The following is a 112,439-nucleotide window of genomic DNA, read 5'->3' on the forward strand; positions in this document are numbered from 1 at the left end:
AGGGAATGAGCTGTAGGCGATCCATGAAATTAGGGGTTAAGAAGATATAGGGGATCAGATCATTTGGGGTGAGTTATAGGTTCCAATCATTGGTACATATGAGGGAATGTCTATATATTCAGCTCTATAAGTACAAATAACTAAGGCAATTGGTGGTCTTGCTGGGTAAGAAATTGTTTGGTAATCCTTGGCACTGGAGAGACTGTTCCACGAGTATAGGGGATAGTAAGACAGTTCTACACCATCAAATGCTTTAAGTTCCCAGTGATGGACATACAGACCCCAAGCACTGAGCTGCAGATTGTACTAAACAAGAACAGATTGTGCTTTATTTCACTGGCAAGTTTCATCCTAAACACCTAGGGCTAGATTTACTAAACTGCAGGTTTGAAAAAGTGGGGATGTTGCCTATAGCAATCAATCAGATTCTAGCTGTCATTTATTTAGTACCTTCTACAAAATGACAGCTAGAATCTGATTGGCTGCTATAGGCAACATCCCCACTTTTTCAAACCCGCAGCTTGGTAAATCTAGCCCCTAGTGTGTCTAAGGGACCTCGTACAGAACAGAGAGACCCCCACTTTACACAACATAAGTAGGATCCACACATATCTTTCATATAGACAGTGATCATTTAAAACAGTGATAAATCTCTTGAATGCCGATATGATCCTTTAAATAACCTGTTTGCAATATATAGAATTTATGGGTCTGATCCTCTTCTATAATAACCAGCCTTCTTCCTCCAAATGACCAGATAACTTATATTATTCTTATTTAACCCCTCATTCCTGGGCCTGATTCACATTTGGGCACAAGCCTGCACACAAATTGCATTTAAAAAATGAGCACAGAACTTGAGCGTAGTTCCAAGCGTATTCATATCCAAGCGTATCTTAAGATACATTTCAAGTTTACTCTAGGGGCTAGATTTACTAAGCTGCGGGTTTGAAAAAATGAGGATGTTGCCTATAGCAACCAATCAGATTCTAGCTGTCATTTTGTAGAAAGTACTAAATAAATGAAAGCTAGAATCTGATTGGTTGCTATAGGCAACATCCCCACTTTTTCAAACCCGCAGCTTAGTAAATCTAGCCCTAGGTGTTAGTACGCTCTGTCTAACAGACACAGTGCAGGATACTCACATGCATATGTGCAATATCAAGTCCAATCAGAACGCTTTCAAAAATAATTTAATAACTCATAATACTATGATCATTAATAAAAATGTATTTTCATTTTTTTAACATTAAATACATAAATCATGATGTTCTTAATGTGTACTGTACATACAATGCGCTTTTATAGTCTCTCTTACTGCATACAAATGTTCTTTGCTATCTCTTGCCATGCATACATGTTGATTAAAATGCAAAGACGATGCAGTGACAGCCATCACTATTAGTCGGCACTTACACCTGCCCTGTAGATGGTGCGAATGATACGGCTAAAAAAATGTACTTTAGAGAAACCCAGGACTTGAATCGGTCCCATATGCGTCAGAACACCCGGGGCATACCCTTACTGTACTTTGCCTACGTTTGTCCACCCCTTCCCTTCTCTGTTCTAGCTGTCAATTAGCAGTCGTGTCATTTGCGCTTGGACATAAATTGCATGCAATTGCGTTTACTGACTTAAGGTCCATTTCTGAACATGCACAGACCTAATTCACACAAGGTAAGGAATGCAAAGGTACTAATGTCTGAACATGAACGAGGCCCACTGTGACTGGTTTACCTGTCTTGTTGAATTGGTTCATCAACATGACTGTTATTGTAGTTTTATGTGAAGGGTGATCCAGTCAGTTCACATATAAAATTGTGTAATCATCATCATCATCATCATGATCATATTTCTGTACAACGAGCAGCGGTGAGTGTTTGCTGTCACACTATACATTCTTAGATCCGGTACACATAATCACTCAGTGGTAAGTTATATCTGTAGGAGATAAAAAATATTTGTTTCCTCTGGATCTGGGGTTACATATTAAATAGGTGCAGATTGTTCTTAAGAAACTGCTTGCATAGATTTCTTGAGATCAAATCTCTGAACCAAAGCCCAATTAAAAGGCCACAGACTTTTGCATTCCTTAACACCACTGCTTTGATCCATCATTTGGCAAATTCTGGTTTTAAATTTATGATTCCACATGTCTACTTTTCCTTTTTGCAGTGTGTAAACAATGAAATATACGGTTGTGTTCAGTATTCTTTATTTAAATGTATTGTTGTGGTTGTAGACTAGGTAGCACTTGTTTTACAACCTGCTTAAATCCCCAACAGAATTGAAAATGCCACATCCAAGATACATTGGCAGTAAGTGATTGTGACACCAGTGTTAAATCCCACCTACCATACCTGCCGTAAGCCCACTGTAAGAAACTTACCTGCTCCATGCTCTGACTCCCGATCAATGCCGCCCCCACTGTCAACATCCTGGCGTGTGGCGCTGCATGCTGTGGTCATGTGACCATAGGCGTTGAATTTGAATTCCCCTTTCCTATATTAGAATGGCTGGACACTTAGCCTGTGTCAGAGCAAAGGTTTTCTGCCCCTGCGTCTGGCTCCTGTTGTATCCTGCCTCTATGCATTTGACTGTCTCCCTACGTATGACTTCTGGTTTGCCTGACTCTGTTCCTGGACCCCTTTGTACTGTGCTACACCTTCTATCACGTCAGTGGGTTAACCTATGGGCCATGACCTGCGAACTCCCGGCAGCAAAATACATCCCACCTTGCAGCGGTTCTTGGTAAAGACCTGGGGGTTCATTAGACTTCGTGCCTTGGGAAGGCCTGTGCTAACCCTGACTGATAGATATTCTCCCATGATCATAATACCCATTTTTCCACTTATATCTTACAGTAGACAAACCAAGCAACCGATACCCCTTCACACAGGTAAAACCTGCACAGAGCCTAAAATCATTTTAAACTATGAGACTTTTCTGTGCCATTCCCATTTTGGTAATTTCCACAAATGCACACCTTTTAAACCAAGACCGATAATGTATCTATGCATACAGGCATACAGCACACATGTGTGGTACATAAGGTTTGCTTGAGATTTTCAACAGAAATCCATTTTATTTTTTAGATTTTTTTCCCAAGTTCAGTTTTTGACCTAGTTTCAGCAATGTAGTTTTATTTATATTTGAGGATAGCAGTTTTCAATATCTCATATGAGAATACCCCTATTAAACTGGTGCAGAGAAAATAGCAATTAATTACATATTTTCATTTTACAAACTGCAGTAGAAAATAATGTAATCTAGAGACAAGTGTGAGCACACACCCTTTCCTTATGTAACAGTTTTTATTTTATTTTTTTTGAAGTTTGTTATGGTAGTACTGTTTTGCTAGGGGTGTTTGCTGTTCACACCAGTTGGTGGAGCAACTCAAGGTATATGTGTATTTGGGAGAGACCAGGCTATAAAATGTATACCGATTGTAATGATTTAATCAAATTTGTTGCATATTGAACATTTTAATATAAAAAAACACATTTTATGTGCACTGTCCAAGTATTTACATGCAGATGGTTGCATGTATAATATGCAGTGTATTTGTGGCCAAACCCTATTATAAAAATACTGTCTTACAATAGAACGCATGTAGGATGTTGTGGATTCCCGGGGGCTATAAACCACAGGGCCAGTTGGACAACCTTGCTTTGTAATATCATAACTTTAGATAAAATCTGATAACCACTTCAAGTGAGTATATATTTGTATAGTGAGATAAATGAGAAATTCATTCACTGGAATCATAGGAATCATGCTGTAATCAGGCCCGAGTGCTGAGCGACTTGATCTATGTCCTATCTGTCCACCCACATATGCAGCTAATGTGGTCAGATATGGATATGTGGAAATCACTGCTGAATGTTATGTGGACAATTAGTGTGGTTAGCTAATAGCAGCACAAACTGTCTAGTCTCAGTGAAGGTCCAACCATGTTCTTCACCAGTCCCAGTTGATTAATCTCAGTAAGATGTTATGAGGGATTGTTTGGGGTCCACACAAGCAGCAAATTCTGATCACTTTGGTATAAGAAAAAAACAAATTATCCAATCAAATCACTGTGTGTATGGGCAGCTTTCTTCTTTGCATCTATGTCAATATTTTCTTAAAATGTATACTGCATATCTGCTGTATGTACTCTGCAACCACTGCTATGTTTGTAATATGCTTTTCTAAAAAATTCAATATAAACCTTTTGAGTTAAAAAAAAAAAAATGTATACTGCATAAAACAGGGGCTACACTGCCTTACTACACCATTATCAACAGGGTTGGAACAGCTTGGTATCTTTACTATGGGAACCAAATCACCTTGTCCTATCACTGATGAATATGACAATATTAGAATGTTTAATGCCTCTTATGTGTTTAAATGACAGGCATAATATGTTTATGCTTCATTGTGTCTGAATTTAAAAAAAACCAAAACATTTCTAAACTTAAACAGAAAAACATTTTTACCTAAACGTTTGCCAATAATTTAGAGCCTAAGGGCCTCATACATGTTTGGACGTATGTAAACATAGTTACGTAGCTTATCTTACGTAAAATAGCTCAGTTCATGCCCAGAAACAGATCCAAAAATCGCGTCATTTTGGACCAAATGCCACAATTCCTGGAGAATCGCGGCATTTTGGAACAAATTCTGCCCGCTTCACTAGGAAGTGGGCAGATTCGGGAGACTGCCATACACACCCGGGAGTCCGGGAGACCCACCCGGAATCCGTGAGTCTCCCGGACATTCCGGGAGAGTTGGCAAGTATGCTGAATCATTTGCACCCACTACAGGTCAAGCGTAAATGCAGACTGTTAGTGATGACTGACACAGCACAGTATTTGATTTAAAAGTTACACATATGCATGCCAGTAGCTATCACAGACCAACTGTATGCAACTAAAATATACTATTAAAACACTTTGTATGTATAGTATGCATTGAAATAATATTTATCTATGTAATTAATGTAAAAAAAGATTTATTTATTTTTAATAAATCTTTATATACATGCTTAGTTATTATTTAATTTTATGATAAAATAAAAGTTGTATGAGTTCTGATGTGACCTTTTATTGTACTTAGGCATGTGCATATACAGCAGTCTGTTCTGCGTGTCTACGTAGGGCAAGTACTGTTTAGGCAGAGCGCACCTTCACCCAGATTCAAATCGAAATGTATCCTGAGATTTGGATTTGATTACAGCTGGAACTATGCTACAAATACATGCTCTTTTTAAAAATACATGTGCAAGTTGCGTTCGGACATGAATCAGGCCCTAAGTATCCAAATTATGTGACCTTTTATTAATTATATTAAATATTCCATTCTTGCACAATTATATATAATTATATAGTAATATTCTAAACTTTCTTTTTATGCACAATTACATATCTAATGCAGCGGTGGTCAGGAGAGATGTAATTCTAATAAATTGCATTATGATTAAATTATCATTTGAGAGGACTATTTCAAATCATCTCCATTTTTTTGCTCCTGATTCAAATAGAACCTCACTTAATCAACTTAATCACTTAAGGGGGAGTGGAGGGGAGGGAGAGCAATGAAATAAAAAGAAGTAGGGACAGCTAAGCATAGCTGTTTTTGCTCACAGGAAAGAAAATGTTTAGATGGGTTTCTCTTTTTTTAAATGTTTTTAAACATTTACTGTACATGGAATAAACCAGCAATAAATAAATATATATATATATATATATATATATATATATATATATATAGAGAGAGAGAGAGAGAGAGACACAGATATAGATATTTATATATATATATATATATATATATATATATATATATATATATATATATATATATATATATATATATATTGTGGCAAGAGCCCGCTACTGCAGAAGCACACGCGTACAACTTCTTCCTTTTTATGGTTCTTTATTGTCAGGATGGTAATAATGTTTTGACACCGTATACTTGCACAGCAATTATGGAGACCCTCAACGCTTACTATACATAGTCTAACTCTCTGTCCAGATCAGCCAGCTAGCCCAGCGTTGATCTCCCTGAACAATGAAACAAGCAGGGTTTTATACCTGACACTCCTCCCACAGACCTAGCTTGATGGACAAGTGACACACCCACCTTCTCTTTAAAAGGAAACGCCCATCCCTGGCTCTGTTTAGACTATCAGACCCACCCTGTCTGTTTGCTGAGAGGAAGCAGCTTTTAAATCATGTAAGTAAACCAATTTTAAACTACACATATGTTTTTACCTGGTTTAATCTCCACCTAGGTACATAACTGTGCCAATGTATTACTCTACTTCCCTGCTTTCTCTGCATATTGCCAGCTAAATGCCTCCTTTTGTTACAATATACAGATTTATATATATATGTATAAATAAAAGTACACTTTACATTAATTCATACTAACAATTACAACGTTTATTCAGCTATATATAGATATATATATATATAGATGTATATATATATATATATATATAAGTTAATTCTACCCGGGAATTTCTCTCCGTGGGAGCCTCTGTCTCCTGGCAATATCCTAGGTTCATATAAGTGGGATATTGCCGGGGCGGCAGTATGAAAGCGGTATCAGAGGTGTCAGGATGGTACAGACAGCAACTCTTGTAGATCCAGCAATTCAATCAAAGGAAAGTATTTTTTTGCCACATACCCTTCCCCTTGTCGAAGTCAAATAATTGGATGTAGTCGTTTCAAATTAATATCCATCAATCTGCTTGTCTTTGTTTGAAAATATGCGAACAGCATGCTACGGCGTGTAAGGGCGTATTTAACCACAACACGTAAGAACACTTGCACACACATTTACACTTACACACTCACTTGTAAATAGTTCACCTTAAAATAGTTCAAACACATTTTAACACATTATATAGTCGTTTATAATCAAATGTAATAGAGTTTATAGCTAAATATCCTAATGTTTAATGCACTTTATTGAGATCTAAGGTTCAGGATACAGGAAACATATCATGTTTAGTATCATTCTAATTCCATATTTATCCTCAGAGATCCGTTCCTATCGGCTAAGATATCGCATCTTGCATATGCGAGTTATGGATAATAGGGAATTAATGATCAGAATGGTATTGCGTGTGTAATGTAAACAGACCAGTTTGAACCAGCTTTTCGGAGGGAAGATACAATGCTGCTGTTGGAGAGCTGAACCCCACCCTTGAAGGGCATAGTTTAAACTGACCAATGACTTCCATTATACCAGACTGTCCTGAACCCTGAACCAATGGAAACATGCCAAATCATCTCTATTGTTTTCAATTGTTTTCAACTGTATATAAACAGAAGCTCTGGGACCAACAGACAGTCTTCTTGAGCACAGACTTCAGGATTGAATGACTGTATGCTGGATCCAGAGTACCTGCATATGTAATCGGCTGTACTTATTTTATAGAATTGTTACTCTGTTACTTTTTGCTATTAAATCGCATTGGGAGTTAGAACCACACTATTCGAAGTGGACAATTTTCATTGAATAGCGACTAGACGAACATAACACCCTTAGCTGTCAACTCAGGCATAGCGGATACTGCGGGTAGCATAAAACTGCCCTTTATGTCACAATATATATATATACATACATTACATATATATGCCATATATGTGCTTACCTAGATGTTATTAGTAACAATGAGTCTGATTCTGTTTTGAAGTTGACAGTTTCAAGCATTTAGCCAATACTTCCTTAGCATTGCAATATAAGCAATGTATATATTTTCATAGATGAATGGCATGCCATACAATTAAGATAACAGTAATATTAAGGGTGAATCCCAAGCAAATAAAACATAAATCCTATACCCCCAACTAGAATAACCATGTGTGGAAAATACCAGGATCATTTGCAGTTCAGGAGCTGCTTAACATACATATATAGACTGTATTGATCATTGGCGATGAGGCTAATTATATCACTTGCATGTCTTGTCCAATTAGTTGTACTGACAAAAATTTATTGCAGAATGTATTTTTTTAGGTATTTTGTTCCTGGAAAAACAACCATGACCAACACCAGCAAGGATGAGTAGCTTCTGAACCATGTGCATGGCACCCAAGTGGCTTTGCTCATAAGAGGAAAAACAATGCATTGATACATCATACTTGCCTACTTTTTCTAGTAGACAAGGTCGGGTGATAACTGAGGTTGTGGTGGTGGCAGGGGAGGTGTTTGTGTTCTTGGCCACGCCCCCAAGGAGCAAAGCCGTAATGGCAGGACGGTGGTGCCTGGAGCTCAGGGGAACTACCTGAAAATTGGGAGTTTCACGGATTTACATGGAATTCTTCTTTAGAAAATATGAATCTCTGCTTCATTTCTCTGCAATAAATTATTTATATATTTTAGTTATAAAATGCTCTATATTAAACTTAAATAGTGTTATGCTACTGTACTACAATAACTTTTACTAGTAAGATTTTAGGGGTTGAAATTTAGTTTAAAATTTGATTTAACAAACCAGTACGATTATCTAATCTTATCTCTAGCTGTACAGTTATTTCGAATGTTAAAAAATTAATCACACACATTTCTGGAACAGTCAGAAGGATGTGTGTAATATCTGTTAATGGAAAATATGACAAGATTAATCTGATTAGTCTAAAGATCTCATTACAATGGAAAAGTTAGGTACATTACTATTACTATTATTATTATTATTATTATTATATTCTAGCTGCATAAAAATAATTGACAGTAAAAAAACAAACAATGTTAAAAGTTATTACATTTAAACAGATAAATAGATGATGTTCTAAAGACCAGAAGAAAAACACTAAACTTTTAATTTTAATTTCAATTTAGCTTGTGGAACTTACTATAAATAACAACTTTACTTGATCCAACATGTATATTGCTAATAGTCTAAATCAGTGATGGGCAAACTACGGCCCGCGGGCCAGATCTGGCCCACTTAGAGGTTCTATACGGCCCGCCAATATTTATTTTTTTTTTATTAAAATATGCATAAAATTATTGGGGCCGACCCTGTGTGTCAGAACCTTCATTTTTATGCCTTCCCAGCTATTTCCTCCATTACACTTCATCCTCCTTCCTAAAAGGACACTTCGTATGTCAATCACTCAAACACCTGCCCGCTCCCTAATGGCTGAAAGTCATGTGAGAAGAGATGGGCTGGGCCATATACTAAGGCGGATTTCGATTGGCTGCTGTGTTGTCAGTTAGTGGCTCACCAGAAAGATGGATCTGCAACAACCTGCTGAAATGAGTGCTGTGTCTGTACGATCGCTGCACTTATAGAGGTAACACTGCTATATAACACCCTCCCGTCCCATTCAAAAAATTTGTATTATATATTTCGATATTTGAGTTTTTTAATAAATTATATTGGCACACCTAAAGTTTTTCTTTTTTTTTTTGGCCCGCTCCTGAAATAGTTTGCACATCACTCGTCTAAATATTAAAGCAGCAGCATGAATAATTGAGGTGTGTTTTTCAACATAAATCACTGTCAGGCTATGAGAAGAAGTTTGATAATTAACATTTTTTAGTTTGTTTCTTTAGGCTGCTATTAATGATGTATAATTCCGCACAGTTTCCGCATTGTCATGTGACTACAATGGGAACCACAGTCACATGATGTAGAGAGCATAGAGGCTTTGAAACACCCCTTTGTGCTCTGTATGGTCTGTGTACTGTTAAATCCTCTCCCTCCTTCTCCCACCTCTGTCTGCACATGATCTGCTGAGAGTCTAAAACAGTATGTGTGACTAGCAGCCATACTGGACTTCCCTGCAGAAAAAATTTATAAGAGGATAACTTATAAAATTACTAACAGATGCATACTTAAAAGGTACTCAACTTCATATAAAGTTCTATGTGGGATTGCTGCATACATTTGATATTATTTACATAATTTAAGAAACATTTACCCAATTACAGTTTTACTCTATTGCCCTATCCTAGGTTTGGCAATCAATATCTGCAACATCTTTATAGCCCTCATTTACACAATAATCTTGCTGTATAATTTTTGTGCTCTGTATAATAAGCATGTGAGGTCCAGAAAAAAAGGAAGCCCTGTTTAAAAAATGCTTCTTGTGTTATTTTACAAAAGAAATAATACATGATAAAAAATAAAAAAACATATGTCATATCCTTAACATGAGATAGCTGTAGAGTGTGCTAAGGTAAACAAGGCCACACAGACTACAATTCCCTTCCCAACACCACAGGTACGCACCTGATCTTGAGGGACAGCTATGGACACAACATCCCTACTGCTGCTCACACGTCCTGAACCACCTGGCTCTGCTCGTACTCTGCTGCTCCACAGGCCTCAGCCCGCAGCCCACCCCCTGGCTGTTACGCCCACATTCTAGGGGCACGGGACTTTAGGTGTCCTTTCGGACGATTAGAGGGGCTTTGTAAGCCGATCTTAAATATAACTAAACTGCTCACTATCACGGGACCAAGTGTCCCACTACATTGATGGCCGAATGCCCGCCTTCAACTATCAGGACCTAATGTCCTTATTGCCAAAGCGGGCCTATTGCCCTTCTAACCACACAGGCCTATTGCCCTACTAACAGCTATATGGGCCTAGTGCCCTGCTAACAGGGACTTACTGTCCCTCCTTAACACTAACAAGTGCCTAGCCCTTTGGTAACTGTGGAGCCTTGACCCCTTTAAAATATGGGGCCTTGTCCCCTTTAAAATTTGGGGCCTTGTGAATTTTATAACTATGGGGCCTTGTGACCTTCATAACTATGGGGCCTTGTGGCCTTTATAACTATGGGACCTTGTGGCCTTTATAATGATGGCGCCTTGTAGCCTTTATAATGATGGGGCCTTGTGGCCTTTATAACTATGGGGCCTTGTGGCCTGGAGTGATCAGTCCTACTATGGGGCCACCCTGAGGCTCAGGCCTAGTGCCTGTATGCAGCTTGGGCCTAGTGCCAGGTGTGAGCAGAATTCATTTTTATTGACAGAAAAAGTGTAGAGGGGGTGCCCACAATGGCCCTACCGTCTTCCAAGGTCTTCAGGGGGCTTCTCCAAGAGTCCCCTAAGCTGCCGCCATCCTCAAGCCTCTGCCACCGCCTTCTTTGCTTGATCCTGGCGAGTCTTCAGGGGACACAGTTGCTCTCAGCCCTAACAAGGGCTCTCTGTCTCCTCTATCTGTCCGCCGTCTTCTGGCTTCTCTGCTGTCTTCTCATTCCAGTTGTGCCCATCGTCTTCTTTCTTCTTGCTTGCGCCCACAGTTCCACAACATCCTTCTTCTTCTCTCTCCACTGGCGACTGACTAAAATGGCGCCGGCGCCTTAAATAGCCGCCGATGCACCAATGTCCAAAGACGTCACAACGTCCTTGCATGGCTCCCAAATTCAAAAGACCGAGCGGGGAGCCCTTTTTGGCTCCCCGTCCCGGCCATTCCAGATGGCGCCTCTGTGGGGCCACGACGGACTGCAAGGGACCCCCCGAATGCATCCCTTCCAGGTAAGTACCCCACACACTCATCTACATTAAAAAATTTAAAAATTCTGAGGGGGAAAATGAGCATATAAAAGGCATACCAATCTGGCATAAATTGGTGCAAGTGGGTGTCACATCTGAGCTACATGTGTAAACTGCCCGCCAGCCATTCAAACGTGTCGTTACTCATGTGGTTATCACAGGCGGTTATCACAGGCATGCTGCAACAAATGAACCTGCAAACAGACATGTAAGGAATGTCAAAGAAATCATGGTTTATAAAACAAGTTAGCTGCATTTGTCATGCATTTTTACTAGCATTAAATATGCAAATACAACGTCAGTGGGTCTTACTCACATGGCTCAAAGACCGTCTTTGCTTTAGACAAACACCCTTCAGGATCTGAACCTCAGAACAGGTCTACAGGCTGCTGTATCAGTAGCCCCATACCTGTTTCCAATCTACAATAAAGACCGTCTTAATGAGGCTTATTTAATATTATGGTGCAAAAAGCAATATGAGGCTATAAACTCACAGCAACCAATTATCAGCTATTTGGTCATAATAATAAAAGATAATATATTACTGGTTGCTATGGGTTACAGCACTTGTGCTCTACTTGCACTATTTTGATAAATAGGCCACAATGTGTGTTTGTCGCCTGGTCATAGATACATTAGAACAATAGATGTGCCGGCTGCATTTAAAAGCTAATTCCACCTTTTCCAAAATTTTAATGCAGCCTTTCCCTTAAACAAACACTGATAAAAACCTTTCTCCTAACGTCTATACTACAAGTTCTCTGTCAGCACTGAAAGGCTGCATAAATACATTGTACATTTTTTATGCATACTTTAGATTTTGTTTGGAAAAGAACCTGTTCTTGGGTAACACAGAAGTAGTGCATGCTCCGTTTTTGAGATGACCATCAAACAAAGAAAGGCTGCAATGTTTTAGACATAGAAACATAACATATAATTTAAATTCATTACTAATTTACTTTAGTCTTTAATGATGTTACTGCAACTAGCAATTTTTCCTTCTGCAAGCAGTCATTTCAATTCTTCAGCTGTTTCCTTACACAAATAGAATGTACAATGCTCATTTTTGAATATTTTACAATACATATTAACACTATATCTCTATAGTAAATAACATATTAAATAAATGAAAGTACATTATTACTTTTTTTATACTGTTAAAATACCCACCCCAATTTTCCTGGTTGAGCTGTGTGTCATAATGGGGAAAGAAAATCTAAAATTCCTCTACAGACTGAGCACTAATAGCTACATGGAACTTATATTGGGGTACATAGGACTCAATGTGTTAATTTAACATGAGCGCATTTCTGGGACAGAATGACACCAGTGTGGGATCATGATGTCTTGGACCATCTCACTACCGAGGCATTCGGATTGGGTAACAAATCCCGACGGAAGACATACCGACACTTACCCCGCCGACATGAAAATGCTGACAGTGTAAATGCCGACATTTCCTTTTGACCTACACTGAGAAAATGGCAACAGTGTGTTTGCCGATAGTGAAACTGCCGACATTAAATGAGCAATGCCAATGCCTATGGGTCTGGCAGCTATACAGCAGCAGACATTCCCAGTTCAATTCTCCCCTTCTATACAACTGGTGTCATAGATTTGGGCGTTATTTTCTTAGTGATTTTTGATTCAGTTCTACCGCGTATTGGTCTGTATAGCAGGTTCACCTTCTTTTCTTTTGTGTACTTTTTTTGTATTATAATTTTGCCTTTCTGTTTTGTCAGACATTGGGGGTTCTTCCAGAGCTGGGAACCTGGCTACCGTTCCAAGCACCTCCCCCCAAGGGCCCAGCACCGTGAAGGCACTGTTAAACAAATGAAGCTCCAGCAATCGTATGGTATGAAGGGGGAGGAGCTACAGATGAGTTCAAATATTTAAAGAGTCCATACTCCTTGCTATACCTCTATACCCCAATGTCCCACAATTGGACACAGGAGAAATACAATTAGGTTCAAATAAATTGTGTAACAATCCTACAATATCTAATCTCACTAGTTAATTTGGGGTATTAGGAATTATTGCTGAGCATTGTCCTGCTAAAATAGTATGCATCTAAAAGCAATTGTAATGCTTGGATTTGGACTATATTTGTGCAGAGAATAAAATATGTTACACAATGAGCCTGACTCATTAAGGAAAGAAAAGCAAAAGAATGAGTAACTTTTCACCTGGACAAAACCATTTTGCATTGGAGGGGGAGATAAATTTAAAATGCGGGGACAGATTTAAAGTTGGGCTAGGGCATGTCCTACAACAGATTCAAATAGCAGTGTAAAAATAAAGCTATCAAGTATTTGTGTCCTACATGAAAAAACAGCCAGTTTTTTTCTTATGTACAAAATAATAAACTAATTTGCACCCCTTGCATTGTAACATGATTTAGTCCAGGAGAAAACTTACTCATTTGCCTTACTTTCCTTAATGAATGAGGCCCAATGTGTTCAAGTTCAGACATGGAGCACAAACTATGCCATTGATCTTTGCTCAATAATTCGTATCAACATGTTTCCTGTAAGGTAAAGCAAATTATATCTATAATGATACGTTCTGTCACGGCTCTGAGGTTTTTGCAGATCCCCTGCCTCACTATCGAGGATGGTGGAGGCAGAATACAATTCACAGGATAAGTTCACGGCTTACAGGCATCAATAATAACACAGGAGAAAGTAGTAGTGCTGCAACGTAATGTATTGAATGTTGGTAGAACAGGAATAGATATATATATATATATATATATATATATATATATATATATATATATATATATATATATTGGCAGAGATGAATACACAGCAATTTGTAGTAATGCAGACACAATTCACATATGCTACTTCATAGTCGGTAACCCTTGGCAACAGCATGAGATGATATACAGTTCAACACAGTGATGATAAATAAGAACACTAGGATCCAATAGAGAACCACACAGCAGATGAATGTGAATCACTGGTACAGCATACAGTCCAAACAGAGTAGTATATAGAACTTATCTGATCCGAGAGTAGAGATGACTCAACATAGCAGGTGGTACTGGAATCGCTGATTCTATTAAGTAAAGCAGTAAGCGTTAAACATCACCCAAGGACTTGGATGAACACTGACACGTGCAGTAGAATGTTGCCTAGAAGTAGCAGAGACGTGAGCAGTATCTGAATCATGCGTAGAACTATAGGTAGCAGGATTCGTTGTAACTGCAATGGTAAGTTTGCTGTAGTATGGAGCAACTGAACAGAGACACGCAGCTTGAGCCCAAGTACTAGCCACCGGCACAACAAGTATTTTGCAATAACAGTCCAGTAACCAGGTAACAGCAGAGTAAGGATAACCCGTGTCAGACGTGGAACTACAGGTGATAGGTAACTTGATTGTAGCTCTAACAGTGAGATGCAGCGATCTTAGCCAGCCAGCAGTAAAGTTGAACCAATAGATAAAGCACAGGTTTAGCAACAACTCACGATACTCGTTCAGCGTGCAGATGAATAGCGGAGAGGAGTTCCAGCTTGCAGGTGAACAGCAGTGAGGAGTTTGCAGCTTGCAGGTGAACAGCGGTGAGGAGTTTGCAGCTTGTAGATGAACAGCGGGAAGAAGTTACAACTTGCAGGTTAACAGCAGTGAGGAGTTTGCAGCTTGCAGGTGAACAGCAGTGAGGAGTTTGCAGCTTGCAAGTGAACAGCAGTGAGGAGTTTGCAGCTTGCAGGTGAACAGCGGTAAGGAGTTCAGTCCAGCGAGCAGGTAACAGACACACAGAAGGAGAGGTATACAGCCAGATCCAAATGCAATCAGAGTAACACGAAGAACAGGCAATGAGCCCATAACCTTGGGAGGTTAATATAGTGCTCCAGGACCAATGAGGTTCAGGGGGAGGTCCAGATCACAGTAGCCAGGAACACCTGTGAAAGTAATGTCTCTGAGGCAGAAGCAAGCAGAATCATGGTTCTTAAAGGGAAAGTCACAGCGCCGGTGCCTGACTATGGGACCGGCGTGTGATACGTTCGTATGTATCGTTTGCAATAAAGATTCTCCAATGCGATCGCTGTGGTTCCAAAGCACATAGGTTTTATTCGTAAAGTATTAAAAGGCAGAGTTTGGCATACATATGCTTGCACCTGTTGGCACCAACACCAGTTTTTATCAGAACAAGGTGACAAATTTATACACAGTACAGTTGTAAAAAGCAGTGACATCACAAAGATACACAGTTATTGTATTAAGGTCTTCATTCATGGGTTGAAGGGTTTGACCTCCCAAGAAATTGACGTGGCATTGGTGGATTCCTCTTGTCATTGTTCCTTGAGAATGCCAGGTGTCCTTCTTCAGATTCCAGCTTCTAGACCTGTACAAACTGTTTTATAATCCCTGTGAACTGGCTATTTGGTGTATGAAAAAGTGATATTATTTATATCTAGCATTCACAAGGTGCGAACGCTACATAAATTACATTGGAAACGTTCTCATGCGATTGCAAACAGAATGTAATTAATATGTTGGAAACATGAATTAGTTTTTTCGATGCATTATATTTTATAACAACTAAAATAAATAGATTTAATTTATTTACATGTTGTTATTTGCTAAAATAATTATTCGATTGCGTACTAATTGTATCGCAACCAATATTAGTGTACAGAAAATATTGATTACTACTTTCATCCAATTATTAAACTTCAACCATAAATAGGGTATTTGAGCAACATTTTAATTATAATGAAATATGTAGGGAGTCAGCTGACTGTGACTAGTGTAATTGAGGGTTTAATGTTAGCAATACCAAAATTCTTTGCCAATTTAATAGCACACCTGCCAACATTACTGTTGGAAATCAGAACAAATTAGGTCATGGCTGTCAAACAGAAAAAAAATAAATGTATTAAAAGAAACAAAAAGCTATGTCAAAATGAGGTGAATCCTGAAGAACTAATTTTACTACCTTTTTAAGATCCATTCGGTGAATCTGAAAGTGCAAATCTGCACTAAAACTACACTGAAACCAGTCAGCAAATTGCCAACCAATAGCTGGCATGGCATGCTGGGAATGGCATGCTATTTACTGGCAAAGCATGCTGGTGCTTGTAGTTTCACAACACCTGTAGAATCACAGGTTGGCCAGGCCTGGACTAGTGCAAGTTATACTATTGGAGCAAATAGCTGATTGGTTGCTGTATATTTATTTCAGATTTGCACCTTTGACCATTGTTACTAAATAATCCTTTCTACAAGGGTCTTTTTAGTGCAAAATGTGCACATTTCTAACATTTCAAAACAGGCTCTTCTGTATAAAGAGCAAGGTGCACAAGGCACCCCAATGAGAGTATAGGATAACTCTCTATTACTGTCACTTCAAGTACATGTAAAATGCCCCAAAACATAAAACTTCCCTTTAAATGTGCCATCTTTACCCCTTGAATTTCATTTAAATAATCTTGTCCCACAAAATTAAGTTTTATTTTTGCATGTATTGAGTTCATGCGTCTAGCCCAAATACTCAGCTGCCAGAGTTTGAAAGCACCTGTCATGGAGAGTGACGTCAAACCCATATTCAAGAACTTACAAGTTTCCTGAGATTGGCATATGTCACCCAGACTGTAATAACAGCCCTAAGGCATCCTACAACACTTACACCATTGCCCAGTAGATCAGCTTCAGAAGTGTACCCAATTAGTTCATGGAAAATTGTCAATAAAGATACATTATACTGTACAACTTTCTGCAAAACATAATTTCTGGTTGGTCCAGTAAACTGTTCAGGCAATATTGTCTTTGCTGTTAGTGCAAATGTTCCTTTAATTACAAATTTAGTAATAGAAAGAGATTCAGAATAAGCAGTTCTCCGCACTGTACTGCTATCAGTCCTGCAGCTGACTTGATTTGGCACGGCTCTGCCTAGACACAATACTGTACTGTGAAATGTATTTTGCTGATGCAATATCATTAGCAGTTTACTGTTTTAGGTTTCCATTAGCATGTCACATCTCTTACGTATTACTCCAACACATTGTAAACACAGGACTTTGCATTACTATTCATCCGACTCCGATATTTAATACTAGTGCCAGGCTTTGCCAAATGCTCCAAAATTAACTATTTGACAGTATTTTCAAGGCATTACCTAATGCAAAATTGAATATTAGTATCCCCTACTCCCCCAAGTCTCATTTATATCTACCTCATTCAGCAAAGTATGCAACATAAAATACTAATTCTTGTATGATATATATTATAAGAATGTTACTGAACCCTTTTCCCAAGTCCCTACTTTCACAATACATTTAAACACACATATTAGATTGTGTATGGTGTATTGGTGCAAAATAAAAGACTCCATCCTCCAAAATATTAAATATGAAAGGCTTTAATTGCTAGCAACAAAGTACCTGAAAATAACAAATATCCACTCAGGGCACTGCCTCATTTCTTGGCCTCTATCTAACCAGTGGGCAGCTAGCTCGCTTACTAGTTTTATATAGGTTCTACACACACAAATATAAAGTTCTAGTATAGCTAGGGTTCCCTTCAGTCAGTCACTGTGGTCTCTCTGACAACCTCTCTGTCTTCATCATGTGGTTTCTCTCGGCTACTTACTGCAGGTTACAACATACTTGCCAACTCTCCCGGAATGTCCGGAAGACTCCTGAAATTCGGGTAGGTCTCCCGGACTCCTGAGAGAGCAGGCAAGCAGGCAAATTGCTTGTCAAAATGACGAGCATTCGCGGTGATTCGCGTCATTTTGGCCCGTGACAAAAACGGCATTGTGTTGCGGGGGGCGGGGCCAAAATGACGCAAATCACCACCCTCCAACCACGCCCCCCCTGCCCGAGATCTCCCGGAATTAAGTTTTAAAAGGTTGGCAAGTGTGGGTTACATCACAGTTCCTCTCTCGGCTGTCTTATGAGCTCTACACTGAGCCATCTGCTCAGACCTTATGTCTCTTCCAGGACACACAATGGCCTCACACTGGTCCTTCTCCTCGTCTACTTGCTGAACTGTCTCCTAATCTGCTATTGGCTGATTGCAGTCTCCTGGGCAGACCTCTTGCCTGTCCTAAACTGTCCATCAGGTCCACTAAGCTTTCCTGCCTTTTACAGGACACAGAGCTTAGTGAGCTGTTGCCGGATGTGGTCACACACCCTTTTAATCCTGTAGGGGAGGATCCTAAACTCCAGTTTCTGGAGTTACTGCTAGGTTTAACCCTAGTCTATCCTCCAAAGACTTTATAAACAATAACTTACTCTGCCCCTGCTAAACAGGGAATGTCCCACTGAATATAAATAGCTGATGATGATGAGGATGATGATGATAACTGTTCCCCAACCTCCTGTAAACCTCATTTAAATAATTAAACAATTTTGCCCCACAGCACAAAATCTTGTGTAAGTGAATAACTAGGCATGTGTACCTGAGCCTAATCGCAGCAAGTAATCGCCCAAGTCAGAAGATTGTGATGTGAAAACAATGATTTCTATGGAAAAAAAAATCCGGTTTGAACCAGCCTCGTTTAACCAGTCAGAGAATTTGAACCTTTGCTAATAGTCAACTGCTTTATGAGAGCAGAAGTGTGGATGGCCGCTGTAAAAGGTTCTCATATCTGGTCATCTTTATATCCCTTTTCAAATACCATTCCTTATAACCTTAAGAAAACATCCCCCCCTATCCACGTTAAGATGGCCAAGATGGGCTTCTCACTACCAGTACCAGTATCCGTGCCCAACGTGCAACACACATAGACATTAGAAAATATTTTTTTAACACGACCCAGTTTTTCTGTAAGACATTGGATACATATTTGTACCTTTTCTTGTTATGAGGCAATTCAGAACCACAGCAAAATTCAGCATTTTCACTTCAACCATATACATTGCGTGTACATTATCACAACTTTCCATTTCTCTGCAATGAAAACTGTATTGTTTTAAACACAAGTGTAGCATCCACTGCCTGTTTCTCATCCGCCAGGTCCAATCAAAGTGAAGGAAGGGATGGGCCCACCAATCAGAGTGAAACTGGGGTAGGGCTATGCTAAATGCACACACACACAAAAAAAACCCACTGTAAGTCCACATCTGGGTTGGACACTTGGTACAATAACCCCCACTTAGAACTGGATATCCAAAAAAGAAAAAAGGCCAGTCCGATAGCCCCCAAAAGTCTAGTGTATTAATGGAGTTATGGCTCCTTTTCCCCTAGAAATGTATCAGCGATCTAACAATGTTTTAAAATACAATAAGAAAGTGAAATTTGTGACACAAAAGGTTCTTATGAAAACATTTGTTTCATTTATTGACCACAAAATAAGGCATCAGTACTGATATAAATAAAGTTTGAAAATTTTCTAGCCAAACACATTAAGCATTGGATGGAATAGCTAATACAGTACCTGCTCATAGCACTCCTAGGGGTATATTTACTAAAGTGCGGGTTTGAAAAAGTGCAGATGTTGCCTATAACAACCAATCAGATTCTAGATATCATTTATTTAGTACATGCTGCAAAATGACAGCTATTATCTGACTGGCTGCTATAAACAACATCTCCACTTTTTCATACCTGCACTTTAGTAAGTATACCAGCTAAAGTCAGTGTCAGCAGATTTTTATAGCACACAAGTGCCATGTATTTTATCGTTTTTATATATATGCACTCAGCCCTGATGTAAGTTGTTAAATATTCTCTCTGTAAAATGCTGCGTAATATGCAAGTTATATAAATATCTGTGAATAAATAATAAACACTACTGTGTAAGCAAGTAGCCCCTCGTCTCTTGTAACTATGAGCACACAAAGAGGCTCTGTCAGCTTACAAGAGAGAAACAGCCCTTCATTAGCATGCAGCACTGTATAAAAAGCCAGGCCCTCATACAATGCTTTTCACATGAGCAGTCTGTCATCAAGCAGTGCTGTGTAAACAAACAGTCCTTCACTATGAATAGCAGGCACACAGTCTACAGCTCATCTGACACAAAAGTGTGCACATCATGTCAGTCACTACTACCCTGTCCTGTAGAACTGTTGCAGACATCTAAGTGATTGTATTTGCAAAAAACATATTGTATTAAATATGGAATTCATATAGAAGTTTAGGTGAAGGTGTATATCTTAATTAAATAGCAATTTTGTAACATTGTTAGAGCCTTTTAGACGTTAGATAGATATCTTCCATAACTGAATCTACTCAAGTGCACAACAGTGAACTTTAGTACTCACACATAATGCTGAAGAGACCTTTCCTATATGTTGGGCTTTTTTCAACTAAACTACATGGAGCACAACTAGATTTGTATAAAGGAGTGTGAGTAATGGCCTGTGCCATTAGCACAGGGATGAGCAATTTTTCAATACTTCATTGGTTTGGTTTGCCAACCACATGTTCCCATAATTTGTCACTGATATATTCCAAGATGTGTTGGATGAATCATGGTCATATTTACATCATATTCTAATGTTAATCTCAGCAGGAAGTTAATTTTACCAACTGTTGCAAGTTTCACTACGCTAAAGTCAGCTTTATACCAAACTGTTAAGTAACCTGGCAATATTACCTACTTTCTTTGAAAGGTAAGGCTCTAAATTCTGTTCAAGACGTCTGATTTTGCCACAGCCTAAAGGGTACAAAGGATTACTCCAGCTTTAGTGGAATGTGCATTTTTTAACATATTTAGACAATAATTTAGACTATAAGCTTCAATGGGGCAGGGACTGATGTGAATGAGTTCTCTGTACAGTGCTGCAGAATCAGTGGCGCTATATAAATAAATGATGATGATGATGATAATTTACAAAATAAATTTACAATCCATCAATTTAAACCCTATAGATACTGCATGCAGACCATTTCCGGTCACACAAACATTTGTCTGACATCACCCCAAGTGCAGGAAGATATTCTCAGAGTCTATTTGAACCTAGTGATACAATCATTCTGTTACTATTCTTAATTACAATAAAATATGTAACATAAAATCTTAATTTTGTTTATGATCTGTGCCCAGTCAGGCAGTGAGACAGTGTGCTTTAAATTAACTCTTATCCCGATTGTCAATGTGGAAGCAAAAAAGGAAAGAAGCACTGGTGGGATGAGTTCTTCTGAACTGTGGACCCCCTGGCATGACGGAAGGGAATTTGTAACTGGGTCTCCATTGTGGTCCAGTGGTGAGGATGACGGTGGGGGCTGTGATTGAGCTCTTGCCCCTTCTAAACATTTATGGCTACATCTAAGCTGGATCGTGGGCAGGGGACAATGGCTGCATGACCCAATAGCCTCCTATACATTAATCATACAACTCCATTGTTAACCATTTTTTTAGTCACCTGAACCCCATTTTGTTGCACGTGCTGCTTCTACTTTCAGCTCTGGACATCTTTCCAAATAGGCATTAAAATGTGTCAGTAAAATATATAACTGGATCAACTTGTCAGTAAGAAGCCCTTTGTAAGAACTTTGTTCCTTCTAACAAAAAAAAACCACATTTAAGGATTGACACCCATGATGTCAGGTGGCATTACCCTTTAAAGAGTTATCCAACAAGTAAACAGGGTTAAGTGGTTGGCAACAGTGCTAATCAATTGTGACAGAAGAGAACACAGACAAGATGTAAAGTTTAGGTTATTAAGAGGGAATTCAATTCCCCCCAAAGTACCGCCGCGCTACATCTATTACCGTTGCGCGTAATTACCATTATTACGGTAGTTCTAAAGCAGGCTTTTTGCTTGCAGCTCCCTGAGCTGCGAGCAGACAGCCGGGTTAATATTACCGTAATAACGGTAATATCTATAACGCGGCGGTACTTCGGGGGGAATTGAATTCCCCCTTAGATATTCCACTCCTGGCAAAAGCACTGTAACCTAAAAATTTATATTTTTTTTTGTTGTTGTGCCAGGTACATACATGCTATATATAGTTTTTTGCTATTTTATGTATAAGGTACTGGTAATTTTGCCCTGCAGTCATTCACATGCCCCCATGCATCAAAATTGCATGCATTCTGTCAAATAATTTGTAACTACTTGTTTTTCACCGTAGCGTATTACAAGTCTCTCCAACTAATAAACAAAAAGATCTAAGATGTCTGGTGCAATCTCTCAAATGCAGCTCTCCACACCCAGGATCTCATCCAAAAAGACCCCAAACATTAAACAAATTACAACAAAGGGGTGGAGATGGCACTAAAGAGATATAAAGTGTTGTTTTGATTTTTATTTCATTTTATGTCACATTGGTCAGCAGCAAGACAGGAAGAGAAGAAAATATTTGGCACATTCACTTTTGAAATACGTTGGAACTGTTTTTTCACAATGGAATTGTGAGACTTGAGACTTTTCACATTATTTTTGCCCTTTATATGTTCCATGTTATATGTTCTATATTATTTTTTATGTTGTTTTGCTTGCTTTTCATTTTATATCTATTTAGCACCATTACCACCCCATTGTTGTAAAGTGTCTCTGACTGTTGCTGGACAGAGCGACATATGTAACAGATCAGAAATCCAGCAAAAAAATAAGAGAAAATATGGTTAGTGTGCTCTTGGATAGCTTAGAGAACAAAATGGCTCATGTGGTCTCTTTATTAAAGTGAGATAAGCCTTAAATCCTGTATAAAGGGGATTTTTCACAGGTTTCAGTGCTTCTCCTTATTTACCACAGCCCCCAGACAGTACAGGCTATCACCTATTATCACAGGTGGGTAGCCATCACTTGGTGCAAAGCATTAGGTAGCTAAAGACAGCTGCTATCAACTGATTGCTAACACCATCTCTGGATGATGTTAGCAGGGGTTGCCCACATAAATAAATGCTTTGTTATTAAAATTAAGACTGTTTTGTTTGTTTTATTGTTATATACAGCAAGTTATTTGGGGCCTATTTATCAATCAATTTTTTTGCTGCAAATCCACCGAAAATGGCAGTTTTCGGGGGATTTGCAGCAAATCTAAGTCCTCTTCAAATTTATTATTGGTGCATCGCAGCAGATATCATAGATATCTGCTGCTTGTATTTTTTTCCCGAAATACATAACAGTCCCCATAGATATCTATGGGGACTGCTATGTACCGCAATTTATTAACTTTTGCAAACACTTTTACACATGTGGTAATGTACGCCACCTCAGGCTGGCGTACATTACCATTTCTGATCGTTTTCAGCACTGTAAAGCTCTGCTCTGAAGAGCAAAGCTTTACAGCGCATGTGCATCCGTGTCACATGACCCAGGTCCTTCGGGTCACTGCTGTTTGGATGCCTGGAGGCAGGAGGAACAAAGAAGCCACCCAGGATCGCATTACGAAGATCGAGTGGTAAGTAACTTTTTTTTTCACAGGAACAACAGTTTATCAGAACTGCTGTTCCTGTGTTGGTTTATTAATACATTTGAGAACTAGCTCAAACCTTATCAATGCCATAAGGATTGAAAACTATTTTTTTCCGATATTGATAAATGTGCCCCATTATGAGGTACAGTTAATGGATGTCAATCTTTTAAACAAGGGTTTCTTATCATTAATGTTTAACATTTCCATTAAGCTGATAATTTAAATTACGCCTAACAGACTTAGGGGGGTATTCAATTGTCCGCGGGTTTAAGTGCGGAAAAACTAATACCGTTAATACAGTAATCTCTCGCTGGATTTCAGCTTGCAGCCCCCTGAGCTGCGAGCTAAAATCCAGTGAGTAAATTACTGTATTAACGTTTTTTCCACGCAAGATTACCGTAATCCCGCCGACAATTGAATACCCCCCTTAGGGTCCAATTATTATGGTCCATTTAGCCTTAAAGCCCACGAAAAAGTCAGTTTTCAGGGTTTAACCTAATTTTTTAGTCAGATAGTTATTTATAACTATAGGACCAAAGTGGACATCGTAGGTTTCTATGGGGACTGCTATTTTGCATGATTTTTATTATTATTATTATTATCTTTGACTTATAAGGCGCCACAAAGGGTCCGCAGCGCCGTACATTCCATATACAGAATCAAGGCACAACATGATACAAAAATGTATACAAACACAGGTGACATTTAACAAGTACTTGTGCGCAATAGCTAGCCATTGAAGCCTATGGAGAAAGCATAACGGTAGACAGCTCTTCGGATCCCTCACCGCAGTTTACCTGTTCTCCCCTCCGGTCACCTCTGCCTCTGCGCATAACCAAACCAAATTTTGCTATAGTGACAGGAGAGGAGAGCCAGACAACGGGACTTTTAAGGTAAGTCAAATTATCACTGGAACTCTATTGGATGCGCTGTCCCTGGATGATTTTAATAAAAGAGACCGAAAAATTACCTGTTATGGTTGTGATGACAGATGATAATTAACGGGGCAAACCGCCATTAGGGAACCACTGGGAGCAGAAACATGTACCTGGCGTTAAAAATAAAAACAGTACTTAGGGGCGTATTCAATTGTTAGCGGTTTCCGCCGCGGAAAAACTATTACGGTAAATAGTAAGCCGGATTTCAGCTCGCGGCTCCCTTAGCCACAAGCTGAAATCCAGCGAGAAAAGTACCGTAATACCAGTATTTTACGGTGACCATAATAGTGCGCGGGGCACGTTACTTTTGGCTGTAACGCCAACAATTGAATATGCCCCTTAATGTACAGTATTTTAGCAAAGAATGAATTTCGTGTTAATTACTTTATTAAAAGTCGAAACCGATAGGAAAATGGCAAACATTGTGACACATTTGCAAGCAAAATCATATCACGAAGTATAAACGTTCACTCACAATCATGTAATAGACTGTGGTGAATACACGCGGTGTGTCTGGTTTAGGAGATCACATTATGTACAATAGCTGTGTGCAGACGGACAGCCCACCATGCGGCCATGTGCTCGGCTGTCATTGCCTAACCCCCTGGCATCAGGTGATACACAGGCTCACTCATCGCTCACACCGGCAGTGCGGGCTGCACGTTTTCCTGGATCATGCAATCCGCGGCCGAGCCGGATCACAGAGACGTGTGGAGTTAGATCTGGTGTGTGCTCGGGGGCGCCGCCTGCCGCTCCAGCTCCTCATCTTCCCAGCGCCTGCTGCACATCCAGCTGCCGCCGCTATAATAAGTGGAGCGTCTGTGGAGTCGCTTGTAACTGCACGTCTCCTCTCTCCCTCTACAACTCCCCCTGGCAGAGAGATCTGTAGGAGCATCTCGGGGGTCACTACAGAAATAGCTGATCACATTTTTTTTTCTCTCCCACGGATCTAAAGGTGCGATCTGCAGAGGAGAAAGGGGAATACGAGGGCTGCAAGCAACCTGCTATCCGGAATTACAAAGAGAGGGTGGTGTTTTCCTGCGTGTCCTCCCCTTCCAGCTGGCTCTCCGGGGGGCTGGGTGCTGCGGGGTGCAGCGACATGAGCAGGTTCTGTTGGAGGGTTGTGTTGCTGCTGCTGGTTACTTGCTGTCTGCACCCGAAGCTCAGCTGGGTTAATGGTGAGTATACTCCGACATATCCCCCCTCCTCCTGTCAAGTAGTAAGGCTGAGTAGGTCTGTCTTGTAATTGTCATTAATTCATGCCTGCTGCAGAAAAGGGAGGTAAATGAAACTAGTTGGGGGGCAGAACGGGTTTATGGTAACTTGATTTGGCTGCACATTGTATGATCTCCCTCAATCCAATGAGTGTTTGGCAAATATTAGCCAGTTGATTCCCCCATGATTAGTCACATTTCTGATGGTTTATCGTATGAATGGTAGAGCTGTGTTCTCAGTGGCCATGGGTTTACTATTCATTATCACGCCTTCCTGTATGTATTTACTTAATGCTGGCGGTAGGTATATTTTACAGTTACGGTTAGACATTTTTTATTTAACTATTTTATTTTCTATTGACCTTTTGTCAAACTCTTAATTCATTCTTAATAAGGTTATGCTGAACAAAGCTCTGTATACACGTCACTCGCTGTCATATGCCAGTTTCTCATTAAGGGACTAGCGAAGTGTTTAAAGGGCAGAGAAGGAGACTTGTCTTCAATGACTTGATATGTCTGCTTTATTCCTTGCTTAGTACTAGACTTTCCTTTGTCACCAGCAAAGAAAAGACAATGTCTTGAATACCTGACTGCACTTTGTTAGGATACACAGTTGTACAGAAGTAAAGTGTCCTTTTCTACTCCTCACAATATTCTTGGTGGTTAAATGTAGGATATTCACCAGCACTGTATGTGAGATAGTGACAACCCTTTTTGTTTGTGGTTCCCATTCCTTCTCTGGGTGAAAGTCATTTCTCTTGACCTCTGTTAAAGAGCTGTAGAACCTAAGGAGCTGTAGTAGTCTGAACTGACTCTCCTTTATAATACTGAAATTGTGAGTGTAATCGTTTTTTGATTTAAGGGGAAACTATTGTCAAAATGGTAACAATGGAAGCCTAATATTGAGTTTGTTTACATAGGGAACATATTACTGAAGTCTACAGACAGTTTACTGGCTAAATAGTATTCCTCTAATCATTACAGGATACACCTGTAACAGTGGTTTTCTATATGCCAGTGGCTTATCACTGGTTGCATAGTAGACCAGTATAACTGTTCTGTATTATTCAGTTCTCCACTAACCACCAACTGATAAATCAATGTTTGTTCCTGTCACATGGCACTAGTTGGCTGTGTAAGTTTGAGCATTGGGAAACACTGCAGGTGTTCAAATCCTGCGTTTTTAACTGAAGTCTAATTAGTTGCTCCAGTCAGGTATCTCTCCTCCCCTCCCTCCTGTCAGTTTCATAAGCTGACATGTATGACCTACTATAACCTTTGTTTTACCCTCTCCCATCTCTAACATGTACATGTAAAGAAGTGATACTTATAATGCAGTGTATTCTGTCTGGCACTGCAATTGATTGCCTAGTAACATATCTGACAAGCTTCTCTGAGCAGGGCATTTTGGTGATTCAGGGGACAATGCGCTGACCTGCCTTTTGCAGTTTAAAAGCCAGGTTAGAAATTGGAAGTAAAGTGATCAATTGTAATCACTTTTGTATAGACTAGTCACAGGGGCACTGCCATGTAAACTATATATATTTAAATCATTGTGGTAAATGATGATTAATGTGAACTATGTGATTGAGTTATAAATAGACCCCCTCAGTCTTTAACACCAACTTCCAGTCAGGTTTTCTGTCTGGTGCTCAAAGTACTTCTTTCAATACAGCTTTCTGTTTGTCTGCCATATGGGAAAACACCCTGGTTACTCACAATGCTGAACATAAGTCTTTTTTCTTTTTTTCTTTTGCTTTCAGTGTTGCAATATTTTACCATGTATTAAACACGTGACATGGTGACCACATGCAGCCGTCCTAGTATTGTTTTTCTTGTGCATGCACCATGCTGACATGTATTATAACATGATGGTCCTGCCTTCTGGCACGTTTCCTGATGGTGGCTGATTATCAGTCAGCCATTAATCAGTACTCTACACCTTCTAAGAGAAAATACCACCATCCTATATCTGCGCCCTCTTTATATTGGCATGTTCAGTTTTTACGGGCCAGTATGAAGCTGTTTAGATTGTGTAGGTTTCTACTTTTGAAAGGAGAAACTGGGACACCCCTGTGACATGTCTGAGGTCTTAAGAGCTCAGTATAAAGAGAAGTTGTGAATACCTGCACAAACCATGAAATATTAAGTGTGGCCCAACCTTCTCTATATATAATAGAAATGAATGTCCTATTTAGGTATAATCATTTCAGGTGGCAAAGGGCTTAAGGGCTCCTATGCTTCTTGGTGTCAGAAGTAAATTAAGTCTTAATACTTCTGGTTGGGTGCTTCAGGAGTCTGAATAATGGAAACATAAGCTTTGTGAACATTATTGCTGACCTGGGAGGATGGGAATACACTTACATGTTCATATTAACCTGTGACTCCCAAATAGTGTTTTATATCCTACCTAAATGCAAGCTGAGTTCTAGACATGTTTGCAAGAAAAGAACTTGCCAGTCTGTGGGACATATTCAATTGTTGCCGTTTCCCGCAGCGTTAAAAGTATTACCGTTATTACAGTAATACTAAGCTGAATTTCAGCTGGCAGCTCCCTGAGAAATCCAACATGAAAAGTACCGTAATAACGGTATTTACGCGCACTATTACCGTAGTGACGGTAATAGTGCACATGCTGTGTTATTTTTACATGCAACGCCAACAATTGAATATGCCCCTGTGAAGGTTTTTTTTCAGGGCCATCTTGCCAACATTATTGACCCCCTGGGCAAAGCAGTTCACCTATAAAACGATAAATATTTTTTTTTTAATTTTTTTTTTTTTTGCAGGATTACTTGGGCCCCTTTGCCTGTGGGTCCCCCTGGGCACTTTCCCATTGTGCCCAGTGGAAAAGACAGCCCTGGGTTTTTTCCCTCTAACTTTTGCTCTAAACTTGGCTTAAGATGAAAAACATGGATGATTGTATGTCCCTTTTACAACAAGCATACTGTAAACGGTTGTCTATGAGAACCTGTGGCAAGATGGACATATGATCTTATTAGAATCTGTCTAGTTCTGGTACTAGATAAGATTACATGTGCTCCCAGGAAAATCTACAGCAAAGTCAGTTTAGACACTTTCCTCTTGCATTGTGCTATATTTATCGTCTGTGCATTAGTCTATCTAGGCCATGTGTGTCATTTTTATGCCACTGATCAGGGTTGTAAAATAACCTTTTTAGGACACTCTTTAAATGCCTACCAAACCCAAGTTAAGGTTTGTACTCCTGCATCTGCTTGTGGCTTATTCATATGCTGTGTAAACTAAAGTTAAATGCATTACTAGTGAAATAGAGACCTACTATTCTAGTAGGGCTAGAACAACTTGCAGCAATGATCAAATACTGGCAGAATTATTGGTCAGTCTGGTGACAAGAATAATGTTATGGTTGTATGGGAAGCTGTCATGAGTACTAGGTCTAGAAGCAGGGTAGGATGTGTATGTTGTGTGACCTAATTGAAGGATATAAGACAAAGGATAGTTTTAAGTGTAACCTATTCAGACTATGCTTAAACTAGATGACTGGAGTTAGGGGAACAGTAATATAAATCACTAGTTGGACCACATCTTTAATATGGAGTACAGGTTTAAGCACCTCACTTTACAGACCTAGAACAATTTAAGAGTTCCAAGGCACTTTACCTCATTTCAGGAAATTGAAGTGTTAAAATATAAAGGTTGGAAAAAGCAAGTGTTTACCCCTTGGCTTAGTTGGTTGTACTTATTCGTGTGTTTTTACTTTATAAAGGATAACCATGTTAGTTGTGTTGACCCTTTTAAGAAAGACAAGTGACCTAAAACATGGAACACATCTCAAGATGAGCTGAATGAAGAACAGTAGACCACAATGGTGGCTCTGTTGCCACAACTAGTACAATTACATGATCAATATAGAACTTTAATGTGCTCATCCACTGACACTGGCTTTAGGCTTCATTGCCTCTGGCCTTAAAACATAGGTCATGGTTGTCCAACCTGCGGGCTGCATGCGGCCCAGCATGCCTGTAAATGTGGCCCAGCAGGAGTTTTGGTTGTGGCAAGGGGGCAGCGCTGAAAAAAAAATCCTGCCAAAAAAAAAAGAAGATACTTACCTTGCGGTCACGTCAGCTGGCGCTCCGGCTCCCTCCCTGGTCTCCTCCTCCGTGTGGCACTTGCAGTGAATGTCGGGGGTGACATCATCACACCCGACATCCATTGCGTAGCGCAGCACAGAGAAGTCACCCGCGCAAACTATCAGCAGCAGTGAAAGATTATCCAGTATCTTATTGTTGTTACTCTGAATTTGGACTTTCTGCACCATGCAATAATGAACTAGCTGTGTTCTCTGTATGTATCTAATATAAGTATTAAGAGATAATTGTATTTTTAATATTTTAAACCATTTTAAATGTGCAGTGCTGAGTAGGGAGAAAATATCACCCACTGTTGCCCTCATCGGAGGCTGCTCCATGAGCCATTTTTCCCGCCACCCTATTTTTAAATCTCTGTAGATTTCTATTAGTCCTCCTGATGCTACCTATATCGGTGACCATTTCAAACTGGTCAATAAAAAAAATGATTCATGGGTGCAGAAAGAGAGGAAAAAAAAGTTTTTGGCATTTAATTCCCCGAACCCCACTAAGGGACAGATGCAGGTAAGTTAAATTGCAGCTGGTAATGGGACTACTGCTTTAATCATGATTCTGCAACAGGTTTCCTAACTCTTACTAACTTCATTTCCAAGTAAGTTTAATATGTTAAGTATGTTTTCTATGGTTTTTTCAATGATCAGCTATCGTTAGTGTTAGTGTATTTTATGTGCGGCCCAAACCAACTCGTCGTCTTCCAATGTGGCCCAGGGAAGCTAAAAGGTTGGACACCCCTGACATAGGTGCTTGTTAACCTTGGTTTAATGAATATAAATGGGTCTGGCAATTGTCTTCATCGTTTGCACAATGTGTGTCTTTAATTTGTTTGAATGCTGTTTTATTAAGTCAATGCAAGTTTGACACAGGTCAATGGAGTATCCTGCAAAGACCACCTGAACACTAGTTAACTGCATGCAAAATGCATCTGCGCCTGACCTGCTATTTCACTTGCATTTGCAGCCTTAAACATAAAATAAATGCCACTGGCTACATAGCCTTATTTTTGGTGCTTCAGTTATGTTCTGCAGTATGAAAATAATAAATGAACTATGATCTTGCGTTCCTGTTCGAACAGCACTCTAATACAGCTTGACAGATTTACTGGCTCTGGAAGTTGTCATTGGAAACTGACTTGTAGCTGTAAGATCATGTGGCACCTCAGGATAGTTGTACAATTGATTTTGTGTGGACTGGTTATCAGATGGGTTATGGTGGTTTTGAGCACTTGTAACTAAGTGAGAGAAGGTAGTTCTTGAGTTTCTTCAATAGTCTTTAGTCTATGCCTGGAAAGTGTAATATTCTATTGCTTTATTTAACATAAGCATCGCAGATCAATATTTGCACATAACCTCTATCTCAAGTGAGTACATAAGACTACAACACTAATTGAATAAAGCATTTATATATTTGATGTTTGAAAAACATTTCAAACCTTGTATTGATAAACCACAAACATGTCTTTGTTGCTAAAATATTGGCTGTAGACTTTTTGTTATCTAGCATATGTTGGGTATGTAAAATTGCTACGCTTAAATGTAAGTTATTCCTCTGAACTTGCCGAAAGCTGCCTGCTCACCTCCCTCTGTCAACACAAGATTGGCAGCTTTCATTCTCAACCTTATAATCTAAAGCGGGCCAAGTATAGCTTTATAGCAGAAAATTAAATACTTATTGGGTGGTGTTTCACTTACTACAATGAGAACTGGAGGAGATGGAGAAATATAATCGCTGAAGTACCTGGCGTTGCTTGGACTTAAATCCTCCAGTTAAGTTATCAATGAGTCGAATGTAACTGTCAACCTAACTAATTAGTAGCTTAGCAGCTCTTCCAACAAACCCATGAGGTTGCCCAGTGTCTTTTTTTTTTTTTTTTTTTCCCCTCTTTTTATATTAAATGTCATCCAGATCCATTCAGTGGAAGGCCTGGAACAGGCTCCCCCAGGTCATAGTTCTGCCCAGTGTACACCAATAGGAGGTCTGACTGGGCCCCTAAGTCTGCCAAAACCTGGCCAGGATCCAACTGGGCCACCTCACATTGGTTCCATCCCAGTTGGTGCAGGGATGTATGAATGCATAACCAGACACAGACCAACAATATCTATATAACCACTTGCAGCCTTGGTGTCAGTTTGTCTGCTACTAAGACTGTGTGCGATATCTGGCAATGTTTTAGGGATATAATGAACTCCTTTCTTCCTGGTGTCAGATGAACTTCAACTGAAAGCCTGTGGATACCCTTTTGTTGACTGTCTTGTACCGGATGCTTTATTTGAAGTATTTATGATGCATATGGGCATTTATATTTTGGTTGTACCAGTTTTGGACAGTTGTGGTGTATATCTAAATTCAGGATTGGAACAAATATCCTACATATCGAGGAACCCAAGACCGCAATACAAAGTTGAGTCTTTGAAAGTGGACAAATTGTTGTAATGGTGCTCACAAATCACTGGCTAAGCAGAAAAATCTTAAAATGCATTATCATGTAATCTTTATCATGTACTCCATTGAGTAGCTTTCTCTGGGGCTCCGTGGCTTATCTTGCAGCCCTGCCTGAAAACAAGAGCTCTGACATTGCAATTAGAAGCCACAATTTCTGAAGGTTGCAGATTCTGGTTGGCCCTCGTTCCCACCCACCCCACAGCCATTCAAAGTGAACTTTAAAATGTCTCCTGGTGCTATATTGCATAAACAAAGGAGCCCATGGGGTGGGGGGACGGCTACATGGAACAGTCTCTAAGGGAAAGCAGCAGGTGGTAATGTAGCTTTAAGACAGAAATTGCCAGCTGTTAACTTGTTTCCAACATAACCTCAGATCTGTGAGTGGTGCTCAGTAGTGACAGGGGCATACACTATGCATTGGTTTCTGAGCTTAACTGCCATTAGGTGACAGAAGAGGAGCATTTTACTTTCAGTTTTTAGCTGGAAAAGTGCTTGTTTAAAAGGCCATCCTAACCTCGACAGAAGTTCCTTAAGTGCTCAGTCTTATTCTGTGAGCAGTAGGGATGAGCAACATAATTCATCTGAAACTTGATGGATTTTGGGCCGCTCCAGTGCTCAAATTAACTTGAGGGGAAACTTGCTCATAGGTCATCTGTAGAACTGCTGGTTTGATGCTACTAATCTAATGGGCTTGTCTCTTAATTGTGAGATAGGTTCTTCTTGGTACCGGTACATAGCATACAAATGAGTGACTTCTAGATTGAGCCAGTGAGATAAGCAGGGACAGTTAAATTTATACTATTAATCTACAGGGAAGGTGATTTCCAATGATGCATTACAATTACCAATGCAGAATGTTTAGAATATTGTAAATTCTTTTTTTTTTTTTTTTTTTTTTTTTTTTATCCTCCCTAAATAGGTACTGCTCTTTAGTTAACTATTGAAATGACAGAACAGGCTCCATTACCCCTTCAGACTTCAATAAATTTTGAAGCTTGTGTCTCAATGGCTGTAACAACTTTCACATATCACAACTGAATAAGTGTAAATTATATATATTTTACATAGCACAACTTTCACAAACTTTTTCCATAAATTTGTGGAGCTTCAAAGTAACTTCCAAATTTAAATGGATAGTTCATATTTGTTGTGCCATTGCTATGCAAGATGTGACTTTTAGTTTGTTTAAACATTCTATAGACTAAAGAGTTTTTAAAGGGGAAACTCTGCATTCCTAAATAATCTACTGGCCTACCTGTGTCTGATATGCTTGTGTAACTCTTTTCTGAGGGCTGCATTGGGGGAGACTACACTAATTTGAAGAGGCAGTAATATAACATTCATAAAAAGTTGCCTTTACAAAGACAAGATAAAACCTCTGTAGGTATGCTGTACCTCTTAATATTGGTAAAGTCTCTGTGGGGATAGAAGTGTGTGTGTGTGTGTGTGGATAGAAGTGTGTGTATACTGTCAAGAAGCAGTTGTGTACCACCATAGGAAGCATGGCCATTCCACATCACAGTGGAGAGCTGTGGTGGCCTCCTACCTATAACATTTCCATCACTGCACCCGCACCTCCCAGATTTCATACCCCTGTACATTCCTTACCAAACTCAATCTGTATTGCAAATCTAAGCTTTAGTACAGGAATTATCTGGCAGTGAACTGGGTTGCAGCTCATTCATTCTTGCTGTCAGACCTTTGTGATGAATAGGCCAGGTCTTGCTACAGCTGTATGAGAGACCAGTACAACATAAAACCGGACAGATACATGGGGGCCCAAGATGCCAAGACTGAAATAATTCAGTAGTATATATGCTGCATTGTATCCTTCCAACAGACCACAAACTAAGTCCTTGCAGGCTCACGTGGCCTATAGGCTGCAGCTTAGCATTGGTGCATCTTTCACTCCTGTTGCCTTGCTTCTCCAACCCTGATAATGTTGGCTTTTTCTATAGAAAACTAGGCATGGCTATAGATTTTATAATATTTGTTGGTAGACTAGTTCAAAGGGTGTCTGCACATAAGAATAGGATTCTGAAAATATATATTTGCAAGTGACTGTATCTGTTCCTAAATACTGTAAGTGAACTAATGTGATCGGCTCCACTTGTCACAGAACAAGCAAAGCCTTTTTCTCCCAAAAGAGATTCCCTCAAACTGACCTGCAAGGGCATTTTTTTTTCCTCATTTTATATAGCATTTGCACATTCGTGTTTTACAGAGAATATTTAGTCATTCACATTAGTCCCTGCCCCAATGGCACTTACAATCTGCTCCCTACCTAGACTTTTCTAAAATGTTGCTGTCTGCATTTTAAAAACCAGACAATCACTTAAAGTGTAACATCTGTGGCACCTCCTTTTAGGACTGCCCAGGCTATACTCTGCTTCTGGTGAATTTAGTGCAATCTACCAAGGCTCTAATAGCCCATGAGTTCAAGCTCTTATGGTGAGTTAAATATAAGAGGGAGCAGAAGTCCTTAAATTCACCATTAGCACAAGAATATAAGTGATCAGTTCTCTCATTATGGTATATGTATTGGAGGGTCTTGTTTACTTGCATTTGTTACCACTTTGCATACACCAGTAGGAGCAGTCGGTTAGAAGGAACCACAGTGTAGCTGCATATTTGTAACATGAAATTTTAACTTCATAATTCAGTATGTGAGTTAGGCCACAATGACATGTAGTAATATCTTGGCCCAAAAGTAACTGCAATTTCTAATCTAAATGCTATGTGTGAGGGGTTTTTCGGCTCTTGATTTCTGGTAAAAACAATGAGGTGCATATGGAAGGAAACCCTGATTCCCAATGGCTGGCTAAGAATGGGATGTCAAAGTGAACCCTTGATGGAGAAAGATTGGAGTACTATAGCATGCTATGTCAGTTTGAAGTACCTATTGCCACAATCTTCTCTTGCATTAAATATGCAATACCACCTACTTCCCCTCAAAATCTGCAATTTCTCAATTGCAGCTTGAGTGGTCTTCTACCACAGACTGTTGGCTAGGGCTGTATGAGGAACTGAGCAGACGGAGAAAAACCAGGGGGCTTAGATTAGGGCAAGTTGGTAAACTCTCCTGTAGGTAATGTAAACTCCTCTCTCCAGCCTCCCACTTCTCCCTCTCCTAGTTTCCCTTTGCTACTTCACTCACTAGTCTGCACACACTGTTGTACTCCCTGCACTCACTGGCCTACATGGCAAGAAATAAACATTGCATCATCGCCCTACTTATCGTGTCAGATAACCCTGGGATTCATGTAGTCAGAGAGGCAATCTCCACTATCTACTCATGCACTCCATCCAACGTCAAAACTTGCCATCCTACTCATACATTCAGTCCTGCTAATCATCATCATCATCATCATCATCATTTATTTATATAGCGCCACTAATTCCGCAGCGCTGTACAGAGAACTCATTCAAATCAGTCCCTGCCCCATTGGAGCTTACAGTCTAAATTCCCTACTATATACACACACTCACACATAGACAGACAGAGAGGGACTAGGGTCAATTTTTGATTGCAGCCTACTAGTATGTTTTTGGAGTGTGGGAGGAAACCCACGCAAACACAGGGAGAACATACAAACTCCACACAGATAAGGCCATGGTCGGGAATCGAACTCATGACCCTAGTGCTGTGAGGCAGACGTGCTAACCACTAGGCCACTGTGCTGCCCATATCTTATCTTATCCACATCTCCACTGAAGAGCAGCTGTGCATCACCAGACATGTCCTCCTAGTACCACTTGCTAGCAGTTTAGCTATCTAGTATGACATCACAGGTATGGCCTGCAATACTGGTGACAATTGTAGAAACTAAAGTCCTAAAACAAGATTATTTTTAGAATTTTTCAACATTTTTAGATGAATGCAAAGGAGCCAAAAAATGGCGGAGGCAACTAAACGGGCAGCTCTTGTTGCTTTGCATTGTAATGGCTTTGCATGTGGGTTAAATTAAGAACTTTCTTTTTCTAGGAACGAAGACCTTGTGTGAAGAATCCCAGTTTCAGTGTGCTAACGGACGTTGCATTACTTCACTGTGGAAGTGTGATGGTGATGAAGACTGTGCTGATGGCTCTGATGAAAATGCATGTGGTAAGTTCCACTGACTATATAGTGAAGCCAAATGTTTCAGTGAATTCTATTGGCTTAAGCTAGTTTGATGCATGTAATTGAAAAGTCAGTGTATGCCATACAGACTGCTTGTGGACTAGGTGAACTATCGAAGAGGAACCATAGGATTTTAATTTTACATAGTATCAAATACTCAGTTTGACTTTCAGGGTTTTTACTAGAGATGGTCACTGACCCCCGTGTTTTGGTTTTGGATTCGGTTTTGGATCTGGATTACCGTCGTGTTTTGGTTTTGGTTTTGCAAAACTGCCATTGCGTATTTTGGTTTTGTTTGGATTTGTTTTGCTATTTTTTGGGAAAATCCATGTTTTTGGGCCTAAATTAACCCAATTTAGTGCTCCAACTGTTTTAGAGACAAGTAATCTAATTGTTGAGGTAATAAATCATCCAAAAAAACAGTTTAATTCTTCGTTGGTAGGCCTATTCTACACACAAAACAGATTGTCTTCCTCTCCATCTATGCATATTGGCAATGCAGCCATCGTCTTTGAATGTATTTTACACCCTACACTTATAGTTAAATATGTAAAGAAATGGAAAAAGCCAGTTTGGTTTCTGTCTCTCTAGGCCCCCCTCCACTTGTATAAAATACTAATAAATTCAGCCGTTATATACTGTACAATATAAATTGAAATGGACAAAGGCAGTTTGGTATCTGTCTGCATCAGATCCTCTCTCCACTAGGAGTAAAATAGAAAACTATTCAGCCGTTATATAATCTAGAATATAAATAGAAATTGAGAAAGGCAATTTGGTATCTGTTTGCATCATAATCATCAACATCATCATTAGCGCCCTCGTCGCCTACACAAATCTCCCCCTCATCCTCTTCTAATTCCAAAGTGGCATCCTCAATTTGGGTATCACCGGCTACACTCGGGCTATTAAGGCACACATCAGCAGAATGCTCACGATTAGACATCCAACTGTTGGATGGACTCTCCACAGGGATTGTTGTCATTTGTGAATCAGAGCAAATATTCTCCTGTAATGCCTCACTGTTATCTTGCAGCTCGGCTTTGACGCGTAACAGTAGTTGTGCACCAATTGTAGGCTGGGTAACTTTTTGGGATCTGCCACTAATAGCCAAAGGTGAAGGCCTCATTCTCTCTTTGCCACTGTGTGTGTAGAATGGCATGCTTGCAATTTTTTTTTTATCGTCACTTAACCTTTGCTCAGTTACACTTTTTCGCTTCAATACAGTAAATTTTTTTTTTGGTTTTTGTTTTTTGCACTAATTTGAAAACACTCTGTTTGACATCGAATTGGCCAGATGACGTACTGGGAACACTAACATCAGGACTGGTGACAGAACCTGGTTGCTCATTCAGATCATATGTGGACTGCTTTGAATCCATTCTGAGCGCAAACCACTGGGGAGTGCTAAAAATTATTTAGTAGATACTGCTGACAGATATGACTTTTGACAGCCAGAAATATTTATGCACAATTATGGGGGACACCCCAAAAGCGCTGGGGAGTGCCAAATATGAAGAAAAAATAATAAACCTCTATCCTCCTCTCTGCACTAGCGATTTTGGTTAGAGCAATTGCAAGAACAATATTGTATTCTCTGTCCCTGCTCTAATTAGCCTATGACTACACCCTGCTCTCTCCCTCTGTCAAATGGCGATGGATTGCTGTGGAGGCGTATATTTATAAAGTTGAAGTATCGCGAGAACCGAGCCCCAAGATCCGACGACGTCACAATGACGTTCGGCCTCGATTTGGATTCGGAATGGGCGGGAGAGTACCGAGCTGCTCAGCTCGGTACTCGGATACCCAAAGTTCGGGTGGGTTCGGTTCTCGGAGAACCGGACCCGCCCATCTCTAGTTTTTCCCCCTCCTGACCTTTACATCATTCACTTCAACTGTGCTGTAAGAAATGGGAAATCTGCAGTAAACATGTTTCTGGTCAGGGTATCTGTTATAATACAAATTGGTGGCAAAACAGAAATATGGCTTTTCAGTCTACATTTAGAACTTGGGCCATCCCACTAGCAATACAGCACAGGCCCAGCATCCTGAACTCCCATTAGTGAGGTAGCCATCCTGACATCATCCTCGGCAACTCCATCATGGGCTGTCTGTCCTTGAGAAAAATTTTGGTGTCTTGCTTTGGGTCAGCTGGTACAGCAAACCTGTTTGCTTTCAAGACTGAGCACTGACACTCAAAATTCTTCTACCATGTGCATAAAAATGAGCTGCTTCAGAAGTGTTGGTGAAGGGGAGGTGGGAGGGTTCCCTGAACAGCAGATGAGCCAGGCATCTGTCCCCTGCCATCCTGAATGTTGGTGAGCAGTCTCGCCTGCATTGCAGAGGTCAAAGGCCAGCCTAGGCCTAAAGCAGCATGCAGAAAACTTGGACATGCTTATGGTTTGCAGCATGGTACAGTTTCAAGCTCCACAGATATCATATGTAGTGTACAATGTGGAAAGGACCTCCATGTAGCCGATTCCTTATCACGTGCTTGCCTCCTGGACTTGGGTGTCCCTGATGTTGACATGGATGTCATGGAGTTTTATGTCCTCTCCTTCAGTCACTTGGACGAGCTCTAAGTCAACACTCAGGGATGACCTCTGCCAACTGTTGTCCTGCATGGCTGGCCTTCCTTTTCCATGGTCCTGGAGGAGGAAGACCATCAAAGTTCAAACTTGGTGGTGTGACATTTGTCACAAGTCTGGAAGAATTTCCAAACCTAATCCAAAATTCCAGGTCTTGCTCATTTTCTCAGTTCATATTTGTTCCTTGTTGCATATTGTTTCTACTGTGACCGGTTGGAATGTCTGCCACCCTGTCTATTGTATTGCTGGTGACTGGCTGGGCATGCTTTGCCACCATCCCCCTTTGAAGAGTGCAATTTGAAACAAACACAGTAGAGGCTTTTGCTGCTGCCACCACTAGGCTCCTTCACTGGCACCTAGGACTACTACCTTCTGGATAACTATTACTGCTATGGTATCCCCTTGCTAGCCACCTGGGCTGGTGCACCTGATCTCTTCCCATCAGGTTAGGGTTGCTGTGGATGGCTCCCCCTGACCTATCACACTTGCCAGAGCTGCAGGTAGTGGGCACAGCATTGGTACTGGATACAGGGTCCCAACCTCAGAACAGCCGGATAACAGATTTGATCTAATCTGCAGGTCACCGAAATTACAGCAGGGTAAGTCATCAAAGCAGGTTCTTGAAGCATATTGGTATTCTAACTTTTTAGAGATCTTTCCAGAAGCTACATATGGCAGTGTTCTCCCAAGCACCTATTTCCAGGGTGCTCCACCCAGCTCTTGGAGCCGCACAGTCTTATTATAAAAAACCATCATTTTTTTTTTTTTTTTTCCTCCTGTTCTTTAACAAGTGCAATGTGAGCACTACATCCATCAGTTAGACCAGTCCTGGCAGGTATGGGCAATAACCTCAAAAAAATGTTTCAATATTACTGTCCCCACCCAGCTAATTAATGCCAACCAGCTAGCAAAATTTTCTGGTGTGAATACTGGATGGTATGGTACATAGTCAAACAGAGCTCCTTTTTATACAGATTCTGATACAACTGTTAGCACTGCCTCCTGATCCTTGAAGTCTCCAAAGACTGATCACATTCAATTGCAATTAGGATGTAATATATCCTTTAACCATGGAGTGAATGTAATTTTAAGCTTTAACAACATTTACATTAATCTGTTATCCTAATACTTGTCTCCTGAGTGTACATTGTTCAGACAGGTTCCTGTCTCTAACAAGACATGACAACAGGTAACTACCTCCTGCTGTGCTTTCAGGCTAAGCAGGTTTTTGCCACTTCTGCAATGAAGAGAAATCTAATTAGAATTAGGGATTACTCTAGCAAAGTTACAAAACAAAATCATGACATACTGTCTCAAGTTACAAATCTATACCTCAAATGAATGCATCTCCTATACAGAAATGCAAAACAATATCAGTACATTTGCAATGATATAAATTGGTGCACTGCGCTAATTTAAATATATTTATACAGTAAGTTATCCACTGTTAGTGTGATACAGAAACTCCTCTGCAGCCATGTTCTCTTCAGCAGGACTACAGCTAGTAAAGACACCTCTGCAGCTCTCAAGAGATGTGGTGGTTTGCACACAGACCACTTTAGTGTTACTGCTATATATATATATATATATATATATATATATTATATTCGGAGAAATGTAAGGGGCTGCTTCATAGTGCATTGTAATTAAAAGTGTAAAATACTTTTAAAAGTACATGCCACAAGTGTTCTAGGACACAAAATCAATTAGTATCTTCCTCTGCATGCATTTTAAACAGGTCATGCTCTTGGGATTTGTAGTACACTTTGCGTTTCTTTACCAAGAACTGTATAGCAGAAAGGCATGTAAACTGTTTTGGTTTTTAATCAAGTCCATATGCACTTCTGTATTTCACAGTAAAGAAAACTTGTGCCGAGACAGACTTTGTTTGCAGCAATGGCCAGTGTGTTCCAGAAAGGTGGCAGTGTGACGGAGACCCAGACTGTGAAGATGGATCTGACGAAACAGCTGATCTATGCCGTAAGTTATAACTTTGAAATGTTTAATGTAGCATATTTCCAATAATGCTGTAACTAGAACGAACTACTTCATTATTTCAAATTGCACACTTACAACATATCATGCATCTTAATCATCCTGGCTACTGCATGCCCTTGTTGCAGAGATCCTACAGGCTAGCTGTTTGTAGAACATGCATTTTTCATGGGTAGTGACATGTAACTGCATGTGCAGACTAAGACCCCCCCCTCCGCCCCACTCCTCCACCTGCAATAATATAGGATATTAAGAATGTTCCAGATCAATGTTAATACTACATTCGGTCTTCATATTTGACGCCTCATATGCACTAAATTTTTATTTTTAAAAACTCTCCATTCCCTTGAATTTGCTTTTAAAAAAAACTAGAATGTAGATAAGGAAATAAGAGTGGCCTTTTTTTCCATGCTTCTGGACAAAATATGTGTGTGAGGGGGGGGGGGGGGGGGGTCCAAACGCTTATGTGGCTTAAATGATGTGCTTTACATGGCATAATTGCTGCACTTACAAAACGCTTCATTTGTTAGAAAATGACATAAAAACTAAAGGCTACATAAAAAACTTCTTGAATGCATTTTGCATCATGTCCAAGTTTAGACGGCTTTGTGCAGTGTTGCTCTTCTGCCTTGGTGGGACATTTAGAAGTGGACTGCTTAGTATACAAAAATTTTGCTTTGGGCTTGTCATAAACACCAATTTTATATAGTGCCACCAATTCCGCTGCACTGTACAGTGAACATTTTTGACCTTTATAGAAGTCCCTGCCTTATTGGAGCTTGGTCTAGATACACACACTTGCTTTATAAACAGAGAAAAAAAAAATACTGTGGCTTGGTCATTTTGGCTAAGCTTTTGGGTGGGAGGGGGGGGGGTTCTCAAAGGTGGTTTGATGGTTTTTGGATGTAATATGATGCAATACCGCTTGTGGTTACTTTTTATGTACAAAATCTTTAAATAAAACTAGAACACTTTCATAACTTTCGTTTTCTAAATTTTTTGTTGGTTAAGCAAACGGATAGTATTAAATGGCTTAACCAGTAAATTCCATGCATTTTAGTGTAACAGACTTAATCTTGGGAGATGCTCAGAGCAAAGGTATTATAAATCTAGGCTGATGGATTTCTACTATTAGTGGTTGCAAATAAAGCCTAATTTTGGTTAGATCAGTCTTGTGACTATGTATATAGTAATAACCCTTTTGGCCCACTCTTGTACTTGGTCTAATACTAAAACTGCTTCCTAGACTTGAGAACTTGCAGAGAGACCGAAATCAGTTGTGGGGCCCGTTCAATTCAATGCATTCCCTTCTCTTGGCTCTGTGATGGTGAACCCGACTGTGATAGTGCAGAGGATGAAGAGAACTGTCGTAAGTACAGGACCAGATATATCTTACAGAGCCAGGCATAATTTGCTGCGTCTTGACTAATGCGCTTCTAGTATATTGCACACACGTTGTGCTGGTCAGAATGTTAACTCCATGAGTAACAGTAGAACAAGGGTATCTCAACTAGCGGGAGCAGTCTTTACAAGCAGGCTGCAAAGGCATTTAAACTGGGCATCACTTATTTAGCAGTCTTTCCTGCCAGCAGGGTCACAGCATGGTGTGAAGTGGAAAATGATTTTGCTGACATGGTTTTTAAAAACCGTTTTTAGACTCCTCAGCTGACTTGGCAACATATGAAATATTAAGCATGCCAATTCCATTGGAGGTTAAAATTAGGACGTTTACAGCATGACTCTTACAGAAACAATACGCTGTTACTTGGCTCATCTCTGCATGTTTAGGCCCTGTTTTCATACCCAACTCTATTCATTGTAAAACGATTTAATAACTTTCTGAAGAGTCCTATGGAACACAGGGAGTGAAGGAGATGCATATGAATAGGAAGGTGAATTTTAAGATTGTGACCAAATTTTAAAAGTACAGTTTATTTGGCATGGTTCATATGGCCCAAGTAATCTAACTGCTTATGATCAGTGTAATACTAACAAAATGATATTTTGGTTGCTATTGTAGGCCAATGTTTCTGTAGGACAGAACTGGTCCAAAGTCTTCACCAGATCTGTAAAAATGATTCAATGTCAATCGAGGAGGAATTTGAAATTGAAGGCGCTAAATGTTAGGAGTACTATTTGAATGACATACACTCTACATGTAATGATTTTTCATAATGCTACTCTGTTCTGCTGCTTCCAGGGAATGTGACCTGTAGTCCAGCTGAGTTCACTTGCTCCAGTGGTCACTGTATTTCAATTGGTTTTTATTGCAATGGCCACGCAGACTGCAATGATGATAGTGATGAAGTGAACTGCACCCCTCACACATGTGGAGCCCATGAATTTCAATGCAAAAACTCTTCCTGTATACCCCTCACCTGGGTGTGTGATGACGATGCTGACTGTGCGGACCACTCGGATGAGTCTATGGAGCAGTGTGGGCGCCAACCTGTAACTCCCCAGAAGTGTGGCCCCAATGAAATTCAATGTGGCTCTGGGGAATGCATTCACAAGAAGTGGCGCTGTGATGGGGATGCAGACTGCAAGGATAAAAGTGATGAAATCAACTGTTGTAAGTTATCAATATTTTGGTATTCAGATTTTAATCACGTTAAACAGAGCTGTGCATTGTAACTTAGTTTCTTTTTGAGGGAAGAGGGTTTGTGTGACTTCCATGCACTTGTAATGCATGGGAAAGGAAAAATTATGAATAATTACTGCCTTGTATATTTGGTAAATGTAATCCTGTTTTTCATGTTAAGGCAAGAATGACAAAATTGCCATTATGCAACTATGTTTTTTCTGAAAATGTTATGGTTGAAACATACAAAGCTCTCCCAAAGTCTACTTAATGTGCTGTTCAGAGACAGATTCATGCACACTACCTTTAACTCCTGTATGGACAACTTGTCTCTAGGGAGGCCAGTTATATGGGTTGTTCTGTGATGCTGAGGGAAGGATCTCCTGGTATGAGCTATAAATTACATTGATCTGGGTGTCTAAAAAAAAAAAAAACCTTGTCCATCCCTATATTTAAAAGGGGTGTTCACATGATTGACAGGAAATCTGAAAGCTTTAAACACTCCATGCAGCATAACAGGGTATTAAAAGACTATACCAAGGAAGAGTTCAAATCTGTAATAAATCTTAAGTAGGACCATGCTAATTGGGTCTTCCAGTTTGTCTGTTTTTGTAATCTAGATTAGTGTGTGGGTTTTTGTTTAGGGCTGTAAAGTCATTCGTCTTGTCTAAACAGGGATGCCTCTCCAGGTTGGCTTGACCACTGAGCAACTGTATAGTAACTGGCCAATTTGTCCAGAGAACCAAACTCTGAAAACTGGGTTTTAGTGATCATGTCCTTACACCCCTCCCCAAAGACATATATATTTACATTGTCATGCCCTCTTCTGGGAAACATGAATCCCTAACTTTCCTCCTAGTCACGCATGGCTCTAGACTGAAGTCTTTTATCTAGTATAAACTGCAGTATAGGTCATTGGGTAGAAGTGTAGCATTTTTTTGTAAATTGATCAGGAGCAGATTGAAAATTGTGCGGTTTCTTTCTTTAATGCAGCATTGCATTTTGCTTTGTTTTATGATTTTATTCTCCCCTGCAGCATCCCGTGCATGCCAGCCTGACCAATTTAAATGTGAAGATGGGAACTGCATACATGGCACTAGGCAATGTGATGGTGTGAGAGACTGCCTTGATGGCACTGACGAACAGCGCTGTAAAAATGGTGGGCATATATGTATGTTGGTGTTTATCTGCAAAAAAAAAAAAATGCAATGAGCGTGTCATAACTCATTTCCCTTGTACCTGCTGTCCTCAGTCAATCAGTGCACAGGTCCTGGTAAATTCAAGTGCAACTCTGGGGAATGCATAGATTTACAGAAGGTTTGCAACTGGCAACACGACTGCAGAGATGGAAGTGACGAGCCTGCAAAGGATTGTGGTAAACGGCCTTTTTATATCCATCTTATTCAGTGTCTGCTGTGTCATTCACCTATAATTTGAAGTGTGAATTTTCACCCAATATGTAATGTTGATGGGTTTGATTAAACCACTAATAAGATTGTCTATAGAATCAATAGTGGAAATGCTTATACATATTCTACAAATGTATAGGTTGTTGTAATGTGCATGACTTTGGTTTCAACATTACACTTTTCTTAATAGACCAATATGGCTATTTGAGGTACATCCCGCTTGCAGGGAAATGAGTGTAAATGGATCTGTCTACTTGAGTTTTATGTTGGCATGGTCTTTATGCCTGTATTCTCAGTTTGTCGGTCTTTCTAGATGTAAACGAGTGTTTGGTGAATAATGGTGGCTGCTCTCACTTATGCCGGGACAAGATTATTGGCTATGAATGTGACTGTCCAGCTGGCTTTGAACTGATTGACAGAAAAACATGTGGTGGTAAGTTTGTTCCCTCTGGAGGGAGGGGACTGCTGCTTGATGCTGTGTGAATGTTAACACTTCATTCATTTTCTGCATAAAATAAGCCTTTGTTTTTCAACTTAATGTAGATATTGATGAATGTCAAAATCCAGGGATCTGCAGTCAAATATGTGTCAATCTTAAGGGAGGCTACAAGTGTGAATGCAGCAGAGGGTATCAAATGGATCTGTCAACAGGGGTGTGCAAGGCAGTAGGTAAGTATAGGAGTTTGCTACAGTACTTTAAATGCATTTTTAACAAAAATGTTAACCCTTTTCAATGCTCAGTTTCACTACCACTATAAATCTCAAGATGGCAAATTGTGCAGCCTATAGGAAAAAAACAGCTGGCAAATGTTCCACAGAAGTGTCCCCTCTCTCACCCCACTTTCCCACCCCTTTGCTAGGACACCTATTGAACACTATTAAGGAGGGATAAAAAGGGCTGCTCAATGACTATTTTACTTATATATAAATATTGACCTCCTTTGAAGGAAGGGAACCATGTCTGATATTCACAAACCGCAGGGATATCCGGAAGTTTGGACTTGAAAGGAAGGAATACATCCAGTTGGTGGAGCAGTTGCGGAATACAGTGGCACTGGATGCAGATATTGCAGGACAGAGCCTCTTCTGGGCGGACACCATTCATAAAGCAATATTTAGGTATGGCTAAGGCTCATAATTGTATTTGGACTGTTAACTTAACTGTAGGGGACCTGTCGCCATATCAAAAGTATTGTGGTTTTAGTAGGTCTGTATAAACTGCTCAGTGTAATGCATTTACGTCCTCTGCATAGTGTGGATGCAGGTTGTTTAAAAATGGACATTTGGTGACATGCAGCTGTGATTAAATGTGGTAGTTTTACAATTTTTTTTTTTTTTTTTATTTTTTTTTTTACTGGACAATATGTATATCGTGAATTTTGTAAAACTAAGTGCAGGATTAAGACTTTGCAGTTGGACATAATTTCGTAACCAGAACAAAAGAAACGCATCTGTTAAAAGAAACAAGCAAGTGACTCTAACTAAATCTGCCTTTTAACCACTGTTCCATAGCTCAATGCACAGTTCTCAATGGAAATGTTAAGATGGACTATTACTATCTTAAACTTAAAGGATAAAACTGGAAACTATAATCAGCACCCCCATGTTTGAGATGAGATGGGAATGTGCACTGAAATGGATGTGGTGGCTGTGTACATACACTAAAAACATTGGTAATATGAGTTGAGCATGTTCAATTTTTCCATCTTAAACCTCCCAACATACCAGGCTCCATCCCATCCTGAAGGGTTTTGCTTAGTTCTTGTTTTTTAGTATCTTACCAATACAGTTTTTAACGGATAAATAGTGAAGAGCTCACTCTTGTACAGCTTGGCTTATTGGGGCAAATTGGTAATAGACTGGGAGTATACTAAGCACTGTAGGTTGTTATCAAGACATGACTGTATTCTCTGTATATACCACAAATGCATTGCCATCTGCTGCTATTGCTCTCTCAGGTGGGGTAGAGGAGTTTGCAAACACAAACCCGACAGCACTTACAGTGACACTAAAAATCTGAATGCTGTCATTCCGAGGTGAACTCCATTGCGACTTGCTGAAAATCTGAATGAAAATTCCGACATTGGAAGATGGCATCTGACATTCACATTATTTTCAATTGCAATGTACATTTATGGTATTAAGGGGGCAATGCAAGGACCTGGTTAGTATGTAATGTGTTTTAGGAAGGGCTGGACAGAGCCTTGCCAGGTCCTCGCATTGTCTGAATTCTTCTCAATCAGAGTTTCAGCAAGTCGCAGTTAAGGCCACCTCAGAATGACCGGTGGTATTCGACATATCGATGCTGAAAAACCTGAACCTGTCCTTCCCGACGCACTCACAATCGCGACTGCTGTGAAATGTGATTTCAAACAGTATGCAAAGATGTACAATGTAGTTTACAAAGGCTTCTATATCGCTGCATACTTCCATTACCTCCTTGACAGCAGGAATAATACTGTATCGTTGGACAGTGATGTCATTCGGTGCTGTCAGCTTCTTCCTTCAGTGGAATTGTTTGAAGTCGCATTTCACAGTAGTCGTGATTGTAAGTGCGTCCGGTAGGACAGGTTCGCCCTCAAGATGTCCGGGTAAGTCTTGGGCTTTTTAACAGCATCAATATACATGACCAACCCGGAATGACAGCATTTGGATTTTTAGTGTCCAAGTGCTATTGGGTTTATTGTGTTCGCACTAGACTACCACCGGCTCTTTTGCAGACAATTTTTTCAATATGTCCAGACTCTGTTTTACTGATAAGCAGAGTAGGTTTCCCTGTAGTGCCACACTGTACACTTGGTAGTCTTTCTATCAAAACAGGAAGGTAGAAGTCTACTGAACTTCCAGTGAACACCCATTTGTATAGTTTATTTTGAAATTGAGTACCAACAATGATTTCAGGATTGAGGCCACTCCAGCTAGCTCATTGGTTTGCTACACCTGCATTCTTATGACTGTGTTATGGTGTTTATGAAACATTGCCCATTTGTATATTACTCCCAATCCTCTGATTACAAAAATGACATGTGCATTCATTATATTATTGCAATGTGCAGTCCTAGTTTTGGCCAATGATATCCAGTGTCTTAACTTGCAGTAATATTTCTATAATGCAGCTTAGATTGTTGCTCTTCAGTATGTATTCCAGGTAAATTTTTAAAGGCAAAAATTGAACACTATCTCAGTATCTGGAAAAGGGTAGTTTTGTGCTAGATTATGTACAAAGTGCAGTCTGGTTTACAATTTGTTTATATGTACATTGTCTAGTGTTTAATATGGTAACCATCTTTACCCTAGAATCTGATGCACACCCAGAAATATCAAAGAGGAACTGGGGGTTTTGGTAACCTGCACTTTTATTTAGAAAAAGCATCCCTCCCCTATTGTAGTCTCTCCAATCAATGGTAGCATTGCATAATATTTATAAATTCCATGACCCAAACTGGTATTTGATTCCTACAACATTAAGATGTTGGGTAGTTGAGGTAATCTGCGTAGTACAAACAGGTTTTGATTGCACTTTGTGTTATTACTGCATACTGACTTTCAAAATGCCTTTGGCTATCACTTTGCCCTCTGGAACAGAAAATACTGTACAGAAGATGGGTGTGGCAAGTGTCTTTGTTTCAGGGACTGGTCTTGTGGTTTTGTTGTTTTTGGGGGGGGGGGGGGGGGTTTGTGTGCTGTGATGGCTCAGAAACCAACTCTACAATTCAATTAAATTGGGAGATTTCTTTTTAGATTGTTTCCTCTTACTGTGAGTGGTGCACTTGTGTTTGAGCTGACAAAGACCATTTACCAGGGTAAGGTCAATGTAATAAAGTTCCTGGCAAAAAAAAACATTGTTGTGCTCTCTCCTTCTAGGTCCTCAGTGGATAGCCGTGGCAAAATAGGAAGCCATATCAAGGTTCTAGATGGCCTGCACTATCCTGCAGCTCTGGCTGTCGATTGGATCTACAAGAACATTTACTGGATAGATTTTGGCCAAAAGACCATCTCTGTTTCAAACTTTGATGGGTCCAAAAAGAAGATCTTGTTTAAAACCGGTTTGAATGATCCCACCTCTCTTGCAGTTGATCCAATATCAGGGTAACTGTTTGCTTTAGGTTACTATGGGGGGCAGTAGACTTATCAAGCCTTCTAGAAAGGTAGTGATCTCTTTGGGACAACACCTTCAAACCTATTAAAGCTATCATTAATCAAATACATTCTATTAAACTATAGAATGTGGTTGCTACACTGCACCTTCCCCCCCCCCCTCTAATTTAAAAAAAAAAAAAAAAAGCTAAACCTACACCCCTTGTCTATAAACAGCATGTTTTTCCACTAGTCCAATGTGGTAAATTTGTGTGGCAAGGCGGTATGGGGAGGAGGTGTTGTGTCTTAAATTAAACATTCTCCCAAACTGTTTGGTATTGAGAACAAACTAGCTGATCACTGGTCTCCTCTTAAAAGCTACTATTGGTACTCTTCCTCCTGCCACAGATTTTACTTTGCATATTGTATCTGTCTACCCTCCACAGGACCAATTGGTAGTGCAGTCATAGAATACTGCAATAAGGGAGAGATTACTGCCCCACATTAAAATTATTTTTCAGTGGATGTATGCGATTCATCCCTTCAGGAGCAAATATCTACTGCCAGTCACTTGCTCCTTTAGTTATCTGTTGCTCTGGAAATAGTGATACACTGGTCTTCTGACAGCCAACTGATTATTCATTTTCAAAGCTGTATTGGAAGAGCTAAAATCAGACTTCTATACTATGGGTTATAGAACAACTTGCTAAATCTTCTTACCATGGAGGAATGAAACGCCACGTTGTGGATATTCCTGTTGTAATGTTGACAAATGTGTTCAGTTTCAGTGTCTCCATCTGACTTGTGTGACTTTTTTTTTTTTTTTTTTTTCTTTTAGGTTTATATACTGGTCAGACTGGGGAGAACCTGCCAAAATTGAAAAGGCTGGAATGAATGGAATAGACAGACAGGAACTGGTGACAAATGACATCAAGCGACCGAGTGGCATTGTGTTGGGTAATATTTTGTAGCTTTTCAATCATGGCAGAAACTTTATCGGGGTGTATAAAAATGTGCTTACTAGCTCAAATAATGCAATGTCAATGATGGAAAATAAGCTTATGGGACTATTGCCATAGTACTTGTATAACCTCTTTGCATGCAATGTTCTTTATTGCTTGAGTCTCCATATAGCTCTTGAAATATTTAACATTTTGTGGTATGTGATCCTGCACTGTGTTTTTAGTGTTTTAATTTTTTTCTTTCTCTTAGACCTGGTGAAAAGTCGCCTCTACTGGCTCGATTTGAAGATGCACCATCTCTGTAGTGTGGACCTAAATGGCCAGGATCGTCGGATCATCTTGAAGTCTCCTGAATTCCTGGCTCACCCTCTTGCGCTTACTATATTTGAGGTAGGATTTGTTTATCTTGAACTCTCGTCAAATTGGGTTCATGATCTGGATACAGTTTTGAACTTTGACTGCTTTACGTTAATACCTGCAAGTGGTGTATTATGTATATGGGTTTTCTTTATATTTTAGGATCGGGTCTACTGGATTGATGGTGAGAATGAAGCAATCTATGGTGCCAACAAGTTTACAGGGCAAGAGCTGGCAACCTTGGTTAACAACTTAAATGATGCTCAAGATATTATTGTCTATCATGAACTTGTTCAGCCCTCAGGTAAGAAATGTGTGCGGCCCAATATACATGTATAGTGTTAATCTACACCTTCTATTTGTGGTGCATTTTGGGATTTTTTTGGGGGGTTTTTACACCTGCAATCAAGAAATGTAACCTCAAATACTTTGCAAACAGGAAGAAATTGGTGTAATGAGAGAATAGAAAATGGAGGCTGTCAGCATCTTTGCCTACCTGCTCCACAGATAAATGATCGTTCACCAAAATATACCTGTGTATGCCCTGATGGCTTAGAGCTCTTTGGCCGAAGCTGCAGAAGAGGTATTGGAATGTGTATTGAATATATTTGCATGCTCTTATGCTGATGTGGGGTTTCTCCTCTGGCAATGTTGGGGGGGGGGGGGGGGGGAGCAAGCCACCCTTATTACAGTAGATTAATTGTGAAGTGACTTGGAACACTAAATATTTATTTCCATAGACAAACGCTGTTGATGCAGACTTTCAAATGGTCTGTGTGAAACAAATAAAGCAGACTGCATTTTAACTCTGTATTTAAAATCAATCCCTTGATGGCTAAAGCACTGCTATATAATAGGCGGGGGATTAATTCGGCCAGAAATAACGCATCCTTTATGGTACCATTAAATAGTCATTTTAGCCTGGATTTCTGGTTGCAGCTCCCTGCATTAAATATTTTCGTACTAAAGAGAATGCACACTATTACCATATGAACGGTAATAGTGCAAGTAACGCAGCCAATTGAATTCCCCCACCCCAGTGAATGCAGACTCTACAATCTCTAGTGCAGTTTTTATTTATTGTACTTTATCGTTGCTGTAGTTTAAAAGTTAGCATATGAATAGTTCATGTGACATTGCCCATAAGCACAATTTGCTAACATGCAACGAAATCTGATGTGGCAAGCAATTGAAATGCAGGGTAGCTGCAGTTCCACCATGTAGAAACATTTAAACACCTTGCAGCAGCCCTGATTGTTACAAAGGGTATGGCACTGTAGCTTGCAAAATGACATGAAGAGAATCTGTTCAGACGGGCTCCTGAAGGGGGAATTCAGATGAAGTACCGATGGAGTCAGACAGGATTTTTAGTATCTAAAACTTTGGGGGTTTTTTTTTTTTTTTTTTTTTTTGCACCTCCGAGTTGAAGTGAATTACCCTCTTTCCCCCTCCCCCCCCCCCCCCCCCACTCCATAGAAACAAATCCTGTAAACAAAGGGCATTAATATCTTCAGGAGCAACACTAACTTGTAACTGCTTCAATTTGTATGTCTTTAGACAGTCAACTTGTCATACTGTGCTGTAAAATTTTGTATGGTTACATTATATTCTGTTCATTGTCCTGTTAATCATTTGTTTTGAAATGTATTTTTGTACTGGTTTTGTTGGGCTACGTTTGCTGGTGACTTGGAACAGTTTAGAAACTTTCATTTAGTGCTTCTTTATGCATAGTTCAGGGGTGGACAAAATGGAGTCCAGGTGCCAGTAAGTCAAATCTTTCCAACTCCCCTCATCTGTCATGGTCTACTGGGCTCCTTGGATTTGTCAACCCTGATTATAGCTGAAATCCTTAAAGCAAGACTTTTAAAAATAATTTGTCTGTTTTTAAGGTAGTTCTGTTTTTACTGAAGACCATACTACCAAACCTACAGGATTACATCCTGAAAAAGCACTTTCAGGGGGTAAGTGCTTTACATGAATGTTGCAAATAAAGATTATTCCAGTTGACCCAAAAAACTGTTTTGCTGCCCATACTTTGAATTAACACTATACAAGACACTGTAATCTACTGCAACCATATCCATAGTTCTAAGGGATTAAACAGCTGATCTGGACTAGCAGTATCATTTTTGAATTCACTACCTATTCCTCTACTACAGTTCCTAATGTATTTTTCTGAATAGATGACAAGATTTAACCACTTATTGAGTGGATACAGAAACACTCTGCACATGGTTTACAATGGACTACTTGAATAGGATACTCATGTACAAATGGACTTTGTGTACACAATCACAGTACTGTAGCTGGTGGTATGCCCTTGAATGGCACCTGTCCTTACAAATGGTCTATGGCTGTTGTCCTAATGTGTTGCACGTGTTTCTGGTGTATACATTTACATAGTGGTTATGTCCCCCTCATTTGTCTAGGTGTAAGTAGTTTATCTCCATGTCAGGGTTTTTTTATGGGAAAACTTGTTACAAATGTTTGTGCTCCTATGGTGGTTCATAACTGTACTGGCAACACAAACCTTACATGGTTCTAGTTAAACAAACATGACTTCTCATATGTAGTAATGTAATCCCATTACAATCTTCTCTGTTCTATTACACTCAAACTTAAACTTTAAACTGTTAAAACCTAGTTTCACATAAAAAAAAAAAAAAAAATCACCAAAAAAAAATGACACACAAACTAGTTAAATCTGCCAAGGAATGTGAATGATTTAAGTTTTTGTTTTGTAGAAGGCAATGGCAACATGTCTGTATTTGAGGCAAATGCAACCAGCAAAGACACATCTGCGGCATGGGCTATTCTTCCTCTCTGTAAGTACACATTTTTCCTTGTGGAAGTGTGGTCTAGCCATCTAATCTTAATTGGTCTTATTGGTTGTCTTACAATTTAAGGGACTTCTGCAGTAGAACCAATATTCTATCATTAAGGGATGGTTTTTTTTTTTTGTTTTACCCATTGAAATACAGAACTGATGGCACAAGTCTTTATTTCTATGTATTTACTGTTAATTTTCTTACAGTATTACTGGTTATAGTGGCAATTGGAGCTTACCTAATGTGGCGCAACTGGAAGCGAAAGAACATGAAAAGTATGAATTTTGACAATCCTGTGTACTTGAAAACCACGGAAGAGGATCTCACAATAGATATTGGAAGACATGGTGGCAATGTGGGACACACATATCCAGCAGTAAGTATTGGACTCTGCAAGCTTGTTTTGTACATGGTCTGCTTACTGCTAGATGTAGATTGACTGCTACATCTTTTGGGCAACTCCTGAAACCCAAAGCATCTCTAGGGGAGTTGTCAGATGACAAGCAGGTTTAACTATAGGTGGCACAAGCTGGCCAATGAAATCTATGCAGACAGATCTGTTTGTGAAAATATGTAGACCAAATCTTGCTGCCGTACACAAGAAAATACTGCAATACTGTAAAAAAGTGTCTGTTTAAAAGGTTAGTCACAACCCAATATAAACTGTCCAGATAAAACTGACACTTTAGTTGAAGCTCCTCGCCCACCATTGGATGCATTGCATCCACATGGAACTGTTGCCAAAGGCAATTTAGGGTGGTGGTGCATGATACTTTTCTGCTGCATTATCTCCAGGGAAAAAATGGCATTTCACAAGTTGACCGTTTTTCTTCATAGCCACAACTATCATGGCCTGCAGGAAAATGGCTTAAGTAACTGTAGCTTCGTGAAGTCTTCTCCTAGAACCTTAACTGCGCCTCTAATGCTATGTAGAACCTTTCGTTAATAGTTATATGCTTGACACCAGCTGTACCCGTTTCATGAATAAAAACTCTGTGGATTCTAGTAGACAGTAATTCTGCTTGACGTAGCTATGGAACACACTACAAACCATTTTTGTTTTTTAAACTCTATTTGTTACAAGAGGAAACAGCATGGAAAAGCAAACAACAAGTAAAAATCAACTGTTTTAAGACAACAAGATGTCTCCTCTAATATTAAATTTTTATAGTCGAAGGAAGGGGAGGGAGAGAGACAGGAAACAAAGAGGGAGGGGGAGCGGGGGGGACAGTTGGGAATGACAGGCACGTATATCACCATACCTATTACAAAGGAGATTATAAGCAACATATCTAGAGATTAATAACCTATGAGATAAATAAGAAAATAAAAAGTAGACGGCAAGACATATGGATCTCTTACCCATGGCGCACGATGACCAACCTGGAGGATCCGGAGACTGCCCAGAGTTTATGTACCATTAGAGGACGAGAGAGCCAAAGGGGGTAAACGGCTACGGCTTTGCTGGAGATACCACGGGGCCCAAACCTTGTCAAAGTTGTAGGATTTATCATCAAGGTAGCATGTAATACACTCCATGCTTGCGATATGCCAGATGTAGTTCCGTAATTCCTGCATAGAGGGAGGGTTAGGATCTTTCCAGTGTTTAGCTATTAGGGATTTGGCAGCAGCCAGTATGTTGGATATCAGCTTATTGGAAGGGGCGCTCTCATCAGGAATAGGGCGAGAGAGAAGGAACGACCAGGGATCCTTAGTGATCTGCTGTTCAGATACGGAGTTAATGAGTGCCAGGACCATGTTCCAATAAGGAATTATACGGGGGCAGGTCCACCATATATGCAGCATCGTGCCTCTGACCACATTCCCGCCAACAGCTCGGAGTAGCAGTGGGAAACATTCTAGACAGCCTATCTGGGGTATAGTACCACCTATAGTACAGCTTGTATGCAGTTTCTTTAATAAGTGTGGATATTGAGCTCTTGGCAATCCCCTCTCTGACCTCCTCCCAACAAGACTCATCCGGAGGGGGTCCCAGATCTCTCTCCCATTCACGTTCATGGCGTCCTGGAGTGTCAAAGGATATCTCTATTAGCCAGTTATAAATCCTCTACACCATCCCTTTGGTGAGTGGGGAATGCAAACACATGTACTCAAAGGGAGTGAGGGGCCTAAGAGTGTCAGAGGCGGACAAGGACATAGCGAAGTGTCGGACCTGGAAGTACTCAAAGAAAAGCGGGCGAAAAGATTCAAACTTATGCTGAAGATCTAAGATAGAGGCCCACGTTCCATTAACCACCAGGTCCGAGACCACACGTATCTCTGCACGTTTCCAGAGCTTAAATTGCTGTGGGTGGCCACCTGGGGGGAAATGCGGGTTGCTCTAGAGGGGAAATAAGGGAGGATAGTTTGTGCTTGAGCCGGGACGAGTCCCATAGGGACAAACAAAATACAAACCAGTTTTGAATGACTACAATAAACTCAGTCAAGGTCCTTCTGCACTATTAACTTCGCCTTTTTAAAATTTTTTCAAATTTTAATGAGCATTTGATTTTGATCTAAGCATTTTACTGTATTCAATTAGTCAGAGCAGAATTCACCTACCCACTGATAGTGAGGGGGTTGGGGTCTGAATGTTACAGGGGCAGTATAATATATGTGAGGAGAGTAATGGCATTTAAGTCAGCTGGTGGAAGGAGTGTATATCCAGGCAGATTGGATATACAATTTGATGTCAAATGCATCTTGTATAAAACTGTCAGTTCTATGGTAGTCAAGTGAGTTTCAGGATTAGAACAAATGTTTTCCATGGTGACTAGAGTTAGAACTTCTCCTTTTTTGTGTCTTTGTGCATGTAAAAAAACAAACAAAAAAACAAAACAAACTGTCTTGGTTTTCAAGATTGGAGATTGTACTCAAGTATTCCCTCACCTGAACGAAGTTGCTGTAAATTATTTACAACTATTTAATGGCAAGTCAATACAATATTCCCTTGTTCAGAATGTATCTTACTAGAGAAGCAAACCTCTGCTACTATGCTTCCTCATGGGAGTAATCCAAATAGAAGTATAAGTGAGCACTCACAGGCAATAACTAAAGGTATTGCAATTATTTTTTTTTGTTCCAGATATCGGTTGTGAACACAGAGGATGACTTGTCGTGAGCATGGCTCTACATGGTTGGCATTCACCATCCTCCTTCAGTCTACAATGTTTCAACTGGATTATCTTGAGTTCTGGATGGTAACCAGGCCAGAAGCTGAACACATCCCACCCTTTAGTATGAAGATGTGTGCGATGCAGCTCTTTTGGATGGGACGCTGCAATGAAAACCCCTTGTGTATATATTTCTTAACAAGCTTGTTCAGCTCTTGATATGGTTGCCATTTAATCTATGGCCCCCCAAAAACCCTTTATTTATAATTTTTTTCAGTATTATTTCCTCACCTCCCACTTGCCAAGTACTGTATAAAGCACTTTCCATAAAAGCCATATCCCAGCAAATATAGTGAATTCACCTGTACATACTTGTATAGGCAGTTGTACATATCTCTAAGAACACTATCACTATTCTGAAGCACTTTGAAGCCTTTTTGTTTTTCATTATTGTAAATATGTTTCTGTACACTTTATTTTTTCTTTTCATACGGTTGGGGCAATGGCAATAGACTAAACAAAACGGGTTATTCATATCAAATTGCCAAATAATTCTTAATCTGAAACAGATTTTTCTATGTGTGAATGCAACTGTAAATCTGTCTTGACTGACCTTTTCTAGAGATGTGCAGAGTAAATCCCTGTCAAAGAACCACTGGAGATTCTTTTCCAAATTAAAAAAGAAAAACGATTTACAGATGTGTCTGGATTTCTTTAATCTTTCAAAGTTCCAGAATATGGAAAATTCAAAATGGAATTGCCAACCACAACTGACCTGCACTAAGTGGAGAGATGTTTAGTAATTAAGTGTCTAATGAATACTGTGCTGTCGCCAATCTGTACTGGTTTTTGTCCTTGCTTACAAATTCAAAGCAAGTAGAATGGATTTCTTCTTGGCAGAACAAGCATTGCAAACAGATCAGTAATCTACACTAACCTATTCCATTTCCCAAAGTCATTAGCGTTCCTGCTTTGCAAACACCTTCACAAAACCGCACTATTTTAGACTCTATATTTAAAGCCCCCCCCCCCCCCCCATTCTCCCTTTTTAATTTCTGTTTTTACCCATATTTCAGGCTTTTGACACATTCAAATTAAATTACTAAGTGAGAATAGGTTCCTGTGAAAGTTTGCTCTACTCAATTCTATTTTTCTACACAAGATTACTGAAACAGTGTCTTCCTGCTGGTAGTTCAAGTGATTTTAAAAAAAAAAAAAAAATTGTGGACCTTCTACAAGTGTAAGTTGGAGACTGCCCTGTATAAGGCTTCCCTTTTGTTTTTTGGTCTTGAAGGCCATCATTTGGGGTGCATAACTGTTTCTCTAAGTATTAGATGTTATAAACCATGTAAAACTAGTCTACATCAGTATTTAATCTATACTGAGGTGTTTTTTCATAGGTCCTCAAATTCCTGAAACTTAACCTGGCTTCCTGTTCTTTGGTAACTCCCATCCTAAAGTGCAAGACAGTGAACCAGGTGATTCTGCAGAGTTTACATTTAGCTTGTGACAATAGGAGCTTGGTTGTATGAACCACCAAAGCTCCATTTAGACTTCGATCTGGAGTTTGTTTCTAGTGATACTAGAGTTTTCTGAGCAGTAAACCACAGCATTGTAAAAAGATCATGTACTTGGTCAGGATAACTGGAAGGTGAATGGATTCCTTTGTCGCAACAAGAGAACCATTTATAACGGTTCTGTTATCGGCATACAGACATGACGGGATCTTGCATGAACAACATTACTAGCACATTCCTGTACAACAGATCACATTTTTATAATGGTGATAACACTAACATTCAGTAATGGCAGCACTTGCTGTTCCTCCAGTGTGTATAACATTAAGTCTTGGTCTGTTGTAATAACCCCCATCAAGAACTGAGATACTACTGTATGCTAACCATATGAGGGCAGTGCTAATTCCCTTAGTTGCTTAAGCAGCAGGGCCGTATGTTGGCTGGACCGGCAGGCGCAAGGCCCACAATACACCACTTTAATTCAAGCACTTTTCTGCAAGTGGTCAAAATTGGACTACGTTTCATGTTTCAAAGACCAATTTTGCTAATTTTAGAGTTGCCAACTACCAACGTTTACGGTTTTTGGACACCCTTGCACAGTGGGTGTAGAAATTGCCAACTAATTGTGCAATAGCCGTTATTGTCACTACAGCTTCCACAATGCACTAACATAACAACTGTGTGCCTTTTCTATTTATGTGCGGGCTAAAAATAGTGATTGGCTGATATGAGTGAACTGCAAGACTAATATCACTAATGTATGTTATGTGGTTGTTGCAGTACAGAATATTTAATGGGATGCAGTTGAATACCTTGCCGTTATTTCATTCCTTTATAAAACAAAGGAAATTTGCACATGGACAAACTGTAGCAATGCAAGGTGTACAAATGGATTTGTTTTATCCAGGGGAAATACTTGCTACTTTTGCATATAGCACACAAATGCTGAACAGCTTTATATTTACCCTATAATTTAGAGTCCTATATATTTTGACACACCCATCCCTTCTGAGCAACATTATTTTGCCAAAGTTCCCAAATTTTATTTTATATTTTTTTTTTTGCTGCTAACTCTGAATCGGGCCCTGAGTGCCTTGTGAACCTGTGATGTCTTGCATGGATTCTAATGTCTATCATGAAACAACCCCTAGTGCTAAAAAAAAAGGCAAGATGTTGCAGAAGCAGTTTAAAGTTCTATTCAGCTGACTTCATGGTCATCTCAATACAGTCCACACATTCATCTGAAGTTGATGATGAAGTCATAATCCTACACTGTAAAAATATGAAATTTGATCAAGTGAGCTATAATGGACGTCCTTACATGAACCTTTTTTTTTTACTACCTATTGATTTATTTCAGAACAGTGATGTTTCTACTTGCTTTCTAACATTCTTGTGTGTTCATGCTAAAAATTACTAATGTCTAAACCAACTTGAGGTTTAACTATTTAATAGTAATAATAATATTTGGATGAAGTTTTAAATTAATCTGTTATAATTACCTATGCAATTGCAAGTGGTACGCAACAGTGTACAAAGGTTAAATACACACTTGCACAGGAAAACATCTCCATTCACACCTACATTTGTAAATAGTTAAAGTTTCCAATTTACATTCATAAGACTTACAGATATTACACAAAGGTATTGCACAGCTCTACATTAAAGATTTATGGTTCAGGTCATAAGAAATGTATTGGTCTTGTCTTAATCCACATTTCACCAGCAGGAATCCGGTATCATCGGATAAGACATTGTGATTGCTAGTTATGATGATTTGTATCATTTTCTCACACTGTTAATGGATTAGTTTAAACAAGATTTTCTGAGGCAAGACACACAGCTGTTAGAATGAGTTACCCCCCCCCCCCCCCCCCCACCACCACCTTTGGAGAAGCATAGTTTGAACTGACCTATGACCTGCATTGTACTAGAGCTTAAACCCTGAACCACTGAAGAACTCTTCGCATTATCTTTGTGTACATTGTGACATAACTGTTTTGGTTTTTTTAAATAACCAGAATGTGTAAACAGGCCCCTGGTAAAACAGCCCTTTTGACAACGGACTTCAGGATTGAGCTGTTGGTTCAGTGCGCAAGCCTATGTATCTGTTATATTTTGCTATTAGATCTTTGTTTTTGAACCACACTAATTGCAGTGGACAATCTTTACCGTTGACAATAGTTACATACGTTACAAAGTGGTTTGGGAAAATAGAATGCTGTTCATTTGGTCTACCTTCATTTAAACAATTTAATATTTGATCCGTAACAGTTATGTATGTCGCGAAAATTATTTTGTGCAGTTTAGATCTTGTAAAGGCCGTTTTATAGGCTGGTGTCTAACTCCTCCACCCCACCTTGTGATTTGTCCCATAAAAAGCACCTTTGTAGTTCTAGGGTTAAATAACACAAACTTTTCAGAACCAAAATGATGTGTATGAATATGCATGATGACTATCATAGTACAACTATTGAATTATCAGAAATGGAAAGTCTATGGCATCCTCTGAATTGCCATAAGGAAATGATGCAAATCTTAAGTTATATACAATCACTGTCACTAGAAATTTATATTATATATATATATATATATATTTTGTATGATGTTTCACCTTCTGTATCTGCTAGTGCTGGAGTTCCTTCTCTTCAAAGTGCAACAATTTTCCAAAACCCTATTGAGACAGGTTATCAATCAACCACTTAGCCCTCTTCTGAGGAATAAAACACAATGGATTGTCCTTTTTATGTTATTACTACAGTCAAGTCTGGATTAAGATCGAATCAATTGGCTGTGCTACTTGTTGAAGCTGGCCTGTGTTTGTCAACCTTGGTTATTTCCTCAGAAAAATAACTAGGCCCCAAATACATGGAACGATGAAGTGCGGGACCGGAAACCTTTCAGAACATATTTAAACACACGATGGGTCCGTGCCATGCAAATTCTTGTGTTGTCTATGAACACTGGAGAAAGCATGGTTCAATAGAAGCTGAAAAGAACGGTTTCTGGCATAAAGATTGAGGACAGTAAATGTTTCACTAATGTCGACAATGTGCAACCTTATGTAGAACAAGTGAAAACCTTAGACCACAAGAGTTATTTTTATATTATTGAACGCCTTTCAAAATATGATCCTGTTCTGAGAGCGTTCCTGTAGCTTTCAAATGGGTCGGTAAACGATTTATGTCCCGTAATGCAAACTTAAATTTCCTTACTCGAGACACAATACTTGATGAAACTGACCAATTGAGTGGTGTCCATAATTAGTGAATAAAAGCATTTTGTATCTTGATATTAATTTCACTAACCTCTTTTGTTACGGTTTCACCACACTAAAATTAACGGTTGCAAGCCATCTACATTGAAGATCTGCAGAGTATTTAAGTGATCTTTTTAAATATAACTTTGAGTAGCTAGTGGACCTGATAAACAAATTGAATCAAAGAAAGGGTTGAAAATAATTGTCATGGTCAAGGGTATAACAGTGTTCTAAAACATAGATTATATATATACATCTCCAGGAACTAGCAGCATAATGGGAGAACTGGCATAACCAGAATTTTGTTCTGAAGGATGCTGTAGAAGAGAATTGGAATAGCTTTTTTTTTTTTTTTTTTTTATCAAAATATCTACACTCTTCTTGATCACAGCATAGTTCCATGGCAAGAATTCCAAATATCTGGTAATGGCAGCTCTGTAAATGATTCTTAAACATTGAATCCCACATGTTGGGCTAGGAGATGTGACACTATATATGCTCTCAAACATTTTGTGACGTTATGAAATCGGTCATGTATAATGCTCACTAGCAAAAAGTGAACAGAGGAATGAAGCTATGGGATTTAAGAAAAAAAAATGTAATCCTTATAACTTTGTTCTTTTACTAGTCGTTTAGTGTAGACGTTCTGAGAAAATAATATTACCTCCGTGTCATTGCAGTCAGATGACAGACTTAATTTCTGCATACAATCTTATTGGAAATTCCATATTGGAAGTTCTTTAATCTTTGGGGATTATGTGAAGAATTTGTAGTGGAAGCTTCTGGAATATGTACATAGTGGGGTATTTCAAATTAATTTGGTAACACAGTTGAGTGAAAATCATTTTGATCTTTACAACGGTGAAAGGCTGACTGGTCCGGAACGCTGCTTCAGAGGAAATGTGTGTTATACAATGATCAACATTCTCTGTTCGCAGTTTGATAACCAGTTCCAAGTTATGAAGGCTGTTGTGGAGACATACAAGGTCCTATAACCACACTTTCTTGTAGGCTCTACAGAAGCAGAAGTTTGTTTGGAAACAAACTCTTGGATTGATGAGCTGTTACTCGTCAGTGCGATTTTTGAAGAATATTTTCCAAATATATATCTCCATTATGTTCATGTCAGGCGCCATCCCCACACATTTCTCGTAGGTGTCAGGGACGGGCGCCTGCCTGTTCTCACGGACGGCGCCCGCTGCCTAGCTCTTCCTGGTTCCGGGTAGCTACGCTGCGCACGCATCGGCAGAGCTTCACATTCCGTTGCATAGCGACTACAGATTCTCTTTACCTGCTTTGCGGTTAGTTGTATTCTGACCGCCGAAAACCGCAGCACCAATCAAGGAGTACTTCACTCTATTTAAACCTCCTTCTGGCTTTATCTGGTGCCAGGGTATTGGTTCACCAGCTCCAGCATTTTGTTCCTGTTCTAGCATTGTGTTTTGGCTCTGACCTTTGGCTTTATCTCCGGACTACTCTCTCGTGTTATCCCTGGTCCCGTTCTCGTCTGTTTGGTTCTGACTTCTGGTTTCCATTCTCTGCATTATCCTTGGGTACTTCGCTCCTGTTTGGCTTCTGACCTGGACCGTTTGACTATTCCTGTTCCTCACAACCGCACTGGTGACTAACTTGGAGAACCGCGACCTGCGCACCTCACGCAGTCAAGTCCATACCTCCTTGTGTGGGTCCCTGGTGAATACCAGGGGTGCGTTAGACTCCACGCCTCCTTGCTTAGTTGTGTCAATACCCGTCGGTAGTACCTCCTGCAGTTCTACCGTACATCAGTTACTTTCGAATAGGGTTTCATTTAAAATGAGGATAAATAACACGAAGGATATTAAGCAGTTGGCCAAAATGTTGCCGGTCGAACATAGTTCCTTGTTATTAAGCTATCCAGATGTATGTACTGACTGTTTGTTTCATTTAATTGTTCTTGTGACTATAGCCAAGGAAGAGGGATCTTTTCAAGATTGAAAGTAATCAAATATCTACGTAGTTCTGCAGGCTAGGAACAGTTGAGTGGCATTGTCTATAGAAAATGACAGAGCTCAAACATTAGACTTCAACAAAACCATTGATGAATTTTTTTCAAATTAGTCGAAAAATGTTTTCAAGATCTAAGTGTTGCTTGCCCCTATGCATAGTCTTTTTTTTATATAAATAGATTTTTGTGTTTTCCTAATAAAAAGAATTGCATTTATTGTCTTCGCATTGTAAAACCAGCTTAATATTTGTTATAAGGGCTCCATTCCGATGAGCTGCTGCAGGGCCCCAACAATCTACGGTATGGCACTGACCAACTACTGTTCGAACACATAAACCCAGTACTTAGTCTGCTTTTTGCATTCCAAAGTGAAGTGAAGGGCACCTATCATTTAAAGTGTTGTATTCATAGACTTGAGTTTAACTACTTCAACTTAGTGGTACAAACTTTCCCTCCTTTGGTGGTAAACAAAAAACACCTTTCTTAATAAGAAAGGTGTTTTTATTATATTATAGTATAGTATATTATATTATAATATAAGTTATACTATAATATGTATCGGTGTCTGCACTCCGTGAGATAGCGTGTTAGGCGGCTGCCAAAATATGGGATGGGAGGAGGGGGATTCCAACCCTCCTAAGTGGGACAAGATGCAAAAAATTTCCAATGCGTCTAAAAATGGGATTCTAAAATGTGTTTTAATCAATCTGACATAGTATAAAAACCACATATATGAGCTATTTTATATGACATCTATATCTATACTGGGATATTTGCCCTTACTAGTGCATTTATATATGGACCTGATTGTATGTTGTTCTGTAATACTATATTTGTGGGGTTCTGGTGCATTGAAGCTTATGACTTGTACCTTTAATCCATTAACATCTTTCTAAAAAATCCTAAGTATGTACGCTTTGTATTGAATTGTATGTACCTACCGGTATATATATATATATATATATATATATATATATAAATCTTCATTATTGACCATTTCATCTTTTCGCCATTGGAGGACTTTAGCCGTCAGCAGTTTCTAACTGCTATGAAACTTCACCGTATATGCATGCGCGATGAAAGGACCGGGAGTGCCGAGATTGCAACACACATCTGGGAGGCAGAAACCAGTGCGGACTACGGGGCACATTTATCATTCATCGGCAGAAATGAGAAATAGTTATCAATCCTTATCGCATGGATAAGGATTGATCTATTTCTCAAATTTATTAAAAATGGAACACAGAAACAGCAGTTCCGAAAAACTGCTGTTTCTGTGATAAAAAAAATCACACTTACCCCTCTCTTCGGGACGCGCTGTCTCTAGGATCGCCTCCACGTCATCTTCGTTCCTCTTCTTCTTTCCATTGCGCATGTGCAGTTTCACAAAGATCCCGGTCTGTCTGCAATTCTGCGAGCGGTGAGTGACAGGGAGGGATCATGTGATCCCTCCACACATGCACTGTCCAGCTCTGCTCTTCCGAGCAGAGCTGACAGCATTGGGTTTTTTCATTTCTGATAATGTACGCCTGCTTCAGCTGGCGTACATTATCAAGACAAGTTTCCGAAAAAAATGTTTTTTCGGAACTTGTTAGATTGCAGCTGGGAGCAGTCACCATACTGTTGAATGGTGACTGCTCCCAAAAACGAAGAGGAGTGAAAAGCAGCAGATATCCATGATATCTGCTGCGATGCACCCTTAATAAATTTGCGGAGGACACGGAGGCACCTTAATTACCCGGTAAAAGCACTATCGTGCTTTCTTAAATATGCCCCTACACCTGGAAAGGACGCTCAGATTCGGAGAGATTGAGACGCTGTACCTGTAAGTAGGGCGAGTCACTCTCACCCGTAGTCTGTTTTTTCCATCCGCCTCTGCTATATTGTAAGCAATCTGTATGGACACATAACAGACTTTACAGGAGACTTTTCTTATACTATGAGGACACTTTTTGGATTTTGCCTAAGGAATCTATCACCATAGGATTGTTATTTGCGTTTTTATCAGGACACTAACCACATCTTTGCCTTTTGAAAATGTGTATATTTATACTGCATCAGGACTTATCCTTTGTGTACCAGACAACCTGCAACATCTATCACAGACAGGTTTGGAGCACAGTACCTCAAGTCATCTATTTACATATAGGGACTTTATATATACCCACTATCCTGTTTGACTCACCATCTTCCTTGCTATAGTTTATATATCCATTGGTAGTTGTGATATGCTCATGTACATGGTTTTTATACTATGTCACTTTGATTAAAACACTTTTTAGAATCCCACTTTCTGGCTCCTTGGGAATTTCTTGCACCTTTCTTATACTGCTCATCTCTTCCTTATTATTCTGTGATGTAAATGTTTTGTTTTTGTTTTTTTATCTTTCTCTTGCATACGTGGAACATTTACCTCTACTCCACCTTTACTCAATATGCCAAGTATTTGGGGATGTGAGAGCTAACCTGATTATGGGACAGGTTGATGAGGTAGATTGGCCAAATGCTTAAATGTCAATAGACGTACTGGGGGATCTTGCCTGTATTCTGCACCTTGGCATACTGTTGCATAGCTACAAAACAAGGACTTGTTTTTGCCTCTTGGTCAGGTGTAGAAGCAAATCAAATTGCCTAAGAAAACCAAGGTGTTTGAGTCTACAACTTTTAGCCTGAGTTCACTGTATGTTATATATCTCCATACTGTCTTCATTGTACAACTATTAAATTCCATTCACTTTTTTTTCATACAGCCACTTCTAAGTTTCCACTTCGACCACTGTGTGTATGTAAATATATATATAAATATGTATCTGAAATATGCTAAACTGAAACCCTGGGATTAATGTCTATATCCTAAAACAAAGCAACTCTCCAACATAAGGTTTATAGAATATGCAATATTTCTTTGTTCTGACTTCTTGAATAGTCAAAGGCTGCCTGTGAGAGGCTCCATGGTCATGAAGTTTTTTGGATGAATGACAATATGGATTGCCTAATCAACACTTTTTCTCTGGATCAGTTCTTCAACCCCGTGCCATGCTGCTTGTCCCTCGTTTTTTAACTCCTCTGTGCCATGCTGCTTGTCCCTCTTTTCTTTAACCCCCTGTGCCATGCTGCTATTGTCCCTCCTTTCTTTAACCCCCTGTGCCTCTCTGCATTTCTCCTTCCTTTCTTTAACCCCCTGTGCCATGCTGCTTGTCTTGTCCCTCTTTTCTTTAACCCCTCTGTGCCATACTGCTTGTCCCTCGTTTTTTAACCCCTCTGTGTCATGCTGCCCCCCTCCCCGTTTTTTAACACACCCCCCTTCCCGTTTTCCTCCCACCACTTACCTTTTCTTCTCTCTTCTTTCTTGTCTTCTCTGCTCCTCTGTGCTCCATTGCTCCAGACTGACTGAATGCTGGGCGTGACATGATGATGTCACACCCGGCATTCAGTCAGTCTGGAGCAATGGAGCACAGAGCAGCATAGAGGAGGGAGGCCGGCGCCGCGATCACGTGAGTATGTTTTTTTTTCTTTTTAAACTACCCTGCTCCCCCCACCAATGACCGAATGTTGTAATGATTAATTGCGCAGACATTCACCTAGTTTTTGGACTAATGTGTTTTCATTCAGATCACAATGTCTAGCGATATGTTTGATTGTAAAAGGCAAACTGATGCAGTGGGTGGTGGCAGTATATATTCACATGTGAATAACAAGTGCCTTTCCTCTTCCTGAAATCATGGGCAGTCCAGATCCCATTAACCAAGCAGGTAGCAATAACACCCTTGACCGTAAAGATGTCTTGCTACTGATTTGTGGAGGGAAATTCAACTGGGTTTAAATGCAATAATTTTCAGGTGCTCTGCTGAATAAAAGATTAATCTGCACCTATAGGACTGGACTTTAATGTGCACAAATGCACTCAAATTGCCCCAATTCCTTCCACCAATATTCTGGGTCTGGTTTGGTAAACCTTTATTGGATCCCAAATACCATATAAGTATAAGTCTTAATTGAACAGGTGATGTCTGGAAAACTTTCCACGCCTTATAGAATTTAGATTTAGATCTTCTTACTGCCATCAGGGCCCTCTGAGAGAGACGTTATTGCTCCTGCAGATTTCTCCTTTTAATGCGCACATTGCAAGTGCCAGATTGTTGGTCTTTTGACATGGTACTGGAAGTAATGTGTAAGGGGGATAAGCATGAAAAAAACATGGCCCTCTCAGACACTATGGAAGGATGATGATGTTCTCAACAATTTTGCAGAGTAGATCCAGACTATGAGGAATCAAAAGGGCCTTTACTGGATATGCTTGACTAGAACAAAGAATCTGAGGTAACTGTAGAGATTTGGGAGGATAGGCAAATAAAGCCATTCTTTTGGTCTTCCTTCATCATCTAGTTCCCTGGCTGCTAAAGTTCTAAATGATTTGTTAAGTGTTTTAAGATCCAAAATAGCCTGAATTCTCCCGAGGAGACATGACACTATTCTTTGGGCAACGGGATTAAATTCTGGTTCCAATAACTAGAGAAGGCCTTGCACAAACGGCAATGGAGATAAAATATTATAAAGTACCTAGGTGTCCTTAAAAGTGGCAACTAAATTTGTAAGACAGCAATGCAGGATAAAAAATTTAGTAGCAAATCCCTTTTAGGTACAGCAAGAAGATGTGTCTGTCTCAAACACTGGCAAACAGACTCTCCTTCTAAATTCATTTCCTTCTGGATGCATTTTGGTGATTAATTAATCTTTTGAGATCGCATTTTATTTTGAGCAAAACTTTTGCAGGCAAAAAGTTCATTTATTCTCCAGGAAAAGAGAGTAAGGGAGAATTTTCAGCTTAACAGATCTGAGAGGTCAAATCTTCATGAGACAAAATGGCACAGACTGAGCAGAACTACTACCTACATGGTTGTCATAATGGAATTCAGTTCATGCTGTATCCTTTCAAGCCTCCAAATGGAGCTGCTGAAAAATCTTTTGCTGCAAAAACAGCTTACAAAGCAGTAACCTGCCACACTATTTCAGCCCTGGTGATCAAAGGGGTCTTCAAGGGATTAGTTACAATCTTTACATGCTAAGAGTTTTGTTTAAGTTGATTGTGTGAGGCCCTTATTGCAATAGTAGTGCTGATCCCGCACAGAGTGGGCTATATATACATATGACAGGGCACAAAAGCTGACATACACTTGCCCAGAGTATCACTCTCTCTCAACTTCTAGACTATCTTCATCAGCTGCTGACTTATTCCTGGGTCCTCTCAGTAAATATAGGTATATCACACAGCTTACAGGTACTGGGCTTTATCGCTAAGTTTTACACCATCTCTACTCTATGAACAGGATTAAGTGATGATACACTATCAGTCCCAGCACAAATGACATTAAATTACATATTTTACTCTGTACAAAGAAACTCCATTTGATAGCAAGATAAAATGATCTCCCCTGAAATAATATCACTCTCTTTAAAGGCTAAACAATCTAATTAAAATGATCTCTGACTATGTAATTTAAAAAGAAAAGTTTTCCTGGAGATCCTCAAGCTGGGTTGATAAAGGCTAATGTCCTCTTCTACTAAGCTTAAACTAAACTAATCACCTTGAACAAAACGAAACAGCATTTCAACCTGGCCAATTTAATTCTAAATAGTAGCTTAATCCATTAGTAATGAATAAATATATATTCAAAACACATAAAAAGCTGTGTTCTTTAAAGACGCAAGGTGATGTATGGTAAACATTTACCACACTTGTTTAGAGGGTACTTGTAATAGATACAATTTGTAGACATTTAGCAATAAGGGGAATATACAAAATTAATTAAGAACGACACATTACTGTCCTTGTTCTTTTCTTGAAAAAAATCTTCTGTTGATTTAAATATTTTGCGTGGGCATATCCAATATAAGGCCATTTGTCAATGACATTGTCTTCCCTTTTGAACCCTTCCAATTTTAGTCCTGTAATCCACTAAATTCATTGCCTCACAGCCAAAAAAGTCTGTTGGCTACATATGATGTTTATGTAGGCCATAACTAGGGCTGTGTGAAAGCAGCAACAGCCCTGGGTGCAATGCTGTAGGGGGAAACAGGGACATGAATATTTAAGGTTGATTAGCTTACAGTTTAATTAAACTGATCAAAGTCGCTAGAAATCAACAGAAACAAATCTTTGTCCCAGCTATCTAATCTATGAAGCAGTGTTTTTAAGAAATTTAAGGAATTTGACTTCACCAGAAATGTTTAAAAATCCCATATATTTTCCCATTCACTTCAATGTATCCATTCAATGCAATGTTCCCATTCATTGCAGTGAGGATTCCACCGTATGTGCCACATGTAGAAGGAATTGATGCATTGAAATGAACGAGAAATGCTAGTAGTTTTCCACTGCTAACCAAATTGACTAGTTATGGAATATGTAGACATTTTGACATTTCAAGTGAATTCCAAAATATTCTGCAGGACGCTGTGTGCTTATACTAAATATTGAAAGCACGCACTGCAATTCCATTAGAAAAATAGTTGTAAGCTTTCAATATTGAGCTATCAAATGAATTAACCACTTAATTAAAGACTTCTGAATGTCTATTAATGAGGTAGAATTGTTTGAATATTCAGCTTGCCTTACAAAATAGAGTCTAGGAGTCATGATTATATTTAAATTCTACAGCTTAAATGAAATTAAGTTTTGCAAAAAATAAGAATGTTTATGATTTTTATGTGTCATGGAATGTACGCTTTGCATGGCCGTACTGTTCTGTCTTGGTGCTTATTTTGAAAAATAATGATAAGAGAATTAGTGTTTCCAAACCTACAAGGCAAGGTCTCATATTTTAACACATTGAGGATAAGGAGGCACATTGTGTGAGTAGAGGTGCACGTAATTAATAGTTATCCAATCAGTGTAAATGCCAAGCTAAACGGTCCTCTTTTTAAGAGTGCCAAGATTATTGCATAAAACATATGGACAAATGTACTATTGTCACCATTCTGATCTGCTTAGTCAGATGGTCCACAACCATGTAACTTAAAAAATGGAATCTATTTAAAAATATCAGATCCCCTGACTACTTCATTTTAACAGCTACAACACTAACGAAACATGGGAGCTATGGAGACCCAAATTTAAAAATGCACAATCCGATCTAGCTATCTTGACAGAAACTGACACTCCAATTACCTAAAAAGAGAAAAATAATTAAAACTGCGATAGGATATGGCGACAACATTTCATCTCTAGCATTATTGGATGAATAGATCACATATACCTTTTCAACAGATGTTACAGGACATGTTAATCGGACCACGCCTGGGAAGGGAGTTATGTCAATTTGATTTCAATTTTGTCACATAAATTTAAATATATTTTGTTAAAGTATTTGTATTCTCATTGACTACATTTATATAACATAAAGTATTCCTTTGTTGTATTCATACTTTATTTTTGTGATCCTTGGTTATTTTTATATTTTTAAGCACGCCAATAAAAATAATTAAAAAATAAGTACACTGCCGTGAACATAGAGAGCTTACAGTTATTTATAAGGGATAAATCATAACTGCAGTGTAAATATGTTATATCAAATGAATCCATGGATAAATTGAGCAGTTAAAGTGTAAAATTTAAAGACAGAGAGTCTGATGTAAATGTATTTGATGGCTTTACACATTCCAGTGTGAAAAGATAAGTGGGTCACCTGTGACAGCTTCAAAGGGCTCCTGCTGTGAGACAGCCTGGCCTTGGATGAAGTTTTGGACATTTGAATAGACTTTGTGGGGCTGATCACAGCTGGAGATCCTTGTAGGCAGCATGTGAAAGCCTTTACAGGTATATAGAAATATGAGCTTGAAGGGATAATGTCTTCATAGTTCATATTTTGGGAAATCTGGGTTCCACTCCATACTAAGGAACATAAATCGCACCAGGGTTGTGAATTACAGGTACTGGCGGTATCCGGAAACAGCTATACTCGCATATCTTTTCCAAAGATATGTCACATTGTCATAATTCCATCATGTTTGGTATTTAAGTGTGCCGGAGATTATGGCCGTTTTATTGAAGGTGGAGTTATGTCTCTGGGATATATCTGCGAAGAATTACCCACAGGTCAAAACTTTGGGAATATTTGTGAGCAAACTATTGTGACACCCAGGGGACATCCCTACCCCCCTATTAGCCTTAAACACTGCCCTTGTGAAGACCCTCCCATTTAATTTTGCTTAAAAAACCTGTGTTGGGAATGGGCAAGGGTCAGCTTCTTGGTGATCAATCTAATTGAAGGACTGTCCATCTTTCCTGCCTGCCCCAGGCATACAGATTATTATATGTAAGTGATGCTCTGTACTTTCATCCCATTTGTTTTTATAATTGTTTGCAATTTTTTACTTGTATGTCAAATCGTTATCTAATTGTTTTTTTATTCTCTGTAAGCATTGTACTTTTTGTATATTAAATCTAACAATTTAATAGTTTTGTCCTTATTGTTCTAAAACAAATTCATTGCCTGTTTAGAAGAGACGGATTGCTTGGCTGGATTAACTGTTTAGAAACCAGTGTGTGACGGGTTAACTGTTTAGCTACCAGAGCACAGAGTGTGCGCAATTGGGTGATTAAGTCATAGGTTTGCTACGGGCCTTATACGTAGCTGGTGGCAGTTACTGAGAGGTGTGAAGCGTGCGTCTGTGTTGGGAAAGGGACCAGCGAAATCTGTAGCCTGAAAGAGAGTTGAGTTTGAGGTTTAGGCTGGAATCCTGTGTGTTCCCTTACAGTAAGCTTCCAAGTCACAAGTGCGCAGAGGGCGGTTTGTGACTGATAAAGGGGTTCAGGAGCGGTTTCCTGACAAAATAGAGGTGATATATTTTATGAAGGTTGGAATATATGATAAGATATCTAATCAGGGAGTAGCTAGATGGGCTTATCCCTGACATACACCATCATTTGGAATTCACTAACTCCAGAAAGATTTTAGATATTTTTTATTTAATATTTTTCAAATATCAGACTATTCTATAACTAGCTCAACAGACTGCAACACCATAGACATGGCTTTTTCGACGTTAATAGCCTCCTGTAGAAATCACATGGAAAGGAATGAGTCCTATAGTGAACAGAGAGAAATTACAGTTATAAGGATTAATCAATAACATATTTGGGCAGAATAAGGCCTAATCATAACTGCAGTGTAAATATGTTATATCAAATGAATCCATTGATAAATTGATCTACTAAGGTGTAAAATGGGAAGTGAGAGGGTCTGGTGTGTGTTTACCTGGTGCTTCCGCCCACCTCCATGCAACACTTTCAGGGAAAGATGAGCAGCTTCAAAGGCCCCTGGTGTTGAGCTGCATCCTGACATAGGAGAGATTTTTGACACAGAGAGATACTCTAAGGAGCAGTTCATGGCTTAAGATTCTTGTAGACAAAGACGAAGGCTATCTATGCAAGTAGATTGGAATATGAACTTCAATGTAAAAGCCTTCATATTTCATATTTTGGGAAATCCGTTTGCCACACCATACTGAGGGGCAGAAACCACACCAGGATTGTGAATTACAGGTACTAGCAGTACCAGGGAACAGCTGTAGTCACATATCTTTGGGAAAGGTATGTCATATTGTTTCTATTCCAACGTGTTTGGTATTTAAATGTGTGGGAGATTATGGCCAGTTTATTGACGGGGGAGTTATGTTTCTGGGATATATCTGAGAAAAGTTAAGACAGGTCAGAACTTAGGAATAGTTTTGAACAAACCCTAGGTGACACCCAAAGGACATTTCTGCCCCAACATTAGCATCCACACTGCCCCTGTGAATACCGTCCCATTTGAGTTTGCTTAAAAACTTGTGTTGTGAAGGGAAAATTGTATTTTTTGGGGGGAAATCAATCATCATTGCTGTCCATCTTCAAGCCCATTTCCATTTGGCACTGAATATACCACTTATTTGTTAGTTATACTTTGAATTTAATCCCTTTATTTTAAACTGTTTTACTTGTGCATGTATGTCAATTGTTTATTAATTATTTTTATAACCTGTAAGCATTGTACTATTTGTATATTAAATCTATGTGATGTTAAATACTTTTGTGTAAAAAACAAAACAAAAGTATTATAGGAGTGATACCATTATTGGCTAGCCAAAAAAAATTATTATTATATTTGCTAGCTTTCAGAGCACAGAGGCCCCTTTATCAGGCACATTACAAATTGTAAAGTTGCCTGTTGAAGGGGCCTATGTGCTCTAAAGGCTAGAAAATATGATCACCATTTTTTGGGCTAGCCAATAAAGGTATTACTCCTATTATACTTTTGTCTTTTTTGACACGAAAAGTATTTAACATCTCATAGATTATTCTGGCTAACACAGTACTGCAATAATAATTTTTAAATAATATTTTTTTTGCTACACATCTATATTAAATCTACAAATGTAATAGTGATGTCCTTATTGCTCTAAACAAATTCACTGCCTTTCTAAAAGAGATGGATTGCTTGACCATGCTAAATCTTTAAATGCTGTGGAGTGAATTGTGAATACATTTATATACCAAGCCGATTGAGGGGTTAGGTGTTAACCCTTTGATTGCTTTTGTGTGCCTTGCTATCTGTGCGTAACAAGGAGGGCTCATTGTGTGCCAGTGTAAGACAGTATATTGGGGTCCTATTGTCCTTATTCAATTGGTTGGTGGCAAACCAAGTGGGTGTGGTTGTGTCAGTGTTGTTCGAGAGCGATTTAGCAAATCTGTAACCTGTGCAATAGGTGAGAGGAAGATTGAGTGCTGGAATCGTCTGTAACCCCATACAGTTAACACTGACAAGTCCCAAGTGCGCAGAGTGCGGGTTGTGACTGGTAAAGGCAGTTAGAGGTTTCCCGACAAAAGAGAGGTGATATATTGTTTGACTGTGTGAATATATGATAAGAGATTAATTCAGGGAGTGGCTAGAGGGGGTATTCATGACAAGACCATTTCAGTGTTTGTAAACACATAAGTGGTTTTTTTTTTCTATCTCATTGGTTATTAACTAATATTCTGTGTCTGAAACTAATGAAAATATGTATGGTGATATCCATCATTTAAATTGATAAAGCAGATTCACCTGCTTTATAGTTATTGAAAAATCAGCGTTTTCACTAGAGGTCTTCACTGATCTCCGTGTTTTGGTTTTGGATCTGTATTAACTTCGTGTTTTGGTTTTGGCTTTGGTAAAACCGCCCTCACGTGTTTTGTTTTTGGTTTTGGATCTGTATTTTTATTTTTTTTAAATTGCTAAAATATGCTAAAAAAACATAATTAGGCTTTTTTTGTTCCTACATTATTTTTAAGCTCAATAACACTAATTTGCAGTACTTTTCAGTCAATTTTGACCACCCCACAGGTCACAATATTATTTGCATCCACTTTCAGCCAAAGACTGCGGCGAGCTAGCACATCTAAGAAACATTGCCACACAGCAATGGCAGAAAAGAAGTGGTGCAAGATGGAATTGTCCTAGGGCCCTCCCAACCTCCCATATGTTACAAAGGTTTAACAAACTCACACATAAACAGGAGGGGTAGAAGGTACAGTTTAACAAACCAAGCACTTCAGCAACAAATAATGCCACTTTTGTGGCTCAAGTGCTTGGTTTGTTTGGGCCCCCACAAAACAAGCTAACAATAGACTTAAGGCAGCTAAGCTAACAGTGCTGTCAATAAACTCCACAGTGGCAAGATGTTGTTGTCATCATCCTCAGCCTCATCCTCACCCTCATCAGTGTGTACATCATCCTAACACAATATTAATTCATCCCCGCTGGAATCCACCATTAAGTCTCTGTACTTTGATATAATTGCCAGTAAACAACTCCCTTGTGGAATTTGTAGTTCATTTTGATAAACATCATCTTTTCCACATTTATAGGAAGAAGCCTCCTACGCCGATTGCTGACAAGGTTCCCAGCTGTGCTGAAAACTCTTTCTGAGTGCACACTGGAGGGTGGACAACTTAGGTATTACAAAGCGAGTTTGTACATGGGTCTCCAAATTGCCTTTTTTTCCTCCCAGTATGTAATGGGACTGTCTCACGTGTCTATTTGTAGCTGTCGTGAATTTAATCCTCCACCATTCTTTGGATGTTGATAGTAGGATGAGGTGGAGTTATGGCAGAGGTGTCACGATTTTTGGGCAATTTCTTTAGAGCAGATCAGATGTCAAAATGTTGTGCTGACTCATTTCCATCATCCCTGGGTCTCTTGGAAAAGTTTTTTTTTTACTAGCAGCAGTTGCCTGAGAAACTAAAGGAGAAGACATCTACGTGTCATGTACCACTTCAGCTGTCAACTTGCTCACCAGGAGCTTATTACACCTCTTCAGATCTGGGTCGGTTGGAAATAAAGAGAAGACATAACTCTTAAACCTAGGATCAAGCACAGTCGATAAAATATAGTGATCCAATTTCAATATCTTGTAACTCTTGGATCCTGGCGAAGCGAATAAAGTACTTGATCTACAAGTCTGACATACTTAGCGTAACTGCTTTGTTTCATCTCCTCCTTCAATTTCTCCAGCTGCGTTTCCAAAAGTTTAATTAAGGGTATCACTTGCCTCAGGCTAGCAGTGTCTGAACTCACTTCACAGGTGACTACTTTCGAATGGTTTCAGCTCCTTGCACAACACGGAAAGTATTCTCCACTGCGCTGGACTAAAGTACATTCCCCCTCCTTTCCCAATGTCATGACTTGTTGCGTAAGTGCAGATGGCTTTTCGCTGTTCCTCCATCCTCAGATGCATGTAAATGGTGGAATTCCACCTTGTTACCACCTCTGGTTTCAGTTGGTGGCAAGACAAATCAAATTGTTCTTGCAGCTGCTGAAATCTCCTACATGCTGTTGCAGAATGTCGAAATTGTCCCAAACTTTTTCGGGCCACAGACAGCATCTCCTGCACGTCCCTGTCATTTTTCAAAAAGCTCTGTACCACGAAGTTGATTGTGTGAGCAAAACAGGGAATGTGATGGAATTCACCCAGCTGTAATGCTCTCACAATATTGGTGGCGTTATCAGAAATGACCTATCCTGAGGAGAGTCCAAACAGGATAAGTCATGTTGCAATGACATCCCTTAGCAGATTGTCAGCTGTATGCCTCTTAGTGAAGCCGGTGATACACAGAGTAGCTTGCCTCTTAGAAATCTGGCATTGTTTGGTAGATGCTGCTACTGTTCCTGCTGCTGAAGGCGATTCACCAACTCAGTAGGCTGTCACAGTCATATAATCTTTAGTTTGCTCAGTTCCACTTGTCCACATATCTGTGGTTGAGTGTACAATGGGTAGAATGGCATTTTGTAGCCCGATAATTAAATTTTTTCTAACCTTCTGGTACAGGTGAGGAATTGCTTTTCTAGTAAAATGATGTTGAGATGGAATTTGGTAACGGGGACACAGGACCTCAATTAACTGTCTAGAATCAGCTGCATTAATTGTGGATATTGGACGCAGATGTAATACTAGCCCAAATGTCACCCAGTCGCTGTGCGACTGGGTGACATCTGTCATATTTGCTTCCTCTTGTGAAGGATTGTTTAACAGTCAATTATTGTAAACTACTAGTAGCCTTCTTCTTGGTCTCGTTCTGGGATAATGATCCACCCCCAACAGCAGCAACAATAGCGGGCCTAATGCTCAAGTATTCTTCAGAGGAATCCTGGATAGGGGAGGAGTCATCTAGCCTTAGTAATTTGGATGCAGGACTGACTGCGATCACTAGTAAGGATATTTATGAGGAAGTCGTTGTCGACGTAGATTGCAGGTGCTGGACTGCTTGTAATTTTTTTAGCATACGTTTCTGATTTTCCCATAAGCTTCCCATGAACGCTCTTCAAATGGCTCAACATGGATGAGGTTCTTAGATGCTTAAGGTCCCTACCTCTACTGACTGTGTCTTTACAAACGCTAGAAATAGCTAGACAACCATTGTCAGGATTTGGGTAAAAATAATTCCACATGTAAGAGGTGGATTTTTTGGTCTCATGCCCAGGCATGACAATGGCCTTCTTCTTATCACGTGCAAGAACTGCTTCCACTGGTGCAGGACTTACATAAACAACATCATCCTCATAAACATCCTCATTAGCGCCCTCATCAGCTACACAAATCTCCCCCTCATCCTGTTGCAATTCCAAAGTGGCATCCTCAATTTGTTTATAACCAGCTACACTTGAGCTGTTCATGCACACATCTGCAGAAATGCTGAAAGGGGCCTTCTTTATGGGTACACTATCAGACAGGTCAAGATTACACATAGCACTCGTGGATAGACTCTCCTCAGGGATTTGTGTCATTTCTGAATCAGATCATACATTTTCCTCTAATGCCTTACTGTTTTCTTCCAGCTCGGCTTTTACATGTAAAAGTATTTGGAAACCACTTTTGGAATCCGAATGACAAGGTCTTGATTGGTCATGACTGACCTTACAAGAAGATGCCCCAGTGACAGTTGCAGAACTAGCACTCATAGAGAAAAGCAAAGGCCTGATTCTTTCCTTGCCACTGCGTGTGTAGAATGCCATGTTTGCAATTTTATTTTTTACAGCAGATAACTTTGCCTGGATTACAGGTCTTTTTTTCTTGACCAAAGTAAAAGGTGTTTTTTTTACATTTTTGTCTTCCTGACAATTAGCAATGGAGCTCTCTTCTTTGTGTTTTACCTATATAACACAGTACAATGTGACTGTAGATTTAGAAGACCAAGCCTACCAGCCCTATTATTTCTATGGCAGAAATGACAATTAGCAATGGAGCATTGGAACTCTCCTGAATGTCACTGGAGACTTTGAAGAACACTGCTACCCCTCCTCTTTCTTTTCTACCTATGACGCTGCCCAACTGCACTAGAGACTGCCAAGAACTGTGCTACCCCTTCTGTGTCCCTCTGTGAAATGGCGCTGGATCACTGTGGAGGGATATTTCCAAATCTCCCGAGATCCGGCGAAGTAACAATGACATTGTGCCTCGCTGTCACTCACCGGACTGTGAGTGCTTCTTCTCCCGTTGTTAGGAACCGTGGCCGCCCGCCATCCTGATGGTCTGCGCATGCGCAGCCTCTACGAACTCTTCAGACCTGTTGCTTTTAGTTAATTGGCTGATCAGGGAACACTCCCTATTTAAAGCACCTGTGGTCATTACCTCGTGGCCTGTTCTTGGAGTCTCATTCCCTTTGAGTCTCTGAAGGTGTTCCTGTGTTGCCTCGTGTCTTCAGCTCCAGCTGATTCCTCGCTACTACTTTGCCGGTTTCCAGACCGCTTCAACTCTCCTGTGTTTCATCGTGTCTTCAGTGCCAGCTGATTCCTCGCTACTGCATTACCGGTTTCCAGACTGCTTCAACTCTCCTGTGTTTCATCGTGTCTTCAGTCCCAGCTGATTCCTCGCTACTGCACTGCCGGTTCCAGACCGCTTCAACTCTCCTGTGTTCATCATGTCTTCAGTCCTAGCTGATTCCTGACTACTGCATTGCCGGTTGCCAGACCGCTTCAACTCTCCTGTGTTTCATCGTGTCTACTATTCCTGCTGACCTCCGCAAGAATCATCATTGCTCCACTCGTGTTATGTTCTCTGTCTGTGTGCTTCACAGACACGGATTACCGCTACCACTCTCCTGTGGTCTCTACTCGTGTCAGCGTTCAGCCGCTCAGCTATCCCTGTGTTTCTCTCGTGACAGCCTGTTCAACTGAATCGCGGTATGCTTATCTTTTATTGACTTTACCAGTTTTTTACATATCCGCTTGGACTGTGTTCTGCTCATCTACGGAGTCCTCTATCTCACGAAGTTATAGATGCTATTGACTTTGTCTCATATGTCCTGGATCTCAGTAGTGACTTTGTATCTCCAAGCAGCGCTAGTCATTTGCTATTGTATTATATATACCATTGGAATCAAGTTCCTTGTGCTCTCCGTGTTACCTTTGATGCTCCACTCATCTACCTTAGTGCCTATCCTCACCTATATATGCAGTGGTACAACTTGCTGAACGCAGACCACTGACTCCATGTTTCCTATTGGCACCAGTTACAAGTTTCCTCACTATAAGCAGTGGTACAACTTGCTATACGCAGACCACTGACTTCCCCGTTACCTACTTGCACCTGGAACCAGTCCCATCACTACAAGCAGTGGTACAACTTGCTGTACACAGACCACTGACTTCACTACCTCCTATCTATCCCTGGACATTCCTCTCACTATAGCAGTGGTACAACTTGCTGTACGCAGACCAATGACTTTCCTCACGTCTTCACGTCCATCAAGATCCTCGTGTTCATATTGTTTAACCCATAACCTGTTGCTGCTAGTCATAGACTTTCCTCTAGCATCCTCTCACCATCTGCTGATTCTCCTGTTACGCTAGTCACCCTGCTACCAGAAGACCACTGTGTGCATACACTACTCTGGTAAGACTACATCTGGTGATATCCTGGGCAAAGACTCCTAGTGCCCGTGACACTCGCTTTCAATTCCGAGGGCGCGCGAAAGTACCGAGCCGGCTCGGCTCGGTATTCAGATCTGCTAGGTTCGGCTGTGTTCAGTTCTCAGTGAACCGAGCCTGAGCAACTCTATTTTTAACCTCTTCCATCTCTACCATTATAAATCACATGTAGGTAAAGATTATAAACTGTTTTGGCACAGACAGACAATATTTACAAGAGTGATACACTTACTATATAGCTGGAAGTGTTGCTTCCGATATTCACATAATTACAATGCATGCTAATTAGGGATGAGCGCACTCGGATTTATGAAATCCGAGCCCACCCGAACGTTGCGGATCCGAGTCGGATCCGAGACAGATCCGGGTATTGGCGCCAAATTCAAATGTGAAATTGAGGCTCTGACTCATAATCCCGTTGTCGGATCTCGCGATACTCGGATCCTATAAATTCCCCGCTAGTCGCCGCCATCTTCACTCGGGCATTGATCAGGGTAGAGGGAGGGTGTGTTAGGTGGTCCTCTGTCCTGGTAGATCTCGTGCTGTGCTGTTTAGTTCTGTGCTGTGCTGTGCTGTGCTGTGCTGTGCTGTGTTCTGCAGTATCAGTCCAGTGGTGCTGTGTGCTGTGCTCTGTCCTTCTGAGGTCAGTGGTGCTGCTGGGTCCTGTGCTGTGTCCTGTTCAGTCCAGTGGTGCTGTGTCCTGTGCTCTGTGCTTCTAAGGGCATAGTTATTTCCCCAATATTCCCCTGTGTTTAAAAAAATAAAAAAAAGTTTTTTTAAAAAATACCAAAAACTACTTAAATTTATTTTAATTACCACAAAATTTGCACAACCAATCCTGCAGTATAAGCCCATTGGTACTGCAATATTACCAAGTTCACACATTCAGCAGTAAAAGTCCAGTGGTACTGCAATATTACAAAGTTTACACATTCTGCAGTATCAGTCCAGTGGTGCTGTGTCCTGTGCTCTGTCCTGCTGAGTTCCGTAGTGCTGCTGGGTCCTGTGCCGTGTCCTGTTCAGTCCAGTGGTGCTGTGTCCTGTGCTCTGTGCTTCTAAGGGCATAGTTATTTCCCCATTATTCCCAAGTTTTTAAAAAATAAAAAAAAAGTAAAAAAAAATAAAAAATTAAAAAAAAAAAAAAAAAAATATAATAATTATAACCAAATTTGCAAAACCAATCCAGCAGTATAAGTCCATTGGTACTGCAATATTACAAAGTTCACACATTCTGCAGTATCAGTCCAGTGGTGCTGTGTCCTGTGCTCTGTCCTGCTGAGTTCCGTAGTGCTGCTGGGTCCTGTGCCGTGTCCTGTTCAGTCCAGTGGTGCTGTGTCCTGTGCTCTGTGCTTCTAAGGGCATAGTTATTTCCCCATTATTCCCAAGTTTTTAAAAAATAAAAATAAAGTTGTAAATAATATTAAAATAAAAAATTTAAAAAAAAAAGTAATTATAACCAAATTTGCAAAACCAATCCAGCAGTATAAGTCCATTGGTACTGCAATATTACCAAGTTCACACATTCTGCAGTATCTTGTGCTACATATAATGGAGACCAAAAATTTGGAGGATAAAGTAGGGAAAGATCAAGACCCACTTCCTCCTAATGCTGAAGCTGCTGCCACTAGTCATGACATAGACGATGAAATGCCATCAACGTCGTCTTCCAAGCCCGATGCCCAATCTCGTAGTACCGGGCATGTAAAATCCAAAAAGCCCAAGTTAAGAAAAAGTAGCAAAAAGAGAAACTTAAAATCATCTGAGGAGAAACGTAAAGTTGCCAATATGCCATTTACGACACGGAGTGGCAAGGAACGGCTTAGGTCCTGGCCCGTGTTCATGACTAGTGGTTCAGCTTCACCCACGGATCTTAGCCCTCCTCCTCCTCCCCCCCCCCTACAAAAAATTGAAGAGAGTTATGCTGTCAGCAACAAAACAGCAAACAACTCTGCCTTCTAAAGAGAAATTATCACAAATCCACAAGGCGAGTCCAAGGATGTTGGTGGTTGTCAAGCCTGACCTTCCCATCACTGTACGGGAAGAGGTGGCTCGGGAGGAGGCTATTGATGATGTAGCTGGCGCTGTGGAGGAACTTGATGATGAGGATGGTGATGTGGTTATTGTAAATGAGGCACCAGGGGGGGAAACAGCTGATGTCCATGGGATGAAAAAGCCCATCGTCATGCCTGGTCAGAAGACCAAAAAATGCACCTCTTCGGTCTGGAGTTATTTTTATCCAAATCCAGACAACCAATGTATGGCCATATGTAGCTTATGTAAAGCTCAAATAAGCAGGGGTAAGGATCTTGCCCACCTAGGAACATCCTTCCTTATACGTCACCTGAATAACCTTCATAGTTCAGTGGTTAGTTCAGGAACTGGGGCTAGGACCCTCATCGGTACAGGGACACCTAAATCCCGTGGTCCAGTTGGATACACACCAGCAACACCCTCCTCGTCAACTTCCTCCACAATCTCCATCAGATTCAGTCCTGCAGCCCAAGTCAGCAGCCAGACTGAGTCCTCCTCAATACGGGATTCATCCGAGGAATCCTGCAGCGGTACGCCTACTACTGCCACTGCTGCTGTTGCTGCTGTTAGTCGGTCATCTTCCCAGAGGGGAAGTCGTAAGACCGCTAAGTCTTTCACAAAACAATTGACCGTCCAACAGTCGTTTGCCATGACCACAAAATACGATAGTAGTCACCCTATTGCAAAGCGTATAACTGCGGCTGTAACTGCAATGTTGGTGTTAGACGTGCGCCCGGTGTCCGCCATCAGTGGAGTGGGATTTAGAGGGTTGATGGAGGTATTGTGTCCCCGGTACCAAATCCCCTCGAGATTCCACTTCACTAGGCAGGCGATACCAAAAATGTACAGAGAAGTACGATCAAGTGTCCTCAGTGCTCTTAAAAATGCGGTTGTACCCACTGTCCACTTAACCACGGACATGTGGACAAGTGGTTCTGGGCAAACGAAGGACTATATGACTGTGACAGCCCACTGGGTAGATGCATCCCCTTCCGCAGCAACAGCAACAGCTGCATCAGTAGCAGCAACTACAAAATGGCGGCTCGTGCAAAGGCAGGCAACATTGTGCATTACAGGCTTTAATAAGAGGCACAATGCTGACAACATATTAGAGAAAATGAGGGAAATTATCTCCCAGTGGCTTACCCCACTTAGACTCTCATGGGGATTTGTGGTGTCAGACAATGCCAGTAACATTGTGCGGGCATTAAATATGGGCAATTTCCAGCACGTCCCATGTTTTGCCCACACCATTAATTTGGTGGTGCAGCATTACCTCAAGAGTGACAGGGGTGTGCAGGAGATGCTTGCGGTGGCGCGCAAAATTGCTGGACACTTTCGGCATTCAGCCAGTGCCTACCGCAGACTAGAGGCACATCAAAAAAGCATGAACCTGCCCTGCCATCACCTCAAACAAGAGGTTGTGACGCGCTGGAACTCCACCCTCTATATGCTGCAGAGGATGGAGGAGCAGCAAAAGGCCATTCAGGCCTACACAGCCACCTACGACATAGGCAAAGGAGTGGGCATGCGCCTCAGTCAAGCGCAGTGGAGACTGATTTCCGTGTTGTGCAAGGTTCTGCAGCCATTTGAACTTGCCACACGAGAAGTCAGTTCCGACACTGCCAGCTTGAGTCAGGTCATTCCCCTGATCAGGCTGTTGCAGAAGCAGCTGGAGAAAGTGAGGGACGAGCTGGTAAGCCATTGCGATTACACCAAGCATGTAGCTCTTGTGGATGTAGCCCTTCGTACGCTTTGCCAGGATCCGAGGGTGGTCACTCTTTTAAAGTCAGAGGAATACATTCTGGCCACCGTGCTCGATCCTCGGTTTAAAGCGTATGTTGTGTCTCTGTTTCCGGCGGACACAAGTCTACAGCGGTGCAAAGACCTGCTGGTCAGGAGATTGTCCTCTGAAGAGGACCGTGACATGCCAACAGCTCCACCCTCATTTTCTTCCACATCTATGGCTGCGAGGAAAAAGCTCAGTTTTCCCAAAAGAGGCACTGGCGGGGATGCTGATAACATCTGGTCCGGACTGAAGGACCTGCCAACCATTGCAGACATGTCTACTCTCGCTGCATTGGATGCTGTCACAATAGAAAAAATTGTGGATGATTACTTTGCTGACACCATCCAAGTAGACATGTCAGACAGTCCATATTGTTACTGGCAGGAAAAAAAGGCAGTTTGGAAGCCCCTGTACAAACTGGCTCTATTTTACCTGAGTTGTCCCCCCTCCAGTGTGTACTCGGAAAGAGTTTTTAGTGCAGCGGGGAACCTGGTCAGTGAGCGGCGAAGGAGGTTGCTTCCTCAGAACGTTGAAAAAATGATGTTTATAAAAATGAATAATCAATTCCTCAATGAAGTACAGCACTGCCCTCCAGACAGTACAGAGGGACCTGTGGTTGTGGAGTCCAGCGGGGACGAATTGATAATGTGTGATGAGGAGGAAGTACACACTGTAGGGGGAGAGGAATCAGAGGTTGAGGATGAGGACGACATCTTGCCTCAGTAGAGCCTGTTTAGTCTGTACAGGGAGAGATGAATAGCTTTTTTGGTGTGGGGGCCCAAACAAACCAATCATTTCAGCCAAAGTTGTTTGGTAGGCCCTGTCGCTGAAATGATTGGTTTGTTAAAGTGTGCATGTCCTATTTCAACAACATAAGGGTGGGTGTGAGGGCCCAAGGACAATTCCATCTTGGACCTTTTTTTTTTGCATTATATGACCAATCAACAGTCGTTTGCCATGTTCAAAAAGTAAAACCAAATTTAAAAAAATTCAAGAAATTAAACCAAAAGTAAAATGCTGTGTCATAATTTAAAACAAGAGGTATTGACGTGCTCTAAAACTACTGTATTGTTGTTTATATTTTATAAACACTACACTTGAAAGCTTGAGTCTTTCAATAAAAAAGTAACTGTCCATTGCACGAATATTTGCAACAGGGACAATTTTAGGGTTAAGAAAGTCAACTAATAACACTTCGACGCTGTCTGTCTTTATAAACACTACACTTGGAAGTTGGAGGAGGTATTGTGGCCCCGGCACCAAATTTACTACCGGGGCCACTCCACTGTGCAGTCCATATTTAGGTGTATCAGATATTAAACAACGGTGACAGTTGATGCCCAATTTTTTAATTATATTGTGGCCTCGGTACCAAATTGTGTACCGGGGCCACCACACTACGCAGTCCAGATACTTGTTTGGTGGAATTCAGACCAGTTGAGGGTTTTATTATTATTATATTGTGTGGACCACTCTATCTATACCACACTACAACTCTATATACCACTCTATTTCATACTTTAATTCTATTTCATACTTTAATTCTATTTAATACTTTAATTCTATTTCATACTTTAATTCTATTTCATACTTTAATTCTATTACTAATTACCATAAAGAGGAACAAAATAAACCAATTTTACCAAAAGTATAATATGACTTAGACTTACAAACACTACACTTGAAAGATGGTGCCTTTAAATGAAAAAGTCAGTCTTCATTGCACGACTATGTGCAACAGGGACAGTTTTTTGGGTTTACAAAGTCAAACAATAACACTTTGACCCTGTCTGTCTGGGATCTCAATGACGAATTGTCTGTACCATGTTTGGAGGAGGTATTGTGGCCCCGGTATCAAATTGGGTACCGGGGCCACCCCACTATGCAGTCCAGATACTTGTTTGGTGGAATTCTGACACGTGGAGGGTTTTTTAATTATATTGTGGCCTCGGTACCAAATTGTGTACCGGGGCCACCACACTACGCAGTCAAGATAGATAGATGCGTATCATAGATAAAGTACATTCAGTGGTGTGGGGCAAATTGAAAAATATTCAAAATGCACTGACATTATCAAAAACAAGAGGTTGTCACACTCTAAAACTCCAACATGTATATGATGGAGAGGATGGAGGAGCAGCCGTATGTGTAGTGTAATGCAGACCTGTTGAAGGTTTTTTATATATTTTATTGTGGTGCCCAGTGCCCACTCCTCTACGCAGTCCAGGTACATTTATTGGTGCGATTCATAAAAGTTCAGGGTTTTTAATATATTGTGGTGACCCACTCCTCTACGCAGTCCAGGTACATTTATTGGTGCGATTCATAAAAGTTCAGGGTTTTTAATATATATTGTGGTGACCCACTCCTCTACGCAGTCCAGGTACATTTATTGGTGCGATTCATAAAAGTTCTGGGTTTTTAAGATATTGTGGTGACCCACTCCTCTACGCAGTCCAGGTACATTTATTGGTGCGAATCATAAAAGTTCAGGGTTTTTAATATATATTGTGGTGACCCACTCCTCTACGCAGTCCAGGTACATTTATTGGTGCGATTCATAAAAGTTCAGGGTTTTTAATATATATTGTGGTGACCCACTCCTCTACGCAGTCCAGGTACATTTATTGGTGCGATTCATAAAAGTTCTGGGTTTTTAAGATATTGTGGTGACCCACTCCTCCTCGCAGTCCAGGTACATTTATTGGTGCGATTCATAAAAGTTCTGGGTTTTTAAGATATTGTGGTGACCCACTCCTCTACGCAGTCCAGGTACATTTATTGGTGCGAATCATAAAAGTTCAGGGTTTTTAATATATATTGTGGTGACCCACTCCTCTACGCAGTCCAGGTACATTTATTGGTGCGATTCATAAAAGTTCAGGGTTTTTAAGATATTGTGGTGACCCACTCCTCTACGCAGTCCAGGTACATTTATTGGTGCGAATCATAAAAGTTCAGGGTTTTTAATATATATTGTGGTGACCCACTCCTCTACGCAGTCCAGGTACATTTATTGGTGCGATTCATAAAAGTTCAGGGTTTTTAAGATATTGTGGTGACCCACTCCTCTACGCAGTCCAGGTACATTTATTGGTGCGATTCATAAAAGTTCAGGGTTTTTAAGATATTGTGGTGACCCACTTCTCTACGCAGTCCAGGTACATTTATTGGTGCGATTCATAAAAGTTCAGGGTTTTTAATATATATTGTGGTGACCCACTCCTCTACGCAGTCCAGGTACAATTATTGGTGCGAATCATAAAAGTTCAGGGTTTTTAATATATATTGTGGTGACCCACTCCTCTAGGCAGTGCAGGTACATTTATTGGTGCGATTCATAAAAGTTCTGGGTTTTTAAGATATTGTGGTGACCCACTCCTCTACGCAGTCCAGGTACATTTATTGGTGCGATTCATAAAAGTTCAGGGTTTTTAATATATATTGTGGTGACCCACTCCTCTACGCAGTCCAGGTACATTTATTGGTGCGAATCATAAAAGTTCAGGGTTTTTAATATATATTGTGGTGACCCACTCCTCTACGCAGTCCAGAAAGATACCTTGTTGCAACGTTTTGGACTAATAACTATATTGTGAGGTGTTCAGAATACACTGTAAATTAGTGGAAATGCTTGTTATTGAATGTTATTGAGGTTAATAATAGCCTAGGAGTGAAAATAAGCCCAAAAACTTGATTTTTAAACTTTTTATGTTTTTTTGCAAAAAAATCCGAATCCAAAACCTTAAATCCGAACCGAGACCTTTCGTCAAGTGTTTTGCGAGACAAATCCGAACCTCAAAAATAACGAAAATCCGGATCCAAAGCACAAAACACGAGACCTCAAAAGTCGCCGGTGCACATCCCTAATGCTAATAGAGAGGGAAAAGTAGCACCACACAGAGATAAAAATATATTCTAACCCAGCATACTGCAGATACAGTAGAACCACTAATATCATTCTAAACCAGCATACAGCAGATAGCATTGTCCAGCCATTCAGTGTTACACTGGAGTGTGAAGAGTCAAATCTAGCCTTAGGCATAGATGACATAAATCTCTTAGGCATTAGCAAATCGTTAAACTCAAAACCACTGTCTTCAACTAGACCAGATAATATGCTCTGCTGGTAACTGTAACACACCATGTCAGTGCAATGATGATACGCACGAATCGGCATGTTGATGCAGAACTACCTGAATATGCCAATAATGCCAATTTCTTCAGCAATCACTGCACCTTCAGATGTTTAGTCCAGGAATACACTCCGAGACTTTGCCAAGCACACCCCTCCTGCAACATTATAGCGAGCCCCAGTTTCTCTGAATTCTGGCAGTTTTGTGTGTGTGAAGCTTTTTATTACATTGCTCAGAGTACACCTAGGACCCTTAATAGGGCCTAGGAGCTTTGGGGCACCAGCACATGTTGTGAAAATCAGAACTATTTGACAGGTATGTAATGTGTAGGGTTCTAGCAGGGCCGCCATCAGGGGGTACGGGGGGTACTGTTGTACCGGACCCGGGCTCACCAGGGGGCCCGGTACAACAGCTTAGCACAGACTTACCTGGGGCCCGCCGCTGGTCTCCGCTATTCTGTCTTCAGCCTGGCTGTCACCGTGACAGATCACATGATCGCAGGGGGAATGATTCCTCCACCCCTGCGATCGGATCCTGGTGCCTCGCTGTCACGGTGACAGCCAGGCTGAAGACAGAATAGCGGAGACCAGCGGCGGGCCCCAGGTAAGTATGTGTTGCTCATGGGGGGGGCGCTCATGAGGGGGGGGGGCATGGGGGGCCGTACTGGGCCCGATTTTTTCTGAAGGCGGCCCTGGGTTCTAGTAATGTCAGGACACTTACTGTTGAATAAAATGCTATTGATCAGATCATTTTAAACTGTTTTATATCACATGACCTTCCATTGTTTTACAGCTGGGAAATTGTTCTCATAATGCTTTATGGTGTTATTTAAAATTGCAGTTAAATTCCAATAGTCTAGAAAATGCAGTCATAATAAGAAAACTGATAACCCTACAGTACATTTCTATTAAATGGAGGATTTCTATGATTGGTCTTCTGTAATCTGACTGAGTTTGTTTAACCAATGCAATAAGGGGCATATTCAATTGTCGGCGGGCTCCGCCGCGGAAAAACTAATACCGTTAAAACGGTAATCTCTCGCTGGATTTCAGCTCGCAGCTCCCTGACTAATAACAGTAATCGTGCGCGGACGGGCGCGGGATTTTCGGCAATCTCGCCGACAATTGAATATGCCCCTTAGTGTGAATTGACATTGGCATGTCTGGTGTAGAGAGTGGGAATCACAGTGTAATGCAACAATTTAGTGTTTTTTGTAAGTGTTCAGTTATTACACTAAAGGTATTATACTAAATTGTTGCATTATACTGTGCAGGAAATAGTGTAATGGGTACTTACACTGTTCCTATGGCCATCCAAAAAGAAGGGTGGAACACTTGTGAGGGAAAAGAGACCTTATGTGGGGTTCCATTTGTGGGTAGGGTTATTGCTTTCAATACAGGAGGAGGAGAGGCATGCACATAGAGAGGTAGCAGGTTGGCTTGGTTAAGGATAGTTGCATATAAAACTGTTACCTGTTATAAATATAAGCTATTTACCTAATGATTTCAAACTCACTTGCGTCTAGCAGTAGATGCAACAGGGGTTAGGCAAATACAAATGACTACATACGCGTTCCCGACTGAGAGACCTGCATAACAGGCATCTGTTAAATACACTCTGCTAGAGAGTGTGCTTCTAATTAACTATAGAGTAGACATTATGGGTCTGATTCATTAACAAATGCAATACTACCGTAATATGCGTTTTTTTAAAAATGCATGTACATTGGTTATACGCCTGTAAAAAATATTCAATTAATGTCAGCCGTTAATAATAGTCATTAATTAAAAGTCATTAATGTGCAAACATTAAAAAATAGAAAAAACTTTTTGTTTATTTTCTCCATAAAACACATTTATTTGGATAAAATGCACAAAGTTTGAATCTGACACTGATGCGTACGCTTGAGCTTGGCATGCCCTTACTGTATATTCACCACGTGCATCCGACCATTTCCCCTCCCCCGTTCCACCCCTGTAATCGTAAGCTGTCATAAGGGTCCTTCGCACTTGAAGATGAATGGGAAGTGTTCTGTGGTGTATGGTCCAGTTCTGGGCATGCACAGAGTAATAGTGCATATTATACACAACGTAACACCCTTTACTCTCCTTAATGAATCAGGGCGCTATATTTACAAGATAGATCATTGGCTCAATTGTGCACATTTGAAGGTGAAAAGGGACTTATATTTTAATAATGATTAGATGGGCAATGTGTTTTACTTAAATGTTTCAATGAAAATTTTTGGGAGAGGCATGTGGTGATAGCTACAGTGAGCAGTGTTGTAGCTAATATGCCCTGACACAATAATTGTCCATGATCTAAAAAATTAATTAGTGCTTGTGTCCTGTCTTCCAAATTTAATGTCCTCCTGGTAAATGAAATAACATATATTGTTTCCTCAGTGGATCCACCCCAAACACCAATGTCTCCACTTTAAATTGTGTCTTTAGGGCGTGTCGTAATTGAAGGTAAGAATAAAACATTATTCTGGGTACAGAGAATTCCCCAACCAACTGTTCGAAGGATTTAAGTACATTTGTGTCATTAAGTTGTCCTACCGACACCACACCCAACCGAGACCACTCCCTGGCCCTCTTCACTGTATTTAACTTCTCAAATTTCTTTGCCCCCAGATAGGAGAACATGGATCAATGTCAGTTTGTTTCATTATTGTATTACAGGATTGTCAAATTTTAACTGCCTCAATCAGGAGCGGAGGAGCCCGCATATCAAGCCGCCCCGCCAGCAGTGACTGTAAAGGAGTGTGATTAGAATTAAATTGGTGTACCAACACCCAAAGTAGCTCATGGTATTCGGGGTCCGAAACCCATGCCCTAAGGTGGACCAACTGAGAGGCAAAATAATATAATTTCAAGTTAGGAAGTGCAAATCCACCAGAAGATCTGGATCTATACAGCGAGCTGAGCTTGACCTTAGCCCTTCCCCCTCCCCAAACCAATGAAATCAAATAGCTATCAATGCATCGGGAAAATGGAGGGTGGAATATATACAGTTGACTGCTGGAGTATATATAAAAACTTTGGCTGCACCATCATCTTAATTAAATTTAGCCTACCGGAGACAGAAAGTGGGAGCTTCTTCCATACATGAGTTTTTTCTTTAATGTATTTGATTTGATCTGGGGCCGCAAATTAATTTCTACATATTCAGCAGGGGTATTAGAGATCCCATATTCCCAAGTATTTGAATTTCGATGCCCATTTTAAACTGTAAGCCCTTCTAGCATTGTCACAGGACACTCCCATCCCAGAGGGAACACGCTAGATTTATCCCAATTAATTTTTAGGCCGGAAAAAACCCAAATCCATCAACCACCCGCAGCAAATGTTTTAGGAAGTGTCATGATCTGAAAGGAACAGCAGCATATCATCTGCATATAATGCCACCTTATCCTCTCTGTGCTCTGATCTAAGTCCCACAATTTCTCTATCATGCCGGATCTTACAGGCCAGCGGCTCTATTGCTAATGCAAACAGGGCCGGAGACAACGGGGCATCCCTGTCTAGTAGCCCACTCTAATCGAAATTGTTGAGAAAGATGCCCATTGACACAGACCCGCACCACTGGATGTGAATACAAAAGTTTAACCCATTTTATAAATTCCGGGCCCACTCCAAATCGGGACAGTACCTCCCACAGGTATGGCCACTCCACCGAGTCAAATGCGTTGGCTGCGTCCAAGGACACCACAACTTCACTCTCAGAAGAGGGTAACCGCACCTGCAGGAGAGTATACAGCCTTCTAAGATTGATAGACGTGGACTTGCCCGGCATAAATCCCGTCTGATCCGGATGAATTAATTCCAGCACCACTCTACTTAACCTCAAAGCCAGTAATTTTGCCAGGATCTTAACATCATTTGACAAAAGTGAAATCGGGCGGTAGGACTCAGGGTACAACAAATCTTTCCCTGACTTAAGCAGCACCACCACTATTACCTCTGCCATTGAAGGGGAAAGAGCGCCAGTCTCACCCAGCTCGCTGAATGTATCCAACAACCTAGACACAAAAAAGGGCCAGTGTTTTTTATATAATTCAATTGGGATTCCATCTACTCCAGGGCCTTTACCATTAGGGAATGACATAATAGCTATATCAATCTCTTCAAGAGTAAAGGGTAAGTCCAAAAACTCCCTACTATCATCGGAGAGGACAGGAAGGGAGATACCATTCAAATACCGCTGTAACGTATCCATGTCATATCTGACCTGTGACTTATATGTATTAGTATAATATTTATGAAATACCTCAACAATATCAGGCATCAGATACCTCTTAACCCCACTGTCATCACAGATAACCGGTACTGCCGCATCCGCCCTCTCCGCCCTTGTCGGATAAGCCAGGAAGCTACCATTTCTATCGCCCTCTGCATATCGTACATGCTTAGAAAACAGAAATTTACATTTGGATTTCTAAAATACATACTCTACCCACTCTCTCTGGGCCAACTGCCACGTTCGCCTTGCAACCTCAGTTTTGTCCTCTATGTATTGTGCTTCTAAGGATTTACACTTTTTCTCTAATATCTGTTCTTTTTGTCTGGACGACTTTTTAATTTCAGCTATGCCAGCAATTAATGTCCCCCTTAGGAAAGCCTTAAAAGCGTCCCAAACTATAGGTGGCCTTGCTGTTACCAGATTATCTACAAAGAAGCCTTCCCACTGTGTCACCAATGTCGCTCCTGTACCCATCAAGGAGAGCCAGAAGGGATTTAATTTCCAAAAGGACTGGCCTCTATCAATTGCAAAATCAATAGATAGGCAGAGGGGCTATCTCGCCATCTGTCCACCTCTCCATTTATCCCATTATTAAAATCCCCTATACAAATGGCTGGAACCTCTGGGAACAATGCCATGAATCCTCCACATTTCCTTAACACCGAACCATTATACGGTGGGGGTATATATACAGCTAACAGAATCACCGGAACCCAATTAATGACAGCCTTCATCAGTACAAACCTTCCCCCTGCATCCACTTGAATATTTTTTTCCAAGGAGAAGCAGAGACATTTATGTACCAATATAGAGACCCCTCGAGAATTAGTCGTGTACGTACTAATACCCCCAGGTTTTAAACTCAGTGTAGTGCAAGCTTATGAGTAACTCCGCCGCACAGCGTAGGAAGTGATGACAGGAGGTACGGGTGGTTAGAAATAGGCCGAGGTCTACGGACTGAAGCAGACAGCGTAGTGAGGTACACACAAAGGTCAGGGCTGGCAGGAAACAGGGGTATCCGGGTCACAGGAAAAGGTCAGGGCCACGATCAAACAATCAAATCCAGGAAAACAAGCCAAAGGGTCATACACTGTAATTAATCCAGAAATCAGAGTAACAGACAGGAGCAGGTTAGCTAATCAGGAACTGAGATGCTACAACCGGCAGGGAGGACAAGCCCTCTTGCCTTAAATACCTAGACTGCCCAATTGGAATACAGAGGTGCTGGGAGATAATAATCAGCCACATGAGGCTGTACATAGATATTAATTTTATCAACACCTGCACCCAGCTGTCTCCTAATGCCGGGATGCAGGGCTGTCAGCGAGAGCGTTCCGGCCATTGCCATGGTGACGGCTGAGACCTAGGAACCAGAAGTAGCGTCCCTGCAGTTGCTATGACAGCTGGGACGCAAGCAGGGGAGGCGATTCGCGGCTCGTAGCGTACATTTACAGTTTTATCAAATGTCCCATCACTCACATTCACATCTTTTGAAGTACATGCTATCAAGATTTTCAATCCATTCTCTAAGCATATTGCTTTTAACTATCGTTCCACTGGACCATACCAACAATTTCTTGAACATTTCTCTGCCCTGCTTCCTTATTTCTCATCCTGTGCTTCCAAACTACTCACCTTAACTTACTCCCTTGGATTCTTCCAGTGGTCTGACTGCTCTACTCGTCGCTCTACTGCCTTTATTGTTTTCTCTAGTCTATGCTGAGTTTCTGATTTCCTTAGCACTCCTGTTCCCTTCTCGGATCATCACCTTATCAGCTACATTACTTTAACCTATCTGTTGTGAAACGCTACCAAGCCTCCTCAAATCTTAACTCTGTTAATTTTGAACAGCATTCTGTGGTGCCCCAAAATCTGAGTACCCTGGGGTGTATCTATATGTTTTTAATTTGTTCATTTAATTTGTTAATTGTTAAAAGTGTTTATAAAGATTTAAAAATATATATATATATATTTTCTTTAGGGAGAAGTGACAGTTGGGAGTGGTTGGTGGTTGTCGGGAGTAACAGGAAGGAGGAGTGTGTGGCATAGCAACAAGTCCACTAACTTTGGTAATAACTGAACTCCCAGAAGGCAGTGGGAAGAGGAAAGTTCTAGACTTCTGAGAAAGACAGATCCCTGTGTCTGCATAGACTGAGAGAGAAAAATAGGGACAGAATGAAAATCGGACAAAGTGATATATAAGCAGATTAAAAGTGAAGTAAGTGTTAGAAGAGAAGAAGATAAGAAGTGAGCCAAAGAGAGGTGTGAGTAAAAAGGAAAGTACTGAAAACAAATAAGCAGTATAGAGATCTATGACATCACACTAAACAGACTGAGCTATGTACTGAGAACAGTGTGAGAGGAGAGAAAATAGAGAGACTGTGTAATTTGGCGTGAAAAACTAATTTATGGGCCCCAACCACGTGCAGCACTTCTACAAAATTCCTGTGCACAGTTCAACCCAGGACTGAGTGTAAAATATGGTAACGTTACCAGGGATAATATTGGTGCACCAAATGTTTTAGATGATGTTAATGTTATGTGATTTACCTGAAAATGTATATATTGTTATTATATGTTAAATGCTATTGTGCTCTATGTTGATCAAATTAATATTTTGTCATTACCATTGAGTTGAAGGGGTCAGTGGTGCGGTGGCTTACCAAAATTATCTTTACCGCATTATTAATAAACCCAAGTTATTTGTCCAATCCTTGTCCCTTTAATTAAAGTATTTATCTCCTGACCACCGGATGTCCGAATAAAAAAGAACCTGACTCGTGTCTGGAGGACAAGGTAAGGGAAGGAAATCCCATCAGTACTCGACCACCACATAACTATGGCGTCAAACCGAACAGGATCCGAGTGCATCAGGAGAGTAATACCCTCAGTGAAAAATGGATCAGCAACCGGCAGGGCCCATAACCCTACCATACTATTTCGGGGCCCCATGGCTCCCGAAGTACAGCGGAGACGACAACAAGCTACAGAAGACTTCATTCACAGAATTCGAGAACAAACTGGAATCCATGTTCCGACTATACCCGTTGAATGAACAGCAGAAAGTGGAGATCTTAATAGGGCAACTCACAGGGTCGGCGCTCAGAGAAGTAATCTCATGGCCGATGGACGACAAGAAAGAAGCGGCACAAGTTTTAAAAAAAAATTCCACAACGTTTGAGACAAGAACTCTTCCGGAGCTGAAGATGAAACTATATGCTCGCAAGCAACAACCAAACGAGACACTGCGGGACTATGCCCTGAGCTTACAAGAGATGCTAAGAGCCATTCAGGCAGTGGACAAAGAGGAAGTACGAAACGCGGACGAAGCCCTGACCATACAGTTTGTAGAAGGAGTCGCCCAAGAAAGCGTTAAGATTCAGCTACGACTGATAAAGGCACAGATGCCAGGCAAAACCTTCCGATAGTTTAAAGAGACCGCCATCGCCATTGTCGGTAACCAACGGAGAAGGGAGGAAGAATACCCAGAATTGGTGGGCTTCAGAGAAAGCGCAAGCTCGAGAAGAGCCATGGCAAGCAGCACAGAAAAATTAACACGGGCCCAAGAATCGGTAATACAGAGCAGTCAGTATCCCACCGGAGACCCAATGCAAACGCTCAAAGAGCAAATGGAGGAGTTGGCCGTCGGAATGGCAGAAATCCGGCGAGAGATGCGCCAAATGGCAAGGCCACCGGCACCCACCTACGGGGAACCAGAGTGGAGGCCCGAAAGACAAAGACCAGTCCGAGGCAGGTGGGAACCACCTCGCGAGTATGTACGGCGATCGCCCAACCAATTCGATAGTCAAGGGCGCCCGATATGCCGCCGGTGCCATGAGATAGGACACATAGAAAGAAACTGCGACCAAAATGAACATTTAAACTCCGACACCCCGAGATTGAGGGCCGAATCTTGGGGCGAGCCCCGGGAATAGATCCGGATCCAGAAAACTGAAGGCCCTAGTTCATCGGACAATTCCCACATTACCCGTTACAATTAATGGAGTGGAGACCCTGGCTATGCTTGACACGGGGTCACAGATTACGACCATCCGGCTCCCTCCATTCCACAAGTATTGGGGCAAAGAGCAGCTGTTATCACCACCCCCAACCTGGCTGCAGCTGACCGCCAGTAATTGCCTCGAGATTGCGTGTGAAGGGTATTGGGAAGCGGACATCCAGATCGGAGCGACCTTGTTGCCAAGACAAGGCTGTCTTGTCACCGCCCCCTGTGAAGGGAACATAGCCCCCATCATCCTGGGGTTGAATGTGCTGCAACAATGCCCGGATGAGCTAGTGGCGACTTTGAAGGGTAAATTAACCCAAGCGGCTTCCCCCGGTCATCAGGCCTTTCAACATACTGTTCGGCTCCTACAAGGTTACCAAAAGTCTGCTGGTTCCCATGTAAACGTTTCGGGCACTGTCAAGTGGTTTAATTTGCGGAATGGATATGGCTTCATCAACAGAAATGACACCAAAGAAGATGTCTTTGTCCACCAGACAGCAATAAAGCGAAATAACCCACGGAAGTTTCTGCGCAGTGTTGGAGACGGGGAGACTGTGGAATTTGATGTTGTGGACGGAGAGAAGGGTGCCGAGGCAGCAAACGTGACTGGCCCTGGTGGTGTACCAGTAAAAGTAGGCAGATTTGCACCCTACCGACGAAGGTTCCGCAGACGTTCTACCGGCCAAGAGGAGAGAATGCTGCAGAATCTGGTGGGGAAGTAAGTACAGAGCAAGTGAGCGAGGGAGAGAGAGCAGAAGAAGTGTCCTCTCAACAGAGACCTGTCCAGCGCAGGCGCCCTCCTCCGTTCTTCTACAAACGGCAGCAGAAACACTACGACTGGATGCGCAGGCCTATCGGCTGTCAGAAGGAAGCATCGTCCTCAAGAAGAAACATCAAGGAATGACTGGGACGAAGAACCAGATGATAGACAAGGGACTTTGCCTCAGCTGCCCACCGACCCTTTCGAGCTACTATTGGCGGTATCAGGATTAGAGATCTTTTCTCACTGAAACTGTTGTATATAATGTATATAATTGTATATTAAAACTGTTGTCATTGAAAATGTTTGCTATTATAAATGTTGTAGATGTGTGATTTGAGTTGATAAAGAACAACCACCTTTATGTCTTAATGCGTGAGACACGCACCTGAAAAAGCGGGGGTGAATGTGGTGCCCCAAATCTGAGTACCCTGGGGTGTATCTATATGTTTTTTAATTTGTTAATTTAATTTGTTAATTGTTAAAAAGTGTTTATATAGATTTTAAAAAAATATATATATATTTTCTTTAGGGAGAAGTGACAGTTGGGAGTGGTTGGTGGTTGTCGGGAGTAACAGGAAGGAGGAGTGTGTGGCATAGCAACAAGTCCACAAACTTTGGTAATAACTGAACTCCCAGAAGGCAGTGGGAAGAGGAAAGTTCTAGACTTCTGAGGGAGAGAGATCCCTGTGTCTGCATAGACTGAGAGAGAAAAATAGGGACAGAATGAAAATCGGACAAAGTGATATATAAGCAGATTAAAAGTGAAGTAAGTGTTAGAAGAGAAGAAGATAAGAAGTGAGCCAAAGAGAGGTGTGAGTAAAAAGGAAAGTACTGAAAACAAATAAGCAGTATAGAGATCTATGACATCACACTAAACAGACTGAGCTATGTACTGAGATCAGTGTGAGAGGAGAGAAAATAGAGAGACTTGTAATACAAAAGATCATCAGTTTATTTGGCGTGAAAAAGTAGTTTATGGGCCCCAACCACGTGCAGCACTTCTACAAAATTCCTGTGCACAGTTCAACCCAGGACTGAGTGTAAAATATGGTTACGTTACCAGGGATAATATTGGTGCCACCAAATGATTTAGATGATGTTAATGTTATGTGATTTACCTGAAAATTTATTTATTGTTATTATATGTTAAATGCTATTGTGCTTTATGTTGATCAAATTAATATTTTGTCATTACCATTGAGTTGAAGGGGTCAGTGGCGCGGTGGCTTACCAAAATTATCTTTACCGCATTATTAATAAACCCAAGTTATTTGTCCAATCCTTGTCCCTTTCATTAAAGTATTTATCTCCTGACCACCGGATGTCCGAATAAAAAAGGACCTGACTCGTGTCTGGAGGACAAGATAATGGATAGGGATGAGCGCGCTCGGATTTCTGAAATCCGAGCCCACCCGAACGTTGCGGATCCGAGTCGGATCCGAGACAGATCCGGGTATTGGCGCCAATTCAAAAGTGAAACTGAGGCTCTGACTCATAATCCCGTTGTCGGATCTCGCGATACTCGGATCCTATAATAACACCCGCTAGTCGCCGCCATCTTCACTCGGGCATTGATCAGGGTAGAGGGAGGGTGTGTTAGGTGGTCCTCTGTGCTGTTTAGTTCTGTGCTGTTTAGTTCTGTGCTGTTTAGTTCTGTGCTGTTTAGTGCTGTGCTGTTTAGTGCTGTGCTGTGCTGTGCTGTGCTGTGCTGTGCTGTGCTGTGCTGTGCTGTGCTGTGTTCTGCAGTATCAGTCCAGTGGTGCTGTGTGCTGTGCTCTGTCCTTCTGAGGTCAGTGGTGCTGCTGGGTCCTGTGCTGTGTCCTGTTCAGTCCAGTGGTGCTGTGTCCTGTGCTCTGTGCTTCTAAGGGCATAGTTATTTCCCCAATATTCCCTGTGTTTAAAAAAATAAAAAAAAGTTTTTTAAAAAATACCAAAAACTACTTTAATATTTTTTAATTACCACAAAATTTTCACAACCAATCCTGCAGTATAAGCCCATTGGTACTGCAATATTACCAAGTTCACACATTCAGCAGTAAAAGTCCAGTGGTACTGCAATATTACAAAGTTTACACATTCTGCAGTATCAGTCCAGTGGTGCTGTGTCCTGTGCTCTGTCCTGCTGAGTTCCGTAGTGCTGCTGGGTCCTGTGCCGTGTCCTGTTCAGTCCAGTGGTGCTGTGTCCTGTGCTCTGTGCTTCTAAGGGCATAGTTATTTCCCCATTATTCCCAAGTTTTTAAAAAATAAAAAAAAAGTAAAAAAAAATAAAAATTTTAAAAAAAAAAATATATATAATAATTATAACCAAATTTGCAAAACCAATCCAGCATTATAAGTCCATTGGTACTGCAATATTACCAAGTTCACACATTCTGCAGTATCTTGTGCTACATATAATGGAGAGCAAAAATTTGGAGGATAAAGTAGGGAAAGATCAAGACCCACTTCCTCCTAATGCTGAAGCTGCTGCCACTAGTCATGACATAGACGATGAAATGCCATCAACGTCGTCTGGCAAGCACGATGCCCAATCTCCTAGTACAGGGCATGTAAAATCCAAAAAGCCCAAGTTCTCAAAAACAGCAAAAAAAGAAACTTAAAATCATCTGAGGAGAAACGTAAAGTTGGCAATATGCCAATTACGACAAGTAGTGGCAAGGAACGGCTTAGGCCCTGTCCCGTGTTCATGACTAGTGGTCCAACTTCACCCAAGGATCAAAGCCCTCCTCCCCCCCCTACAAAAAATTTAAGAGAGTTATGCTGTCAGCAACAACAACAAAACAGCAAAGAACTCTGCCTTCTAAACAGATGACATCACAAATCCCCAAGGCGAGTCCAAGGGTGTTGTTCGTTGTGAACCCTGACCTTCCCATCACTGTACGGGAAGAGGTGACTCCATCCAGCATTTGCAGCACGCCCTCTGCATATGCTGGAAGGATCACCCACAGTCCAGTTACAGATTTGGCTAATGAAGGTGTGAATGTTGTGCACTGGGAGGAGGATATTGATGTAGCTGGCGCTGAGGAGGATGTTGATGATTATGATGCAGACAGATACCAAATTGCATTTCTCAATTTCTATTTATATTCTAGATTATATAACGGCTGAAAAGTTTTCTGTTTTACTCCTAGTGGAGAGGGGATCTGATGCAGACAGATACCAAACTGCCTTTGTCCATTTCTTTGTATATTTGAATTGCTAGTTCTACAGTCTATGCAGGCTGCTTTATTTATATTCAACTACAAGTGTAGGGCGGGGGGGGGGGGCATAGATAGCCACCAAAGTAACGTGGTCCATTTAATTTCACTTTCTAGCTCCACAGTCTGTGCAGCCTGCTTTTTTTTATCTTCAAAGTATTTATATTTACAAGCCTTGCAATCTAAATTAACTAGAGGTAGTGACGTGGTAGAACTCCAAAAGGCAGTTTGGAAGCCCCTGTACAAACTGGCTCTATTTTTTAACTGAGTTGTCCCCCCTCCAGTGTGTACTCGGAAAGAGTTTTTAGTGCAGCGGGGAACCTGGTCAGTGAGCGGCGAAGGAGGTTGCTTCCTCACAACGTTGAAAAAATGATGTTTATAAAAATGAATAATCAATTCCTCAATGAAGTACAGCACTGCCCTCCAGACAGTACAGAGGGACTGTGGTTGTGGAGTCCAGCGGGGACGAATTGATAATGTGTGAGGAGGAGGAAGTACACACTGTAGGGGGAGAGGAATCAGAGGTTGAGGATAAGGACGACATCTTTCCTCAGTAGAGCCTGTTTAGTTTGTACAGGGAGAGATGAATTGTTTTATTTGTGTGGGGGCCCAAACAAACCAATCATTTCAGCCACAGTTGTTTGGTAGGCCCTGTCGCTGAAATGATTGGTTTGTTAAAGTGTGCATGTCCTATTTCAACAACATAAGGGTGGGTGGGAGGGCCCAAGGACAATTCCATCTTGCACCTTTTTTTTTGGCATTATGTGACCATTCAACAGTCGTTTGCCATGTTCAAAAAGTAAAAGAAAATGCCAACAAATTCAATAAATTAAATCAAAAGTTAAATGCCCTGTCATTATTTAAAACAAGAGGTTTTGACGTGCTAGAATTAGTGTAGTGTTAAGATGTTATAAACACTACACTTGGAAATTGGAGGAGGTAATGTGGCCCCGGTATCAAATTGGGTACCGGGGCCACCCCACTATGCAGTCCAGATACTTGTTTGGTGGAATTCCGACACGTGGAGGGTTTTTTAATTATATTGTGGCCTCGGTACCAAATTGTGTACCGGGGCCACCACACTACGCAGTCAAGATACTTGTTTGGTGGAATTCAGACCAGTTGAGGGTTTTATTATTATATTGTGTGGACCACTCTATCTATACCACACTACAACTCTATACCACTCTATTTCCTACTTTAATTCTATTTAATTCTATTTCCTACTTTAATTCTATTACTAATTAATTACCATAAAGAGGAACAAAAAAAACCAATTTTACCAAAAGTATAATATGACTTAGACTTACAAACACTACACTTGAAAGATCGTGCCTTTAAATGAAAAAGTCAGTCTTCATTGCACGACTATGTGCAAGTGCAACAGGGACATTTTTTTGGGTTTACAAAGTCAAACAATAACACTACGACCCTGTCTGTCTGGGGTCTGTCAATGACGAATTGTCTGGAGCATGTTTTGAGGAGGTATTGTGGCCCCGGTATCAAATTGGGTACCGGGGCCACCCCACTATGCAGTCCAGATACTTGTTTGGTGGAATTCCGACACGTGGAGGGTTTTTAAATTATATTGTGGCCTCGGTACCAAATTGTGTACCGGGGCCACCACACTACGCAGTCAAGATACTTGTTTGGTGGAATTCAGACCAGTTGAGGGTTTTATTATTATATTGTGTGGACCACTCGATCTATACCACACTACAACTCTATACCACTCTATTTCCTACTTTAATTCTATTTAATTCTATTTCCTACTTTAATTCTATTACTAATTAATTAACATAAAGAGGAACAAAAAAAACCAATTTTACCAAAAGTATAATATGACTTAGACTTACAAACACTACACTTGAAAGATCGTGCCTTTAAATGAAAAAGTAAGTCTTCTTTGCACGACTATGTGCAACAGGGACAGTTTTTTTCTTTACAAAGTCAACTAATAACACTTGGACCCTGTCTGTCTTTAACATACTTAATGGGATCTCAATGACGAATTGTCTGTAGCATGTTTGGAGGAGGTATTGTGGCCCCGGTATCAAGTTGGGTACCGGGGCCACCCCACTACGCAGTCCAGATACTTGTTTGGTGGAATTCTGACACGTGGAGGGTGTATTTATTTTATTGTGGCCCCGGTATCAAGTTGGGTACCGGGGCCACCCCACTACGCAGTCCAGATACTTGTTTGGTGGAATTCTGACACGTGGAGGGTTTTTTAATTATATTGTGGCTTCGGTACCAAATTGTGTACCGGGGCCACCACACTACGCAGTCAAGATAGATAGATGCGTATCATAGATAAAGTACATTCAGTGGTGTGGGGCAAATTGAAAAATATTCAAAATGCACTGACATTATCAAAAACAAGAGGTTGTCACACGCTAAAACTCCAACATGTATATGATGGAGAGGATGGAGGAGCAGCCGTATGTGTAGTGTAATGCAGACCTGTTGAAGGTTTTTTATATATTTTATTGTGGTGCCCAGTGCCCACTCCTCTACGCAGTCCAGGTACATTTATTGGTGCGAATTAAACAAGTTGATGGTTTTCTTATTATATATATTGTGGTGACCCACTCCTCTACGCAGTCCAGGTACATTTATTGGTGCGATTCATAAAAGTTCAGGGTTTTTAAGATATTGTGGTGACCCACTCCTCTACGCAGTCCAGGTACATTTATTGGTGCGAATCAAACAAGTTGATGGTTTTCTTATTATATATATTGTGGTGACCCACTCCTCTACGCAGTCCAGGTACATTTATTGGTGCGATTCATAAAAGTTCAGGGTTTTTAATATATTGTGGTGACCCACTCCTCTACGCAGTCCAGGTACATTTATTGGTGCGAATCAAACAAGTTGATGGTTTTCTTATTATATATATTGTGGTGACCCACTCCTCTACGCAGTCCAGGTACATTTATTGGTGCGATTCATAAAAGTTCAGGGTTTTTAATATATTGTGGTGACCCACTCCTCTACGCAGTCCAGGTACATTTATTGGTGCTATTCATAAAAGTTCAGGGTTTTTAATATATTGTGGTGACCCACTCCTCTACGCAGTCCAGGTACATTTATTGGTGCGATTCATAAAAGTTCAGGGTTTTTAATATATTGTGGTGACCCACTCCTCTACGCAGTCCAGGTACATTTATTGGTGCGAATCAAACAAGTTGATGGTTTTCTTATTATATATATTGTGGTGACCCACTCCTCTACGCAGTCCAGGTACATTTATTGGTGCGATTCATAAAAGTTCAGGGTTTTTAATATATTGTGGTGACCCACTCCTCTACGCAGTCCAGGTACATTTATTGGTGCGAATCAAATAAGTTGATGGTTTTCTTATTATATATATTGTGGTGACCCACTCCTCTACGCAGTCCAGGTACATTTATTGGTGCGATTCATAAAAGTTCAGGGTTTTTAATATATTGTGGTGACCCACTCCTCTACGCAGTCCAGGTACATTTATTGGTGCGATTCATAAAAGTTCAGGGTTTTTAATATATTGTGGTGACCCACTCCTCTACGCAGTCCAGGTACAATTATTGGTGCGAATCATAAAAGTTCAGGGTTTTTAAGATATTGTGGTGACCCACTCCTCTACGCAGTCCAGAAAGATACCTTTTTGCAACGTTTTGGACTAATAACTATATTGTGAGGTGTTCAGAATACACTGTAAATTAGTGGAAATGCTTGTTATTGAATGTTATTGAGGTTAATAATAGCCTAGGAGTGAAAATAAGCCCAAAAACTTGATTTTTAAACTTTTTATGTTTTTTTCAAAAAAAATCCGAATCCAATACCTTAAATCCGAACCGAGACCTTTCGTCAAGTGTTTTGCGAGACAAATCCGAACCTCAAAAATAACGAAAATCCGGATCCAAAACACAAAACACGAGACCTCAAAAGTCGCCGGTGCACATCCCTAATAATGGAAGGAAATCCCATCAGTACTCGACCACCACAATTCCACCTCTACTCAACACCTTCTCTCTCTGCAATTTCTACATTCTCCTCTCCTGGTATGGCAGTAACACATCTTAACCAAATCCTAGAATAAGCCCTTGATTAAGTGACTCCATCTACTCTTCACACTCTGTGTTGACAAAGATGTCGGCCGTACCATACTAAAGAAACACAACATCTTTTTAAAAAAAAAAAAATCCTTCTCACACAGCAGAACGTCATTGGCGTAAATTTCATACCTTTAATGATTTCCTCAAATATACTGCTATCTATTACTTCTATGGACATGCTCTGGGCACTGGCAAACATACTTCCAACCTCTCATCTCTGCTCATGCCTCTAATCCTAAACTAGGGATGTGCACCGGCGACTTTTGGTGTCTTGTGTTTTGGATTCGGATGTTTGCGATGTTTTGGGTTCGGATTTGTTTTGCAAAACACCTGCCGAAAGGTTTTGGTTCGGATTTAAGGTTTTGGATTCGGATTTTTTTTGAAAAAAGCATAAAAAGTTCAAAAATCAAGTTTTTGGGCTTATTTTCACTCCTACGCTATTATTAACCTCAATAACATTCAATAACAAGCATTTCCACTAATTTACAGTGTATTCTGAACACCTCACAATATAGTTATTAGTCCAAAACGTTGCAACGAGGTATCTTTCTGGACTGCGTAGTGGAGTGGTCCCCACAATATAATAAGAAAACCATCAACTGGTCTTAATCGCACCAAAAAATGTACCTGGACTGCGTAGAGGAGTGGGTCACCACAATATAATTTAAAAACCCTGAACTTGTATGATTCGCACCAATAAATGTATCTGGACTGCGTAGAGGAGTGGGTCACCACAATATAATAAGAAAACCATCAACTGGTCTTAATCGCACCAAAAAATGTACCTGGACTGAGTAGAGGAGTGGGTCACCACAATATAATTTAAAAACCCTGAACTTGTATGATTCGCACCAATAAATGTATCTGGACTGCGTAGAGGAGTGGGTCACCACAATATAATTTAATACCCTGAACTTGTATGATTCGCACCAATAAATGTATCTGGACTGCGTAGAGGAGTGGGTCACCACAATATAATAAGAAAACCATCAACTGGTCTTAATCGCACCAAAAAATGTACCTGGACTGCGTAGAGGAGTGGTCACTCACCACAATATAAATTAAAAACCCTGAACTTGTATGAATCGCACCAATAAATGTATCTGGACTGCGTAGAGGAGTGGTCACCACAATATATATAATAAGAAAACCATCAACTGGTCTGAATCGCACCAAAAAATGTACTTGGACTGCGTAGAGGAGTGGTCACTCACCACAATATACATTAAAAACCCTGAACTTGTATGAATCGCACCAATAAATGTATCTGGACTGCGTTGAGGAGTGGTCACCACAATATATATAATAAGAAAACCATCAACTGGTCTGAATCGCACCAAAAAATGTACTTGGACTGCGTAGAGGAGTGTGTCGCTCACCACAATATAAATTAAAAACCCTGAACTTGTATGAATCGCACCAATAAATGTATCTGGACTGCGTAGAGGAGTGGTCACCACAATATAAATAATAAAATACCCTCCACGGCTCTGAATTTCCCCAAAAAAAAATTTGGACTGTGTAGTGGGGTGGCCCCGGTACTAAATTTGATACCTGGGCCACAATACCTCCTCCAAGTTCCAAGTGTAGTGTTTATAACATATTAACACTACACTAATTCTAGCACGTCAAACCCTCTTGTTTTAAATAATGACAGGGCATTTAACTTTTGATTAAATTTTTTGAATTTGTTGACATTTTCTTTTACTTTTTGAACATGGCAAACGACTGTTGAATGGTCACATAATGCCAAAAAAATAGTTGCAAGATGGAATTGTCCTTGGGACCTCCCACCCACCCTTATATTGTTGAAATAGGACATGCACACTTTAACAAACCAATCATTTCAGTGACAGGGCCTACCAAACAACTGTGGCTGAAATGATTGGTTTGTTTGGGCCCCCACACCAAAATAACAATTCATCTCTCCCTGTACAAACTAAACAGGCTCTACTGAGGAAAGATGTCGTCCTCATCCTCAACCTCTGATTCCTCTCCACCTACAGTGTGTACTTCCTCCTCCTCACACATTATCAATTCATCCCCGCTGGACTCCACAACCACAGGTCCCTCTGTACTATCTGGAGGGCAGTGCTGTACTTCATTGAGGAATTGATTATTCATTTTTATAAACATCATTTTTTCAACGTTGTGAGGAAGCAACCTCCTTCGCCGCTCACTGACCAGGTTCCCCGCTGCACTAAAAACTCTTTCCGAGTACACACTGGAGTGGGGACAACTCAGGTAAAATAGAGCCAGTTTGTACAGTGGCTTCCAAACTGCCTTTTTTTCCTGCCAGTAACAATATGGACTGTCTGACATGTCTATTTGGATGGTGTCAGCAAAATAATCCTCCACCATTTTTTCAATTGTGAAAGCATCCAATGCAGCGAGAGTAGACATGTCTGCAATGGTTGGCAGGTCCTTCAGTCCGGACCAGATGTTATCAGCATCCCCTCCAGCGGCTCTTTTAGGAAAACTGAGCTTTTTCCTCGCAGCCATAGATGTGGAAGAAAATGAGGGTGGAGCTGTTGGCATATCACGGTCCTCTTCAGAGGACAATCTCCTGACCAGCAGGTCTTTGCACCGCTGTAGACTTGTGTCCGCCAGAAACAGAGACACAACATACGCTTTAAACCGAGGATCGAGCACGGTGGCCAGAATGTATTCCTCTGACTTTAAAAGAGTGACCACCCTCGGATCCTGGCAAAGCGTACGAAGGGCTTCATCCACAAGAGCTACATGCTTTGTTGGATCGCAATGCTTTACCAGCTCCTCCCTCACTTTCTCCAGCTGCTTCTGCAACAGCCTGATCAGGGGAATGACCTGACTCAAGCTGGCAGTGTCGGAACTGACTTCTCTTGTGGCAAGTTCAAACGGCTGGAGAACCTTGCACAACACGGAAATCAGTCTCCACTGCGCTTGACTCAGGCGCATCCCAACTTCTTTGCCTATGTCGTTGGTGGCTGTGTAGGCCTGAATGGCCTTTTGCTGCTCCTCCATCCTCTGCAGCATATAGAGGGTGGAGTTCCAGCGCGTCACAACCTCTTGTTTGAGGTGATGGCAGGGCAGGTTCATGCTTTTTTGATGTGCCTCTAGTCTGCGGTAGGCACTGGCTGAATGCTGAAAGTGTCCAGCAATTTTGCGCGCCACCGCAAGCATCTCCTGCACACCCCTGTCACTCTTGAGGTAATGCTGCACCACCAAATTAATGGTGTGGGCAAAACATGGGACGTGCTGGAAATTGCCCATATTTAATGCCCGCACAATGTTACTGGCATTGTCTGACACCACAAATCCCCATGAGAGTCTAAGTGGGGTAAGCCACTGGGAGATAATTTGCCTCAGTTTCTCTAATATGTTGTCAGCGTTGTGCCTCTTATTAAAGCCTGTAATACACAATGTTGCCTGCCTTTGCACGAGCAGCCATTTTGTAGATGCTGCTACTGATGCAGCTGTTGCTGTTGCTGCTGAAGGCGATGCATCTACCCAGTGGGCTGTCACAGTCATATAGTCCTTCGTTTGCCCAGAACCACTTGTCCACATGTCCGTGGTTAAGTGGACAGTGGGTACAACCGCATTTTTCAGAGCACTGAGGACACTTGATCGTACTTCTCTGTACATTTTTGGTATCGCCTGCCTAGTGAAGTGGAATCTCGACGGGATTTGGTACCGGGGACACAATACCTCCATCAACCCTCTAAATTCCACTCCACTGATGGCGGACACCGGGCGCACGTCTAACACCAACATTGCAGTTACAGCCGCAGTTATACGCTTTGCAATAGGGTGACTACTATCGTATTTTGTGGTCATGGCAAACGACTGTTGGACGGTCAATAATTGTTTTGTGAAAGACTTAGCGGTCTTACGACTTCCCCTCTGGGAAGATGACCAACTAACAGCAGCAACAGCAGTAGTGGCAGTAGTAGGCGTACCGCTGCAGGATTCCTTGGATGAATCCCGTATTGGAGAGGACTCAGTCTGGCTGATGACTTGGGCTGCAGGACTCAATCTGATGGAGATCGTGGAGGAAGTTGACGAGGAGGGTGTTGCTGGTGTGTATCCAACTGGACCACGGGATTTAGGTGTCCCTGTACCGATGACGGTCCTAGCCCCAGTTCCTGAACTAACCACTGAACTATGAAGGTTATTCAGGTGACGTATAAGGGAGGATGTCCCTAGGTGGGCAAGATCCTTACCCCTGCTTATTTGAGCTTTACATAAGCTACATATGGCCATACATTGGTTGTCCGGATTTGGATGAAAATAACTCCAGACCGAAGAGGTGCATTTTTTGGTCTTCTGACCAGGCATGACGATGGGCTTTTTCATCCCATAGACATCAGCTGTTTCCCCCCCTGGTGCCTCATTTACAATAACCACATCACCATCCTCATCATCAAGTTCCTCCTGTCACTCACCGGACTGTGAGTGCCATTTCCCGTGTGTTCAGGAACCGTGGCCGTCCGCCATCCTGAGATTCTGCGCATGTGCAGCCCTTATCAAGCCTCAATACCTGTTGCTTTTAATTGATTGGATGATCAGGGAACCCTCCCTATTTAAACCACCTGTGATCATTACCTGGTTGCCTGATCTTGGAGTCTCATTTCCCATGAGCCTCTGAAGGTGTTCCTGTGTTCCTCGTGTATTCAGCTTCTGCTGATTCCTGTTTTCTGCTATTGTGGTTTCCAGACCACTTCAACTCTCCTGTGTTCATCGTGTCTGCACTCAGCTGATTCCTATTTGCTGCCTCCGTTACTATTACAGAGTTCCTGTTCGTTTCAACTCTCCTGTGTTCATCGTGTCTGCACTCAGCTGATTCCTATCTGCTGCCTCTGTTACTACTACAGAGTTCCTGTTCACTTCAACTCTCCTGTGTTCATCGTGCCTGCACTCAGCTGATTCCTATCCGCTGCCTCCATTACTACTACAGGGTTCCAGACCGCCTCTACTCTCCCGTGTTCAGCGTACCTTCTCTCCGCTGCCTCCACCACTACTACTGGATACCAGACAGCCTCAACTCTCCCGTGTTCATCATGTTTCCAGTTTCACTTACTACTGCTTCCTGAGTATTGCTTCGTTGATTCTGGATTACCTGCCGTGTGCTGCACCAACCTGATTACCGCTTCCACCCTCCAGTGGTCTCTCCTCCTGCCGACCTTCAGCCGTTCAGGTATCCCTGCACATCGCTCTGACAGCCTGCTCTCCTGAACCGCGGTATGCATACTTTCCATTGACTTTGCTTTTGTATTGCATATCCATCTGGACTGAGTTGTGTTCTTCCCGGAGCCTCCTATCCACGGAAGCTATTGTTACCATTGACTTTGTTTCCTATTGCCTGGATTGCTATTGTAACTTTGTATACTTCAAGCAGCGCTTGTCAGTTATTGTTGTATTGTGGATATCATTGTGGGATCAAGTTCTGTGTGCCCCGTGTATACTCTGCTTTACATTCATCTCCTCGTGCCCCTCCTCACATATATATAGCAGTGGTACAACTTGCTGACGCAGACCACTGACTCCTGTTCCCTGTGACACCAGTTTCAAGTATCCTCTCACATAGCAGTGGTACAACTTGCTACACGCAGACCACTGACTTCCCTGTTACCTACCTTCACCTGGATTCCATTCCTTCACTATAGACAGCGGTAAAACTTGCTATACGCAGACCGCTGACTCTCACTACCTCCTCGCTACTCCTGGACATTCCTCCTCACTATAGCAGTAGTACAACTTGCTATACGCAGACCACTGACTCTCCTCACGTTTCCCTGTCCATCTGGTTCCTCGTGTACATTCATCTACTCATTACCAGTTGCTGCTAGTCATAGACTTTTCTTGAGCATTCTCTCACCATCTGCTGTTTCTCCTGTTCCGTTGTCACCCTGCTACCAGAGAACCATAGTACCAGCTATATTACTCTGGTAAGTCCATCATCTGGTGATATCCTGGGCAAAGACTCCTAGTGCCCGTGACACCTCCACAGCGCCAGCTACATCATCAATAGCCTCCTCCCGAGCCACCTCTTCCCGTACAGTGATGGGAAGGTCAGGCTTGACAACCACCAACACCCTTGGACTCGCCTTGGGGATTTGTGATAATTTCTCTTTAGAAGGCAGAGTTGTTTGCTGTTTTGTTGCTGACAGCATAACTCTCTTCAATTTTTTGTAGGGGAGGGGAGGAGGAGGAGGGCTAAGATCCTTGGGTGAAGATGGACCACTAGTCATGAACACGGGCCAGGGCCTAAGCCGTTCCTTGCCACTACGTGTCGTAAATGGCATATTGGCAACTTTACGTTTCTCCGCAGATGATTTTAAGTTTCTCTATTTGCTTTTTTTTTGAGAACTTGGGCTTTTTGGATTTTACATGCCTTGTACTAGGAGATTGGGCATCGGGCTTGGAAGACGACGTTGATGGCATTTCATCATCTATGTCATGACTAGTGGCAGCAGCTTCAGCATTAGGAGGAAGTGGGTCTTGATCTTTCCCTACTTTATCCTCCAAATTTTTGCTCTCCATTATATGTAGCACAAGATACTGCAGAATGTGTGAACTTGGTAATATTTCAGTACCAATGGGCTTATACTGCAGGATTGGTTTTGCAAATTTTGTTGTAATTAAATTTTTTTAAAAAAAATTTTTTGTATTTTTTTTTATAACTTTTTTTAAATTTTTTAAACACTTGGGAAGATTGGGGAAATAACTATGCCCTTAGAAGCACAGAGCACGGGACACAGGACCACTGGACTGAACAGGACACAGCACACAGGACCCAGCAGCGCCACTGAACTCAAAATTGACAGAGCCCAGCACACAGCACCACTGGACTGATACTGCAGAATGTGTGAACTTTGTAATATTGCAGCAGTACCACTGGACTTTTACTACTGAATGTGTGAACTTGGTAATATTGCAGTACCAATGGGCTTATACTGCAGGATTGGTTTTGCAAATTTTGTTGTAATTTAATTTTTTTTAAAAAAAATTTTGGTGGTTTTTTTTAATATATTTTTTTTTTAATTTTTTAAACACTTGGGAATATTGGGGAAATAACTATGCCCTTAGAAGCACAGAGCATGGGACACAGGACCACTGGACTGAACAGGACACAGCACACAGGACCCAGCAGCACCACTGAACTCAAAATTGACAGAGCACAGCACACAGCACCACTGGACTGATACTGCAGAACACAGCACAGCACAGCACAGAACTAAACAGCACAGCACGAGATCTACCAGAACAGAGGACCACCTAACACACCCTCCCTCTACCCTGATCAATGCCCGAGTGAAGATGGCGGCAACTAGCTGGGAATTTATAGGTTCCGAGTATCGCGAGATCCGACAGCGGGATTATGACTCCGAGCCTCGGTTTCAATTTTTCATTTGGCGCCAATACCCGGATCTGTCTCGGATCCGACTCAGATCAGCAATGTTCGGGTGGGCTCGGATTCAGGAAATCCGAGTGCGCTCATCTCTACCCTAAACATCTTTTTAATACATTTAAATCTCTTCTTAACCCTCTCTCACGAAACCCTTCCAACTACTATAAATGCTCAAGATCTTGCTTGCTACATTAAGGACAAGATTGATAAGATCTGACATGAAACGGTATACTCTTCTTTGACAAACAAACAGTTCAGTTACTTCCCTACATCCTCTGGCATCTTCTCTTCATTTGATCGCACAAATGAAGATAAGAGTATCTACTGTCTTCTTATCTTCCTACTCTATTACCTGTCCTCTTGATTCTATAACCTCACAAATCAGTTGAACCCTGTCTTCTGTGCTCATCCCAACCTTCACTACAATCTGTAATCTCTCTCTCCTTACCAATATCTTTCCATTATTATTCAAGCATGCAGTGAGTACTCATATTCTGAAAAAACAAGATTCAGGCCCAAACTTTCTCTCAAGTTACCATCCCATCTTTCACCTTCAAGATTCACTATTAGATTGGCAAAATTTCACCCGGATGCTACCCCTAACTGTCTGAAATGCAATTCGATCAATTCTAACTTTTGGCACCTTCTATGGGAGTGTTCATGTATACAAATCTTCTGGCGAAAGATCAGGAGATGTATTCAGGTTACTGTAATTGAAGTGTCTCTTATTTCACCGGCCACTTGTCTCTTTGGGCTCTGATTGAAGGGGAAAGTTAATAAACTGACAAAAATGTACATTTCACAGTTATTGATGTTGGCTAAGGTCTGTATAGCGAGGCTGTGGTTGGCCCCGACGAGTCCCACGGTTAAAAATTGGAAGGCACTGGTCAATACCACCATAAGGCTCGAGAGATTTGTTTATACTAGCAGACAGGCTCTGAAGAAATTTGAGAATATATGGTACAGATGGTTAGAGTCTCCATTCTATCCTGTGTCATCTAGTACA

At 40.8% G+C, this 112,439-nt stretch overlaps 1 protein-coding gene across 2 annotated transcripts; it reads left to right on the top strand.

Moving 5' to 3' along the window:
- Nucleotides 1-25,388: 25,388 nt before the first annotated feature.
- VLDLR (very low density lipoprotein receptor) lies at nucleotides 25,389-57,269 on the top strand. 2 transcript variants are annotated; one of them, XM_075208938.1, is made up of 19 exons: nucleotides 25,389-25,939; nucleotides 36,530-36,649; nucleotides 41,110-41,232; nucleotides 42,494-42,616; nucleotides 43,448-43,819; nucleotides 44,865-44,987; nucleotides 45,081-45,203; nucleotides 45,551-45,670; nucleotides 45,781-45,906; nucleotides 46,185-46,356; nucleotides 49,102-49,326; nucleotides 50,153-50,271; nucleotides 50,527-50,666; nucleotides 50,796-50,937; nucleotides 51,073-51,216; nucleotides 52,523-52,594; nucleotides 53,378-53,458; nucleotides 53,668-53,837; nucleotides 56,547-57,269. In XM_075208938.1, the coding sequence occupies exons 1-19, from the start codon at nucleotides 25,861-25,863 to the stop codon at nucleotides 56,580-56,582; spliced, it is 2,610 nt and encodes an 869-aa protein (XP_075065039.1). In that variant the 5' UTR covers nucleotides 25,389-25,860; the 3' UTR covers nucleotides 56,583-57,269. The 2 variants fall into 2 exon arrangements, with proteins under 2 accessions (XP_075065039.1, XP_075065048.1); XM_075208947.1 differs by lacking the exon at nucleotides 52,523-52,594.
- Nucleotides 57,270-112,439: the final 55,170 nt, after the last annotated feature.

Source organism: Mixophyes fleayi, chromosome 1 (assembly GCF_038048845.1).
Source record: "Mixophyes fleayi isolate aMixFle1 chromosome 1, aMixFle1.hap1, whole genome shotgun sequence".
Classification (NCBI taxonomy): Eukaryota; Metazoa; Chordata; class Amphibia; order Anura; family Limnodynastidae; genus Mixophyes; species Mixophyes fleayi.

Bases quoted from the DNA above. Each gene is read 5' to 3' on its own strand.
- VLDLR (XM_075208938.1), top strand. From the start codon at position 25,861: ATGAGCAGGTTCTGTTGGAGGGTTGTGTTGCTGCTGCTGGTTACTTGC. The intron at 45,204-45,550 runs GTAAACGGCCTT...CGGTCTTTCTAG, and splicing joins CGAGCCTGCAAAGGATTGTG to ATGTAAACGAGTGTTTGGTG. The intron at 49,327-50,152 runs GTAACTGTTTGC...TTTTTCTTTTAG, and splicing joins GCAGTTGATCCAATATCAGG to GTTTATATACTGGTCAGACT.